This window comes from Macrobrachium rosenbergii, unplaced genomic scaffold, assembly GCF_040412425.1.
Source record: "Macrobrachium rosenbergii isolate ZJJX-2024 unplaced genomic scaffold, ASM4041242v1 171, whole genome shotgun sequence".
NCBI classification, from domain to species: domain Eukaryota; kingdom Metazoa; phylum Arthropoda; class Malacostraca; order Decapoda; family Palaemonidae; genus Macrobrachium; species Macrobrachium rosenbergii.
This window is the reverse complement of record NW_027100729.1, coordinates 1,266,708-1,410,886: the sequence shown is the minus strand read 5'-3', so window position 1 is coordinate 1,410,886 and position 144,179 is coordinate 1,266,708. Positions and strand designations below refer to the sequence as shown.

The window sequence follows — 144,179 nt, the reverse complement described above, 5'->3', positions numbered from 1 at the left end:
CAATTCACACAAACCGTCGTTCATCATCAGTGCACCCAAACTGTAGCCTACCACAGTATCTTGACGATTGGCTAGTTCCTTCAGCTCCTGTTTGCAGTTGCTCACTGGTTTTAGGTCAACATCTCCACTTTGTCACTTTCTTCCATCTTGGTTGTGATCAATCTCCTAACAATTATTTCATAATGCAAGCAGAGGATAAAGTTTTCCTCCATGCTGACCCCTTTCAGCAGTGAGACCTTCCCCTCAGACTTGTGTATCAGCAGGTTCAGAGAGACCTCATAGTTCCTGTTCTCGACCTTTGCAAGTCGTTGACTCTGTCATTGTCATCCTTGGAGAAGCTGGTCCCTCATGGGCGCTTTCCTTTTCTGTTGCAGTGGAGAATGAAGTTTCAATCTCAAAATTGACTAATGTTATTCCCATTCCTCATTCATAAAGTGGGACAGGACTTAACCAAGGCTGGACAGCACAGGAACCTTCAGCATAGCCTAGCAAGTCACTCATACTGGCTCCCGAGATGTTTCTGTTCCCAAATGCGTTGACCTGGGATGTGGAAACTCCTGGAAGAGTTGCTGGTTTCAGTGGTGTTAAAACAGATTGACAGACACGACCATTTAAATATCCTGGAGTACGCAAGGCAGCTTTTTTAGCAATTCTGGAAGAGTTTCAGGATCTTTGAAGATGGGGCACTCCATGGTGTTGATGGTGACAGTACCACCATGAGTGGCATAACTCAACAAGGAGGGGCGACTGGTGTCCCTTCAGCTCCACAAGTTGACAGTTTAGGTGCACTTAGTGGGAAGTAGCACTTTCTGTTTAGCTGTCAGCCAGATGTCCAAGCAAGAGGGCTCCATCAGCACACAGGCTCAAAGTGCCAATAGGTGATAGTGACAGAGGTTCAACAAAAGACATTGGATTGTTCGACCTTTAGGGTCATCCAGTGATAGACCTATTCTTCCTGATTCACAAACAGAATCTGCCGGAGTTCTGCTGATCATTCAGACCAGGCAGCAGTAGAAGACACCTTTCAGCACCCATGGGACAATCTTGAGGCTTATGTCTTTCCTCCGTTCTGTCTTTGATTTGACTAGTGATCAACAGGGTAATGATCACCCCAAATCTTTGGGTGACCCTGGTGGCTCCCAGATCTTGGTTCTTTTATGCCAAATTTGGTATCTGGAATATAGCTCTGCTTTCGAGACACTTCCAAGATCCAACTAATTTGGCAAGAACCTCCTATGCCAGCCAATGTAGGAAACCACCAGTCCGTGAAGTCACTGTCACTTCATGGCTGGAGACTATCCAGCATCTCCTGCAAGTTCAAGAACTACTTTTTTGCTGCAATAAAGGACATAAATTTTTGGCTTTTTTAAACCCTTGAAGCTAATTGCCAGTTGAAAATGGGCTGTTTTCTGTCCGTGGTTCTTGTGGATGTTTTTATCTTGATGTCTTTGCTATCTTCAGCAGGTAGCCGATTCTCTCATCTTCCTTCTGCTTAAGAACTGTCTCTGTCTCAGCTGTTATTGGCTAAAGGTCTGCCCTGGGAAGTCCTTTGCATTGGGAGATTCATTTTCTTATATTTCATGCAAAACGATTTCTATGTGATTTCCCTAAAGTTGCTACAAACAGTCTTGCCCTCCCAGGAACTGTTGATCTGTGGGATGTGACCTGAAGTTCTGTGGAATCTGACTATACCCTATCAGCCTTTATAAGAGATGTCAGACAGGGATCTGAACCTCAAGACTGTCTCCCACCTTGGCCTGGCATTGGAGAAGAGAGAACCTAACTTCATGGCCTTTCCTGTAATGATGTTAATGGATGATGAGCATATAGGATGGGATCTGTCTCGCTCAAATTTGTCCCATGAATTCACTAGCAAAGACACAGAATCCATCAGTCTCTGATGCCAGATTCGAGTCCTTTTTGATCCCCTAGCTAGGTGACTTTGTTTGTAATGATCCAGATGAGATGCTACTTTATCCAGTTTGTTGCTGTGGTAAAAAATCATAACAAAATTATTTGGCAGCTCAGGGCTGGGTGTTGACAGCTCTTCATGAATACTGGCTTGACCAAGAAACAGGTGTCCAAGAACACCATTTCTTTCTGGTTTCGTGAGATGATCAAATGGAATATCAGCTGATGAAGTGGGTGACAGTATGTTCAGTGCAAGAGCTGACGAGGTCAGGGACATTTGTCTGTCCCAGCATTTGACTGAGAAACCTGAATAAAATCAAGTACTGAAGGCATGGGAGTTTGGTCGTGATAGACCAAGATTCACCTCCTTCTACCTATGGCATGTTGCCCATATGATGGCTGACACCTTTTCCCTGAGTCCTGTGATGGCTGCTCAATGATTGTGTAGTTTTATCCAGTTTCCATAGCAGGGACAGGTTTCATCTCACTTAAGATGTCAGGTTGTCAAAGAGAGAGAGAGAGTGTGTGAGCCCTCCTCCCTATTTTAGATTTCAACTCTCCCCTGGCAGGGATCGGTTGGTGGAAGGTCATGGCACTTAAACAGGCTTGATGCATTGTTAGTTGTACATTTCTGAGCACCTTTTTCATTCTTCTAATGTACTATTGATTGAGAGGATGTAAGTCTTGAACTGCTCCCTCAAGCAAGGGGAGAGAGAGATCTGACAATAAACCCATTTGTTTTCTTTAGCTCCATTGTTGACTGAAAGGTTCATACAGACCTTGTTCAAATCAGTGGTGCTTGCTCAAATGCCCATTAATTTGAAAGGCCCAAAGTCTGGCTCTGAACAAACACATTTCAAGAGGTCAGAGGCTGGACTCTTTCCTCTGCTTCTGCAAGTGCATCAAAGATCTTCCCAGTTGGAGGTGGACCACCAGTCTTGATTCAGAAGCTTGAGCTCTTGAATCTTCAAAGAGGAATTTCAAATCTAAGCTAAAGACTCAAGATCTTTTTTGTATTTGTTTGGACAAATAACAAATTTTAAAGTAAATGTTTTTTCCTGAGTTCCTAACATTCAACACCTGATTTTTACATTTCCCATTCATGCCACCCTTTCATTCCTGATACCTGGGCCAAAAGGTCAAATGGAGTTCAGAACAGAAGGGTGGGATGCCCCACCCCAGAACTTTGGTAGCTCTTTTAAGTCCTAACAACCTTGTTAAGAATTGAATGGCCTGAGCAGTTTCAAAGAGAATAGCCACGGTATTTCCATTGGTAAAGACTTCAGGCTTGTATGTCAGGAAAAATGCAAATTTTATGTTTTAAAATTTGTCATGTTTTGGGTTTGTAGTCCAATGTAGCTAAACTTGAGAATGCTACTTATGTCTCTTCTACAGATTTATGATGTTGTTTGCAGAATTATTGGACTTTCTTTTTTTACTTATAAAATAAACCATTGCAAAAACCAAGCTTTAAACTAGTTCTGCAATACATTTTTATTTTGTAATGGTTCTTAAAGTAGCAAATTTTAAAATGACTTATTTTTAGCTCATATTAATGTGGAAGATTCTTGTTAACAGTACTGAAATTGAGACTGTACAGATCTTGTGTTTGCAGGTTCATACAGGGACACAGAAGACAGGAATGGGAAAATGACATTTTTATGCCTTAAACCTGGTCTTCCTTGTTAATATTTGCATTGAATCTGCAACCGTTGAGTGCACCATGTCACTGGTAGTCCTGTATTGTGTAACAGGAAGCTTTTATGTGCTAATGGAGACTTACATCTCTTTGCATCCAGATAACCTGTATTGTCACGGATGAGCATCATAATCTGCTGCCTCATCGTGTTTTCATCAGTGTGGAAATTTTCCTCAATGACATGTTTAGGTAAGTGATATAAAAGTGAAGTAGTAACTGCTTGCAAGAGAGAATGTTGTGGGTATTATATGTAGTTTTAATATAAGCTATACTGAATCTTCAGTGTGTTTTTGAATGACACAAAGGCATTGTTCAAAACACAGTCTGTGAGTTATTCATGATGCACCAGTGACATTTTTGCAGTTTTCAGTTAGTTGCTTTGAGCCTTTGTTTGTTCCAACACGGAATATACAAACCTTGTTTTTATATTTGGAGTTATCCGTTTCTTGAAGCTGGACATGGCTGTCAAACTCTTGAACAAGGTGGTTAGGCAGTAACTGCCGTCTAGATGCTGAATACACGCCAATGGACCAACTGCCATTCCAGTTTGCTGATTCATGCTTTGCAGACGTTTTTCAGATCTCTTTGATGAATGTTGTTAAGCTCTTTATTATCCCAGCAGGATCTTTTTGTATTTATGTGTATATATTGATAATTTGGTATTTATTAATTTCAAACCCAGATTTATGTAGCCTTGCAAACCAGAAAAATCCCCAACCTTGGGTTTGATGGCCAGGGCGTATTTAGAGGTGTAACCAAGCGGTAATGCTTCTCTTCCAGTAGACCATTATTTAGATACTGAAGGCATTCCTCTCAGGTTCAAGATATTAGATTGGGACGTACTATCCCTGCATTGATCGGGATGTAAGAGTTCACTTGCCTGTTGGGTCCTGCCCTCCAAATACACTATCTCCAAAATATTGTCCTTTGGTATTGCATGCTGAGTGCTAACCCCATCGCTGCCTGCGCTCAGATTATCCTTGCAGGGAAGGTCGCAGGCGTTGTCGGTAGATTCTGCTTTCATGGCGCCCCTCCTTCCATCTCTCTCCCTGTAGGTTCTTATCTCTTCTTCAATTGATTCATCTTGCAACTGCTTGTCAGGCAAAGACCATGAGGAACAACTTTCCAAACCTCTTTACTGTCAAATTCTGTTTCATCGCTGGGCCTCCTCCCTCAGTAGCAGTTCCCCTGGAAAAACTTGGAGAATTCCTCTATTAATCATCTTTGCTTTTTCCTTTTAAACATCTAACTTACCTGATAGTTATATATATAGCCTAAGTCCCTGACGTCACGGCAGAATTTCAAAACTCGCGGCAATCGCCGATCGGTAGTCAGGTGAACCACCTGTGCGCCCTCTACCCAGGTACCTGGAACCATTCCAACTATTCCTCAGATCTTCCCTGCCGCTGTGCCGGTAACATCATTGGAATCTCGCTCGTAGCCTGTGTTTTTCAGAACTTATTTTGGTGAAGTACACTTTGGCTTGGCTTTCGCTTGTTTTTGCTTTTGGATTTTCTTATAACATATCTGACTTCATCGAGTGTGAAAATGTGTGTGGGGGGAAGCCCGCTAAAGTCTCCTTGGGTCCCCACTTAGTATATGTGAAGATCCCCAATGGTTTGTTATGTCTGAAGAACGGGAATGAAAGACCGGCTCAGAAGAGCCAAGAGTACTGTTTCTCACTCTTCTTGATATAACCAGGGAATAGTTAATTCTTTTCCCCTTGATAACTATCCTATTGATCCTTCTCCCGTAGTGGTAGTCTCTGAACCCCTACTGAAACAGGTAAGGACCCAACACTTAAAGATTTGTTGGCTGCCATTCAGACCCTGGCCCAACAGGTAAAATCCCTCTCAGAAGACAGGGATAATATGTGATCGATAATAAGAGATCTAAAAATACAAGTGTTAATATGTTGTTAGTGCAAGTGCAGTGGAGGGTGCGACCGCTCGGTCCTGTTGTGCTCCTAGTCCTAGACCTCTTCCAAGCTCACCAACCCCTGTGAGAAGGAAAGTCGACAGACGAAGGGGAGGCAAGAGGCTTTAGCTACCGAGCAGTCGTCCCCTCGAGCGTACCTGTTGACGCTTCCCAGGACGCTCACCCTCGCCATAGGAAAGGCGAGGTTAAAGTGTTTTTTCGTCCACGGCAGTTGCTAACTCTGGGCACGTGCACTGGCGTCAACCGGAAAAACGGAATACATCAAAAGCTCTCACAGCTCAGATGCAGCAACAACGCAACCTGAGGAAGCTTTTGACCGATGTCGCAGTTCTCAAGTAACCTCTAGGTTTGGCGGGACAGCGAACATTACAAGTTTGGACGCCAGGAGGTAGCCAGGCGCCGGAAGCTGGACGCCAGGGCGTCGATGCGTCGAGAAGCTGGACGCCAGGGCGTCAGGCGTCAGAAGCTGGACGCCAGGATGTCAGAAACTGGACACCAGGCCATCAAGCGCCGAGAGGCTGGACGCCAGGACGCCAGGACGTTGAAGAAGCTGGACGCCAGGACGCCAAGTGTCGAGAAGTTAGACGCCAGGACGTCAGGCGCCATGAAGCTGGGCGCCAAGACATTAAGCTTCAAGAAAATGGACGCCAACACGCCAGGCGTCAAGAGACTGGACGCCAGGACGCCAGGCGTCAAGATGATATTTTGAAAGACGCGTCGCTACTTCCGGTCTTTGGAAAATCGGAAGAAGAGAATGATAATATCTCGCATTCTCCTGTGAATCCTATTGTAGAGATTTTCCGACGAAGACAATATAAAAGGCCATCAGCTTTCATCAGACTTTAAAAGACTTATGAAGCTATTTTTTCGGAAAACTTTTTCCAGAGAAATTTACTCTTGAAGGCGTTTAAGAGGGCAGTTTTACAGAATTTTTTTCCCGCTCGTCAAGAGAGCGCTCAAAATTTTAAATGAATGGATACTTTCAAAGAAGGAACAATAAAAGACAGCCTTTGTTTTTCCTCCAGCCAAACTGGCTTCAAGATTTAGCGTTTTATCAAACTGGAGAATCGCTCGCCTTGGAATACCTGCCTCTTCCCAGGAGACTTCTCGAATCTTGTTGACTCTTCTAGTCGAGTGGCCATGGGAAAACGAAGTTTTGTTGGTCAACATCAGAGTTAGACCTCCCCCTCAAAGGAATTCAACCTTTGAGGTTTGTAATTTTCTGGACTGGACCCTTTGAGGAAGAAAGATGGAATTATTCAACACGACTGACACCAAGAACTCATATATCTGATGTCGTGTATGGATAAAGGACTTGGAGATAGTTCCAATGAATCAACTGCACCTTTCTCAGCGGGAATCCTGAAGAAAAGGCCCATCTTTGCTCTTTCCTGGCTAATGGGGTCACGTCCAATCAAAATCAGAACTGATTTATACCCCTTTTTCCTCTCACCTCTTCTCTCAAGATTTGGTAAAGAGGCCTTTTCATCCTTGGCCCAGAAAACCACGTAAGATTTAATATCTAAAACAGCAAGAAAAGTCCTACCAACGACTTTCATCGCTAAAAAGAGTAAGGCTGAGGCTCCTGTGTTTCAGGTATTTCAGCCCTCTTTTCATGGTCGATGAACCCTCTGAGGACACGGTTCCTCTAGGACAGGGTAGATGAATGAGCTTCTAGCAAGTGTGGGAGAGAAGGAGAGTGCTCTATCCATTCAGGAAGAAGAAGGACCTGCCCTTTCTTCATCTCCTGCAGACTGACAGTCTGAAATTCATCCAGACTGTCCCTGAGGAGGGCCCCCTCTAGTAACAAGACAATTAGACCTTTCTGCCAAATGCAACGACAGAACCAAGGCAAAGGCTCTACAGCAACAAGTGTCTATGATGTTGCAAAAGGAAACCAGACAGAGAGTTCAAGATCCGAATTCCCCAGGATTCTACATTCGGTTATTCCTGATCCCCAAATGCTTGGGGGTTAGAGACCAGTGCTAGACGTGATTGCACTCAACTTTTTGTGCAATAAACAAAGGTCGCTATGGAAACGACAAAATCGGTTCTAGTTGCAGTCAGACAGCATGACTGGATGGCCTCACTGGACCTCCAGGATGCGTATTTTCACATCCCCATGCACCTGAACTCCAAGAATTTTCTGAAGTTCGTCCACGGGAAAGGTTTTATAGTTTCGGTCTCTCTGTTTTCGGCCTAAACAGACATGGGTTGACGTCTGGCTCTGGAGCCGAGACCTCTCAAGAGCAAGTTACCCAATATTGAGGGACGTCATGATAAGACTTCATAGACTCCAGGTTGTAGCCACAGGAGCAGCCGGAGCTCTTCCCTTCCAGCCCCAAGGGTAGCTCTCCTACTAAGAACAAACGTAGACAGTTCTGTTCAGTCAGGATACCAGGCTGCAAGAGCGTGGTGGACAATGTGCTGCCTTCCGTACATCCTCCTCTTCCTCCTTCGGATTGGTACTGCGTCTGCTGAACCCTCTCCACGATCCATTATTGACGATGAGGAGGAAATAATTGCCGTAGTTGAGGCTTCCCAGCCTGTCCCCAACAGCAGGAAGCCCCGCATATAGCTTTACTACAAAATATGCAGCAGACTTTGTCTTCCCTGGTGCAAGCGTGACAACCAGGCAAAGAGAAGAAGGATAATAGACGTCCAACTAAAGCTTCTAGACGTCCAGAAGTTTAAGACGCTGAACGTAGTGAATGAAACTCTAGACGCTGGATGCAGTGGCGTCAAGCATCTAGGAGTGAAACACCATGATGACAAGCGTCAATGAACCCAAGATGTCGCCAAGCGTCAAGGCATTGGACGTCAGGACGTCAGGCTTCAAGATATTGGAAGCCAAGACGTGGAGGTAGCTCAGGACGCAAGATGCACTGGCATCAAGCGTCTAACAAAGAATGATTAGGTGTACTTTTTTTCTTCACACGAGAGACATCGATAAACAGATAGAAATTCATGTATACGAAGAATTAGGTCTTCTGATCCCTGATCCATCCCAAGAGGTTCTATACCTTAGGATGAAGATTCAGAGTCAGGATTTTCGGGCTTTTCCGTTTATTGCAAAGAACAGGACAAGCCTTAAGAAAATTTCAGAACTTTATAAAGAGACAGACATGCTTGGCAAAGGAATGGATGAGTCTGCTGGGAACCCTTTCCTCGCTGGAACAGTTTGTTTTTCCTTTGAGAAGATTAATTCTATGCCCGTTACAGTTTCATCTAAATCAGAACTGGGACAAGGAAATTGAACTGGAGACCAAGTGCATCCCCATTTCGAACCAATAAGGCCGTGTTTAGAGTGGTGGAACGACCCCGTCAAGCTCCAGGAGGTCCCTTCTCTATATTAGAGGAACCCAGACCTAGTGTTGTTCTCCGACGCGCGGACTCAGGATGGGGAGCAACACTGGGAAATAAAAGTCTCGGGCTCCTGGACCAGAGAGCAGGAGGAGGAAGGAACTAACTGCAATCCTTCTAGCTCTCAGGAGTTCGAACACAGTGGGGAACAAAGAGGTGCAGGTCAACACCGACAACACGGCAGCGTTGGCCTACATCAGCAAACAAGGGGGCACTCACTCCAGGTCTCTATACGAGACAATAAGAGAACTCTCTTCTTTGGGCAAAGGAGGAGAATGTCAAACTAGTAACCCACTTTATCCAAGGGGAGAAAAAATGTGAGGGCGGACATTCTGAGCAGGAAAAAATCAAGTCCTCTCAACAGAATGGACGCTACATCAGGACTTCTTCAGAAGATCTCTTCGCCACAGCGCAAACGGAGGTTGGACAGTGCTCTCCAGTACCAGATCCCGGGCTATATACATAGACGTTCCTGGTGGACTGGTCCAACTTGGAACGTGTATGCATTTCCCTATTTCAAGATAATACACAGGGTACTGAAAAAATTTGTGTCACATGAGAGGACCGGAATGACCCTTGTGGCCCCTGATGGACAAGAGATTGGTTCAGAGGTACTGGATTGGATGGTGGACATTTTCCTACCTCAAGAGATCTACTCAAACAACCCCACTTGGAAAGATATTACCAAAACCTACAAGCGCTACTAGTAACTGCTTTCAGACTATCGAAAACTCACAAGAGCCAGATTTTTCGAAGGCCAGCTGGCGCTGATCCAAAAAGGAGGTTATCCACCATTAAGGTATACCAATCCAAGTGGGAGGTATTTAGAGGATGGTGCAAGGACAACCATGTGTCCTCTTCCAATATTTCTTTAACCCAAATTTGTATATAGAGAACTCACCAACATGGAACCTAGACGTGGTCCTGAGGTTCCTCATGGGGAGTAGGTTCGATCCCTTATAGAGGACATCTTTAAGGACCTCACCATGAAAACTCTTTTCTTGGTCAGTTTGGGCACAGCGAAAAGATTTAGTGAGATACATGCTCTCAGCAAGAATATAGATTTTAGACAAGGCAAGGCAATCTGCTCACTGCAACTAGGCTTCCTTGCAAAAATGAATACTCATCACAACCCTGGCCCAGAACGTTCGAGATTCCAAACCTAACGGACATAACAGGGGAGGAGAGAGAGAGAGTCCTATTCCCGGTAAGGGCTCTAAGGCTCTACCTGGATAGGACAAAGGACTTAAAAGGAATTCAGAAGGGCTTTGGTGCTCAGTCAAAAAGCTCTCTGTACAAGATGTCGAAGAATGCTCTGTTTTTATTTTATCAGACAATTGATAAAAGAAGCACATATGGAATGTAGAGAGATAGACCACAAGATTTTGAAAGTAAAGACGCACGAGGTCAGGACAATAGCAACCTCTGTAGCTCTTAAACAGAACAGGTCCCTGCAGAGTATCTTGGACACGACCTTCTGGAGAAGCAAGTTAGTATTTGCCTCTCATTATCTAAAACAAGTCCAACATTATACGAAGATTGCTATACGCTGTGTCCGTTTATAGCATCTAATTCAGTAATGGGAGAGGGGAATACCCTACAATCCCATAAACCAATACCCTTTTTCTTACCTTGGAATTGAGAATTTTTATGGTTGTTTGTGAAGACTGGACGCAGTCTTCCGCAATCATTGGGATGAAAGTTCCTTGGTAGAGCCCGAACAAGGGTATTGAGAGGAGGTCTAGTCACATAGAGGTTATACACCGGTTGACAGCCCCTAGAGATTTTCAGCCCCTGGGTGGATCGCTGGATCTCTTAAGGAATGCAGACATAATGAGGGGAGTTCATTGAAGTCAGCTTCCTTAATCCAATCCCATAAAAATAATATCCTTTGTTCTTGCCTTGGAATGGTTGAAATTTGATGGTTGTTTGTGAAGATTGAACGCAGTCTTCCACAATCATTGATTTTAGTCAGATGATCATTTTGTTCCTTGGTGATGCCCAGAACAAGGGTATTATAGGTTGTCTGTCACATAGAGGTTGGTACACGGTTGGCAGCTCCTAGAGGTCTTCAGCCCCTGAGTGGATCGCTGGACCTCTTAAGGAATACAGACATAATGAGGCAGAGTTCATTGAACTCAGCTTCCTTAATCCAATTCCATAAAACAATACCCTTTGTTCTTAACCTTGGAATGGTTGAAATTTTATGTTGTTTGTCTTGAATGCTCTTCCACAATCATTGATTTAGTCAGATGATCATTTTGTTCCTTGGTAAGTTAGATGTTTAAAAATGATATTTGTCTGTAAAATAGAGGTTGGTACATACTTTGGCAGCTCCTAGAGGTCTTCAGCCCCTGAGTGGATCCTGGACCTCTTAAGAGAAAGGGGCATGAAAATCTGAGGGAGTTGGAATGGTTCCAGGTAATCCAGGTAAGGACCTTAAGTTGGTTTATTAACCCTAAGCAAATTCCAACGATGTTTTTGTCTCTGACCCTCCACCAAAGGTGACAATCAGCTATATATATAACTACCAGGTAAGTTAGATGTTTAAAAATGATATTTTATAATAAAATAAATTTTTGAACATACTTACCTGGTAGTTATATATAATTAAATTCCCACCCTCCTCCCTCTAGAGACTAGGGGCATGGAAGATCTGAGGAATAGTTGGAATGGTTCCAGGTACCTGGGTAGAGGGCTTCACAACTCAGATTATCTACAATTCTTTCTACACACCTCTTTTTAGGCTTTCTTATGTTCCACCAACACTAGCTGTTTATCTCCCCAATTTATATCTTTCTCTATTTCTTCACTTTCTCTCCTTAATAACTTCCTAATGGGATGCTCTGTTATGTATTTAGGTGGCTCTCTCCATCTTCTCAGCTGATTATAATGCGCTTGTGTTTCCCCTTACATTTCCTATTCATTCCTGTCTTCTAGCACTTAACTCAGTCCATTAGACCAAACTGTTTTCACTACATACGGACCTTTCATACTTCTCAGCTTTCTTACTGAAGTCAATCTTCCTTCTCAACCACTTCCTTCAACACCCTGATCACCCACTCTGAAACTCTCAAACCTTTCATTTGCTTGCCTCCACACATCCTGCTCGTCTTCATTCAAATCCAACCTCGCTCTCACATACCTCTCATAATTCATTACATATTCACTCGGAGGTATGCCAGTGCTTTTATGTACGCTACCACTCTTCCTAACAACAAATCCCATTCATTCTCTCTATCAGTCAACATCCGCAACATCTTGCTCAGAGTCCTTATGGTTTGTTCCGCCAACCCATTCGCACTCGGCATGTATGGAGTTGTTACTACATGCTCGATACCCCACTCTTTCAACATTTGCTCAAATGGTCTACCAACAAACTGTGGCCCATTATCACTCAACATCTTGCCGGCTTTCTCACACACGCAGGCAACAAGACCATACTGACCACTCTTGCAATTCTTGCTAGTTTTATTCTTCACAGCTGCACAACTTACAAACTTACTCTTATGATCTACCACAACAACCACTCCTACGTTTCCTCTCGCAGTTATCGGCAAAGCCACACAATCAGTCGCCACTAACTCAAATGGTTCTTTCATACTCAACTCCAAAACAGGTGGGCTAGCATACACTCTCTCCCATACTTTCCCTTCTGACATTCTTCACATTGATTGCCACATCCGTACACATCTTTTCAATACGGGAAAACATCCAGCTTTTCATTCATGCACTCTCGATCAGCTTAAACTTCCCCATATGTCCCTATTTCTCATGGACTAAAATGCACATCCCTACTGCTCCACTCATTGAGAACACTGTAACATACATCAACTCTCCCATCTTCTCTCTCGGAAAATACACCACCCCTTCACACAGCACAAATCTCTGAGCAAACCACATCCATTTACTCAACAACAAAGGCCATCTTCTTCAGGTACTCCCTCTCTAATACACCTCCTCAACTCACTCACCACAAAACACTTCTGCTGCATCTCCTCAACGTCCTCCGCTGTCAACAATTCACTCTCACTCTTGTCCAACTCCACTACATCCTCCTCCTCACTCAGACTTATCAGTCATTCCCACAAACCTGGCCAAATTCACCGCCTCACTTTGAATCTTCCCTATTACAACCTCATCTTTCAACAGAACTCCTGTCCCAACATCCACTACCAACCCATTCTTCCTCAAGAAATCTCTTCCTCACCACGGTAAACCCCTTCACACTTAGTTTCCCCTGAGGTTGGGATCTTTTCAGGCAGACTTCCTTCCTCATGACCCTCCATTCCACATCCTTCATGCTTACTCCGAGGGTTCATACATGTTCTGGCAAAATGCCCACTCATTCCACAGGTTCCAAAACGACTTCCTTTTACTTCTGCTCTCCCTCCACTCTGGCATTCTCTCACTCGATGCCCTCTTTCCACAGCTGAAACACTCAACTCTTTCAAGAGCAGGCAGTCCTCAACAGATGCTGTCTCTTTCCACAGCCGTCAACACTTCAACTCTTTTGCTTGCAGGCAGTCCCTCAACAGATGCCCTCTCCTTCCACAGCCTTGAAACACTTCAACTCTTTCGCATGCAGGCAGTCCCTCAACAGATGCCCCTCCTTCCACAGCCGAAACACTTCAACTCTTTTCTTGCAGGCAGTCCTCAACAGATGCTGTCTCTTTCCCACAGCCTAAACACTCGCCATTGGCCCATCTGCAATCCGCTGCCACATGACCAGTCCTGCCACACCTGAAACACCCCTTACTACTACTCACTCCCATCTGCCTTCCCCTCATATTCCATTCACTCTACCCACACTTCCACTCCTAAACCTCTCTTGGCTTCTGCTCCAGCTCCTTTCCCCATTACTCCCCACATTCACTCTCACATTCTTTCTTCCTCTTTCTATCCAGTCTTTCCTACACTCCTCCAACAAGGCTCACATCACACTTAACTCCTCACTCACCAAAGCTTCTTTATATGTCCTTCCATTTACCACCTCAGACCCAGCATACATTTCCTTTGCTTCATCCTCACCTACTCTCATATCTTGTAGGATCTCTAAAACATCCTCCCAGTCTAAGCACTTTCCTGACCACCGCTTCCAATCTTTTTCCTTCTCATTTAAAATGACCCTAATCTTCTCAGGGATAGTGGCCAAGAACTTCTGCATGAGGTGTTTGTTTTCCTCAATTCCTTCCTCTCCAGACTTCCTTCCTTCTGGTCAATGCTTCCAGCCTGTGAGCATACAAGCCCACTTTCTCTCCAGCCTTCATCTTGGCCTCCTCAAACCTATTATCCTTCTTGTGCACAGCATTTCCTTTCATCCTCTTCACCTGCTTAATTACTCTAGCCTTCACGGACTCATACCCTGGTTCACCCTCACACATACTCCTATAACACCTTCAGCCGCCCATCCAAGAACTCTCCCAGCAACTTCACACATTTTCATTCTCTCCATACTTTTGCCCACAATACTTCTCATACTCATCAAAAAACTCATACACATCTCTTCCCTTCCCGATGTTAAACTTCTCTATGCGGGGAACCTCCCTCAGGAACATCGTTATGGCCTCTTTCTCTTCTACCTCATTCAGACCTTCACTACTGCTATCAGAAACTACCACTTTCATTCTTCTTCAATTCCTCTTTAATCACACCTCTCCCTTTCGTGTTTCTCTTCTTGTTTCCTGTTATGTTCTTTACTTTTTCTTCCTCGTCACTTTCACTCACCTCACTCATACTGTCCTCTACCATGGCAAGTATTCCCGACCACTTGACAACTCCTTTCCTTTCTTAGGGAATTTCTCCTTTGCACCTTTTACCTCATCGTTCTCACTTCCCTTCCCAATGTCAGGCCCACTCTTGCCATTTCAGCCATCATCTTCTCCATTGCCTCCAGTCTTGTGACCAATTTACTTTCCTGGACTGGGCTTTCTCATCTATCGCCTGTTCTTGTAACCAGTCTAAGCCCTACCTGGACTTCCTCCAACTTATCCTGCAGGCTGACCATCAAACACATCAGCCTTTCCAACCTCTGTGCCCAACCCTGCTTTCACCTGACCCAACACCTTCCAAACCTGCTCCCTCTGCCATCTCCACTTGGCCCCCAATGTCTTCTTTACTATCAGCTCAATGCTGGGCGCCAAAATATTATGTAGTGGCTTTTATAGTACACAATTAGGCAGTATGATGGGAACAGTTTTGGAGGTTATTAAATGAAACACTGACTTTCCTTAACCTGATTTATTTCCTTAATATTACACTGGCCTGAAGACCTTCAAACAGAACCTTATCCTAACTTAGCCTAACTTAATACAGTATGATAGTTCATCAGAACTTATCCTGTATTCCACCGTAATACTACAAAAACCAGCAAAATACTTCAGCTGCATACAGTACCAACCAAACAGTGTACAGTATATACAAAAGATTAAATTGGTAGTCTGGTGCAAAAATAATGACACATTTCTACAACAATTTGTCCTTTTCCATGAAGTCTCTCTTCATTTCACTATAACAAAAACATATTGGGCTCAAAACCACAAAAAAAAACTCAATAATTCATTTAAACTCTGCAAAATTGCGTAAATGCACGGGCTTCATGAAAAGAAGCACATGACCACTGCAAACAGAGCCCAAATTACAGTAGATGGTTCATGATCAAATCAACCACAATTGATTTGGAACGAGTAGATTATGTCCATCTAACTTTCCTCTATCCTTGGAAGTTCTTGGAAGTATCCTAACTTCTCAAGTCACTTACACGCCGGGTTGAAGGGGAGCGAGCCACACTACTCCGACACATTCAGCAAACTGCAAGTAAAAAAAAGAAAAAACAGACTTGCCTAGTGTACTCCTTCCTGACTTACAAAACAAAACAAAAAAAAGTAAAACAACGACTAATTAAACAATCATACACCAACAACACATTCATACAATCATACACCAACAACATACACACACACAAACTTAATAAGGAAATATGTCCAGTCAGACAATTGAACTTTTATCTGGTATACACAAACAAAGTCTGTATGGAAAGAAACATAGACAGGAAAGACCACATATGGCTAGATGAACACTTCAAGATCATGACTTTACAAAGATGAGACAACTTTTTAGGAGTGCATTTTCAGAGCCGACCCAAATGCAACGAAACAGTCTACTAATTTCCACTCAATAAGGGGTCAAGCTTCATCAAGACTGCTATATCAGGGTATATCTATGCAAGAAATTATGTCCAGAATGAATTGGAGAAGCGACTCAGTCTTCAGCTCGTACTATGCTCTCCTCGGCTTGCAGGGGGCTTTTGATGCAGTAGTCGCTGGACTTCATCTTCAAGCCCCCTGAAGCATCTGTCTAGCTACCAGTGGCGAGTCCGGAAGGTTGAAGCCTCCCTCTCCCAGAACAGTAAGTTTACTTGTGAACGGAGGTTCTGGAGTGGAGGCGAGACCTTCGGACTCAAAAGTCTGGGTCACCCTCCAACCCTACCCCGTGAGCCGAGGAGACCACGTACCAGGAGGTAATATATACAAGAATATATACATACAATCACTACTTTTCCACAGAAAACAAACTAACTGCAGAATTTTCAATGTATATATCAACGAGAAAACAGCACAAGAAGATTGACCTTACTAGTAAAAAGACCTTTTTGATCAACAAATTTGCACCTTCACAGTAATTCCTTCATATCTTGAACAGCCTAAGGTAAGCTCAACCACTTCTGCGTTATTTTTGTTCTATTACAACTTCAAAAATGTGACCACTGTGCCGAGTCAACCCGCTCGTCTCCGATAGCTCCGCCCAGGGGGCGTGGTTTGGGGCTCATGCCGCCTCTTGGGGGGTTCGGGGAGGGTTGTGTTAGCTACCAGTGGCGAGTCCAGAAGGTCTCGCCTCCCACTCCAGAACCTCCGTTCACAAGTAAACTTACTGATGTGCTAATGGAGATCACATCTCTTTGCCACAGATAACCTCTGTTGTTACGGATGATCTCTGGTAATCTGCGAAGGAACGTGTTTTCTTCAGTGTCGTGCTGATTTTCCTCAATAATATACTCTAGGTAAGTGATATAAAAGTGAAGTACTTATATAAATTATATGTACCTAGTATTTGATATAAGCTATATTGAATCTTCAGTCACTTAATTAGACAAATGCATTGGTCAAAACCCAGTCTGTGAGTTATATATTCATGATGCACTGACTGACATTTTTGGCAGATTTCAGCTTGCTACTTGAGCCTTTGTTTTAAATGTTAACTTACCACAAAGTACAAATACAGTAATCTGATTTAAAATGACACCAGAATGAGTGTCAAATTTTGATTAGTAATTTCTCAGACTGTGTGAAGTATAATATTGCCTTTCACAGATGTAGCTCTTGGGTAGATGGGGCCTGCCAAGACTTAGTAACTGACAGAGTTAATTGGAGCCAGGGTCTGCTGAAACCTAGACTTCTTCATCTGAAGTCTTGCATAAACTTTTCCTTTGGCATCACTTTATACCAACAGAGAGTCCTTATTTGTTCCTACACAATGTACAGACCCTTGGTCTTTATATAGGAATTACCTGTTGCACAGCTGGAACCGGCTGTTAAACTTTTAACAATGTGGTTTGGTAGTTAACTACCCGAACGACCAGGTAGTCTCATCCGCCCAGTCGGTAGAACATCACTTTATCTTCGGCTGTGCTATGGTGAGTTTGTGCTGCTCTGCTGCCCTCATCCCTGCTGCCGCTGTGTTTACTACCGTGAATACTACTGTGAACATCGCTTCCTTTCCAAGTGGGATTGTGCCATTTTGTGTTTTTCCTTGTGTGTCTGTGTTTGTGTGTTTGCTATGGATAAGCAAACCCATAAATCATCTGAGTGGTCCAAGCAGAAGATCGTGCCAATGAGAAAATTCCCTGGTACCACTGAGATGGATTGCAGCCATTACTGCTCAGCCCTTGATGTTAACCCTCATACCCTTCGCACATTGTGCAGGGGGTATGATTCTAATCCTGATTGTGTGTGTGAGGAGTGCCATGACCGGACTCCAGAGCAATGGTCGAAGTATCCGCTGAGGAGGAAGTATCAGAAGAAGCTCCCCAAGTCATCATCTGAGGGTAACACGCCCTCGATGACTCCCTTGGTGGCTAATCCTTCAGATACTTTCCTCCCACCAGCAGAACTTCCCCACATTGCTACTTCTTCGGGAGAAGTCTCCTCTTCGTCATCTTAGCTCGCTTCGTCAGGCGAAGATCATCGCTGGGGGACTGGAAGAAAGGACAATCTCCTTTTGGTGGCCTCCGTTCACTTGTGGGGGAGGAATCCCCCTCAGTGCGAATGGAGACTACCCCCCAACCTGATTTTGTTTCCAAAAGTGGAGGAGGAACTCCAGGAGACCTGGCAGTCCCTTGGCCTCCAAGGAGTTCCCTCAATGAGGGGCATTCTGAGTCACCTGCGAGCTGCTCATGCCCCTGCACTCCCTCCAGTGACTCACTCTGCCACGACAGTCACCACTTCAACTGTCCCTGTGATCACGAATTATCTGATGCCCCTAGGTACAGTTGGACACAGGTTTCCCTGGTACACCTTCATGAGAGAGTTAAAAAAATGATATGGTAACAGTGTTTACTGAGGGGATGGGGAGGACTCTTTCTCCGTTAGAGAGTTCCACCAATTAGCTCTGGAGTTCGTTTAGTGGGAGGAGTCATTAGGTTTGCTTGAAGAAACACACACACACACACAGGAATGAAAGGGAAAAAAAAATCTGAGTAGGTTACATCGCTGTATAGAAGATTACTGTCATTTTAATATAAGTTTATTAAGATTCCATTTAACTTTCGGCCAAGACGTTATTTTATCACCGTGTCTGTCATTATTTATGTCATATTCATTACACAATACTTAAAATTTATAAAAATTAAAAAAATTATATTGGTATTGGTGAAAATCACGAACATCATAACAGGATATTTTAACCTTATCACATAAGCCAAGTTTACAGAATCTGTTGCAGTGCGTTTCCTACAGATACTATAATAGGCAGCTATAAAGAGAAGTGCAGCAGCACTTGATTCAATATACCCAAAAACTCAGTGGAGGTGTTGAAAGATTCTGACACCGTGGTTTCTCTCTCTCTCTCTCTCTCTCTCTCTCTCTCTCTCTCTCTCTCTCTCTCTCTCTCTCTCTCTCATATTAGCTAACGCAAAGTGACATGATGTCTTCTAGAAATACGGCTGCGCTAAGTACTCAGTTCTGATATGACATTAAGACCATCTAATCTTGACTAAACTAATATATATATATATATATATATATATATATATATATATATATATATATATATATATATATATATATATATATATATATATATATATATATATATGTATGTATAATTTTGGGCAGAGGGTGGGGTTTGGGGATTAAGTTACTGTTGTTAAGCAGTCTTACAGGTTTTGGAATTATAAAACTTAATTCAAACTGAAAACCTTCTTTCTTTTGCTGTACCAATGACCTCAGTCTAGGCGGCTTTGCTACAACTGAAATTGGTGGGGATAAGGTGGGCCAGTTGAGACTCCGATGAATGGACGAGAGGTAGTAGATCAAGACGGAATAACATATATATATATATATATATATATATATATATATATATATATATATATATATATATATATATATATATATATATATATATATGTATGTATAATTTTGGGCAGACGGGTGGGGTTGGGATTAAGTTACTGTTGTTAAGCAGTCTTACAGGTTTTGGAATTATAAAACTTAATTCAAACTGAAAACCTTCTTTCTTTTGCTGTACCAATGACCTCAGTCTAGACGGCTTTGCTACAACTGAAATTGGTGGGGATAAGGTGGGCCAGTTGAGACTCCGATGAATGGACGAGAGGTAGTAGATCAAGACGGAAGTAACATAATGTTATTCCGTCTTGAGGTAGATTATGATCGTGGATAGAATGTATGGCTGACGAAAAGTTCCACCTAAAATATTTTCTTGTTTATCTTTAATGCTTGTGTGTTTTTATAGCATTTCTCCTAGTACTAGTATAGTAGTGTAGATTTACTGAATACAACAACATTTAAAAGAAGAAAGATGGATTAAACTCACTCTTTCTTGTAAATATATAGAAGAAAAAGGAGAGAGAGAGAGAGAGACGTTACTGATGAGTCAAAATGAAACACAACTAGGGAAAAGAAAAATTCCACAACGAACAATGGAAAGTGAAGAAGGACTCCCAAACTTGGTGCAAACTTTTAACCATTACCATATGGTAAAGTTAATTCGTTTACCAATGATGACAATTATTTACATTCAGAGGTTTCATGTATTCATGGTTTGGGTTTGTATTCCCTCTTGAATATACTGTAGAGGTTATTCCTACACGCCGTTCATTAAAATAATTATTACATGATATGAGTAAACACATCATCATCTACTTGGCTTATATTTTTAATATATTGATTATGATACAAGTTTTAATGTCATACGGACAGAAATTCCTTTCGCTCTTACCATCATTCGTGTGAGGATAAGAGAGACGCCTCTATTGTTAAACAACCCCTTCAGTCATTTACCTGTCCTTTGTAGAAAGGGCTATTTGGAGAAATGTAGATTGATGATATTATCTTGAGGATTTCTTTTTAGAGAATGTGCAAAGAAATCAGGATAGCAAAATTCCCTTTAGATTTTTAACTCCATTTAGGTATCAAATTCACCTTTCTAACAAATAAATTACAATAATCATGACCTGGAGCTAAACCATATGCATACGTTTGTTTGCAGTTTTTTTACATTGCTTGGATCAGTGCCAAATCATATTACATGGAAGTTCAGAGGACGCCATGGGGTAATCCAAATATACGCACGCAATTTTACACTTATTTTTAATATTAGTGAGAAGTTCAGCCACCTTCCTTCTAGATCACCTCTTGCAATCTGTTTAGCATAGAAGATTCATGGTTTCTGGCTATCTACAGTCAGTTGTGGAGGAGCTCCATTGTGTTCGCCAGTGGTCCATAAGTTGATCTGGTCTCCTCTCCTCTCAGGCTCCCAACAATTTACCAAATTAGCCCAAATATTCTCTATGGGGGGTTCATGACTGCACCCTTACTTGGCCAGTCAAGCAATTGCAGATGCTCGACCTTGAAACTATTCCTGGACTATTCTGGCGGTATGGATGGGGCAGCAGTTGTGAATGAAAATGACAGGAGCAGATGGGAAGGAATAATTCCGCTGTATATATATATATATATATATATATATATATATATATATATATATATATATATTATATATATATATATATATATATATATATATATATATATATATATATATATATATAATATATATAAATATATATTATATATGTATATAAATATATATTATATATATATATAAATATATATATATATATATATATATATATATATATATATATATATATATATATATATATATATATATATATATATATATATATATATATATATATATATATATATATATATATATATATATATATATATATATATACTTATGTGATAAGTATCCTGTTATGATGTTCGTGATTTTCACCAATACCAATATAATTTTTAAATTTTTATAAATTTTAAGTATTGTGTAATGAATATGACATAAATAATGACAGACACGGTGATAAAATAACGTCTTGGCCGAAAGTTAAATGGAATCTTAATAAACTTATATTAAAAATGACAGTAATCTTCTATACAGCGATGTAACCTACTCAGATTTTTTTTTCATTCCTTGTGTGTGTGTGTGTCTTTCTTCAAGCAAACCTAATGACTCCTCCCACTAAACGAACTCCAGAGCTAATTGGTGGAACTCTCGCTAACGGAGAAAGAGTCCTCCCCCCATCCCCCTCAGTAAACACTGTTACCATATCATTTTTTTAACTCTCTCATGAAGGTGTACCAGGGAAACCTGTGTCCAACTGTACATCTACGCACCCAACAATAACGACCCCAACAGTGTTTCACAAGTCTCAAGCCCTGCTTTGTCCACTATGGTGACTGTTCCTGCTCCCCAGGAGTCTGTGCCAGTCTTCCCCCAACCTCGGGAGCAGATCCTCCGCGCCCTTCTGTAGAAGACGAAGAAAAAGTCCAAGTCCAAGAAGAGGTCCAGGAAGGTTCCGTCTCCTGCATCTGTTGCCGCTGCCTCCACTCCCTCTTTCAAACCCCACAAGCGGAGGAAGAGGGAGGTCACTTCTCTCACCCGGAAGAAGGCCCGAGCTGGGTCTTCCAAAGGGTGTCTCTCTCCCTGAGAGAGACACAGGGATCTCTTGCTGGCTCTCCCCAGTCTTTGGGATAAGGGGCTGCATCACAAGTCTCTTTGAGGCCTGTCAACTGGGGAGCTGAGGATGCACAGACCTCTGAGGAGATCCAAGCACTCGGCACTTCTGCTCGGAACTCTGCTCGAGTCTCCTCGGACATTCGAGCAGAGGGGTCTTCCACGGAACCTTCACGTACCGAAGAAGCTTCGAGTATGCGGACCTACAGAGAGGCAAGTGTATCTTAGGGTGCTCAGGTTTCCATGAAACCTCAAGTTCCTTCAACCAGTAACATAGAATCAGCTCCACGTTCTGGTTGAGGCACGTCACAGAGGATGAGGTCCAAGCATGCAGGTGCTTCCCCTTCCCCCTGTTGCTACTCGCCCGAGTACACAGCCAGGCTCCTGTGAAGGCGTTGCTGACTTGAGGGTCCGCTCACTGGGAGTCACTTCAAGGAGGTCCTCCTTACAGTCGTCTTCTTGCCAGGAGGCTTTGGTCTCAAAGACGATTGGAGTATGTCATGAGGACGGGGCAAGCTGACGCCCAAGTGTGCGACCGCTCTCCCAGGGCCGGCTCCTGATCACATTCACACAAATGGGTTCACTCGCCTTCCGAGGGCCTTCGCGTGTGTTTGCATGAACCTCTGCTCTCTCCGTGGAACAGCCCCCACTACATTTGCGTGACAGGAGGGCTCTTCTGAGACCTGTGAAGCCATCACCACGGCGTGTTGGTGATCGCTCTCAGCCTGACTCTCCTGTCAGGACCATCAGTTCCAATAGGACAGGTAAGGGCACTCGCTCCCTCTCTTCTGTTCTTTCCAACTTCATCGGGAATCTCGAGGCAGACAGAAGGGTCCGTGATTGGGACTATGTATCCGATCACAACCCCACCACGAGGACTTACAGGCGGGCAAGGTTCATGGACCTACCTGTTCATATGCCCAAGTGGTTGAGTGGGGAACTGGGGGTTCTGGTGAGGTACTCCCACCTGCAGGGAGAGTATTGAGGGAGGACTGCAGATTGGAAAGACTCGAGGGTCCTCTGCCCCGCGAAGCATATTCTGTTGAGATACAGAGGACCTTTTCAGCTATCATCATGTTGATTCATTGACACAACAACCTCGGGGAAGGGCCATGGTTACGTCCACCGACCTTCCTTCTGGCCTTGAATTCTTCTGGGGCTCTAAGAAGGAACTCTGAGCTTCTGTATGCTTGCCTTGGTCCTCGCTTGTCAAGGGAGTTTTAGATCAGGTTAACTCTCTTGTCTCTGGGGAGGAGAGTTCCCTTCGATCTAATTGCTCGGCCAAGCTACTTCCCCCACCTCTGCCTTGCCAGAAGAAGTACTGGTTGGACCCGTGGTCTCTCACAGTGTCCAAGGTTACAGCCACTGGGCGTCCATCAACCCCTCGGAGGACTCACCTTCCTGGAGACTGTGCCAATCTGGTGGTAGGGGTATCTCCTACCTGGCCCACCAGATGGCAAACCTGTGGGCAAACTTGGTGCTGAAGAGGATCACCACATATGTTGGCCTGGACCTGATTTTGGCTCTTCGGAACGAACTGTTGCTGGGTTCTGCCTCTCTCTTCTCTCGAGAAGAGGTAGATGCTATGGTGGACAAGCGTCGTGTTGAGGATATCAGCCAACTTGTCCACCAGGTAGTGACAAAGGCCTCCGGGTCTTTGCGTATCACTACAGCCTGACCTTCGGGTCCAGCTAGCAGTTCCTCAGGCCATAAGATATCGCAGGGCTTTGAAGGGCACTTGAGGAACCACCCAGCCTTCTTCTGCCCCTGCGAAGAAAGGTGCACAGTCATGCCCCTTTCCTCCACCTTTCCACACCAACAAAGGGAAAGGAGGCAAGGGAAAGAAAGGAGGGAAATGCTAGGGTCGGCGTTCCCCTCCACAAGCTGCCATCGGTGGGGGTTGCCTGTCAAGCCATTCGGCAAGATGGCAGCGACACGGAGGTGAGACCTAGATAGTGGATGTCCTTCAGGAGGGCTATCCACTTCCCCTCGAGTCTCAACCACCCCTAACCAACACCTCAGTCTGATTCCGCTCTTACTTACTTGGCTTGCTGAGGGATCTCATTCTCTGGGAGGAGATTGTAGCTATGCCGAGAAAACGCGCTGTAGAAGTCGTGACAGTTCGTCCCCAGGCTTTTACAGCAGAATCTTTTTCATAGAGAAACAATCGGAGGTGGAGGCCAGTCGTCAATCTCTCCCTTGAACTGATTCATTCGGCAGACTCGGTTCAAGATGGAAACAACCCGTTCTGTTCTCGCTTCCATGAGGGAGAACGACTTCATGCTTACGGTGGACCTGAAGGATGCGTATTTTCACATACCCATTCATCAGTCCTCTCGCAAGTACCGTCACTTTGTCCTTGGGGAGACGGTATTCCACTTCAGGGTACTTTGTTTCGGGCTCTCGACTGCTCCCCGGGTGTTCATGCGAGTGTTCACCTTTGTGTCAGCTTGGGCCCATTCACACAGGATACGTCTGTTGAGGTATCTCGACAGTTGGCTAGTCTTGGTGAAGTGTCGTCTGCAGTTGCTCCAAGACAAGGATCGTCCTCTTGAGTTATGTCGTGACCGGGGGTGGTGGGGTGTGGTAAATCTCAAGAAGTCCGATCTCACGCTACTGTTAATTAGCTTAGCTAATTCAGAACTCTCAGTTTGTAACCTTCCCAATTTTGACTTATTAATCATGTCAGATTCTAGCCTTTCTAGTATCAGGTATTGTAGTAAAGGCTGTGGGAATAGGTTGACTTCAGCCAAATATGACAATTGCACTGTTTGTAGTTCGTGTAGGGAGCAAGTTTGCTCTCCTGAACTTTGCTGTGACGAATGTAAAGACTGGAAAAAGGGGAAGTGGAAGACTGAATGCATATTTAGAAAAGCATGACAGACTTTGGGAAGCTACTGCTAGGGATGAAGCGAAGGCTTCTGCTAGTCAGGTTTTGTCTCTGGGGATTGATGTGGCTGATTTACCTGTTCCTGCAACACCTGGGACAGCTTTTTCCCCTATCTCAAGTCCCCTGACTTTCCCTGCAACTCCGATCCCTGGTTCTCATTCCTCTGATCCCAACGCCATTGCAAGCTTAGAAGCTCGTGTTGATAAGAAATTGGATAGGGCTCGTAGCCCTCTCCCCTCCTGTAGTTTTTGGGGGTCTCCTCAAGCTTCTCACTCCCTTTCGGTGGACACCAAGTGCCACATAGTGTCTTAAGAGTGCTAGTTAGTCCAACATATGGACATAAAGTGTCCGAATGCGTAGAGTCCGAGAGTTTATTTCCCAATTGTGAGAAATCAGTTTCCAAGCGACATTCGTTGGAGCGTCCATTGTCCGCACTTCCAACAAATAGACATCCAGTGTCCGTGCGTTCTGAGAGTGATTGTGTATTGTTGGAACATTCTATTTTTGGACATCACTTGTCCGAGTGTCAGTCTTATGGATGCCAAACTCCCGAGCGTCCTCCCTTTGGGCGCATAGTGTCCGAGTTGCAGACATCAGATGTGTCCGCTAGATCAGTGAGCGGATGTCCCTGGGGCCAGCGTCCAGTGTTAGTGGGCGCCAGTGTTGATGTTTGTCTGCCTTCCAGCGTTCGTCCGGTGCCACAGGTGGGACTTGCTGTTTTGTTGTCTGTCTTGTGCCTGTCCTCTTGCAGTTCAGGATCCATCCTTAGTCCCTGTTCAGCTTCGCTTAGATAACATCTTGAACCTGTTGCAGAAGCCATCTGTAGTAACTCAGGCTCCCTCGGATCCTCTGATGTCCCCAGTTTCCTCTGAGGAGGAACCTGTGGAGGATGACATTCCCATGTCAAACTACGCGGCTCTGTTGCGGTTCTTCCTGGTGTGCTAACTGGACTTCTTTTCTCCAGCCACCCCTTCCTCTCCAGGTTCGGCGTTTATGATGCGACAACTGATAGGAGCAGCTAGGTTGCCATGTAAGGTTCTGTCCTCCTCCTCCAGGAAAGCATTTGCATGCATCGACGTATGGTTGTCAGAGAAGAGGGACATAGGTAAAGCGGTGTTCTGTTCGCCTCCTTCTCATCTGATACGGCAGAAGTATCTGTCCTATTCTACTGGGGAAGCTCAATCCTTGGGAGTTTCTGCCTCCTCTCAAGGGGACTTCTCCAGTCTCATTGATGCTACTCGTCGGTCAGCCTTCTCGTCCGCCAGGATTTTGTTTACCTCCTCGGAGTTGGACCATTTGCTGAAAGATATTTTTAAGGTTTTTGAGGTTCTGAGTTTCCCTGATTGGGCCGTGGGTGCTCTAGGAAAGAAGATCGAAGACTGCACATCACTTTAAGAGAGTTTTGCCTCAATGGTTGGGAGCTCTGGCCTGCACGGATCGAGCAGTGAGGGATGGCGCCCATGAACTAGCCACCATTTTCATGACTGGTGTACTTAAGAAATGATGTTTATGGTGCTCGTTCACCTCTAAGGGCTTCACTCCTTCTCAGCGTTCTTCCCTTCTGTTTGCTCCTTTGGACAATAAGAGCTTCTTTCCTCAAGAGACTTTAGAAAGGGTGGTAGGAGAGTTGCAGAAGAAATCCACCCAAGATCTACTCGCTCAGTCCACCAAGAGGACTAGGATCTCGACATGTCCTTCTTCTGCTGCCGCTCCTTCGACCAGGACTTCTTCTCCGTTGCCTCAGCTACCCTTTTGAGGGAGTAGACGTTGCTTCCAGTCCCGTCCATCCGAGAGCCAGTTTGCTGTGTTGTACCTATCCTTCACCGAAAGTGGGCGGGGCAGTATAACTACACCCAAAACAAAAGAGCACTACCCCGAATTTTGAATTTTGAGCTGCTGCGTAAAGTAGAAACAATAGGTATGTAGTTATTTGCTAAGTATATATAAAATTATTATAAAAACGTCATTTTGTTCATGACACTTACCTGACAGATATATATATAGCTGTATTCTCCGAAAGGGACCGACAGAAATTCAAAAACTTACAGCACACGCAGTTGGGCCAGGTGGTTAGTACCCATTCCCGCCGCTGGGAGGCGGGTATCAGGAACCATTCCCATTTTCTATTCAGATTTTCTGTCGCCGGTATTGTCAACACCTGTTGTCAATACCTCCGCCATTGGATTTCGGAAACTTTTCCACTGAGTATTCTGATTGTCTTTTGGTTTTTTGACTTTGGATTTGTGGATAGGCATACGCTTCTGTGGACTGATTTGATTTTGGTTTGGCTATTTCTTGAACAAGATGTCTGGTTCTAGTTCTGCTAGTTTCAGGGTGTGTGTTGTGAAGGAGTGTAAGGTGAGGCTACCGAAAGCTTCGGCAGACCCTCACACAGTATGCATGAGATGTAGGGGCATGTCTGTTTGTTGGATGATCGCTGCAAGGAGTGTGAGTCTTTGCCTGATTCTGATTGAAGGCTTACGATTCTTACGTCGCAAGTTAGAGCGTGACCGTGTAAGGAGGTCCTCCTCCAGGAGTGTGTCAGTTGGTGGAGTCAGGGTATTAATTTATCTCCTGTTAATCCTACTCATGCTTCTCCTTTCCTGTAGAGTCGCCTTCGAACCCTGTGATTGCGTCTGCAGAAGGTAATGCCCTTGCACAGATTTTGAGCTCCATTCGTACTTTGGAGTCTAAGGTGTTGGCTATTGAAAATGCAGTGAAGTGTAGTGATCCCCAGTGTTGTGGAGGGGCGTCAGATCGGCCCTATAATGCCTCTAGGCCTGGACCTCTGCCAAACTCCCAGGATTTAGGAATGGGCATGTCGAAAGCCGCAAAGAGGGTTACGGGACCCCACCGATCTGGCGTCCCTTCGCAGGCCTTGTTGACGTCTCCCAGGCTGCCAAGGACGTGCTCAAGACGGGTCCTTAAAGACTGCTTCTCGTCCTCCAAGGCGCCCTCTCCACGTAAGGGGTCGCGAGTTCTCGGTTGGACTCGTCCATTCAAGAGGAGCTTCGTTGAGGAGGACGCTCTTCTCCTCTTCTCGTGCTTTAGAGTCTTCTCCCGACTGGTTGCGCGACTTGCCGCCACAGAAGAGGACCAGGACTTCTTCTGAGGAGGACGTTGCCGAACGTCCCAGCCGCCCCAAGAAGAGAGCTGTCGTCGCCCTTGGTAGAAGGAGGAGGACGTCTCCTTCCCCCTCTTCTTCTCATAAGAGCAGCCCTTCTCCTGAGAGGGTTTCCTCTCCTTCGAAGCGTCTTCTCCAGGATATGCAGCGGCAGTTAGCATCCCTTCGCTGCTAATGAGACGGAGCCTCGTGAGGGCGCCGTAAGATTTGACGCTGCCAGTTAAGAGATCTAAGAGGTCTCTTCGTTCGTCTCTCTCCTGCGGTTTCGTAGTCGTCCTCATCGCTCGCCGGATCATCGGCTTTCCTTGCCTCGTCGTGACGCCGCTGGCTGATCAGGACGCCCCTCTTGCAGCTCGGCTAGCTGTTAGTAAGAGTTCGCGCCAAGACGCCTCTTCTGACACTCCTCTTGCTTCTCATCGCGCTCGTTTGACATTCGGCAGGACGCTCCCAGGACGCTTCTCTTCCTTCCCATCTGATTTCTCACGACGCTCGTCAGGACTCTCATCAAGAAGCTCGTCAGGACGCTCGTCAGGACTCTCGTCAGGACGCTCGGCAGCTTGTGAGGCAGGACGCTCGTCAGGACGCTCGGCAGCTTGTGAAGCAGGGACGCTCGGCAGGACGCTTCTGTGCGAGTTGCTCCAGACTTTTCTTCTGCTTCTTCCCACGAGAAGAGGTCTCTTGGCCGAATTGGACCCAAAGGTCTTAGTCTTCCTCAAGCCCCGGAAGACTCTCCTGTCGCTCCTGTCGAAGAGGGAGGTTTGTCTCAGGAGTCGGACTCTGCAGAGCAGGAGCAGCCCCCTCTGTCGTCTTTCTCCGACTACCAGGTTTTGGCTAGTATGCTTAAGGAGCTATTTCCAGACAAATTTCAGCCTTCTGCTCCTCTTTCCCCCCCTTCGCAGTTAGCTTCTTCGAAGGTGAGGAAATTGCCCGGCTTCCTGCAAATGAAGACTTCTCTTGCTACTAGAAAAGCTCTCAAGAGAGTCAACTCTTGGATGGAAGATAGAAAGTCTCAAGGGAAATCTTCCTTCGCTCTACCCCCGTCTAGATTGTGCGGGAAAGCTGGAATGTGGTATGAGACGGGAGAGGAAATTGGCTCAAGGGTTCCTTCTTCCTCTCAAGGCGATTTTGCGAGTCTCGTTGATGCTTCAAGGAGGTCTCTCCTTTCTTCGGCGAAAGTGTCCTGGACGCTTTCTGAAACTGACCACCATCTGAAAGGCCTTTTCAAGTCTATGGAGGTCTTTAACTTTCTGGATTGGTGCTTGGGGCCTTGGACTTGAGGACTCGTAGTCCAGATTCTGTCTCTCTGGGGAGCTGTCCAGTGTACTGTCTTGCACGGACAAGGCCGTCAGAGATGGCGCTGGATGAACTGGCTTCGCATTTTGGTACAACCTCCTGAAGAAGAGGGCTTTATACTGCAATTTTGCTGCCAAGTCGGTTTCTCCTGTTCAGAGGGCTGAGTTACTTTTCGCCCCTCTGTCAGCCATCTCTTCCCCAGCCGCTTGTCAAAGGATCTCGCCCCAGCCTTAAGGAGAAGGCTACTCAGGACCTCCTTGCACAGTCTTCCAGACGTCCTCAGTGTCCCATCCACGTCATCGCAGGGACTACCCTCTAAGAGACAGAAGCCCTTTCGTGGGAAATCTTCCTCCTCTAGACCCTTTTTGCGAGGAAGAGGCCTCTCCAGAGGCGGAGCCCTTTCTTCCCAAAGGGGCAAGAAGTGACTTTCTACACCTCCAGACACCAGTAGGAGCCAGGCTTCTCTTGTTTTCGGAAGCCTGGAAAGTAAGAGGGGCGGATTCCTGGTCCCTCAATGTAATCAAGAAAGGTTACAGGATCCCGTTCCTCGAAAACCCCCCCCTGTCCTCAACTCCCAGAGATCTGTCGCCTTCTTACCGTCCGGAGAAGCAACAGATCCTTTTAGATCTGCTGGAAGAAATGATCGAGAAGAGAGCCATAGAGCGAGTCCTGGATTTGGCTTCGGGCCACCTTGTTGAGTGGTCTACCACTGTCAGGAGGTATCTGGACCCGCCTGATGGGGGAAGGGGCCCGATGACGTCGACATGAATGTGGCCGAAACGGCGCTCTGGCTGCGGGAACTCGCCTATCCCGGACTGTGTGTGACGACCCACCTTGCTGGTTTGGCACTGCAGGCATTGTTTCGCCCAGGACATGGCGTCCTTCTGCACCCCGTGCCAGACGAACTTCTTTGACAGCAGCTTAGCTGTAGTACTGCCAGAGGGATGTGAGAGGCCGTGAATTATGTCGAATACCTGGCGGCGGCGTGAGGCTGGAACCAAGGGGCGGGGCTGACCCGTACTGATGTCGCAGAAGAGACTTGGGCCCCCGGGGGCGAGGGTCACGTCCCACCACTTAACCCTCTAACGCCGAGCCTCTATTTACAAAAGTCTGTCATATGCCTGCGGCGTTCGGGAGTTAGTGCGAAGCGGAAAAAATTTTTTTTTTTTTTTTTTAATCAAAGCATGTTAGTTTTTAAGATTAAGAGTTCATTTTTGGCTCCTTTTTTTCTCATTGCCTGAAGTTTAGTATGCAATCATCAGAAATGAAAAAAATATCATTATCATATATAAATATTGAAATATATGACAGTGCAAAAAAAAATTTCATATAATTGTATACAAATCGCGCTGTGAGCAAAACAGTTAAAGCTAACGCGTTATTTTTTTTTCTTTATATTGTACACTAAATTGCAATGATTTTGGTATATAACAAATTGTAAAACGATCAAAGCAACACAGAGAAAATATTATCACAAAATGATGCATGAATTCGTAACGCACGGACGTAAAAAAAGTTTTTTCAAAAATTCACCATAAATTGAAATATTGTGCTAGAGACTTCCCGTTTGTTGCAAAATGAAGGTAATTGATTGAATATTACTAGACTGTAAGTGTTTTAGCTTACAATTGCAGTTTTTGACCATTTCGGTCGAGTTAAAGTTGACCAAAAGTAGAATTTTTTCTATTTATCGTGATTTATATGAAAATATTTCAAAACTGATAAAAGCTACAACCATGAGTTATTTATTGTTGTATTGTAAATGAAATTGCGCACATTTTCATATATAAAACTTTATGTAACGACTAAAATAAAACTGTGCAAACATTACGACAAAGTGACGAAAGAATTTCTGAGATGTTCGGCCGAGTTACTAGCATGGCGGATGTAAGGAAAAAGTTTTTTTCAAAAATTCACCATAAATCGAAATATTGTGCTAGAGACTTTCAGTTTGTTGCAAAATGAAGGTACATTATTGAATATTACTAGAATGTAAGAGTTTTAGCTTACAATTGCGTTTTTCGACCATTTCTTTCGAGTTAAAGTTGACCGAAGGTTGAAATTTTGGCACTTTCGTGATTTATATGGAAATATTTCAAAACTGATAAAAGCTACAACCATGAGTTATTTTCTGTTGTATTCTAAATGAAATTGCACACATTTCCATATATAAAACTTTATGTAACGACTAATATAAACCGTGCAAACATTACGACAAAATGACCAAAGAATTTCTGAAATTTTTGGCTGAGTTACCGTGCGGACGTAAGGAAAAATTTTTAAAAAATTCACCATAAATCGAAATATTGTGCTAGAGACTTCTAATTTGTTGCAAAATGAAGGTAAATGATTGAATATTACTAGAATGTAAGAGTTTTAGCTTACAATTGCGTTTTTCGACCATTTCGGTCGAGTCAAAGTTGACCAAAGGTTGAAATTTTTTGTAGTCGACGCATGGTACGTCCACTTGGCACCCAACAGACAATTTTAGTCGATGTACTGGAGGCGCCCCTGTACTTTTGGAGATATAGTTTGGGATGCAATATCTTCACTCCCCTACATCCATCGGGACGTAAGAGTTAGTTCCCTTCTTGGGCTTCCGCCCTCCTTGTGTAAGGGGCATCACTAATTTCTTCCTACTTATGCTGAGTGTTACTCGCCGCCTGCGCTTAGAGATTTACGGGCCGAGTGGGAAGTTACGGGCGTCGTCGATAAATTCCGCTTCCACGGCGCCCTTGGTGGCCTCCCCTCCGTCCTTTTTTCTCTTCCCGTAGGTTCTTCCTTCTCTCTCTTTCGCCCTCTTCGCTCGCTCGTTGGGCGAAGACCGGGGGGGATGGGGAGCGATTGAGCGACCTCGTCTAGAGTACCTCCTAACGCTACGTAGGGCTGTTCCCCTTGTAGCGGGAGGAGCCTCCCTCTACTAATCATCTTTGTTTGTTTTTTTTTTTCAGGTTGACAGTGAGCATTGCAGACACAGCAGTAGTTGGCTGGATATATCAAGAATATCTTGCATGAAGCAGTCCCGACATTCATTCAGTGTTGCTTCGGGATCGACCACAATACCTGATTAGATGACATATTTCCACGTCGGGATCGCTCTGACTCTGTTCCCGCCGATGTAGATCGATCGGTGTCATTGCTGGTTTTCATGTATGCTGTTGCAATGCTTCCTGCGTATCTGTGGTCCATCTGCTCCTGCTGTTCCCTGTGTTATGCTCTTGTCAACTTGACGACAGTCTGTGGGCTGCTCTCCTGGTCTCCTGCCGCAGCTGCCCTGATCGCTCCTGTTGCTGCTGGTGACTTTCAAATGACATTCTGTCCGTTGCAGTAGCTCCTGCCTTCCGAACCGCTAACGTAGCTCCTTCATCGAATGTCCTGATCGTGCCCGCTTCTTCTCCTAGTGATCGTGCCCGGGGCCGCTTCCGTTGTGTTCCTGCCAGCTGCCCCAGAGGTTACGATGTCAGCCATCCTGTAGAAGATGTTGGCGTGAAAGGGAAGGAAGTGGCCTTGTGGAAGTGACGTTCCTGGCCGCTGCACAGCTTCTGCTCGCCGAACCTTTGCCATAGCTCCTGCATCGGATGTCCTGATCATTCCTGCCGCTTCTGGCGGTGGTGCCCGGGGCCGCTTCTGTGCGCTCCTGCCAGCTGCCCCAGAGGTTACGATTTCCGCCATCCTGTAGAAGATGTCGGGGTGAAGATGTAGGAAGTGGTCCTGTTGAGGTGATGTTCCTGGCCATTGCAGTAGCTCCTGCCTTCCAAATTGCTGCCGTAGCTCCTGCATCGGCTGTCCTGATCATGCTTCTCCTGGTGGTGGTGTCCTGGCTGTGTCCGTTGTGTTCCTGCCAGACTACCCTGGAGGTTACGATGTTTCGTGTCCGCCATCCTGTAGAAGATGTCGGAGTGGAGGTGAAGGAAGCCGTCCTGTGGAAGTAGCTGCCGTCTTCTTCATCTTATCTTCGATTTCGTCTTCTGCTGCGTCTTCCCTTCTTCTCCCGAGGTCCAAGGGGGTCCCAAGAATCGGACAGACCTCTGTCGGCCGAAGGAAAGGAATGCTGCTTCTTGCCCTTGATGCCCTTGGACGTCTAGGGACTGCCTCCTTCGGAGGAGGCAGTGGGTCTCTCGTTGGCTCTTCCCGACCTTCGGTTTAGGAAACTGATTGGCATAGCCGTGGGTTTTGTGTTTCGGAAGCCGCGGGCGTGCAGACCTCAGTTCGCGATCCCGTTCCCGAGTCTTAGAGGTTCTGCCTCTTAGATGGGGGCTGCTTCGGGTGCTTGAGATTCTATGGAAAATCGAGTATCCCGATCTGGTCTGGAGAAATATTCCTGGGCCCAGTTCAGGAGCAGTGCGAGAGAAAGGACCGAGGCACCCAGGTGTCTTGGTTCCTCTTCCTGCCAGCACCGCAAGCGCTCCCCGAGTGTTTGCCAGTGCTCGGTCGGGTCCCCAGCCTGGTGTCTCGATCCTCTCGGTTCGAACACCAGAAGAAGCAGGGAAGAGATTCTCTTTGGGAGTCCTGCGGGACTTGTAAGGGACTGACTCTCTTCCGGGAGACAAGTTTCTCTCGTTGACCGATTCACATTCTCCTGTGGGATCTTGCGTTTTGGGGGCCGCGAGAGCGTGGCCTCTCGAGGCCACTCCCTCGTTGCCAGTCTTGGAAGTCTGCGTCTAAGACTGATTCTGTGCTTGGCTCTTTCGATCTATTAGGAAACAAAGCAGCCACTCCCGATTTTCGGAAGTCTCGTGGGTAGCTCGAATTCTATGAATCACGAGCGCTTGCCTTACGAGAGGCACAAGACGAGAGAAAGTGCCGAGACACCCAGGTGTCTGGTTGCCGGGACACCCAGTTGTCGGTGTGCCGAGACGCCAGGCGTGTCGATACTGCCCACCAGCTACTTCAGTTGTTCGGGCGGGCTTCGTTCTTGTGTCTTGAACTTTAGGGTTCGAGCATGCAAGATAGCAGACACAGAATTCCCCTTTGAACCTTCTTCTCGAGGGGCCTCGGCCTCGAAGGAGTTTAGAGTTCGGGAAACTAGCAATTGTTCACAGCAGACGAGTCCGGCCTGCCTAGTTATGATTGTGTTCGCGCAATTGGCTCGGCTCGGCCCCCGGTCGCACTTACGAGACTGGCTCGGCTCGACTCGGCTTGCCAGACTGGCTCGGCTCGACTCGACTCGGCTTGCCAGACTGGCTCGGCTCGGCTCGGCTCGCCCCGCCTGCCTCCCAGTCTGCCACATACCGACCAGCTGGATCGCGTTCGCGTGATCGGCTCGGCTCGGCTTGGCCCTACTCGGTTTTTTCCGATTTGGGTTCTCGGCTATGTTCGAGTGAACTTTTTTGCTCTTCCCAGGAAAGCGCTTTGCCACGGCACAAGTGCTCTTCTTTCCCCATGTGGCAGTAATCTCCTTGGTTGATTATCGCCACGGGTCCGCCTCTCCTGCTTATCATTCTGGCAGGACAGGTAGGGATACTCTTTTCTCCTCACCTGTTCTCTTCTCCTCTCGGTTGTTCCGAGAGGCGCGAGACGGACAGAGAGAGCTCCGACGAAATTTTCTTTGGGAGTTCGGCTGCCTGGCGTGCTTTGGGTATCGGTCCCCCGATTCTCTCGTATTATAACCAGGTAGCTTAGGAGGGTTTCATGGGATCTGTCAAGGTCTCCCTCCAAGGGGAGAGGTACAGGAGTTTCACGCATCAGAAACAGCGAGGGTCTTCCTCTTCAAGTTACGACGCCCCGTGTTCTCGGGAACTTGGCGCCGACATCGCACGAGGATCCCGGGACAGGACCGAGCTCCCCAATGAATAACCTTCATCGCTTGCAACCCTTGCAGTTTCCGAGGGCCGAGTGTCAGGGTTCGCCGCGGTCCTGGCTTCCGAGCGTTCTCGACCTGATGAATTTTTTTCTTCGATGGAGTTAATTCAGGTCGAGACACCAAACTTCCACCCCTGCCTCGACAGAATATGAATTCTTCTTGCCTCGGAGGGTCTTGCCGACTGCAGTTTTTGGGCAATTCTGGTGCTAAGAAGAAGAACTTTGTCCCAATTCGGATCTCCGGTTTCGTAAGTCCCGAGTTGGCTCGACCCTTAGGAATGAACCTTTACTTGGCTCTGCCTTTCTCTTTCAGAGATTTGCCAGATACCCCAGTAATCAAGGTTCCCACCAGGGCACTGCCTTGTTCTTTGGACATTGGCCAAGAACTTTGGGTCTTAGTCATCTCAACTCGACCTTGAGTTCAAGCCAGCCCCCTCAACTCCTTAGCTAAGAAGTCCTAGGCTTCAGAAGAAGGTTGCAACTGCTGATGCTTGTACGAAATGATGCTTATCGAGTCTCTGGAACTGGCAGCGACATTGCCGAGACCTGGGAATGGATTCCTTCAGGAGAAGTATCTATTTCCCTTAGGTCTCGGCAATTCTTTCCAACGAACTTTCATCCCACCACCTCTCCTGTGCTCCCGATTCGGGAAATGCCAGCCGGCTAGAGCTAATTGCCTCGGTACCCTGTCATCTTGCAGAAGCTTCCCCATGGTGGAAAATGGAAGTCTGCTTCCTTTTCCCCGTTCTTTCCTCTTGATGTATGAGGAAAGAGTTAGGCTAATGCTTGATTATAGGAACCTTCGAATATGCTTGCATATTCCCCTCACATCTTGTGTCTACTTACGGATTCACAGATTGAGGAATAGGCGCACACTGGTAAGACCTTGTCTTGAATTTGTGTGACCGAGACGATTAGTACCTTCTCGTCACCGTCCTGGGCTCAGTGCAGCCTTTGGCTGTCCGAGAATTCAGGATGGGTTTTGCGGCACTCACTGGTTTCGTTGAACAATAAAACCACAGTAGTGGCATTTGTCGACAAACGGGAGGCAATCGTTTTTCCCCGTTTCATCTCGACATTTGCAGGTACTCGAGTGTTGTTCTATTGCACACTCGGCAGCTCAATTAACCAGATGCATTCCTGGTGGGGATGTATTGGTAGGCAAGCCTGGCCTGGGGTTTGAGTGATCGGGACGGAACATGCTGCTCACTCTTTCTTCACGAAGATTCATGCAGAGACTGCTGGACTGAGAAATCCCTACCGTCCTTCTGTTGCCTACCTGCACACAAGTCGGTAGTGTTTTCTCACTCCCTCATACCAGACCAGGGGCCGCTCTGTTGAGGCATGCTGTCTTTTGGTGAAAACTCGATATCGACGTTTTTCCTGTATTTGTCCGTTTTCGCTAGGGGTTCACAAACATTGCTCACCCCGAGTTACAGACAAATACTTGAAGACTTCGCCTTCATCCGACCTGATTGCCGAGGCATCGAGAAGAATTCCGCTTGACCCAACCTCCTGTGCAGCTACACAAGAAGCGGTTCTTGAGGTAGTACATCCCTGTGTGTTCAGGACTGGGAGACATTCCAGCTTTCCTTGCAAGCACAGGCTTTCTTGGTGAGCGGCAATGGATATAGCTGGATATCCCTTGAAGTCCTCTGCAACACTTTCCCAGGGACTGGATCCGTCTTCGCTGGTGGTGTCGTTGTCGGAACTTCTTGTCGGGTCAGAGTCGCTCGTCAAGTGTGGACTTCCTCGTTTTCTCCGCCGAGGGCTGCTTTTCTCCCTTTCATTTGTGAAGAACGTAGGCCCTTGCGACCTAGTCTTCTATCTGAAGTAGCCTTCGTCTCCTCAGTCGAGAGTTAGCTACGGACGAAGCTTCTTCAGTCATGCTCTCCCAGGGAACTGTTTCCTGGGTGGCATGCGACTCGTTTAGGGTTCCTGTCCGTGCTCTGCACTCGCCTCTACGAGAGTCGTCGGATAGAGATATGCCCTCTTAGGTCCATCTCTCATCTTACCCTGGCCTTGGCGTAGAAGATGGAAGAACAGGGTGGGGATCATCCTTCTCGGATGTCGTAGGTGGACTCCAAATCCATTGGCATCGACTGTCGGGTTCGAGTCCTTCTTGTTCCCCTCCTCCTTGGACTTTGTATCGATGATCCAGATCATTCGTTACTTTGTCCTATTGGGAGCTGTGGTACTTTCGAAAGGTTCGACATTCCTAACCTGGATGTCGTCAACGTTTTCGCCAGTACTGTCTCTCCCTTGGAGGAAAGATTAGGGTGGAGGCGATGTCCCACGGAAAAGGTGAAGTCAGGTTGACAGCTGGGCAGCCATATTGGTCGTGGCAAGAAGCTCTGGGACACTCACGAGAGTAAACCAAGAGTGACCGACCTTCCTTGTCAGTCAGATCCATATTATCATTCGAGGCGGAAGTGTGGAGTTTTTTTATAGCTAATTTTTTACAGAATGCCAAGCTCTTGTTCAGCATTTGGTTGCACAGCAAGATACAACAAGTTACAAGATCCTACTCGGACATTTCATCGGTAAGTGAATTTCAAATTATGCATTTCTAATTTCCATAATTTACTCATAGAATTAGTGTACAATAACGTCTAGTAAACCTTGGTGTATACAGCTTTTTAAAAAATCCAGGTGGATATGTTCATGACCCTAAAAATGTGTACAATCATTTCCCCTACATTTTCTTATTTAGGTACCTTTACAGACAATTCATTGGTTTTGTTGTAGCATGACAGAACTTTTTCAAGCCAGGTAAAAATAGCTAAGAATATTTAACTTAATAATAATAATAATAATAATAATAATAATAATAATAATAATAATAATAATAATAATAATAATAATAATAATAATAGTTGATGTTGAAAATAGAAGTTTCAGAAGTAAGGGTTAGTGTGTGCGTTTAAATCATTGGACGGTTATTGTAAGTTGTTTTACTTGTAGTTGACTAGTGGCATGTTCATGAATTCCCAGGGAATCGTCCAGCTTGTAATCCTAAAACCCATGTGGACTAATCCTATGGTCAGTATAAGCAGCTCAGAATTTTTTGACCGAGATTAGCAGATGCCATAAAATTTGCCCAGGTGATTACTGTTTTGGTTTAAGCTCTGTTGACGTGTTGGCTTTGTATTCAACTGAACTCTTCAGAATTTTATATTTTGTAAGCCACCCGCTTTGTCGTCTTCTCTGCTGAGTTTTGATTAAAATAAAACGGAGATACTGAAGAAATTCGTTTTCTTTCTTTCTTGAATTCTTTTTAGTTTCAACGAAATGTAAAGAGAAAAATATGTATACATACATACACATGCACACACACACACGTATATATATATATATATATATATATATATATATATATATATATATATATATATATATATATATATATATATATATATATATATATATATATATATATATATACTGTATATATATATATTTATATATGTGCGTGTGTGTGTGTGCATGACATAATGAACTCTAGAAATCTGAAATCTAGGGGCTACAAATGTCCAGTTCAGAAGAGAAATATTGACCAAATCAAGGATTTTCTTGTAATAGCTGAAACGTATATTAGATCATTAAAATTTAGTGATGGCCAAGATATAATAAAACAAAAAAGAAAAACTGGATTTCTTGGTTTTCTCTTTTGTATAAGAAGTCTCCAAATTATCTATGAAAGATATATTTCGGCTTTTGAGGCACCATTGACATTTCTGTTGACTTACAAATTAAGTCAAGACCATATTGAGCTTTTTTGGACAAATAAGGAGTATGGGGAGCTAACAACAATCCCACGGTTAGACAATTCTCAGCTGCCTATAAAAAGCTACTTGTGCATAACGACATAATGGAAGTTGTTAAAGGCAACTGTTTACCATTAAAATCCGTGCCAATATTAACAGTTGCAAGTACATATGGAAATAATGCATCTATAAGAGGTATAAATATGTCTCTTTTGAGAAATAAAGTTTTAGATGACTGTGATACGGACGAGACAAACAGCGGTGATGATGAATAATTATGTTTACATTCGAAGCAATAGGCTACCCATTTGACAAAATGTGCAAACCACATTGTTGTATATATTGCGGGGTTTGTGGCATTTTCTTTGAAAAAGGGTTTACATTGTAAAATATGCATTGATGCATTAACCATGTCGAATGGCAGTGATCGCCATTCTCTTATTAAAACTGAAAACCAAAGGAAAATTGATAAACCCATCAGATGATGTAATAGACATATGTATAATTTGTGAGAAGAAACTAAGAGAAATGATGTCCTGTACAAAATCTTTAGTAAAAACAGATTTTCATAAGTTAGTCGCATCAGTTTTAGCAGTCTATATAGACAAAGAAATCTTTACTAACTTTGGGTATCATATGTATGATACTGATCCTTTGGACAATCATATACATTTATTAACAAAAGCAATTGCTGAAAAATATTTGAATGTAAGGTACCATTACGTTGGAAAACGACTAACTGCTAAGCTGCAAACTCAAGTTTCAGTGAAGAGTAGACAATCATACACAAAACTTATCCAGTTTAGCGGCCAATGATTTAATGTGAATTGCATGTTTTTTTCTTTCTTTCTTTTTTCATGAGTAAAATGATCGTGCTTTGATTTCTTATGTTTTACCAGCACTATTGTAAATATTTCCTTAATAAACAACAGTAAATACTGACGTATTTAGTGAAGAGTTGGAGTTACCCAAAGTGTCCCACTCCTGCTTCTTGCCACGACTGGGCGTGGCCGAGTACCTGTCAACCTGGCTTCACCCAGGAGTACGGCTTAATCCCCTCACCCCGTCTCCAGGCCAATATTCTACCTCTATGGTCTCTCCCAAGGAAGAAGTGTCTAAGGACACATCTTCCTCCTGACTTCGTGAAGCGATCAAGGAGGTACTTGGCAGCTGATGACGACGATACCGGTACCTTTCACCCGAGAGCTCACAAAGTCGATGGCTTGGTCCATCCTCGCATTCGGAAGAATATGTCGGTACCACAGGAGCTGAAGGCGGGCGTGTGGTCCCAACAGACTACCTTCACCTCCTTCTACCTCCGGGATGTTGCACACAAGTCCTTGGACACTTTTTCCTTGGGTCCTGTGGTGGCTGCTCAGCAAGTTGTGTAGCTTATCCAGCTCCCCTAACGGGACAGGATTGCATCTCGCCTATGTTGTACGGCTGTGATGGGGAGAATGGAGGTTGAGTGACTGACCTCTCTTCTTTCTCCCCATCGTGGCTCTCTTCCCACGGGCAGGGGAGCGGACATGCCGTTACAAGCTGGACCGGGCGATCGAGGCAGATAAGCACATAATGGGAGCTCCCGTTCTATTTCCGTTCAGGTTAATAGAAGCAACCCCACTCCTTCCTCTTGCAAGGGAGAGGAAGGAGACCATGACTATGAGACAACCCAATGCTTGTATCTGCCTTATTGTCATCCGACGTCAAATTCTTCCTAGCCTACTTTGCATGAACTGACGTTTGTCTTTCATGCAAAGGGGCTCCAGAAGTCTGACAACTGATCCTGCGTTTCTTACAACCCGATCTTTTGTCAGAGGCAGTTTTTCCTTCCTCGCTCTCACGACCAGGAAGGGAAGACAAGGTGGTGAAGTCCAGTCAGTTCAGAGAGACTTTATCAGATTCCTCCTCCAATCAGTGAGTCTCCTAATGTAAAGGACCGAGGGTTTGTATATTGTGTCGGAACAAATAACAATTTTTAAAAGTAAATTGTATTTTCCTAACTATACAAACCCGAGGTCCTTTACACTTTATGCCCACCTCATGCCACCCCTCAATCTGTATCTGGGCCGAAAGGCAAACTGGAATGTTTACATCCGGGCATGCGGGTATCCCTGCCTACCTGGAGGTAGTTACTACCTAACCACCTTGTTCAAGAGTTTAACGGCCGTTTCCTGCCTACGCCTGAAAGTAATCCCTAATGTAAAGGACCTCGGGCTTGTATAGTTAGGAAAAATACAATTTACTTTTAAAAATTGTTATTTTTATTACAAAAAATGTATTTAACCTTGAAAATCTGTGAATTGGTGAATTTTCCTTGATAATATTGGAGATACATTCCACAGCAAAACCCGCAACTAACTGAAGCCGCAAATGCTGAACCGCAATATAGCGAGGGTCCACTGTACCTATACCCTTGTGTACCCTTCCAAAATGCCCCCCTTGCAGTAGGCCATACGAACTTTTAACAGCATTTCCTTTGCATTTTTCTACCTTTGCAGAATTGAAAACTAAAAGGCTTTTTACTGTATTCATTTTTATTTATCTATGTATACATTCACATAGATTTTGGTGGGGTGGAGTTAAATGTGGGTACTGCCAAGTGGCAAACAGTGCAAATGCAGATACAGTAAACGAGGAAATATGAAATTTCCATAGGTATACAAACCAAAACCTTATTTCATATCTCCCATCTCAGCCACCTTTCTTTGTTTGTCAGGCCAAAAGAAGGAGTGGTGCTTGGTGATGGCTTGTGAGTGAGGGGAATTCCTTTACTGTACTCTCTTCTTAACCACCAGTTACCCCATTTCCAACTTGCACTGAAAGGTACTCCTTCATAAGAAGCTCTGGTTTGTAGGACTCTGGAAAAATGTCATATTTGAGGAAATGTAACAGCACATTTAACCTTCGAAGACTGTCATCAGTGTTGCTGGTCTTAATAGCTACTCATGTATTGTATCTGCAGTAACAATCAGTGAAACTAATTTGAAAACTTTCATCTCTTGAAATTACTACTCAATTCACCCCTACTATATTTTCTTCTTATTGCCTACTGCATATGTGGATAATATGGTGTTATGTATAACTGTATACTGTACCCTTCTTGTGTTACCCCACAAAATTCTTATGCTGGTCTTGCATTTTTAATTCTTGGCCTGTGATTTGTTAATAAGGATATGTTCATAAGTAATGCTGTAATGTTAAGCTGAGAGGGTTTACAGATGTGAGAGGGAGGGAGTCAATATTAATTGTTAATCTGTGGCGTCAGAAATGTTTTGATGCTGTGTCTGGACAACATTTGGTTAGATTATTGCAGTATTAATATTGGATACTGTCAAATGCACACCTGAGACCTTTAAAGGAACCAGAATTAAATTTGATTTATTATTTTTATATAAGTAACTTACCAAGTAATTACTTAGCTAACGATTATGCTTGCACGACATCCTAAATTCAAAATTCGCAGCAACTCATCAGTTGCAAAGCGGGGGGTGACAGGCCCCGTCCACTGCAGCGGGAGCGTAGGAGTGACTTACCACCAGCAGTCCTGCCTAATTCACCAGTTCATGCTTGCTTCCCGAATTCAGAAAATGTTCACTTTTGCTTGTCAAACTGTTGCCTTTTTTTTATTTCGTCTTTGGCATTAGATTCTTTCATCTGTAACTATGTCGGATTCTAGCGCTTCCAGTCATCATTATTGTAGTGAGAGCTGTTAGATTAGACTTGTTACGATGCACATTCCATGTGCACTAAGTGTAGGGGGCAGGTGTGTTCGAGAAAGAATACTTGTTCAGAGTGGAAGGACTGGGATGAATGTAAATGGAAGGTGCTCGAATCTCGAATCATCTGAATAGACTTGAGAAAAATAGGATCAGAAAGGCAGCCGCTCGAGCCAGAAGTAGGGCCTCTGTGAGTAGAGATTCTTCACCTAAGCCTAAGACTGATTCTAGCCTAGTTCTTCCTTCTACTTCTGGACACACACTCTCTCCTATTCTCAGTCCTCCCTCTATTCCTCCACACACTCCCGTGCTTCTGACCCCAATGCCATAGCCAGTCTGGAGTCCAGAATTGATTCCAATTCTACAAGGAAATTAGTCTGGTAGTTAGTTCAGTGTCTGAGATGGGGGCGTCCCTACGTGTGCTTATGGAAAAAGTTTTCTGTGACAAAGTTACTGATAAAGTATTAAGTGAAGTGTCAATGGAGGAGGATAAAGTGTTAAGTGAAGTGGCAGTGGAGGAGGATAAAGTGTTAAATGAAGTGTCAGTGGAGGAGGATAAAGTGTTGAGTGAAGTGGCAGTGGAGGAGGTGGCTTCCCGTCCCGTCGGTTTTCCTAGACAAAGGCAACTGTCCTGCTCCCTTGCACCTGGGAGAAGACATACTGGAGGTCTAAGGGAGGCTGGTAGGGTTTGCCCACGGATTGCTGACCCCTCAGTCAAGCCTGTTGCTAGAATGCCAGCTTCCAGCTTCGACCGACTGCTGCTGGAAAGGCATGTCACTGGATGTGCCCCGCTTATCTTCTAGCTTGGGCTCAGATTCCGACCATGGGTGTCGTAGACACTTCCTGATTCATCCCGGCCACTGAAAAGGCACATGGACAACTTGGCTCTTGCTTCCCTGTTGCCAGTCAAGCGTCACAGGGACACCTTGGACAACCCGATTCCATCTTTTGCAGCTACAGTGTGGATCCTTCAGTGTTTGCCTGTGTTCAGCTTCCTGCACACCCATGGGATTCTCCTGTTTCATCCCCCCAAAGGATTCCAAACACCAAACATCGGTCTAAGTGTCGATCGCCCAAGACCCTGTCTCACCTTGAAACTCCCCGCTCCCGAGAGCCCAGTTCAGGCTTCCGTGCCCCCAGCTTCTTCTCCCGTGCTTGCTCCCGCACACTCAGCTCCCGCTCACATGCGCCTAGCACCTGCTCACGTGCGTCCAGCTGTGGACCCTGAGTTTCTGGCGCCACCATCCAGACACCCAGTTCCCTCTCATCAACTGTCTTCTTCTCTTGACCGACCGCTAAGTTTCTCTCTCGGAGCCAGACGACCCCTCGTTGGCACCCATGAAGGAATCTTGAGCTTCATCTGGAAAATGCCCTCTTGTAAGCCTTCTCAAGATTAGTCCCTGTCTCCGGTCTCTTCGGAAGATGAGGAGATCAAACAAGATGCTTCTCCTCCCACAGCTTATGCGTCTCTTTTGCGGTTCCTTCTGGCAAGTTTTCCTCCCTCCTTCACCCCGCCTGCTCCGTCATCTCCTGCTTCTTCCTCCCTTATGAGAAGCCTTCCTAAAGAACACTCTCGGCTTCCCAAGATACTGCTTTCTTCCTCCTCTATGAAAGCCATGAAAGATATTGAAGACTGGCTCTCAATGAAGAGAGAGCAGGGCAAAGTGACTTTTGGCCAGCCTCCCTCTGTGGGGGTTGCTACCTCCTCCCAAGGGGACTTCTCTGTCCTTATCGACTTCCCATCGGTCAGCCTTCGCTTCGGCCAATTTTCTTCTCTTCTTCGGAACTGGACCATCTTGTTAAGAACCTCTTCAAGGTTTTGGAAGCTCTTAGTTTTTTGGACTGGATAGTAGGAGCCCTTGCAAAGAAGATAGAGGACTTTAAGGGCTGGGAGGAACTCTCTGCAGCAGATCTGTCCTCTCTCGTCGCCTTGACGGCCTACTCATGAGACTCAGAGAAACATTTGGCCTTTTCGAAGAAGGTATCCTCTCTCCTTCTAAAAAGAGTTATAGAAGAAGTCGAGGGCATTCACTCCCAGGGCTTCTAAAACTCTGACTTTTCAGGTTTTTCTGTCCCCCAAGAGAAGCAAACTGCCTCCAGACCTTTCACAGTGTCCTCGCCCTCTCATCATGTTTGGCCCGTCAGTGGATGAGCCTTCTAGGGACTCTGTCGACTATTGAGACCTTCGTCAAGTTGGGAAGATTGCATACGAGAGTTCTCCAATTCTACCTCAAAGCCAACTGGGACAGGAAGACTCAACCGGACTTCGTCATCTTTCCCATCACTCGGGAGATAAAATTGGATCTCCAATGGTGGCTGTCCAAAGGAAGACTTGCACAGGAAAAGTCTCTTCACCCTCCGAGCCCCAACCTCAACTTCTACTGAGACGCTTCGGATCTAGGCTGGGGAGCTCTTGTAGGGAGTCAAGAAGTTTCTGAGACATCGTCCCCGGAGGAAATCAGTCTTCATGTCCGTTAAAGAACTGAAGGCCGTTCATCTAGGTCTCCATCATTTTTCAACCTCAATTCACATCAAGACATTGGTTGTTCATGCGGACAACACCACCGCTCTGTCATATATCAAGAAACAAGGAGGCACTTGTTCCTTTTCCCTTTGCCAGACTGCAAAGGACCTTCTACTTTGGGTGGACCAAAATCAAGTGACGCTGGTCACTCGTTTCATTCAGGGTAAGTAAACGTCCAGGTGGACGTGTTGAGTCACAGAAGCAGGTCCTTCCTGCCGAGTGGACCCTGGACCACAGGATCTGTGTTGACCTTTGGAGATTATGGGGACAAACTGTCCCTAGACATGTTAGCTACCTCAAGAAACAATCGTCCTCCTCTCTTCTGCACTCCAGCCCCGGACTCCCTGACATGGGTGACGGACGCCATGTTCATAGACTGGTCAGGTCTAGACCGTTATGCCTTCCAGCCCTTCAGCTTGGTGAGGGAAGTCCTGAAAAAGATTGTGTCACACTGCAACGCTTCAGTGACTCTCAGAGCGCCGTTCTGGTCCCCGAACGAGTGGTTCCTGGACCTCCTACATCTTCTAGTAGACTTCCTGAGGCTGCTTCCCCAAAGATTGTGGCTACTCAAACAACCTCACTTCAAGAGATACCACCAAGAGTTGTCCACTCTCGCTCTGACAGACTTCAGACTGTCAGGAAACTCGTCAGAGCGAAAGGTTTTTCAAGAGCAGCTGCAGAAGCTATTGCAAAGTGCATGCAACAATCTACTTGCAACGTCTATTGGTCAAAGTGGACAGCGTTCCGTTGATGGTGCACCAGAAGTCACATCTCGTCTTCTGAGACATCTTTAACCCAGATTGGTGACTTTCTCCTTTACCTGATGACCTCTGGAAGTCTCCTCATCCACCATGAAAGGATGCTGAGCAATGCTTACCTTGATGTTTAAACACAGAGGTATGGCTCTTTCTTCTAACCAGGATCTTAACGACCTCATTAACCTGTTAAGCGTCCCCCCCGGATGAGCTCGCCGCTAACGTACCGTCACGCTTTTTCTTGCAATTAGCGGTCATATCACTGATGATAGTTTTTCAAAGTTAATATTGATTTTTATGCTTATAATTCGTACTGTAGTTAAGAGTAGAATTTTATTAAATGATAGGATAAAAACTATTACTACTACTATTATTTTATTTCATAAGACTACAAAATACTGAATGAAAAGTGTTGTACATACATGCACTATTATTCTTTTGTATGCCAATCTCTAAAGCAGGGCTACACACAATCCATCTATGTACTCGTGATTGTGGAGACAAATGTTCTACATTCTCATCTAGAAACTGATTTGCAAATCGGTTTTGTTTCTTTCACGAGGTAATCAATGATTTCATCATCAAATTATTTCTCAAAATTCTAATGGATTCTCTTTATCCTCAACTGAAAATTTCACGCCGGGATCAGCAACAAAAGTAAAGGGATCTCTCTCTCTCTCTCTCTCTCTCTCTCTCTCTCTCTCTCTCTCTCTCTCTCTCTCTCTCTGAGTCAAGTCACTCGGCAATGAGAAGTCATCGTCACTTCCGCTATTGGAAGAAAAGTTTGTTTCGTCAATATCCTCATCATGGAGGATTCAGAACTAGAGCTCTCATCATCAAATATGTCTTCAGTATCAGACACCTCGTCTAGGATTTGATTTATCTCACCTGAAGACATACGCCTCCTCTTTGTGACATTCATTGAGAACGACGTCAAAGCCATGTTGTCTCTGAAAACGCCCGAAGCGTACTGAAAAAAAAATAGTCATCTAGGCATCAAGCGACCAGCTGAAAAGAGTTGCCAGGGAGGAAATAAGTCATCAATTACATCTTACGTGTTCTGAGAGTGTTAGCAAATGATGTTCCAACATTTTCCATACGAGTAAGCGTATTATTACGGGGCTGACAGCTTGAAAAGCAGAGTTAAAGTCTTGAACGTAATATCCCGTTGAAGCGCTACGAGTAGATCGCAGTAAACGATATTACGTGGGTGACGCTAACAGGTTAAGTCATTCGACACTTCCAGGCAGAAGAAATCTGATTTAGTGTCTTGGAACTTGGATGTAGTCTTAAGTGGCTGTGCGAGTCCCCCTTTGGAGCCACTCAGTTCTGCTTCCTCCAAGAACCTTATGCCGGATGAAGAGGAGAGGGTTCTTTGCCCACTCAGAACCTTGAGGTACTATCTGCATAGGACCAAGAAGATGAGAGGGCCTGCTAGCAGCCTTTGGTGTTCTGTCAAGAGTCCTTCTCGTCCCCTGTCAAAGAATGCCCTTTCGTTCTTTATTAGAGACCTGATCTGCGAAGCGTATTCCTGGATTCAAGAAGAATCTTTTCCTGTGATCAAAGTTAAAGCTCGTGAAGTTAGAGCAATGGCTACCTCTCTCGCCTTCAAGCACAATTTATCCCTCTCGTCAATTCTTCAGTCAACCTTTTGGAGGTGCAAATCGATCTTTGCATCTCATTATTTGAAAGAAGTGGAAGCAGTTTTTGAAAATTACAGTACCCTGGGACGTTCAGCGGTGGCTGGCATTGTGTTGGGGAAGAAGCATAGGAGAGATCCTGTCTCTCTTCTGTGTGTCTTCTGACTTGATGTAAGGTGTTGAGTTTTTGGGAGCCTGTGGGTACTTTATACCTGGAGTGCCCACAAGTTCTTTGGATAGGTAGTGGTTTTGTTGTGTCAGGGTGGGTGACAGTGATTTCTGGTTGTTGCCGAGGGCAAGGGCAACTTTTTCCTGCATACGTCTTGTCAGTGATCAGGCATCCTCCGTTGCAAGACTTCCACTGATGTAGAGGCGACTCTCGCCTCACTGCCACGCCACTACTTGTTAAGATGAGCACCAACCAGAGGCAGTATTCTCCTCTTACCAGGTGAGGAAGCGACAAGCACGATATCAATGCTGGCCATTCTTTTCAAGTTCAAGTCATTACCACCCTTAATGTTTTTTAATAGAACAGTCCATTCATCCCACCCCCTTGCAGTGTGGGATTCAGCTAAGTCATTACTTGGTAGTTACTTATATAAAAATGACTCTTTTATAATAAAATGAAGTTTTATATACTCATCAAGTAATTCTGAATCAGAGCCCTCCTCCTCCTCCTTTTTTGTGGACTTTGCAGCAATAAAATAGAATGACGCTGCTGGCAGTAAGTCACTCCTATGCTCCCATTGCAGTGGGTGGGGCCTGTCTCCCCCCACTTTGCAACTGACGTATTACCACAAATTTTGAATTTACCTGTAGTATGCCATGCACCATAATCGCTAGCTAAGTAATTACTTGGTAAGTATTTATAGAACTTAATTTTATTATTATAGAAATGTCATTTTGATTCAGATGTGGCATTATGTTTCCTAACTCTGTTTTGCGTTCTTTCATTTCAGATTCTCCCTCAGAAGAGCCTTCCTCCCTTCGTCAGTTTTGAGCAGCATCAAGATTTTGGGAATGCTTGTGTGTTTGATGGTACTACATGCAACATTCCCAATAGCAGCTCTTGAAGGGTAAGAAACGACAGTGAATGATTGTACTCCTACTTTACAAATTACATCAGCAACAAGTAAAATCTGTTGTGAATATTAGATTCATACATCAGCAATGAAATCTGGTTGTAGTCCTTCAAGATATTGTACTTTATAACAGATTTATGGGATAATCATTTGTAAAAAATTTTGTGTTAAGAGTTGTCAATTGAACACATTGTCTTTACAGAACAGGGCAGGACAAAAGGCTAAAATGAATCCAGAACATTCTTTAGAATTTCCTTTGAAAAGTGAAACTGAAGGGACATTATCACTACCTTCCATAAATCAAGAAAACAGCAACATGGCTGCCTTTAGTGAAACCAGTACTGATGACTCTTTGTCTCTGGATCCATTGATGGACATCAAACTAGAGCCAGAAGGTATTCTGTGAGTCTATTGAAGATGATGAATATTCACATGAAATGAATTCAGTAGTGAATGAAAAAGATCCACTAACTTGCAAAAGGAAGTAAAACAAGAAAGAAGGAATAGTCAGAATGGAGAGAAGCCATTCAGATCCAGTGACTCTGAGAAAGCATTTTACAAGAAAATTAATCTTACAAGTCATATCACAAATCCTACCAGAGAGAAAAACATTCATATGTAATGAATGCCCAGGAAAGCATTTTCCCACAAAGCAGTTCTTAAAGTTCATATGAGAATTCATACTGAGAGAAAAGCCATTCATGTAAGGAATGTGGGAAAGCATTTTCCCAGAAACCAGGTCTTAAAGGTCATATGAGAATTCATACTGGAGAGAAGCCATTCATGTGTAAGGAATGTGGGAAAGCATTTTCCCAGAAACCAAATCTTACACGTCATATGAGAATTCATACTGGAGAGAAGCCATTCATGTGCAAGGAATGTGGGAAAGCATTTTCCCAGAAACCAAATCTTACATGTCATATGAGAATTCATACTGGAGAGAAGCCATTCATGTGCAAGGAATGTGGGAAAGTATTTTCTCAGAAACCAGATCTTACAGTTCATATGAGAAGTCATACTGGAGAAAAGCCATTCATGTGCAAGGAATGTGGGAAAGCATTTTCCAGGAAACCAAATCTTACAGTTCATATGAGAATTCATACTGGAGAAAAGCCATTCATGTGCAAGGAATGTGGGAAAGCATTTTCCAGGAAACCAAATCTTACAGTTCATATGAGAATTCATACTGGAGAAAAGCCATTCATGTGCAAGGAATGTGGGAAAGCATTTTCCAGGGAACCAGATCTTAAAGGTCATATGAGAATTCATACTGAGAGAAGCCATTCATGTGCAAGGAATGCGGGAAGGCATTTTCAAGAAACCAAATCTTAAGGTCATATGAGAATTCATACTGGAGAGAAGCCATTCATGTGCAAGGAATGTGGGAAAGCATTTTCCAGGGAACCAGATCTTACACGTCATATGAGAATTCATACTGGAGAGAAGCCATTCATGTGCAAGGAATGTGGGAAGGCATTTTCCAGGAAACCAGATCTTACATGTCATATGAGAATTCATACTGGAGAGAAGCCACTTATGTGCAAGGAATGTGGGAAAGCATTTTCCCAGAAATCAAATCTTACATGTCATATGAGAATTCATACCTGAAAGCATTGTCAAGGAAACATCGTCTTACAAGACATAGATGAGCCATACTGGAGAAAAGCCTTATATTTGCAAGGAAATATGGGAAGGTTCTTCCACAAAAATTACTCTTACAAGACATGAGAATTCATACTTGAAAGAAGCCATTCATGTGCAAGAATGTGGGAAAGCTTATTCCAGGAAACATAATTTATATGAGAATTCATACTGGAAAGTAGCCATTTACAGTAAAATGACAATTACCTGCTGTAATATATCCAAGGCTCTTGTGGAGATTGGAAATTTGTAGATATGGTAAAAAAAACACCACGGATTTAAAATGTCAGTTACTGTATATGGAATGATTCTTACCAGCTGTCAAAGTTAGCTTACATCTTTGCGCCATTAAGGGTGCGATCGGCATACAAAAAATTTTTGTACATGCAACTTACCCGTCAGATATACTTAGCTATAGTCTCCGACGTTCCCGACAGAATTTCAAAACTCGCGGCACACACACAGGTAGGTCAGGTGATCAACCATACCGCTGGGTGTATGGGAATAGGAACCATTCCCGTTTCTAATCAGATTTTCTCTGTCGCTGGTTCAACATCTGTTGTTGGTTCCTCCTGCTTTGATTTTCGTTTCTCGCTTGCTGAGGATCTGTTTTAGCCTGATTTTTGTGACGTATTGATCTTTGGTTTGGCATACGCGATGTGCAGTTATCCAGGATACAGCATATACAGCTAAACTACCTGACTTTGCATCCATATTCACAGCAGAACTAACAGCCATAGTCTCTGCCCTGGATATAGTTTTTTGAAAGTAGCTTACACTAATTTCGTCATCTACTGACCTTAAAAGCACTTTAGAAGCAATAAAAATTCAATAGCTTCCATCCATTAGTTCAAAAAGTTCAGGATCGGCCTTTCCATTTGTATTATCTGGGTAAATCTGTCTCTTTCTGTTGGGTCCCTTCATGTGGGGATTTGGTGGAAATGAGATACAGATAGGGAATGTAAAGGTGCTAGTGTCTATTCAGAAACAGCCTTTAGTAAGTGTTTCATACAGACCTAAAGGTCCTTTTAGATCTTATATTTAAACAAATGGCAAGAAAGATGGACTTCTTCTTGCCAATAATAGAAAGTATAGAAAATCAGAAATAGTATAATATCGTGGCTTTCTGGCCTTTCCAGTCGGATAGACGAACAGAAATAGTTTTAAGCAGAATGAGGATTGGGCACAATTTATTTGACCTATCAGTTTATTTTGTGAAGGGGCAGCCTCCCAGAGTGTGCTTATGTGGTGAGATGCTAACAGTGGAGCACATTCTGCTGCTTGCCCCAGATATTTTAACCAAAAGAGAGAGATATTTTAGAGGTAAATCCTCAGATATTTTGGGGAGATGAAGCAGATATTTGCTCTCATCCCTTTAAAGTCTATAAACATTTTTAATAAAATTTAATTATATTTATTAATCACATCATAGATATATATATATATTTATTTATTAAGTATTTTTCTTCATTAATTCATCTATTTATCATATTGTAATTTATCTATGAACCATCTTCATCATACACTCATTAACTCATTTTTCATAATATAATTTATTTAGTTTCCATTACGGCGCTGAATGGCTTCTTTGGCCCCAGTGCCTGGGCTTTTGCCCTAAAACTCATACATCCATCCATCCAATGAAACACTCGCACAGCATAATATTCCTTAGGTCAGTTATGGTGTTTGAACACAAGTCACTTGCTTCCAGTAGCAGCGTGTGTGCGCAACATCAGAATCTAACACAAAACCTTCATGAACATGAACATTTGTCCCATCATCTGATACTCTGCTGCTGTCTTCATTATAGCTTATTATACAGTGTGTTACAGTGAGAGTAACATCAATAGCTGAAAGAGTTCTTGTATGCTCTCTGCCTTGTGATTGCTTATCTGGGGAACCTTGTCCAATACCCTCGCGTAATCCACTGGTGGTTCAGCTCGTCTTGATGTCTCTAAGGATGGTATTTTCCTTGGTTGCATAATCACAGAAACTGCTGATGTCGTTGAAGCCAAATTTATAAATATGATTCCAAATGTTTTCCATCACCTTGAATATTATCACGGAATGCTCAAGCGGTTTTATTGCTGGTGCAATCCTTGGTCCTCTTTTGCAAAGGTTTGGGGTAGCCTGGCATAGGCCAATTTGTTAGGAAATTTATCACAAGGCATTTTGTCATCCATTTGGGTCTATTTTAGCAGAGAAAGAAAGAGGGTCCAGTACTGTGAATGTACTGTCCAGGGATTGACTCTAATGTTCGTATAGTTGTCTCCTTTCCACTTTTCAGTATCTCAGGGACTGTCGATCTGTTGTTGAATTCTCTCTCTCTCTCTCTCTCTCTCTCTCTCTCTCTCTCTCTCTCTCTCTCTCTCTCTCTCTCATGTAATATCTCGTCCATTCTTCAATTCAGAAGAGTTATACGACAGCATAAAGCCTTTTCTGCATCTCATCCCCATCCGTGAGGTTTTTGACAGCTTTGTGCAAGTGCTTTGCATTATTATGAATTTTGGTTTATGCCATTTCTCTCTTCTCTTTTCACCTGGCTGTCCAACTTCTTTAGCTGTGAATTATGCCAATAATCTTATTTAAGAATAAACTGCAATAGCCTGAGATCGCCATAGGTGTGTATCAAACTCACAATCGTCGAGAGTCCCAGGTTTGGTCTAGTTACCCACTGAAGAGAAGTAGCCCCATTTTCTGTACCACTACAGCAGAAAACAGGGACTAATATTATCTCCTTCAGTGTATCCATGATGATGATCACTTCTTTCAGAGCTTTCCATTTTCTCTATAAATTCATTCGTATTTTGTATGTGTGTTCTGTATATACTGTATGTGTTTGCGTGTGATGTCTGTTTAAGAATGCAGTTGTGGATATGAGAGTATATTCCTAGGTCTATGCTAGACTCTGATTCTGTTTGTGTATTTCAATGTACATACACGTATACACACGCTTGTGTGGTTGAGTATGTTTGTGTATAATGTTTGTGTGTGTGTGTATACATGTATTTAAATATATGTGCATCACGCCATGTATGTAATTGAACATTCTTTGCTAATAGAATAAAGCACTTGCATAAATAAGTTCTTGTGTATGTCTGGCTTGTGGGTGTGTGTATAACAATGCTTATTAAAACACTTCTATCCTATGTGCACGGATGCAGTTTAGGTGGACGTATTTATGCGTGAATGTATGATGGCTTGCACTGGCATGCGTGGCGTGTTTTTGAAAATTGTATCCAAATGTCTAGTGTGTATGTGTGTTTGTGTGTGTTTAAGATTACTGTGAAAGTCACTGCCGAAGTTGGACAAGTTGTCATGAATACACTTGAAGATAAATTGCTTTTTGGCAGTTCACAACCTTCTTGTTTGTTTGCCTTCAGATTATGGCAGAGACATCTGGTCTGTTCCAGTGAATGAACCTTCCTGGTCATATTAAATACACTTGCAAAGGATGAGAAGGGGTTGCTCATTGTGTACACATTTGTAATATTTTGAACAAATTCCAGACATTCTCTACCATCCCCCCATGACATTTCATTTGTCTTCAACCATTCTGCTTCAGGTTTTTGCATCGGGAATTTTGTTGCATTGAAGCAAGCAACCTACTTCAATATTTATTCCTTTAAGACTTGAGACTATATATTTATGGCTTTAAGACTTGAGACTATGTTCATGGGTGTGTTTATAGAATAACAGTAATAATAATAAGTTGGTCATGATGATTTTAAAGTAGTCAAATATCAAATGGCAGAATTTTGTGTATGAATCAAAACACTTAGGAAAAAATTGAAGTATGATTTCACAGAAAAATAGGTAAAATTTCATGCATTCCCAGTATCGTGTGTGCCATAAGTGTCATTTGTTTCAAGACTGAAATTTCTGTTGCCTTTCTAGTTGTGAGTTCTATGGATTTACATTGATTGTGACCCCAGAAACTGAATCAGGACAAAATAAATATCCTCAGAAGATATAGAATTTAGACTTTGCTATAGACAGAAAAAATCTGGGAATTGTTCTGTAAAGGAACTTGATACACATTGACAGCAGAGACACTAAGCCTGACCAGTAAGAAAAGTGTTCAAAAAGTGGACATGTTTTGGTTCAGGACTAACTATGGCAATAATGTTCTCCTATTGAAGTCATTATGGTTGTTTGTTCACTTCTGTAGTTTTAGACAGTTTATTGATGTTTGGTTTGATTAAAATACTGTTCAGTAATTGTGGAGTTTGTATTCTCAGGTTTGAGGGAATCGGTGGGAAATATCCACAATTATTTTCTTTTGAAAGGTTAATTATTTAAAGTATTTTGCATTGTGTACAATGCCAGTACACCAACAGATGCTTAATGAACTTAAGTCTGTAGTGTGTAGATGTTTATAGCTGGTAAAATTGAAAATGATTTAGAACAAGAGTTAAAAGGCCAAAACAGTGAATGGCTTGAAATAGTAATCACTGGCAAGTTTGAGATGTTTGCTATTTCCTTTTATATCAGTCAGACCTTTGAAAGGCTCTATTTGATTGGACAGCAGCATGTGGCTGTGTCTGAGGCTATATAGAACTTTTGTCAGTTTTAATGTGGGGAGACCCATTAAATTTGGTACATTGGTGGTGGACACAGGATTCTGTGACAGTGAGAGAGAAGCTGATGTTTGCCAGTAACCTCCGAGGTTGTTCGCTGATGTTTCTTTAATTACAGCCAAAATGTTTTCAAAAACTTGCACAATATACTGATTGTCCTATATTTACTCTTGTTTTTTTGTGGGGAGGACCTCTAAAATGTAGTGCTCAATGTTTGTGGACATTGCATTTTGTGGTAGTTAAAGGAAAGCTCCTGTTAGTTAGTAACCTTAATGAAGTTTTGCAATGGCTTAATTACTGCCAAAATTATTTTCAAAAGCTGGCACAAGATGCAGAATGCTCTTCTATTCACACCAGATTAAAATGGCCATTATCTTGGGGGGAACTGGCACCGACAAAATCTCACCATTAGCACTAAATTAGTAATTCTGTGGCATGATGGTCATGCACATTCTCTCCACTTCAAACCCTCCCAGTGCTCTTTGGCAGATCAACCAGGGCCTTCCCTGCAGGCTTCTTATCAGTTTGTCATTTTCCTTGATGTTGCTGAGTGTCTTCTCTCTCATTATTTTGGACCCTGCAGTATGTAGAGTCTGCTTTGCTGTACCTATTTATATTAAAAAGTGCTGTTGTATAATTTCTCTAACACTTTTTGCAGCTCCATTGCTTGAGATCCAACAGTCGTCATCAACAAATTACCCGCTTTCTGTGCGATTTTCCATTTTCCATTTTAGGCATTTATGTTGATTGTGATTCAGACCACTAAGATGGTCTGTCCAGAAACAACTGATTGCTGTACTTATTGTGCTTCGTTCGCGCCCTCATTGCCTGGATATTTCCTGCACAGAACTTTAAATCATCTTCATCATTACAGTTCGCTCCTCTGTCGCCGTAATCGATATGTTCACTCTGATGACTACATTGAAGTGCATGTTGACAGTTGAGAGGAGGTCTGTTAGTTTCTACGCTGGCCTCTAGGCCTTTGTCATGTTCAGGTTGTACTTATTACTGACTCTCTGGTGTATATACATGCAAGTTATTCTCTTGCAGAATCAGTGTTCAGGTCTACAGCTACTAACTTCCTGTTAAGTGCAAAGCCTACACTGAACGAGAATCACAAGGATTTTGGACTGTCTTCTTTGATATCCATGGCAGTATTACTGCATCAAGTTATGACTTGTTACTGGATATTTTTTGAAGTTTGAAGTTTTCTGGTACTGAGGTCTTGCTACTATAATTAATGTATGTATTTAAACCTTTGGTGTCCAAATTATTTTGACTAAGTGAAGAGCTTGACTGCATTGTTGATCTTATGGGCACATTGGTTGAGTTAAGAGTAGAATATAGTATATAATGACTCTACACAGCTTGTCATGTTGTTCAGGGTAATTGTCTCATTGTTAAGGAAGGAGGATGTTTAGATGTCTGGAAAGAGTTTTAAATGTAATGTTGAATTTTGACACACTTCTTCATATATCGGAAGAATTTTTAATCATTGGTATTTGAGGTAACAATTGCTACTATTAATGTTAGGGTCTTCAATGGTAGATTGATTTTTAGTATTGTTGGTGTTTGACATGAGTGATGCTGTGTGTGAGCTAAAAGCTAGATGGTGTGTAATTAATGTACAGTAGTAATTGATGTAGTATCCAGATTATTTTTCAAAAATATTGAAAATATCTGCTCTTTTGTAAAAAATGCACTTTTTATTTCAGACTGAGAACGTCAGAGTTTGAAATGAAACTTCTAATTGTCTTTTGATGGGAAGGTTTCACATCTTAGTTGGAAGGTAAGGTTTCTGGAAATTAAAAGCATTTTTTCTGAAATTGTAATTTTAAAGTTAAATGATATAATTTTCAAATTAATGTATTTAATTTGTCAATATTGGTTTCAGAAAAAATGTCTAAGTCTGCAATATAATTTTCAAGTTAATGTAACAAACTCACACAATAATAATATTTCAGGAAATGTTTGAGGTTAAAATGGGAAACTTTTTTTTGATGATACAGAGTTGTTAGTGCTGTCAGGTTCTTGAATTGCCATCCTTAGGACGTAACACAGCAATTTCAAGTGTTCTAAATGAAGGAGCTGGAGTAGGCCCTTGCTGTGGGTTGTGTCTAGCAGAGAGGAAACACTAAATAATAAAGGTCCAAAACTTGGTTGCATGCATTGGGTCTGAAGTCATAACTGGGACATTATAACATTTTCATTTCCAAGTCTCCCTTACTGTCATGATCTTGGGTGGAAATCGCAGGTGGGCATCAGATAGAGCAGTTTATACCTCCAGAGACAGCTTCCTTCCTTACCTGCGAGGTTCAAGTAGTTTCAGAACCACCGTAGTGGGAATGAAAGGCCAGTGCACCACTGGTTCACCGTAGGTATTAGTCAGTTTCCTGCAGCCGCCCCAGCCCCTTTCGCCTTTACTGTACTTCCGCTCATATTCTCTTCCATCTTGCTTTCCTAACCTCTCACAATTGTTTTGCGCAACTGTTTTGAGGTTCTCCTCCTGTTACACCTTTCAGACCTGCCTACTCTCAATTCTTTCCGCCCTGAATGACCTCATGGGTCCTAGCGCTTGGCCTTTGGCCTAAACACCATATTGCATTCCATATTCCATGAACAATATTCCTGGTTCTATAACAGTTAGAACAGACAAGGGACCATGATTCTGTTCCAAATCTGAGAGAAGAAGAATCCCATTCATAATAATGAACCTTGTCAGTTACTGTTTGGGTAGATGACCTATTAGTAGACTGTAGGAAGAAATTCTGAAACAGCTCTTTACTATGACCATCTCATTGCCTAATGTTATTGGTTGTACAGTTGTAGTATTTTACTTTTGGTTCTCATGCAGTATGGAGTGAAATGTACTGTATCTGAAATGTCCCTCGTAGTGTACAAGCGAGACAGTTTCATGTTCTGGAAGAGTATTAGAAAGCTTTGAATAGTGTTCAGAATTGTATGATGTTTATGTTTTTTGTTTTGACTTTTTAATCTTGGTTTTGGCTATTGATCAGATCAGCAAAACTTGGATCCAGATTAGTTACCATGGGCAGAAATGTCCAAGGAGAAACAAATACCACTGTTCATTTTGAATGGGTAGAGAATTGCATGTATAGAACTGCCTTCTGATCAGTTTGAATGGTTGACCTATAAGCTGTATGGATGTGTGAGAGAAATTATTATGATGGTAATAGCAATTGATACAATAACAATAGCCATCATTCTTTAAAAATGTTTTAAATGTTTTATTCTTGTTGTGGTGTGTCTGAGATTTCCAAAGTTTCTGAAAACAGCTACACTTTATGGACAGCACAAGGTATTTAAGTGGCCAGTGTCGTCATATCTTAAATTTGAGTAATCTGCTTAGGAATATTTTTTGTTAAAAGACGGATTAAAATTAAGACAGAAGTTTCTGTTGTGAATATTGGGTATCATATAGTATTGCACAGAATAAAGCCTTGTTCTGTAGTTGTAGACTGCACTGGGTATGCAAGATGCCTTGCTAGAACTCAGTATCTAAGGGGAGGGTTGGGTAGGTAGGATCTTGGATAACATTATGTATCAGATATAATTTGAAAATTTTAGACACAGGCATTATAATGAACAGTTCATAATGAATGAAGTAAGTGCTCTGTGGGAAATGCATTATATACCTAAGTATGATAGAAATAGTTAGTGGAATGGTCGAAAAGTAGAGAGTTATGCAGTTTATTGTGCCACCTCAAAAATAGTATGATAAAATAGAATTGTGGGCAGGGACAGGGACAGGGGACTGAAGAAACAAAGCAGTTGGAACTTGAAGAAACTATCACGGCCTGTCACTTCAGTAGCTCTCAGAGTGAGTAGTCTTGACAGGAGAGATGGTATGAAGTGACCATTAATTACATTTAGCAAAAGAATTAGGGAATACTAAAGCATTTTGTATTGCATTAATTTTATTGGGGGAGAGTGATTTAATCCTGAAAGGTGGTGGTTTTGTTTGTTTTAGATTACTCTGTAATAGAGACCTGGCTGTAGCTAATGACGTCAGTTTTGATACCTGTAATTACTTATATTCTTGTCTTTTCAGGTGACTCTCTACACTAGTTGTCTTTTGAAGAAATTAATCTACAGATTTTTGAAGAGAATAGCCCAGTTGTTTAGCACTGCAACAAAGGTAAGTATTTAATGAACACGAGAGGTTTTTTTGAAATATATTAAGTGAGGTGGAAATAGTTGTGTAGATGGAGCCATAGTGAAGGTTGCGTAAGTTTTACTGAAACAAAATAATACAATTGAAAGGTTTGGATAGAGGAACGTCTGGGAATGAATGAAAATAGTGAATCCAGTTATTATAAGTCTTCATTCTGAAAAACGTAAGTGTCTCTTTCAAAATCAGGGGTTGATTGTAGCGTATTACATGAAATGGTTTGGTATTGGATGAGTGCAGTGCCAGCAGTCAACTGCTTTCTGAAAATAGAGCCATTGAGAATGCTTGAATATTTAACTGATGATAAGATGGTGGGTTGAGATGTTGGAAGATAGATAATATCACAAGATCCTGGAAAATGTAGGAACGGTCTTGGAGGAGAACCAGGCCGAAGTAGCAGTAATGATGATCTACTCAGATATATTTTCATGTTGCTGATTAAGGTGAACACTAAGAAGCACAGGCCAACTTTCAGCAAAATTTACATTGCACTCAAATCCTTTTACTATATAACCATGGACTGTAGCTGTGACCAAATAGATTAGTGCTGTGTCCTTTATAACTGCAGAGGTTTAGCATTGAACTGTGCACTTGAAGCTCATCTGAGCCCCATTTGAAATGTAGGAACTCAGGATAGAGTAAGCTTTGCCCTGGGCATAAGTAATACTTTGCCTCTGGTGATATTGTGTAATGAAAAGGTACTGCAGTCATTTAATGTCATTAACTTTTTACTTGTTTTCTGAAATGCTACGCATTAGCAAGTAGAATATTGTGCAACTGGAAGAAAAATTTCAAGTTCTTCCACAGCACCTTTCTTCAGCACTATTTTTCTGAATATAATTTCTTCATTGAAATAATACTAATGGTTGTGAAATCGTTCAACTACTAATAGCAACCATTCTGTAAGCGTTGTAACACTAGTATAGCTCGACATTAACTGGTAGTTAGTCTAGGGTGCATATTAACTAATGTTCTAATGCAAGGTATTCTAGTTTGCTTCAGAATGAATCGATGCCATTGTTCATTTTCAGACAGTTTTGGTTTCAAAATATGTTAATTTAATTTTTAGTGAGATTAACAGTAGGTAAATCTGATTAGTCTTGAGCAATTTTTGTGGAGTCCATAATAGCTATTATCCAGCAGTTTATCAGTTTAAAAATATTCATTGATATTGGATAGAAATGTTTTTATGATATTTAGCAATGGATTAGTGAAGTATAGTCTGTAAGGCCTTATTACCCTTGAAGGGCAGGTATTATTTGTAGTCATTTGAAGATGATCACTGACAGTCTCAGTTGCTTTAAGCCTTTTATTAGGTCATATGCATAAATTATAGCAAAGGATAGGGTGAGTTTTTAATAGCTTGGTCATGCCTTGTCATGTTTTAATTGAAGATTGACACCCTCTTGAGACTTGGGCTAATAATGGCTTGGTTTAATACAGTGGGATATCATAGACCAAAGTATTATCATATGTACAGTCTGATCTGAGGTAGAAATATTTCAGAATTTAGTTTAATTTTCTCAGTTTTGACAATTTGGTATAATTTTTAAGTGATAGTCATAACTTTATAAAAAGGTTATCATTAAAATGCATTATATAAATATTAAACAGAAAACAAGTGATTAAAATTGTTGCTACTGTTGTGTGAAGTTATTATTGTCATCAGGATCTTCTAGATATTTTGAGACACTGCAGCATGTAATGTTTAGTCTTGTGTTAACATGGGTTACTACAGGTGTGTGTATTGATTGCTCAGAATTCAAGGTTTTGGTACAATTGACAAGTGTGGTTAGGTATGTGAAGTAAGATCAGTTTGGAATTGAAAAATGTTTGGTTGAGAAATAAGTATTTCAAGGAAAATTAATAAGTAAACAGCTAAGTCATATTGCAGTGTTGCACTGATATATTTTCTAGAAGGATTAAAATCTGGCATACTATCCCCATTTTCTCCAAGAGAATATAGTACAATGTTTTGTAGGCCTTTATTGTAAAAGTGGAATCCAGTCAATTCTATTTCAGTTACAGGGTACTTGCTATGTTTAGATATGACTATTTAGTGACTTCACGAGGCAAAAGTGGATATATTTGACTGGCATTTGAGTTTTATTATAGATCTCCATACCTTGGGGCTTTATATGAATTGATAGGTGTATAGATCAGTCAAATTTCATACCAACAGAGAAAATTGAATGAAAAGTTTCCTCTCCGCTGGTAAGCAGTCATTTCAGTTATATAGTGTTTTTATTCTATTTGAAGGAAATATTCTTATATTTGGTGTTGGCTTTAAATATAATGCTTCTAATTTCCTCCCATTTGATTGAAAGGTGTCTTGTCTAGAACTGTAATGCAGCTTCAGTGTCTTGAAATATATTTTTTTCTTGTAGGTTATGGTATAACTCGCTTTATTTGAACTAATGTTTATGTTTCATGTAATTATTGTTGTTAGTGGTGTGTTCAAATTATCATAAGCTGTTAAATTTAAAATTGAACTTGGAAAATTTAGGTACGGGAACCTTTGTTATGACCAATTGTACATATATTTTATTGTAGAAGGACTTCATATTTGATTATTGCTCAGTTCTTTACTAGCTGCCATTCTTATAAAGGTAACAACAGAATCACTTAACAACTGTCTCTGGCAAGATAAAGTACACTTTAAAATGAAAGTGAAAGTGGTAGCACCAAATAATTCCCCAAAAGTAGCTGCTGTATAATCCATAGTATGGTTATCCAAAGGGCTGAGAGTTTGGGGAATACAGGTAACATTTCTGTTTCTCCCCTCTCTACCTTTCTGTCCTCACCTAACTTTATTTTTCCAAAACATCTTAGGTACACAGTACTCCTTCAGGGTCTTTCCTTATGCCTCTTGTACCAGCTTTTGCTCATAAAACACCGGGCAAACTTAACACAACTTGCAAGCTACAGAACTGCTCAATTTTTGTTCCATAGCAGCGGTTTGTGTATTTTCAAAAGGGCTTCAGTTCTGATCTCTCTCTCTCTCTCTCTCTCTCTCTCTCTCTCTCTCTCTCTCTCTCTCTCTCTCTCCTCAAAGTTCCCTTTACATTATCTTGCATGTAGAAAGAACATCCTTCATTGCATTTTAGAGTTATCCTGCACACTGTGCTTTGCTCAAGTCATTTATTTACATGAGGTTTTTTTGTTTTTGTACTGTATGCTTTGCTTCAGCCCTCTATATACACTACACAGGTGCTTTTGCTCTTCATCCCTGCACGGGGACTAAGTACCCTACTCTTTAAAACTCTTGAACTTCATTCTTGAAATTCTCTTCTTTGTACATTGTCCAGGATCACTGAGGTGGTCAGGGGATGAAATTGTGGTCAAACTTGGGGTGTATAGTTATTTGTATTCATTAAATTAAGTGATCTTCAAGTTACAGATATTATTTTTTTATGTTCTATTTTCAACTGGGTTAATCTCATCATGAAGTTTGAGAGAACTGGAAAGAATATCCAAAAGAAAGGACTCCTGGAGTCAGAATTGCAGTGTCCTGAAGAGGAATGTCTCAGCAGGAGGCAAACTAGTCAGTTACAGTTTCTGGGTAGCAGATTCCTGAATGCTGTTTTCTACAGACAGTTGGTTGCCAAGATGGACAGCCTCTTATTCTGCTTGTGCTTCCCAGATGGATTTCCAGTTTCTCTGTCACTGAAGAATGTTGGTTCTTTTCAGATGTCAACAATTTACGGGAAGTCAGACTTGGTGTTGGGTTTGAGGTTGCTTGACTCTTCATTCTCAGGACTCTTTTTGTACTTAAGAGCAAATGGTTGCTGGACGCTTGTCTTATGATTTGGTGCACAAAGTCCACTGGGTTTTACTGCCCAACTTCTATTCCAAACATGTTTAATGGCCAAAAATCCTAGCTCATTTTTTCTGTGGATAACATGGAGGAAAGTCTGCAATGTTCACATTTCTATATTGTCTTTTTATTTTTATTTTTTTTAGATATCTCACACACTTTCTCTCACAACTTGTTATAGAAAATTAATCTTGTATTTAATCTCACGGAACAATGAGAAACAATAAGCAAAAGATCTGTTATGATGTGTATATTTTTGAAAGTTTTAGCCTTTGTGTGATTGATATTGTACCGGGCAGAATTTGACCCTTGGGGTCATTGGAAAAAACTGGTGTGTTAATTGCAGAGGAATTTCAGTGGAAGCCTTTGGCCTAGAATGGATGGAAACAAAAGTATTTGGCAGGTCTTTGTAATTTGTAATAAAGTGGCCATGGATATTTTGGAAAGGTTATTTTTCTGTCGCCGAATGCCATGATACTGAATGCAAAAGATGAACTTTTAAACAATTCTAGTAGTCATATAATATGGTGAGGAAACTGGTCATGTTTTTGTGGGTTAATTTCTGATTGCAAGCTTAATTACTACAAAGATCTTCTCAATGACTACAAAAATCTTCTCCTGAAAGCTTGTGCAGATGAGAATGAACTAGAGGCTATGGAGAAACTAGTTGCCTTTTCTTTACAGAAGCAACAGAAATCAGTGCAAGTTTTTGAAATGGTTTCATCAGATTTTATGAAGTTTTGATTAGTTTACAGGTTTCATAGTCTCAAAGGTTTATAGACAATGAAGATATTATGTTGTGTACTGAACTTATCGGTGGCTCTTGAAATAGGAGATAAATGTCCCTGATGTGAGGTGTGTACGTAATGGTGAGACTGGTTTTTGGCATTTTTTTTTTTTGTTGTTAAGATATTGTAATACAAGATTATTTTGTTGCTTTTGTGGATATTTAGGTGTATAGTTGATACAGCTTTTTCATCTAGCTCCAAATGGTCTTAGCAGGCCCATGCTGTCTTGGTAACTTGAGAATTCACATCAGGATGTCAACTGGTATTAGTTAACATTCTGATAACTTGATATATGACATTTATGACACTATCCTACAAAGTGAGGAGTCTTCCCTGTTTTACACTGATGTGCAATTTGATTTGTCAGTGAATTCTCTAAAGGCTATCTAGTTTTGATCTTTCCGGCATTTCAGAAAGATTGAAATTTACAGCACTTACAGTAATGGCCTTAGTGAACTTATCTTGTCTCACATTCGATTCAGGATGTCTTTGCTTGAGGGTGTTTATTTTGAGTCTGCTCATAATGCAGAGATTCTATGTTTTACAATGGCAGAGTTTGATGAAAGAGACTAAAGGTTGAAGTTTGAGCTCATATAGAGATGATAAGTTTGGCTTTCAAAGACATTAGGAAAAGATGTTTAGGTTCTTTTTCATAATAGTAAATTTTGGTGTACAGAAAACCTTGATCATCTCAAGCTTGCAATTCTAAGTGGTAGATCATGATGATATTTTTCATTTGATTAGAGTTGCTGCTTTAAAAAAGTCTTGTAAAGTGTTCTGTGAAGGTCTTAAGTTTGGACTAAAATTAGGATTTGTTTGTGACATTGGAGTCTGGAATCATCACCATCTTTCTCAGCATCTTTCTCACTTCTATGGGGTCGCTGTTTCTGACAGCTTTCCTCCACCTGGGCTTCAGAAACACATCGCCCTCTCTGACAATTGCTTTCTCAGATCTTCTCAACTACATCCATCCACCTTCACTTTTCTGCCACCACTGCTCTCTTCCCACCAGGCACCTCCATCTGCATCACTTCCTCCTCCTACATGTAATCCTATCTCTTCTCACCACATGGCCATACACTCAGTCTTCTTCCTGGGCCTACTTGATACTTCTATGAACTTAGTAATTCAGATTTTCTTTGGTGATCCTGTCCATTTTGCTATTCCACACATCCACCTGGAGCATTTTCATCTCAACTGCATCCAATTTCTTCTTTGCACTCTCTTTGCCGGCCATGTTTCTGCTCATACATCGAAGCTGGTCTCACTGGTGTCTTATACACTTTCCTTTAACCTTATGTTGATTCTGCGGTCACACAAGACACCTGGACATCTTTCTCCAATGTTTCCATCCAGCCTCCACTCTGGGTGTTATTTCTACATCCTAATCTCCTATCATAGCCACTGCTGAACCAAGATTCATAAATTTTTCTACTCAGTTCAACGTTGTCCCTTCCATACTAATCTCGAGTCATGATCTTCATTAAACTTAGGTATCTGGGTCTTTCCTACTGATCTGTAATCCTATGTCCTCCAGACCTTCCTCCATTGCTCTAGTTTTGACTCTGCTGGAAGGATCTTATTAGATGAGGAAAGGATTTATTTGTAGTATGTATTCCTTAGTTTCCCAAATCCTCTGGTTAATCAACTTTTGTTATTGGTTCCAGTATTTTACAGAGCTGGAACATTACAGTCTAAGAGCCTTATTATAAGTTCATTTGGACAGATTTGTACTTATCAGTCATCTAACAACAAACCTTTCATTCTATTTATATGTTCTACTTAAAGTTTCCTAAATTCTGATCACCTTGGTATTGGCTCAAATCATCTGGGAATGAAGACATTATCAAAGAGACTTTATATAACTTCATTTGCACATGTTTGTACAATGAGTCATTATTAAGTTTCATTCTCTTAAAGTGAAAGTTTGCCATTCCATTCTATAAAGAATTTTTGTTAAAGGTGAAATAATAATCATTTCCAAAAGTTGCCACCAGATGCCTCCTCTCAGTAGTCAGAGTGTCAGAACTGTTACAAGTCTTCATAAAGTCTGTCAAGGACTCCCAGTTATTACTATTAAGTTATAGTTGAAAACATCATTCATTGATTTCCAAATTGTGTGTGAAACACAAGCTGCCTGATTAAGTTCATATTTAGTATAAACGGGAAAACAGTTATTACATATATATATATCCTGTTTGTTCCTTCCAGGATAATAATTTGAGACAAATCCTCTGACTCCAGAATCCTTGATGGCTGACATGACAGACAGCTCCATGGCTAATAAATTAGGGCTGAAGCAAGAATCTTTGCAATCAATAATTGGTGGTGTTTACAAATGGCTGTTGATTCTTCATGGCTTACTGTTGCAAGGTAAGACTGTTTTTGTTTTCCATTTATGAGGATGATGGCAGAAATTGCCTTTATTGGTTCTATTATTAGTGAAATGGATGGTGAGAGGTTACTCATAATGATGATGATGATGATGGTGTGTTTGTCACCCTAAGTGTGCCCAGTTTTCGGTGGGGGAATTTGGGGAGGAGGACACTTGATGCTTTGTACTTCAATATTTTGAATTATTCACATGAATTTGGAAAGAATTTGCAGACCTACCAACAGATCTATGTATTAACTTGGAATTATGATCTGATAAGTTTTTCGTGTGTTAGCTGTTATCAGATGACTTCTGTACCCACAAGATAAACTCTGTGTGTGTTGAGCAGTTTTGACTTTGAATCTCTGCAGAATCAAGGGAGACCCAAGAACCAGGCTACACAGTGTGTGTAGAAGGAAGCACAGCTGGGTAGGCAAATTACTGAAAATGAGTGGTAGATACTACCACAAGTTACTGGGAAAATAAACAGGTTAAAGCCTTAATGGCTATGTAGGCACAATGTTAGCATCAAATTGAATGTAGCTTAACCTACAGATGAGTCAGTAGATACCAAAATGACCAAACCTAACCCAGGACACAGTGACCTCTCAAGCCTTGGCTGAACCTGAACTCATTATTTCACTTAAAGAGAAAGGATGGGATTAGTGGAGTTATTTTTTTGATAAACCTTTCTTTAGGTAACTTGGAAATCGTGTACTAGTCATTTTTTGTGTGATCTTGATTTTGTTTCAAATTCAAATATGATGTTGCCTGAGGATATTTCATAATCAGTGATGAAATTCGACAGTTACAGTACCACAAAATAAGACCCAAAGGAGTTGACATAGAGTGGTCTTGGGAACTGCTTCGACTTGTGAACATTTCGAGTGACTGAATAGCCTACAGTTTCAAGTATGGCTACAGGCATAGAAGGCAGCCATTATAGACGTTTTGCTATGCAAAGGTTTGCTTGGTATTATTATGTGGTGGCAAATAGTATTTATGAAGGTGTTTAGGATATATTAGTGGCAAATTCTTCAGCCCTGGAATGACTTGAGGAGACATTCTGGGCTCTGGTCTGATGTTTAGACTGATCAGAGTATGAATAGGCAGGACAGCCTTAGTATTCAGTTCATATCATGAAGTAACGCCACAGTCAGGGTAATTAATTTGATCCCATATTCAGGATATTTTTAAAAAGTATGCTGACAGAATATTACTTGTTCATTATACCCTGTACTTAATGAGCAATGTATTGACCAAATATAGTGGTAAGTGATACTTATGGAATTTTAGCAAAATTTTCAGTAAATTTCAGTACTCTGCAGTGGACAGCACAGACTCTTTACTGTTGCTAAAAATTCATTGAAATTTCTATTTTATTTTCAATACCTGTGAAGTTATTTGAAGCCTTGTGCATACAGTGAAGGAAATCAATTAGCTCTTGGTTTTATTATTATTATCTCAGAAGTTCCCAGTCAGGGAAGTTGCTGATAGAGATGATGTGCTTAATGGGACTTGCAGCAAAATGGTTGTGTAGGCTTCATACCTCCTCACAAAGACCAGTTACTACTACTCAAAATATATCTTTGCTGTAGCTGTACCCCATATGACTGTAGTCAATGAGAATCAGATATATAAAACCTTTGTCAAAATGTTTTCTCAGAAAAATGAAATTAGATATATAATGACATAATTTTGTGACTAGGGAATGTCGCCACTAAATGGAATCGTCTAATAAATGCAAAATATTGTCAACTCAAATCTTGGGGGGTTGTTGCAGTCTAAAATCAAAATGACTTTAACCATTCTGAGATGATATCTGTAGCTTCCTGCATTTTGAGCACCTGATAGTACTCTTGAGAATTGTAGCTTCATCTGATGGATCACATCAAGTGTGCTCGTGAAACTATCTTTCACCAATGAGGATATCAGATATTCAAAGTTGAATCATTTTTCAGGATGATTCTCCAATCTAGAAGTGACTTTATGGAACACACACAGCAAGTTTTGGGAATAGCCTACATATAGCCAAGTGAATCTCCACTCAAGATCTTCAGTTAGGACCAACCTTTTCACTATTCATCAGAACTGCCCAGCCATCTCAGCCTCACTCGAACCTTTCACAGATGCAAGATGAGCCCTGGAGGGCTATCAATCTTCAGCCTCACTAGTTTAATTTAAGGTAAGGGAAAATTTTGCTAAGTATTGGTATTCAATATCCCAAGGTAAGGTCAACCCCAGCCTAGGATGAATGACGCAAATGTGGCTTGAAGGTAAAGCTCCTTATCCAGCTTAGGATAGAGAAAGGACCCTAGGATGTATTGTTAAGGATCCAGGGCATGGTGAATCCTTCCTGAACCGAGCTAGGACTGAATAGTAGAGGGTCGTGAGAGTTGAATAAGTAGGAAGGATGTATTAATCAGGGGTGGTGGGTGTTCTGGGGAAGAATAATCTAATCAACATTGGTTGTCCCAATTTAAGTTAGGTTCTGGCAAGATGAACTGTGTAGGCTTCAAGTGAAATGGGTCTCTAACCTATATAAAAACATCAAGTGAAATTACCTATAACTTCTTTACAAACAAGAAGTCACTGGCCTATAACCATCAGTTTCCTTGGACTGTGAAGTCTACAGTCATTGTCATAATCTTAGAATGTTACAATATGAGAGAAAGGTATGATACAAATATGATAGACAGGTGATGCAGATTGCCTAGCAATGAGACTGAAAGTAGGCTGCACTTTTAATAGGTTTATACAAATACTATTTGTGCAAGAAACTTGTTTTTCATCCTGTAAGGCAGGATACCGTGATCAGCTAAGTATGCAAGGAATATTTTTATTTAAAGTCATTAATAGACATTTGGTAGTTACTGTTCTTCTTCAAGATTTTGTGGCAATTAATATAACTTCAAACCAGTTATCTTCAATTTGTTCAAAAAATCATTTTAAAGCAGTTAACTTTGAGAGTTCTCAGTGTCACTTCAAACTTAGTCATCAGTTTTATTCCAAATGGATGTTAACTTTCATTGGGAATGTTTTTAAAAGAGTAGAAGAATTATTCAGCGTTTGCACACATTGACCATTTTCACAAGTCTTATTTTAGCACAGGGTCATGTTTCACACTGAATATTTCAGTCCTAACTTGTGACATATTCAGCTTCATTATAAAAATGAATTGAAGTGTAGAGTTTATTACACATTCAGAAAATCTTTCCTTCCTCAATACTAGTGCAACATTGATCTTTTTTTTTTGTACACTTTCAATATATTGAAAGTTTTACATAGTACAGTCAGCAGTGACAGTCATTAGCGATAAATGAATGTCTTTGTAGTTTGAGAATATAGTCGGTAACAATTTCAGCTGTCAAAAATATTTTTTCAAGGGTCTTATAGCCTGCATATAGTGAGTTCCTTTGACCTCTTTCAGGAAACTGGCCGTGAATGAATTTTTTTTTAGGCAGACAGTGAAATGGAGACAGGCAAATGAAACTAAAATAGCACATTAACAAATGTTTAAAAATCAGGAAACAGAGATTGTTAACAGACATTTAATTTCAATTATTTCATGAATTTTGTTTTGGATAATTTTTTTTAACCTCAAACCAATGACCTTTTTTGTTCCAGTAAAATTAAAAAGCCAAATTTAGCAAGTTTTTATGTAAAAAATACTTCAGCCCTACTTTATTATTTCAGAAAATAATAATTACAATTTACTGTAAAAAATTTTCTGTAACATGGAATACATATTCGATTATCAACTTATACGACTTGTAATATTTCAACTAATAAGTGAAATAAACAAGAACTACACAAAATTTCACTTGCAAAAACTTTTGCAAAATTATAAAAGTAGATTAAAAATTGGAAAGAATAACTCAAGTTTCCATCTACAGCTTGCCTGATGCCTCTTCATGGGTACCAACCACCTCAAACTTCAACATGTGTTGCTGTGAGTGAGCTGGCTACAACACCTGCTTAAATTTCAACGTATAGCCATCACCTAGAACAAGGAAACCAGTATCAGAGACAATAAATGACTGCAAACATCAGGCAAACAACCTACAATTTTCTCTCTGCAGCTCGAAGGACATTGGTATCTGTTACAATCATCATTCTTCAACAGTGACTGTTCATGTTGGTAAGTTATCAAGTCAAATACTCTATTAAAAATAAACATCATTCAAGTCAGGAAAGATTGGAAGAACGCTCGAGTCAAGAAAAACCTTGTCATCATCTATAACAGAGATTAAAATACACAATGTAAATAGTAATGTAAATGATGTGTAATTGCTCTTCCAAAGCTGCAAAATGATGAGGAGACTGATACACACAAATAGTAATGTAAATGCAATTGCTCTTCCAGCTGCACGGGGAGACTGATCTTGATGTGAGTTTCTCCTCCACAGTAATAACGTTAGGATTGACGGTTAGTTTTCCTTCAACAATGTTCCGCTGTTTACATTGTGTGTGCTTTAGTCTCTGTTTGGTTATGAGGATAGGATTTTTCCTAACTCGAGTGTTCTTCCAATCTTTCCTGTCTTGAATGACGATATTGTTTCAGTATGACTTGATAACTTAAACATGAACTAGTCACTGTTGAAAAATGGTGATTATAACAGATGCTGCTGCTGCTCTTCCAGCTGCTTTTGTAGGAAAACTGTAGGTTGTGGTTTGTTGCCTGTTGTTTGCAGTCAAGTCTAGTCTTGGTCACCCTTCAGAAATAGCAGGATGGACAGTTACATAAGGTTAAGTCAAGTTCCAGCCATTTTTAAGCAATGGGTCGAAGAACACACACATCATGCAAGTCAGGTTAAGGCAAGTTCCCAAGTTCATGTCACTCTTCAGCAGTGGCTGGAAGAACACTTCCATCAAGTTCAACTCTTGTTCTTCAGCTGTGGCAGATAAACACTCAATCACCTCGTCTCTATGGCCGTGGGTAGAAGAACCCTCAAGTCGGGTGAAATCTGGTCCTCGTTGTTCTTCAGCAGTGGCTGGAAGAACACCCAAATCAGGTCATCCAGTCCTCAATCTCCAGCAGTGGCTGGAGGAAGAACACTCACGTCTCCTTTAGTTCAATCTCTCGCTGTCCTTCGGCAGAGGCTGGAAGAACACCGTGTCAGGTTAACCTAGTCTTTGTTGTCCTTCATCAGAAATTTTGCTAGCAATATAATTAAACAATTACTCATTCCTGTTCATTCTGTATTCCATTTAAATTACTATTAACAATTCATGTTATCATAATAAAATTTACTGGTCAAATATTTTTCTTTATCAAATACTCTAAAAAAATTTTCATTTACTCTACGTAGTTAAAAGATACACTGATAAGAATGAGTATGGAAATAAAAGCACAAATTGAAATAAAGCAAATCAATACAGTAATCAATTAATAAACAAAATAGCAAATAAAAATATATGGTAATCAATTAATAAACAAAATAGGTAGATAATCTGGAGATACAAATCAATATCATTTATATGCCTAACACATCAGAAATACTTGGGCAGTCAGTCATGGTTAGCAGTTTGAAAAATAGCAGTGTATATTGCACTGAGAGGCTGAGCGTGGCATCAATCATTTGCTAATGAAAGTTTGTCAAAAGAATAGTGAAAAAGGGAAAGAGCACACTTGTGTAACCATTCTCAGAAACAGAAACAGAAACCATCAGTACCAGCAGATAACCTCCATGGGAGGCTGCAGGATATCTACATGAAATGACGCTCCGACAATGGCAGAAAACCACAAAAGACTGTAGCAACATGATCCTTGAAAACTACTGAAGACTGCAGCAGCATGTGGCTGGCACTAGTGCCATCACCTCTGAGACATCCTATGACCAACAGACATCAGGGGAACAATATGAAGGTTTCTGCCATTAAAACTACATTCTTTTTCGTAAACACAGATTCTGATGAAAGCAAATAATTTCTCCCATGGGGAAGCTTTGACAGAAATACAATGCTAAAAAATGTAAGTCAAAGGTACAACAATAGAGAGAGAGAGAGAGAGATTCTTGTTAAGCGCAAGTTTAGCTTCGTCCCACACTAACATCACTTGCTTTTCCTTTCTACATCTCCATTAGACTAGCAACAACTCCCATTTTGTACTGAGAGGGGCCTGAACTCCAACAAGAGTAGAATTCGAATTGCCTGCATACATGCTGTTCAATTCATATTCTAGACCAACAATTATATCAAGGAAACTTCCTCTACAATCTACAGGTGCCTGAGACGACGCAGGTCTATTAAAAATAATACCAACAAATATCTATTGTTGATTATTTCACATAAAATAAACCTCAATAGAACAACTTCTCAGAGGTATCCAGTGTCTCAACTGAAGTCACTTCCATTAATTAAAACTTGTAAAGACTGTGCTACCTGCACGATTCAACCCACCAGCGTCACCACAGACAGTAGTACACAACTGCACCTCATAACCTTTTCCACAATGTTTGCCCGACAAGGAAATGCCCAAGCAAGAGAGTCAAAATAAAGGAGTCAGTGCATGCAAAGCAAAGCGGAACGAAGCCTTCAAGGATCAAAAATATCAACTGAGAACTGAAAATTGATAAAAAATATGATAGGATGGACTAAGAACAAAGCAGTTAATTTATAAATCAATGAATCAACTAATTATCTCTGCTTAGGTGCAGCCATTACACGAAAAGAGCATCACAGACTGAGAAGGCCATGGCATAAAGGCTAAGATATCAGCCCAAGATTTGACAACATGGTTATATAGTCACTTCCAGCACAGCACAACTAAAAACGCATCTACAAAGTCTTACTGCTGCAAACATCAGCATGTACATTCCATCCACTCACTCATTGCAAAACTGAAAGGGATTTAGGAAGACACTTATGTTTGAGACCCCAACTACCCTTCCAAAATTCCCACTACCAGAAAGATGACAAAGTAACAAGTGCCTTTCATCCATTCTTGTTCCATGAAAGTGAACTTCACAGACTATAAACAGCCAAGGTAAGAATGACTCTCAAAGAGGAAGAGATGTATTCCAGCAATTCAGGAAGAGCTGTCCAGAGTGTTTCTGCTCTCTCAAACAGCAGCACTGAACATGTGGTCTCTCTCTCTCTCAAGAACAACTGAACTTACAAACAAAATTCCTCTGAACTCCCAATGAAACTCTCTCATCCAGTTTTAGGTTGTTATCAAAGAATGGAATGGCTCAGATTTTAGCCATTTTCAAGTTATTACAAAAAGCTAAGCTGAACCTTGAAATTTAAAAATGACGCATGGATTACTAGCAACAAGGAATGTCATGTGCAAAGGCTCCCAGCTGTTTAAATGATAGAAATAAACCTTAAAACTTATCAATGACACATGGAGTACGAGTAAAACTCCTCAGAATGGAAGCACAGGCCTATATGAACAATGAAATTAAAAAATGACACTTGGATCTTTAGCAACAAGAGTACCTTACGTGAAGACCCCTAGCTATATAGATGATAGAGATGAACCTTCAAATTAAAAAAAACTCATGGAACACTAGCAAGACAGAACACAGCTGAAAGAAAAGTTCTCTTGAGGGGGGTGAAAATACAGGTGTCAATTTACCTCCTCTCTGAAAACTCCTCCTCACATCTTCAGGTGTTAAATTTGTAAACAAAATAATTCAGGGTTTGGTAAAGCAGATGGTTGTATTTGCAGTAACAATGGGTCAGCCAGGAGAATACGGGCTGAGATCATTGAAGACAAAAACTAATGCTATGCAGATAGCTAAAGTATTTGCCTCATTGCTAACACTGTTCCAATGACCTCTGACAAGTGAAAACCAAAAACATCAGCTGCAAATGTCGAGTTCCACAGTCAGGACATGAGGCATTTTCTTGGCAATGCCACAGTTTTGTTATACTTGGCTAAATGCATCTCTGAGTGGAGGAGGTGTGGTCTACAGGTAGTCCTTTTCAAATCTTCTGTGTATCTCTCTGATGATATCCTGGAAAGAGAAGAGACACTTGAGCACAGCAGAAAAGGAACTCTCACAAACAAACACTGGACTGAAGACCAGTAACTAGCAAAATAAGTAATAAAAAAATGTCTGACATTCAAGATACATATAATCTCGGCCTAAGCGCAATACTACAGTCAATTTACTCCAGTAGATATAAACTCATCATCTGAGGAAGACTTCCCTTCTGCATAAAATCACCTGAAGAAAACAATGGCATATACAAAACCATACAAACATTTCAACAATAACACACTAAAGAGAAAAAACTCTAAATGTTGCAAGATGAACCACAGGAAATGCCTCAGAATGAAACCACTGTCATCTTGATGCGTAGCTCTTCAATATATATCTTATGTATTTACCTACAAATACCCTCACTCACTCACTCACTCACGCACATGCAAAACATTCAATAAAGTGTGAATATATGATAGATGAGCTGTGTGATACACACTGGATTATTAAAATGATAGTCTTCACAATCTTGTACTACAGATCAGTCACTCCCAGTACAGTTCCCAGATCAGTATTCATTCAAAGAAAAAGTTGGGAATCACAGGCAATGACAACTTGCTATCACAGTGGAATGCCACCCTGATACAGGAGGGCAAACTTCAGGTAACCACAAAACACCTTCTGTAATGAGGAAGTGTTTAGTGTTGTCTTAACTGGGGTAGACAGACTTTGGCAATCTCAGCAGACTGGTGGATTTTAGGACGAGGAACATCCAAAGCTTCTTTTCAACTCTTATTTTAATGTTTTGGTACTAATCTTCAAGAAATCAGCTGAAATGAGTAAAGGAAGGGATATGGTAACAGTATACACAATATCAAAATGATATTTTTATGATAAAATAAAGTTTGTACATACTTACCGCAGATATATACTTAGCTATATCTCCCACTTGCTCCCGACAGAAATTTCCACTACAGCACACGACAGGTAGGTCAGGTGATCTACCATTCCCGCCGCTGGGTGGCGGGAATAGGAACTATTCCTGCCATGTCAGATTTTCTTCCACCTGTCTCCTGAGGAGGCCACACATTAATCGTACATATCTGCCGGGTATGTACAAAACTTTATTTTATCATAAAATATCATTTTTGCAATAGCTGGTTCGTCAGACAGCATTAGCTGATTGGCAATTTGAGGAGGGCAAGAGCAGTTAAGAATTGGGTACATGCTTGTGTAGAACAAACCATGAGCCTCATTGGGCAGAAGACTGAAGGGACAATGTGTCTGATGCAGGCCCGCATGCCCTCGCAGCTGGTGAAATCCATCTAAGACGACAGCCTTCCATATCAATGGGACATTATGGATCACAGTCAGCAACTCACTACACAGCAGCCTCTCTACCGAATCATATCAATGGGGGCCATCTCTTCAGCTATTTAGTAAAGCAGGGCAATAAAAATACAAGTGAGCTAATACCAGCTCGACCAAGCTTCAACCTGTTAGTAATATGAGATGAAAGAGAGAGATTTGCACTTTTTCAAATCAACCATAAAACAACAAACACAAATAACACTTCAAACAGATTATTTCAGTTTCGATTGTTGTCAACTGCCGATACGCACATATAGCATCTTCAGTCACTCCAGATAAACACGAGTTACATCTCCGTATGTAGAGTTCACACAGCATCGAGATCAAGACTGCGGAAAGTTGCATAGTGCAGCGATGCTCCTCACCACGAGCACATCTCCAGAGCGAAAATGTTCTTCACACAGCACGAGCCTCTTGATCACCACGAAGAACGCCCGCATTGGAAATTGTTTCGAAGCGATCCCGACAGAACACCGTTATCTCGCGCCGTTTTCTGAGCCGTTTCTTCTCTCCAACAACGCGATTGCAGCGTGTCTCAGCCTCTCGTCCCGAAAGATCGAGAGCCTCTTCGACAAAATTTCCAGGCCAGCAGCCTGCCGGTTCATTTCGCTGGGCAGAGAGAGGCCGAAAGCGAGCAGATTGCAGAGCCCACAGAACCTTTCTAAGGCCGTAGTTTACTCTTTTGGCAGAAGCAAGAGCCGAAAGAAACAGCTTATATTTTTCAAGTCAGTCCCGAATTCAGGCAGATCGAGAGTGCTCAACTTATTAGACATCAAAACTTCAGGACCACGCCCAAATTTCAGCTGGAATTAGGAGCAAAGCCGTACATCTTATATGTCGTGAAGGTCTTTTATTACCCGAGATGTCTTCGTGTCGAAATTTCATAACGAAACGGCCAGCACACTGGAGCAGTGAAATAAATCTCCATTACAGGCTGGAAGAGAAATTTTCAGACGCCCAAGACCATCTCCTGGTGCTTCCACTGGACAGAGGCGCAAGCGCAGAAAGACTAGCCTCTGGCGATAGCCTTAGCAGCCTTGTGCGGTAACTCGCTTCACCAGTTCTTTCGACAGTTCGAAGGGCAGCAGACGAGCGAGATTTTCGCAAATCTGTCGGCGGGGCTGTTTGAGAAGATCGCCTCGAGCAGGAGCGTACCGGGAAAATCCATCAATCCATTCCAGTACCTTCGTGTCTTTCGATGGCCAAAGAGCGCCTTCGACGCACCGAATTTCTCATTACCTCCTGCCAGTCAATGTTTCCAGACCGTCGAGTAGCGCCGTTCCAGGCCACTCAAACCGAGACGAGCAGCAGTTCTCCAACCTTCACTACCGGGTTACAATCTATGAGGTTCACCGCGGGAAGAACTCGATCTTTTCGCCGAGCAGCCATCACATTCTTCGAATATCGAGGAGAACGACAAAGCCAACAGAGGCAATGCACAGAGAGGCCCTTCCGTTTCCGATAGGCTAACAGGTTAGCCGGAGTTGGGATTGAACTATTGATCTTGATGCGCCGAATCTGAAAGAGCTGGTAGCCATTCACCTAGCTTTTCCAGATTCGGAATCCTGGTCAAGGGATCAGTAGTTCTAGTCAACTCCGATAACACCACAGCCCTGGCTTATATCAGGAAGCAGGGGAGGACACATTCCTTCTCCTGTACATTAAGCAAGGAACCTTCTGTTGTGGGCGGGGAGAGAACATCGCTTCTCTCACCAGATTTGTTCAGGAGAAAGGAATGTGAGGGCTTGATCTGCTCAGCAGAAAAGATCAAGTTCTTCCCACGGAGTGTCTCCTTTCATCAGAGGTTTATAAAGGCTATGGTTCCGTGGGGGAGACCTCATAGACCTCTTCGTTAACCCATTGGAACAAGAGGTTGGAGAACTACTGCCCTCAATCTCGACCCCAGAGCAGTAGCTATAGACGGCCTTCTTCCTAGATTGGAACGGTCTAGACGGGCTACGCTCCCCGCTCAAGATAATAGAGGTAATCAGGAGTTCAGTTCAACAGAGGCACCAAGCTCACTCCCGGGATCGCTCCTTTGGCCATCCAGAGACTGGTTCATGAGGTACTGAATGGATGATAGATTTTCCCAGGTCGCCTCCCTCAGGAGCGCATCTTCTCAAACAGCCCCACTTCGACAGATTTCACAAGAATCTTTCCGCCTAAACCTAACTGCCTCAGACTGTCAAGGACTGGTTAGAGCTTAAGGGGATTTCTTTCATTAAGGGCTGCATAATATCGCCAGAGCTAGAAGATTCTACCTTGCGCCTCATCAAATGTAAGTGGGAAGTCTTTCGGAGATGGTGCCGATTCAAGAAAATTTCTTCCAGTACCTCTGTAATGGAGACGCGGATTTCCTTTCTTACCTAAGGAGCAATGTAACCTGGCCGTTTCCACCATAAAGGGGTATAGGAGCATGCTGTCTTCAGTCTTTCGACACAGAGGTCTGAACATCTCGGATAATAAAGACCTTCACGACCTTATAAGGTCTTTTGAAACTTCAAAAATAAGTCCCTAGACTCTCCTTAGCTGGAATTTGGACGTGGTCCTAAAGTTTTTGATGTTCAGCAAGTTTGAGCCTCCGATCTGCTCCTGTTCAGGATTTCCACCAGAAAATCGCTGTTTCTTTTTCTCGCTCTTGCTTCTGCCAAAAGAGGAGCGAATTACAAGCCTTAGAATGTTCTGGGAGCTTTAAGAAGGACTCTGCAATCTGCTCCTTCAGCCTCTTCTTAGCAAAGAATGAGAACTTTCAAAACCTTTGGCCTAGGAGTTTTGAGGTCAAAGGATTCTCCGATTTTTCAGGACAGGAGTTGGAACACACACTCTGTCCAGTAAGAAGCCTTAAACATTATTTGGAGAGAAAGAAACAGCTCAGAGGCAACACCGAAAGTCTTTGGTGTTCTGTCAAGGATCCTTCAAGAGCAATTTCCAAGAATGCCCAGGCTTTCTTCTGCAGACACATTAAGAGACATCAGTAAAAAGAGCAGAATGCTTGCATCTGCAGAAATACCCAACGTACAGAGGTAATAGCACATCAGTTTCATAAACTTACTAATCTATTATTGCACTACACACCTGGAGATGTAATCATTATTTCATTATTTGAGAGATGTTCGCAGACATATGAGAAGTGCTTCTAGGAGCTTACGTATCCGCGGATTCGAAATGGGTCAAGGAGCTAGCTAATCCTATTTAATTTAGTGTTATTTTTAATTGTTTGTTGTGTTTTATGGTTGGCTGAAAAGAGTGTTGCAGGCCCTCTCTCTTTTCATCTCATATTACTAACAAGGTTAGGCTTGGTCAGGTGGTCGGTTTTAAGAAACGCCTTTTGTATTTTTATTACCTAGCTCTGTCATGTAAGAGGGATAGCCCCCATTGATATGATTCAGGTAGAGGGCTCTGTCTTGTAAGTGGGTTAATCCCCTTTGACATGATCCATAACAGGCTCTGTCATGTAAGTGGGTTTTATCCCCATTGATATGATCCAGAAGGGTTGCCGTCTTAGGTCACTTCCGCTGAAGCTCTTGAGGCATGCAGACTCATAGACAGTATCCATGAAGTCTTCTGCCCAATCAGGTAAGAACCATGGTTTTTGTTTATTCCTACAACATATGTTGTTTTCCCGTTTTTTAGTTCTTAGCTGTCTCTTGCCCTCCTCCAAGGGTGCCAATCAGCTAAGTATATATCTGACGGGTAAGTTTCATGTACAAAAATGATATTTTTATGATAAAATAAAGTTTTGTACATACTTACCCGGCAGATATATACGATTAATGGCCCGCCCAGCCTCCCCTCAGGAGACAGGTGGAAGAGAAAATCTGACATGAAAACGGGAATGTTCTTATTCGCCACTCATAGCGCGGAATGGTAGATCACCTGACCTACCTGTCGCTGCAGGTGTCACAAATTTGAATTTCTGTCGGGAACGTCGGAGACTATAGCTAAGTATATATCTGCCGGGTAAGTATGTACAAAACTTTATTTTATCATAAAAATATCATTTTTGATATTATATATACTTTTACCATATCCACATCTTTTACTCATTTCAGCTGATTTTTTGAAGATGGTCCCAAATTAGTACTGCAACATTAAAATAAAAGAGTTGAAAATAAGCTTTGAATGTTCCTCATCCTAAAATCCATTAGTGTACTGAGATTGCCAGTCTGTCTGCCCCAGTTAAGACAACACTAAACACTTCCTCATTACAGAAGGTGTTTTGTGGTTACCCGAAGTTTGCCCTCCTGCATCAGGGTGGCATTCCACTGTGATATAGCAAGTTGTCATTGCCTGTGATTCTAACTTTTCTTTGAATGAATACTGATCTGGGAACTGTACTGGGAGTGACTGATCTGTAGTACAAGGTTGTGAAGACTATCATTTTAATAATCCAGTGTGTATCACACAGCTCATCTTTCATATATTCACACTTTATTGAATGTTTTGCATGTGACTGAGTGAGTGAGTGAGTGAGTGAGTGAGGGTATTTGTAGGTAAATACATATATGATACATATTGAAGAGCTACGCATCAAGATGACTGATGATGCCAGTGGTTTCATTCTGAGGCATTTCCCCTGTGGTTCATCTTGCAACATTTAGAGTTTTTTTTTAGTGTGTTATTGTTGAAATGTTTGTATGGTTTTGTATATGCCATTGTTTTCCTCAGGTGATTTTATGCAGAAGGGAAGTCTTCCTCAGATGATGAGTTTATATCTACTGGAGTAAATTGACTGTAGTATTGCGCTTAGGCCGAGATTATATGTATCTTGAATGTCAGACATTTTTTATTACTTATTTTGCTAGTTACTGGTCTTCAGTCCAGTCAGAGTTCCTTTCTGTTGTGCTGCTCAAGTGTCTCTTCTCTTCCAGGATATCGTCAGATAGACGCACAGAAGATTTTCAAAGGACTACCTGTAGACCACACTCCCACTTGAAGATGCATTTAGCCAAGTATAACAAAACTGTGGCATTGCCAAGAAAATGCCTCATGTCCTGACTGTGGAACTCGACATTTGCAGCTGATGTTTTTGGTTTTCACTTGTCAGAGGTCATTGGAACAGTGTTAGCAATGAGGCAAATACTTTAGCTATCTGCATAGCATTAGTTTTTGTCTTCAATGATCTCAGCCACGTAGCTTCTCCCTGGCTGACCCATTGTTACTGCAAATACAACCATCTGCTTTACCAAACCCTGAATTATTTTGTTTACAAATTTAACACCTGAAGATGTGAGGAGGAGTTTTCAGAGAGGAGGTAAATTGACACCTGTATTTTCACCCTCAAGAGAACTTTTTCAGCTGTGTTCTGTCTTGCTAGTGTTCCATGAGTTTTTTTTTTAATTTGGAAGGTTCATCTCTATCATCTATATAGCTAGGGTCTTCACGTGAAGGTACTTCTTGTTATAAAGATCCAAGTGCTGTTTTTAATTTCATTGTTCATATAGGCCTGTGCCTTCCATTCTGAGGAGTTTTACTGTACCCATGTGTCATTGATAAGTTTTAAGGTTTATTTCTATCATTTAAAACAGCTGAGCCTTTGCACATGACATTCCTTGTTGCTAGTAATCCATGCGTCATTTTTAACCCTCAAGGTTCAGCTTAGCTTTTTAAAATAATAACTTGAAAATGGCTAAAATCTGAGCCATTCCATTCTTTGATAACAACCTAAAACTGGATGAGAGAGTTTCATTGGGAGTTCAGAGGAATTTTGTTTGTAAGTTCAGTTGTTCTTGAGAGAGAGAGAGACCACATGTTCAGTGCTGCTGTTTGAGAGAGCAGAAACACTCTGGACAGCTCTTCCTGAATTGCTGGAATACATCTCTTCCTCTTTGAGAGTCATTCTTACCTTGGCTGTTTATAGTCTGCGAAGTTCACTTTCATGGAACAAGAATGGATGAAAGGCACTTGTTACTTTGTCATCTCTCTGGTAGTGGGAATTTTGGAAGGGTAGTTGGGGTCTCAAACATAAGTGTCTTCCTAAATCCCTTTCAGTTTTGCAATGCGTGAGTGGATGGAGTGTACATGCCGATGTTTGCAGCAGCCAAGACTTTGTAGATGCTGTTTTTAGTTGTGCTGTGCTAGGTAGTGACTATATAACCATGTTGTCAACCCAATAATTTAGCCTTTATGCCATGGCCTTCTCCAGTCTGTGATGTTTTTTTCCGCATTTAATGGCTGCACCTAAACAGAGATAATTAGTTGATTCATTGATTACCATGAAATTAACTGCTTTGTTCTTAGTCCATCCTATCATATTTTTTTTATCAATTTCAGTTCTCAGTTGATGTTGCAGTCCTTGAAGGCTTCGTTCCGCTTTGCTTTGTTTTGTATACTGACTCCTTTATTTTGATTCTCTTGCTTGGGCATTTCCTCGTCGGGCAAACATTGTGGAAAAGGTTATGAGGTGCAGTTGTGTACCACTGTCTGTGGTGACGCTGGTGGGTTGAATCGTACAGGTAGGATCTGAGAACAGTTGCTTTTGATCTTTACAAGTTTTAATTAATGAAGTGACTTCAGTTGAGACACTGGATACCTCACAAAGTTGTTCTATTGAGGATTTTTTTTATATGTAAATGATCAACAATAGATATTTTGTTGGTAGTATTTTTAATGATCTTAGACCTCATCGTTTGAGGCACCTGGATTGCAGAGGAAGTTTACTTGATGTAATTGTTGGTCTAGAATATGAATTGAACAGCATGTATGCAGGTAAGTAATTCAATTCTACTTTGTTGGAGTTCAGGCCTCTCAGTACAAAATGGGAACTGTTACTAGTCTAAATGGAGATGTAGAAAGGAAAAGCAAATGATGTTAGTGTGATCTAAGCTAAACTTGCGCTTAACAAGAATCTCTCTCTCTCTCTCTCTCTCTATTGTTGTACCTTTGACTTACATTTTTTAGCATTGTATTTCTGTCAAAGCTTCCCCATGGGAGAAATTATTTGCTTTCATCAGAATCTGTGTTTGATGAAAAGAATGTAGTTTTAATACCTCTGATGTCTGTTGGTCATAGGATGTCTCAGAGGTGATGGCACTAGTGCCAGCCACATGCTGCTGCAGTCTTCAGTAGTTTTCAAGGATCATGTTGCTACAGTCTTTTGTGGTTTTCTGCCATTGTCGGAGCGTCAATTTCATGTGAATATCCTGCAGCCTCCCATGGAGGTTATCTGCTGAAGAAAGACACTGATGGTTTCCCTGTTTCTGAGAATGGTTGCCACAAGGTGTGTGCTCTTTCCCTTTTTTCTTAACCTTTTAACTTTTGACAAACTTTCATTAGCAAAATGATTGATGCCACATCAGCCTCTCAGTGCAATATACATCAGTTTTTTTCAAACTGCCAAACATGACTGATCAAGCTCAAGTATTTCTGATGTTAGGGCATATAAATGATATTGATTTGTATCTCCAGATCATCTACCTATTTTGTTTATTAATTGATTACCATATATTTTTATTTGCTAATTTTGTTTATTAATTGATTACTGTATTGATTTGCTTTATTTCAATTTGTTTTTATTTCCATACTCATTCTTATCAGTGTATCTTTTAACTACGTAGAGTAAATGAAAATTTTTTAGAGTATTTGATAAAGAAAATATTTGACCAGTAAATTTTATGATAACATGGTGTTAATAGTAATTTAAATGGAATACAGAATGAACAGGATTGAGTAATTGTTTAATTATATTGCCTAACTTAAAATTTCTGTTGAAGGACAACAAAGACTAGATTTAACCTGACACGAGTGTTCTTCCAGCCTCTGCTGAAGGACGACGAGGATTAGACTAAAGGAGACGTGAGTGTTCTTCCTCCAGCCACTGCTGGAGATTGAGGACTGGATGACCTGATTTGGGTGTTCTTCCAGCCACTGCTGAAGAACAACGAGGACCAGATTTCACCCGACTTGAGGGTTCTTCTACCCACAGCCATAGAACAAAGAGATTGAGTGTTTATCTACCCACAGCTGAAGAACAAGGGGATTAGTCTTAACTTGATGGAAGTGTTCTTCCAGCCACTGCTGAAGAGTGACATGAACTTGGGAACTTGCCTTAACCTGACTTGCATGATGTGTGTGTTCTTCGACCCATTGCTTAAAAATGGCTGGAACTTGACTTAACTCATGTAACTGTCCATCCTGGGTTATTTCTAAGGGTGACTCATACTAGACTTGACTGCAAACAACAGGCAACAAACCACAACCTACAGTTTTCCTACAAAGCAGCTGGAAGAGTTAGCAGCAGCATCTGTTATAATCACATGCCAACAGTGACTGTTCATGCTTGCTATCAAGTCATACTGAAATAATATCACATTCAAGACAGGAAAGATTGAAGAACACTGAAAGTTAGAAAATATCTCATCCTCATAACAGAGCAGAGACTAAAGCACACACAATGTAAACAGCGGAACATTGTTGAAGAAGGAAGGCAACACGTCAATCTAACGTTATTACTGTGGAGGGAAACTCACATCAAGATCAGTCTCCCACTCATCATTGTGCAGCTTTGGAAGAGCAATTACACATCATTTACATTACTATTTACATTGTGTATCAGTCTCCCACTCATCATTTTGCAGCTTTGGAAGAGCAATTACACATCATTTACATTACTATTTACATTGTGTATTTTAATCTCTGTTATAGATGATGACAAGGTTTTTCTTGACTCGAGCGTTCTTCCAATCTTTCCTGACTTGAATGATGTTTATTAAAAGTATTTGACTTGATAACTTACCAACATGAACAGTCACTGTTGAAGAATGATGATTGTAACAGATACTAATGTCCTTCGAGCTGCTGCAGAAGGAAAATTGTAAGTTGTTGCCTGATGTTTGCAGTCATTTATTGTCTCTGATACTGGTTTCCTTGTTCTAGGTGATGGTTATAGGTTGAAATTTAACCAGGTGTTGTAGCCAGCTCACTCCCTCACAGCAACACATCTTGAAGTTTGAGGGGGTCGGTATCCACGAAGAGGCATCAGGCAAGCTGTAGGTGGAAACTTAGTTATTCTTTCTCATTTTTAATCTACTTTGGTACTTATAGAAGTTTTTGCAGGTGAAATTTTGTGTAGTTCTTGTTTATTTCACTTATTAGTTGAAATATTACCAAGTGATTTCAAGTTGATGAATATGTATTCCATGTTACAGAAAATTTTTTACAGTAAATTGTAATGATTATTTTCTGAAATAATAAAGTAGGGCTGAAGTATTTTTTACATAAAAACTTGCTAAATTTGGCTTTTTAATTTTACTGGAACAAAAAAGGTCATTGGTTTGAGGTTAAAAAAATTATCCAAACAAAATTCATGAAATAATTGAAATTAAATGTCTGTTAACACCCTGTTTCCTGATTTAAACATTTGCTAATGTGCTATTTTAGTTTCATTTGCTCCCCCATTTCACTGTCTGCCTAAAAAAATTCATTCACGGCCAGTTTCCTGAAAGAGGTCAAAGGAACCTACTATATGCAGGCTATAAGAAGACATAAGGAAAAAAATATTTTGACAGCTGAAATTATTACTGGACTATATTTTCAAACTATTTATACAACAGACATTCATTTATCGAAGAAAGACTGTCACTGCTGACTACTATTATAGAAATTGTTTCAATATATTGAAAGTGTACAAGAAAAGAAAGATCAATATTGCTCTAGTATTGAGGGAAGGAAGACTTTTCTGAATTTGTAATAAAATCTACACTTCAGTTAATTTTTATAATTAAGCTGAATACATCACAAGTTAGGACTGAAATATTCAGTGTGAAACATGACCCTGTGCTAAAATAAGACTTGTGAAAATGGTGAATTTGTGCAAACATTGAATAATTCTTCTATTCCTCTTTAAAAAACTTCCCAATGAAAGTTAACCTCAGCATTTGGAATAAAACTGATGACTAAGTTTGAAGTGACACTGAGAACTCTCAAAGTTAACTGCTTTGAAATGATTTTTTGAACAAATTGAAGATAACTGGTTTGAAGTTATATTAATTAGCCACAAAATCTTATGAAAGAAGAACGGTAACTACCAAATGTCTATTAATGACTTTAAATAAAAATATTCCTTGCATACTTAGCTGATCACAGGTATCCTGTAACACACAGGATGAAAGAAACAAGTTTCTTGCACAAATAGTATTTGTATAAACCTATTAAAAGTGCTGCAGCCTACTTTCAGTCTCATTGCTGGGCAATCTGCATCACCTGTCTATCATATTTGGGAGCAGCTACCTTTCTCTCATATTGTAACACATTCTAAGATTATGACAATGACTGTAGACTTCTACAAACAAGGAAACTGGATGAAGAAACAGCTACACTCTTTGTTTGTAAAGAAGTTGAGGAAATAATTTCACAGATACTTATATATAGGTTAGAGACCCATTTCACTTGAAGCCTACACAGTTCATCTTGCCATAACCTAACTTAAATTGGGACAACCCATGTTGATCAGATTATTCTTCCCCAGAACACCCACCACCCCTGACTAATACATCCTTTCCTACTTATTCAACTCTCAAACCATCTACTATTCAGTCCTAGCTTGGTTCAGGAAGGATTCTCCATGCCCTGGATCCTTAACAACACATCCTAGGGTCCTTTCTCTATCCTAAGATGGATAAGGTGCTTTACCTTTGAGCCACATTTGTGTCATTCATCCTAGGCTGGGGTTGACCTTACCTTGGGATATTGAATACCAATACTTAGCAAAATTTTCCCTTACCTTAAATTAAATTAGTGAGGCTGAAGATTGATAGTGCCAGGGGTCATCTTGCATCTGTGAAAGGTCTGGAGGAGGGCTGAGATGGCTGGGCAGTTCTGATGAATAGTAGTGCTGCTGGGTCCTAACTGAAGATCTTGGAGTGGAGATTCACTTGGCTATATGTAGGCTATTCCCAAACTTGCTGTGTGTGTTCCATAAAGTCACTTTAGATTGAGAATCATCCTGAAATGATTCAACTTTTGAATATCTGATATCCTCATTGGTGAAAGATAATGGTTTACGAGTGACACACTTGATGATCCATCAGATGAACGCTTACAATTCTCAAGGTATATCAGCAGGTGCTCAAAATACCCAGGAAGCCAGATATCATCTCAGAATGGTTGTGTCATTTTGATTTTTAGACTGCAACAACCCCAAGATTTAGTTGACAATATTTTGCATTTTATTAGACGGTCCCATTTATGTTGACGACATTCCCTAGTCACAAAATTATGTCATTATATATAATACAATTTCATTTTTCTGAGAAAACATTTTGACACAAAGGTTTTATATATCTGATTCTCATTGACTACAGTCATATGGGGTACAGCTACAGCAAAGATATATTTTGAGTAGTAGTAACTGGTCTTTGTGAGGAGGTATAAAGCCTACACAACCATTTTGCTGCAAGTCCCATTATACACATCATCTCTATCGCAACTTCCTGACTGGGAACTCTCTGAGATAATAATAATAAAACCAAGAGCTAATTACCTCTTCACTGCATGCACAAGTACCAAATAACTTCACAGGTATTGAAAATAAAATAGAAATTTCAATGTATTTTTAGCAACAGTAAAGACAGTCTGTGCTGTCCACTGCAGAGTACTGAAATTTACTGAAAATTTTGCTAAAATTCCATAAGTATCACTTACCACTATATTTGGTCAATACATTGCTCATTGTCATTACACAGGGTATAATGAATAAGTAACATTCTGTCAGCATACTTTTAAAAATATCCTGAATATGGGATCAAATTAATTAATTCTGACTGTATGCTACTTCCATGATATGAACTGAATACTAAGGCTGTCCTGCCTAGTCATACTCTGATCAGTCTAAACATCAGACCAGAGCCCAGAATGTCTCCTCAAGTCATTCCAGGGCTGAAGAATTTGCCACTAATATATCCTAAACACCTTCATAAATACTATTTGCCACCACATAATAGTACCAAGCAAACCTTTGCATAGCAAAACGTCTACTTCGTAATGGCTACCCTTCTATGCCTGTAGCCATACTTGAAGCTGTAGGCTAATTCTTCAGTCACTCGAAATGTTCACAAGTCCGAAAGCTTCCAAGTTCCCAAGACCACTCTATGTCAACTCCTTTGGGTCTTATTTTGTGGTACTGTAACTGTCGAATTTCATCACTGATTATGAAATATCCTCAGGCAACATCATATTTGAATTTGAAACAAAATCAAGATCACACAAAAATGATTACATTGATTTGCTACCTAAAGAAAGGTTTATCAAATAACTCCACTAATCCATCCTTTCTCCTTCGTAAGAAATAATGAGTTCCAGGTTCCAGCCAAGGCTTGAGAGGTCACTGTGTCCTGGGTTAGGTTTGGTCATTTTGGTATCTACTGACTCTTCTGTAGGTTAAGCTACATTCAATTTGATGCTAACATTGTGCCTACATAGCCACTAAGGCTTTAACCTGTTTATTTTCCCAGTAACTTGTGGTAGTATCTACCACTCATTTTCACAGCTAATGGTACCTACCCAGCTGTGCTTCCTTCTACACACACTGTGTAGCCTGGTTCTTGGGTCTCCCTTGATTCTGCAGAGATTCAAAGTCAAAACTGCTCAACACACACAGAGTTTATCTTGTGGGTACAGAAGTCATCTGATAACAGCTAACACATGAAAAACTTATCAGATCATAATTCCAAGTTAATACACTCCAGATCTGTTTAGGTAGGTCTACAAATGCTTTCCAAATTCATGTGAATAATCCAAAATATTGAAGTACAAAGCATCAAGTGTCCTCCTCCCCAAATTCCCCCAACAAATGTTCACAATATCTTTCCTGGTAATAGTTACAGGTTGATATTACTGTACTGCTGCTTTAAACACTTCTTCAACAAACTGAATCACATTAAAATACATCGACCTCTTTATATTTTCAGTGAATACATAATGTCATGCAAGAATGATACATAACCCTGTTCTATAATGACAATGTGTTCAATTGACAATTCTTAACACAAAACTGCTTACAAATGATTATCCAATAAATCTGTTATAAATTAAGTACTACAATATCTTGAAGGACTACAACCAGATTTCATTGCTGATGTATGAATCTAATATTCAGAACAGATTTTATTTGTTGCTGTAATTTGTAAAGTAGGTGTACAATTAGTCAGTGTTGTCTCTTACTCTTTAAGAGCTGCTATTGGTAATGTTACATGTAGTACCATCAAACACACAAGCACTCCCAAAATCTTGATGCTGCTCAAAACTGACGAAGGAAGGAAGGAGGGTTCTTCTGAGGGAGAATCTGAAATCCAAGAATGCAACAGAGTTAGGAAACATAATGCCACAACTGAAGCAAAATGACATTTATATAATAAAATGAAGTTTTCATAATAAAACTAATATTGTAATACTTACCTGAACACCTGAATTAGCCTGGTCACCTACCAGCCCGAACTATATCCCCATAACTCATTACCCATTAGTGGGTAATTAACTGTCAGCGTTACAACGCTTACTGGAAAATCTTGTCAAATGAGTTACCTAGCGCATCGTTGGCAATGCTGCTGCAAGTCCCGGCAGTGTATGGCGAGATCCCACAGTGCGTTATCCACTATTCAAATTGAAGTGGGGAGGAAGGTGGGAATCATTCAGGTGTTCAGGTAGAGGTATTACAATATTAGTTTTATTATGAAAACTTCATACTGCAATACACTCCTGAACACTGAAATTGAAATTGATTAACAAAAATTTAGTGGAGGTGGGTTCAATTTAAAGTCAGACCGACCACCAACCAGTAAAGCAGGTAACTCATTATTCGCCTACTTTTGCATATAAACTAATCCTCACCTGTTTGTCCACTCGGCAGGTGGGGATGCCCAAAAGGAGAGAGTACCCTTAACGTCAGTCTCAAGACACGGTACTGTCTGGGTCGAGCTACCTCCCATGTGGTATTCAAAGAAAACCTCCAACGGATGAAGAGAAAAACCCCCCCATGTAGCTAATCAAAGCCTCGCATGTAGTGGAGCATGGTAAACCTCCCATGTGGCTATTCATAGCCTCTCATGTATGGAGGAGTATGACGAACCTCCCATATGGCTAATGTAGCCTCTCATGTATGGAGGATAAGTTGAGTGTGCAGTCGGATCTTCCGATTCATAGCTGTCCGTTGCCATCGATGCTGTGCTGAATGGGAGAATAAATCGAGCTTGAAAAACACCTGGATTTACCTAACTTCACTAAATTACTGTCAAATCTCGTATTCTGTAAATGACTTTTGATTCACTGATAGTTCTACTTTCCTATCCTAAGTTGTCTAACCCCGCCCTCACTCCTCGCCCCCCTTAGTTTACCCTTTACTAAAGAATTGAATTGGCCGCCACAAAAGGACCCAGCAAGTAACGCTTCTCCGACAAAAATTGAATGTCCTTAAGGTAGAAAGATGTGAAAACATACTGATTTCCAAGTTGCTGCTTCTAGTATTGCCGACACTGAGAAATTCCTGAGAAATGCCGACGATGTCGCTAACCCTCTAATACTATGAGCTCTTGGGCGCTCAGAGGAGTTTGATGGTTCCGAAAGAGATGAAGAATCTGCTGACAATTGTTGAATCACTTCTCTTAAGAAGAAACTAATAGCATTCTTCGAGACTGAACGCGAAGGACATCTGGGAGAAATGAATAGCGTTCTCGGGCAAAAAAACATCTTTTCTGTGCGCGACAAATAAGCCTTCAGCGCTCTGACCGGACATAATAGCATTTCTGCAGCATCCCTTCCTACGAAATCTTCCAAAGACGTTAAGCCCAGAGGTCTAGCAGTTGCAACATCCCATGTGTCCAACAAGCTACAGGTGTGGGATTCCTTCCTCAGTTCCTCCAGACCAGGAAGGTATTCCCGGCTGGGTAGAACCAACCAGTCAGTTCAGAGAATTGCCCAGACTCCCCCCCATAAATAGGTAAGTTCCTATGTAAAGAACACAGGTTTGTATTCATGTTGGAACAAAAAGCAAATTCTAAGTAATATTTACATCTACGGACAACCACAGCCACCGCTCATTCTGGTACCTGGGCCAAAAGGCAAAGTGGAGTACAGACCAATGAGTTGGCAGGGCTTCCCCCCTACCATAGGGAGTTAATGACTGTCTGAAACTTTAACAGCTGTTCCAGGCTGAATCCCTAAGTAAAGAACTTCTGGTTTGTATGTCGGGAAAAATACAAATTGCTTTAATAAAAATTGGCTATTCTGAGTCCATCCTTTACATGACAATAGTATTCCTGTTTTCAAAAATGTAGTTTTATTCCTTTGTAAGAAAAACTCTTGAAGAAGACAATTATTTCTCAGGTTATGGGAAACTGTTTTCATTCAGTACAAGGTCTCTTTAATGGTAGTTACAAGTAAATAGTACACCATATACTGATACTGCTACATCAATATTTACTTGAAATGGTAAAAAATAGTTGCAAAAATTTCCAGGGTGTGGTTTATTGATAGGCCAACATTGTGGGGAGAGTGTACAAAAATAAGTGTACAAAAATACAATTGGTTTTATAATTGTAATATTACTACTGTATTCTTTGTTTCAACTCACACAATCTAGATGCATGACATAAAATGATAAAAATATTAACACAATTTATCCATAAAATTATAAAAATGATAATTGGCAATAAATACAATACTTAACATTAAAAAAAACTATACAAATAAAACTGACGATTTCTTAGCATCATAAGATCGGATCAACGAATGTCGAGACCGTCATAACCTGGGGACTCCCTGTACTGTACAAGATAACAAGTTGACAATACAAGACTTCCCATGCTGAGGAGTTACATAAGGTCTCTAGTGCTTCCATACCAGGCACACACGCTTACTGTCTGCACTGATCAGCTACATAAGATACATACCATCACTAGGGCTTCCATACAAGACATGCACAACAGTCACTGGTTTCTTTAGTTACTGGACTAAGTGAGGACTTATGGAACAAATGTCCAAGAAACGACTTTGTGTTGTAATGGTGTATGGTTATTTTGATGGCAATTTATATTTTACCTGTATTTCGTGAGGGCTGGCATTCAATCCTTTTTCTTTTTTTTTTTGTTGAGAGAGACTTCCTACTATGTTAAACTATCCTGCAAGACTCATATTTCTTCTGGAAGTCATACAGATTTTTAATTACTGTTTGTTTCATTGTTTGACATTTACCAGATTCATTCTTTACTTACAGTTGTTAACTTGCCTTGCCAGCACTCAAGGATTGGTTTCCATACCTCAGAGAACTCGGCCTGTGTCACCTTGTTTCTATAAATTGCTCACATTCAGAGTAAGAACTCAATATACAGTGCATGATGAAGTTGATATCCTTTAATGGAATTTAATTAATATCATTGCATCAATCAGTGTTTTCAGTAAATAAGGCGCAAAACAGATTTCAAAGTCGTCTCAACCAACAACATGTGATAGCCTCAGCTCCAGAAGCTTCAGATGTTTTGGAAGGAGAACATTTTTTATGCCACACCAAATAAATAACAATAATGCTGTAATACATCTTTAATAAGATTTGAATGAAATGTTTACTAGGTCTTTAACGTGGAGGTAACAAAATGTAGTACAATATAGTTGCTACTTTCAATATCAAATAAGCATGTGTTGACATACATGTATGCATATACACACATGTATGCATCATGATGCTGTGCATTTGCACATTTCTCTTTTCTCCTCAAGGGGTATTCTTAATACAAGAAGAGGTTTTTTAAGTTTGGCTCATGTGAACAGCTCCATCAGTGCAAACAGGTATATGTTTCAATGGTAATTTTTTTCACATTTATTCAGTAAACAGTATTGTACAGTTTGGTTTTCATTATGTGTACAGTAAGTATTGTAGAGTATTCTGTACTGCTTATAAGCATAAGCGTACAGTACTGTAGTCACAAAACAGGCAAAAAAAAAAGAACAAAATTATAATTTTCGTGACATAATTAATTATTTGGATACAGTACTTACCTACTGTTAAAGTTAGCTTATATCTTTGCACCATTAGGTGTGATTGGTATACAAAATGTTAAAAATGATGTGGCTAATCCTCTATGACTGTCTCTGTCATCACCTGTTTCCCTTCAGGTGGTGTTGGAATGTTTAGGTTCTTGTCAGAATTCTTCATGACCACTCACTAAGATGTGGGGAGGCTGGGTGGGTTTCCCCTTTAACAGTAGGTAAGAATCCAAATAATTGATTTCATCATGGAAATTATCATTATTTGCAATAAATCTTACCTACTTTTAAATTTAGTTAGCTGACTACCACACTGAATGAGGATGGTGGGTTAGTGTGGCCAGAGAAGCAATGTTCAACCAAGCAAACTGTCTGAGGCTGGAAATGCCCATGGCTTCATGGCCTCCTTGCATGACAACTGTCCAATTTACCCCCCCAACTCTCAACTTCTCTGTGTGAAGAGTGTGGGGAGAAGGATATCCTGCCTCAACAGCTAGGCTAACAAAGCTTATGTGGTCATGCTCAACCAAAACATTCAGTCTCCACAAACTCCTTCCTATACAGCCTAATGCTTTCATCTCTGCTTGCTGTAGATGACATAATGCATGAGCAGAAAACAAGCACAATACCGTACAGGAGAAAATAAGTCAAAAATCATCAAAATTATTACTAATGCCAATTCACATTGTCTGCATAAAGACACTGCATGAAGAATTCTGACAAGAACGTAAACATTCCAATGCCACTGGTGGGAAACAGGTGATTACAGAGACAGTCATAGAGGGTTAGCCAAGCATTATTTTTTAAAATTTTTTGTATGCCGATCGCACCTAATGGCCCAAAGATGTAAGCTAACTTTGACAGCTGGTAAGACTCATTCCATATACAGTAACTGACATTTTAAATCCGTGGTGTTTTTTTTACCATATCTACAAATTTCCAATCTCCACAAGAGCCTTGGATATATTACAGCAGGTAATTGTCGTTTTACTGTAAATGGCTACTTTCAGTATGAATTCTCATATAAATTATGTTTCCTGAATAAGCTTTCCCACATTCTTGCACATGAATGGCTTCTTTCAAGTATGAATTCTCATGTCTTGTAAGAGTAATTTTTGTGGAAGAACCTCCATATTTCCTTGCAAATATAAGGCTTTTCTCAGTATGGCTCATCTATGTCTTGTAAGACGATGTTTCCTTGACAATGCTTTCAGGTATGAATTCTCATATGACATGTAAGATTTGATTTCTGGGAAAATGCTTTCCCATTCCTTGCACATAAGTGGCTTCTCCAGTATGAATTCTCATATGACATGTAAGATCTGGTTTCCTGGAAAATGCCTTCCCATTCCTTGCACATGAATGGCTTCTCTCCAGTATGAATTCTCATATGGCGTTTAAGATCTGGTTCCCTGGAAAATGCTTTCCCACATTCCTTGCACATGAATGGCTTCTCTCCAGTATGAATTCTCATATGACCTTTAAGATTTGGTTTCTTGGAAAATGCCTTCCCGCATTCCTTGCACATGTATGGCTTCTCTCCAGTATGAATTCTCATATGACCTTTAAGATCTGGTTCCCTGGAAAATGCTTTCCCACATTCCTTGCACATGAATGGCTTTTCTCCAGTATGACTTCTCATTTGAACTGTAAGATCTGGTTTCTGAGAAAATACTTTCCCACATTCCTTGCACATGAATGGCTTCTCTCCAGTATGAATTCTCATATGACATGTAAGATTTGGTTTCTGGGAAAATGCTTTCCCACATTCTTTGCACATGAATGGCTTCTCTCCAGTATGAATTCTCATATGACCTTTAAGTTTTGGTTTCTGGGAAAATGCTTTCCCACATTCCTTGCACATGAATGGCTTCTCTCCAGTATGAATTCTCATATGACCTTTAAGACCTGGTTTCTGGGAAAATGCTTTCCCACATTCCTTGCACATGAATGGCTTTTCTCCAGTATGAATTTTCATATGAACTTTAAGAACTGCTTTGTGGGAAAATGCTTTCCCACATTCATTACATATGAATGTTTTCTCTCTGGTAGGATTTGTGATATGACTTGTAAGATTAATTTTCTTGTAAAATGCTTTCTCAGAGTCACTGGATCTGAATGGCTTCTCTCCATTCTGACTATTCCTTCTTTCTTGTTTTACTTCCTTTTTGCAAGTTAGTGGATCTTTTTCATTCACTACTGAATTCATTTCATATGAATATTCATCATCTTCAATAGACTCACAGAATACCTCTGGCTCTATTTTGATGTCCATCAGTGGATCCAGAGACAAAGAGTCATCATTACTGGTTTCACTAAAGGCATCCATGTTGCTGTTTTCTTGATTTATGGAAGGGTGTGACAATGCATCTTCAGTTTCACTTTTCAAAGGATATTCTAAAGAATGTTCTGGATTCATTTTAGCCTTTTGTCCAGTTCTGTTCTGTAAAGACAATGTGTTCAATTGACAACTCTTAACACAAAATTTTTTACAAATGATTATCCAATAAATCTGTTATAAAGTACAATATCTTGAAGGACTACAACCAGATTTCATTGCTGATGTATGAATCTAATATTCACAACAGATTTTACTTGTTGCTGATGTAATTTGTAAAGTAGGAGTACAATCATTCACTGTCGTTTCTTACCCTTCAAGAGCTGCTATTGGGAATGTTGCATGTAGTACCATCAAACACACAAGCATTCCCAAAATCTTGATGCTGCTCAAAACTGACAAAGGGAGGAAGGCTCTTCTGAGGGAGAATCTGAAATGAAAGAACGCAACAGAGTTAGGAAACATAATGCCACATCTGAATCAAAATGACATTTCTATAATAATAAAATTAAGTTCTATAAATACTTACCAAGTAATTACTTAGCTAGAGATTATGGTCGCATGGCATACTACAGGTAAATTCAAAATTTGTGGTAATACGTCAGTTGCAAAGTGGGGGGAGACAGGCCCCACCCACTGCAATGGGAGCATAGGAGTGACTTACTGCCAGCAGCGTCATTCTATTTTATTGCTGCAAAGTCCACAAAAAAAGGGGAGGAGGGAGGGCTCTGATTCAGCAATTACTTGATGAGTATATAAAACTTCATTTTATTATAAAAGAGTCATTTTTATATAAGTAACTACCAAGTAATGACTTAGCTGAATCACACTGCAAGGGGGTGGGATGAATGGACTGTTCTATTAAAAACATTAAGGGTGGTAATGACTTGAACTTGAAAAAGAATGGCCAGCATTGATATCGTGCTTGTCGCTTCCTCACCTGGTAAGAGGAGAATACTGCCTCTGGTTGGTGCTCATCTTAACAAGTAGTGGCGCGGCAGTGAGGCGAGAGTCGCCTCTACATCAGTGGAAGTCTTGCAACGGAGGATGTGCCTGATCACTGACAAGACGTATGCAGGAAAAAAGTTGCCCTTGCCCTCGGCAACAACCAGAAATCACTGTCACCCACCCTGACACAACAAACCACTACCTATCCAAAGAACTTGTGGGCACTCCAGGTATAAAGTACCCACAGGCTCCCCAAAAAAACTCAACACCTTACATCAAGTCAGAAGACACACAGAAGAGAGACAGGATCTCTCCTATGCTTCTTCCCCAACACAATGCCAGCCACCGCTGAACGTCCCAGGGTACTGTAATTTTCAAAACTGCTTCCACTTCTTTTCAAATAATGAGATGCAAAGATCGATTTGCACCTCCAAAAGGTTGACTGAAGAATTGACGAGAGAGGGATAAATTGTGCTTGAAGGCGAGAGAGGTAGCCATTGCTCTAACTTCACGAGCTTTAACTTTGATCACAGGAAAAGATTCTTTCTTGAATCCAGGAATACGCCGTCTCGGCAGATCAGGTCTCTAATAAAGAACGAAAGGGCATTTTTTGACAGGGGACGAGAAGAGAAGGACTCTTGACAGAACACCAAAGGTTGCTAGCAGGCCCTCTCATCTTCTTGGTCCTATGCAGATAGTACTCAAGGTTCTGACAGGGCAAAGAACCCTCTCCTCTTCATCCGGCATAAGGTTCTTGGAGGAAGCAGAACTGAGTGGCTCCAAAGGGGAACTCGTAAGCCACTTAAGGACTACATCCAAGTTCCAAGACACTAAATCAGATTTCTTCTGCCTGGAAGTGTCGAATGACTTAACCTGTTAAGCGTCACCCACGTAATAATACGTTTACTGCGATCTACTCGGTAGCGCTTCAACGGGATATTACGTTCAAGACTTTAACTCTGCTTTTCAAGCTGTCAGCCCCGTAATAATACGTTTACTCGTATGGAAAATGTTGGAACATCATTTGGTAACACTCTCAGAACACGTAAGATGTAATTGATGACTTATTTCCTCCTGGCAACTCTTTTCAGCTGGTCGCTTGATGCCTAGATGACTATTTTTTTTCAGTACGCCGGGCGTTTTCAGAGACAACATGGCTTTGACGTCAGCTCTCAATGAATGTCACAAAGAGGAGGCGTATGTCTTCAGGTGAGATAAATCAAATCCTAGACGAGGTGTCTGATACTGAAGACATATTTGATGATGAGAGCTCTAGTTCTGAATCCTCCATGATGAGGATATTGAAGAAACAAACTTTCTTCCAATAGCGAAGTGAAGATGACTTCTCATTGCCGAGTGACTTGACTCCAGAGAGAGAGAGAGAGAGAGAGAGAGAGAGAGAGAGAGAGAGAGAGAGAGAGAGAGAGAGAGAGAGAGAGAGAGAGAGAGAGAGAGAGATCCCTTTACTTTTGTTGCTGATCCCGGCGTGAAATTTTCAGTTGAGGATAAAGAGAATCCATTAGAATTTTGAGAAATAATTTGATGATGAAATCATTGATTACCTCGTGAAAGAAACAAACAGATTTGCAAATCAGTTTCTAGATGAGAATGTAGAACATTTGTCTCCACAATCACGAGTACATAGATGGATTGTGTGTAGCCCCTGCTTTTTAGAGATTGGCATACAAAAGAATAATAGTGCATGTATGTACAACACTTTTCATTCAGTATTTTGTAGTCTTATGAAATAAAATAATAGTAGTAGTAATAGTTTTTATCCTATCATTTAATAAAATTCCTACTCTTAACTACAGTACGAATTATAAGCATAAAAATCAATATTAACTTTGAAAACTATCATCAGTGATATGACCGCTAATTGCAAGAAAAAGCGTGCGATTTACGTTAGCGGTGAGCTCATCCGGGGGACGCTTAACAGGTTAATGAGGTCGTTAAGATCCTGGTTAGAAGAAAAGAGACATACCTCTGTGTTTAAACATCAAGGTAAGCATTGCTCGGCATCCTTTCATGGTGGATGAGGAGACTTCCAGAGGTCATCAGGTAAAGGAGAAAGTCACCAATCTGGGTTAAAGATGTCTCAGAAGACGAGATGTGACTTCTGGTGCACCATCAACGGAACGCTGTCCACTTTGACCAATAGACGTTGCAAGTAGATTGTTGCATGCACTTTGCAATAGCTTCCTGCAGCTGCTCTTGAAAAACCTTTCGCTCTGACGAGTTTCCTGACAGTCTGAAGTCTGTCAGAGCGAGAGTGGACAACTCTTGGTGGTATCTCTTGAAGTGAGGTTGTTTGAGTAGCCACAATCTTTGGGGAAGCAGCCTCAGGAAGTCTACTAGAAGATGTAGGAGGTCCAGGAACCACTGTTCGGGGACCAGAACGGGCGCTCTGAGAGTCACTGAAGCGTTGCAGTGTGACACAATCTTTTCAGGACTTCCTCACCAAGCTGAAGGGCTGGAAGGCATAACGGTCTCAGACCTGACCAGTCTATGAACATGGCGTCCAGTCACCCATGTCAGGAGTCCGGGGCTGGAGTGCAGAAGAGAGGAGGACGATTGTTTCTTGAGGTAGCTAACATGTCTAGGGACAGTTTGTCCCCATAATCTCCAAAGGTCAACACAGATCCTGTGGTCCAGGGTCCACTCGGCAGGAAGGACCTGCTTCCAACGGCTCAACACGTCCACCTGGACGTTTACTTACCCTGAATGAAACGAGTGACCAGCGTCACTTGATTTTGGTCCACCCAAAGTAGAAGGTCCTTTGCAGTCTGGCAAAGGGAAAAGGAAAGTGCCTCCTTGTTTCTTGATATATGACAGAGCAGTGGTGTTGTCCGCATGAACAACCAATGTCTTGATGTGAATTGAGGTTGAAAAATGATGGAGACCTAGATGAACGGCCTTCAGTTCTTTAACGGACATAAAGACTGATTTCCTCCGGGACGATGTCTCAGAAACTTGACTCCCTACAAGAGCTCCCCAGCCTAGATCCTGGCGTCTCAGTAGAAGTTGAGGTTGGGGCTCGGAGGTGAAGAGACTTTTCCTGTGCAAGTCTTCCTTTGGACAGCCACCATTGGAGATCCAATTTTTATCTCCCGAGTGATGGGAAAGATGACGAAGTCGGTTGAGTCTTCCTGTCCCAGTTGGCTTTGAGGTAGAATTGGAGAACTCTCGTGATGCAATCTTCCCAACTTGGACGAAGGTCTCAATAGTCGACAGAGTCCCTAGAAGGCTCATCCACTGACGGGCCAAACATGATGAGAGGGCGAGGACACTGTGAAAGGTCTGGAGGCAGTTTGCTTCTCTTGGGGACAGAAAACCTGAAAAGTCAGAGTTTTAGAAGCCCTGGAGTGAATGCCCTCGACTTCTTCTATAACTCTTTTTAGAAGGAGAGAAGATACCTTCTTGGGAAAAGGCCAAATGTTTCTCTGAGTCTCATGAGTAGGCCGTCAAGGCGACGAGAGAGGACAGATCTGCTGCAGAGAGTTCCTCCCAGCCCTTAAAGTCCTCTATCTTCTTTGCAAGGGCTCCTACTATCCAGTCCAAAAAACTAAGAGCTTCCAAAACCTTGAAGAGGTTCTTAACAAGATGGTCCAGTTCCGAAGAAGAGAAGAAAATTGGCCGAAGCGAAGGCTGACCGATGGGAAGTCGATAAGGACAGAGAAGTCCCTTGGGAGGAGGTAGCAACCCCCAGAGGAGGCTGGCCAAAAGTCACTTTGCCCTGCTCTCTCTTCATTGAGAGCCAGTCTTCAATATCTTTCATGGCTTTCATAGAGGAGGAAGAAAGCAGCATCTTGGGAAGCCGAGAGTGTTCTTTAGGAAGGCTTCTCATAAGGGAGGAAGAAGCAGGAGATGACGGAGCAGGCGGGTGAAGGAGGGAGGAAAACTTGCCAGAAGGAACCGCAAAAAGAGACGCATAAGCTGTGGGAGGAGAAGCATCTTGTTTGATCTCCTCATCTTCCGAAGAGACCGGAGACGGGACTAATCTTGAGAAGGCTTACAAGAGGGCGTTTTCCAGATGAAGCTCAAGATTCCTTCATGGGTGCCAACGAGGGGTCGTCTGGCTCCGAGAGAAACTTAGTGGTCGGTCAAGAGAAGAAGACAGTTGATGAGAGGGGAACTGGGTGTCTGGATGGTGGCGCCAGAAACTCAGGGGCCACAGCTGGACGACGTGAGCAGGTGCTAGGCGCATGTGAGCGGGAGCTGAGTGTGCGGGAGCAAGCACGGGAGAAGAAGCTGGGGGCACGGAAGCCTGAACTGGGCTCTCGGGAGCGGGGAGTTTCAAGGTGAGACAGGGTCTTGGGCGATCGACACTTAGACCGATGTTTCGGGTGTTTGGAATCCTTGGGAGGGCATGAAACAGGAGAATCCCATGGGTGTGCAGGAAGCTGAACACAGGCAAACACTGAAGGATCCACACCGTAGCTGCAAAAGATGGAATCGGGTTGTCCAAGGTGTCCTTGTGACGCTTGACTGGCAACAGGGAAGCAAGAGCCAAGTTGTCCATGTGCCTTTTCAATGGCCGGGATGAATCAGGAAGTGTCTACGACACCCATGGTCGGAATCTGAGCCCAAGCTAGAAGATAAGCGGGGCACATCCAGTGACATGCCTTTCCAGCAGCAGTCGGTCGAAGCTGGAAGATGGCATTCTAGCAACAGGCTTGACTGAGGGGGCAGCAACCCGTGGGCAAACCCTACCAGCCTCCCTTAGACCTCCAGTATGTCTTCTCCCAGGTGCAGGGGAGCAGGACAGTTACCTTTGTCTAGGAGAACCGACGGGACGGGAAGCCACCTCCTCCACTGCCACTTCACTCAACACTTTATCCTCCTCCACTGACACTTCATTTAACACTTTATCTTCCTCCACTGCCACTTCACTTAACACTTTATCCTCCTCCATTGACACTTCACTTAATACTTTATCAGTAACTTTGTCACAGAAAACTTTTTCCATAAGCACACGTAGGGGACCCTAATCCAGTCTCAGACACTGAACTAACTTCAGACTAATTTCCTTGTAGAATTGGAATCAATTCTGACTCCAGACTGGCATGGCATTGGGGTCAGAAGCACAGTGTGTGTGGAGGAATAGAGGGAGGACTGAGAATAGGAGAGAGGGTGTCCAGAAGTAGAAGGAAGAACTAGGCTAGAATCAGTCTTAGGCTTAGGTGAAGAATCTCTACTCACAGAGGCCCTACTTCTGGCTCGAGCGGCTGCCTTTCTGATCCTATTTTTCTCAAGTCTATTCAGATGATTCGAGATTCGAGATTCGAGCACCTTCCATTTACATTCATCCCAGTCCTTCCACTCTGAACACGTCTTCTCTCTCGAACACACCTGCCCCCTACACTTAGTGCACATGGAATGTGCATCGTAACAAGTCTAATCTTACAGCTCTCACTACAATAATGATGACTGGAAGCGCTAGAACCGACATAGTTACAGATGAAAGAATCTAATGCCAAAGACGAAATAAAAAAGGCAACAGTTTGACAAGCAAACGTGAATATTTTCTGAATTCAGCAAGCAACCATAAACAGGTGAATTAGGCAGGACTGCTGGTGGTAAGTCACACCTACGCTCCTGTTGTAGTGGATGGGGCCTGTCACCCCCCCCTCTTTGCAACCGACGCGGTGCTGCGAATTTTGAATTTAGGATGCCGTGCAAGCATAATCGTTAGCTAAGTAATTACTTGGTAAGTTACTTATATAAAAATAATAAATCAAATTTAATTCCGGTTCCTTTAAAGGTCTCAGGTGTGCATTTGACAGTATCCAATATTAATACTGCAATAATCTAACCAAATGTTGTCCAGACACAGCATCAAAACATTTCTGACGCCACAGATTAACAATTAATATTGACTCCTCCCTCTCACATCTGTAAAACCTCTCAGCTTAACATTACAGCATTACTTATGAACATATCCTTATTAACAAATCACAGGCCAAGAATCGAAAATGCAAGACCAGCATAAGAATTTTGTGGGGTAACACAAGAAGGGTACAGTATACAGTTATACATAACACCATATTATCCACAGATGCAGTAGGCAATAAGAAGAAAATATAGTAGGGGTGAATTGAGTAGTAATTTCAAGAGATGAAAGTTTTAAATTAGTTTCACTGATTGTTACTGCAGATACAATACATGAGTAGCTATTAAGACCAGTAACACTGATGACAGTCTTGGAAGGTTAAATGTGCTGTTACATTTCCTCAAATATGACACATTATTTCAGAGTCCTACAAACCAGAGCTTTTTATGAAGGAGTACCTTTCAGTGCAAGTTGGAAATGGGGTAACTGGTGGTTAAGAAGAGAGTACAGTAAAGGAATTCCCCTCACTCACTTTGTATCACCAAGCACCACTCCTTCTTTTGGCCTGACAAAGAAAGGTGGCTGAGATGGGAGATATGAAATAAGGTTTTGGTTTGTATACGAGGGTAAGTCAAAAAGTTCCAGGAAAAATTGTTGAATGATGTATTTACACAGGAATGAAACAACCCAAATACTTGGTAAACAATTATCTGTGATGTAGTGATCATATAGACTTGTTACCTCAGTCATCCTCTTGCTACCGTGTGGTGTTAACATCTGCTTCAGAAAAGTAACTTTTTGAACCCATGGAAAATAAAAATTTTGAGATGAGAGCTAACATCAAGTTCCTGACCAAGCTTGATTGGAAACCAGGAAAAATTATTGAAGCTTTGCAACAAGTTTATGGAGATTCTTCTCCATCTAAATCAGTTGTTTATGATTAGATAAAGCGATTTAAGGATGGTCGGGAGGACCTCAAAGACAACCCAAGAGAAGGAAGACCATCGACTGCAAAAATGAAAGAATTGTGGCTTTGATGCAGAATCTAGTGGATGAAGATCGTCGGATTACTATCGATATGATAGCTAATGAAACTAGGATCTCCCATGGTTCCGCATTTTCAATTATAAATGAAAATCTTGGTTTGAGTAAACTTTCAGCACGTTGGGTCCCAAAAAGCGCCAAGACCAACTGCATCAAAGAGCTGAACTTTCTCTTGCAGTTTTAACGAAGATTGAATCAAATGAATCAGAGTTTTTGACCAGTTGTTACTGGAGATGAAACTTGATCCATCAATATGACCAGAAAGTAAAATTCAATCAAAGCAATGTTGAAACTAAATAAATTATATTATGAAAAATGAGTTAATGAGTGTATGATGAAGATGGTTCATAGATAAATTACAATATGATAAATGAATGAATTAATGAAGAAAATGATTAATAAATAAATATATATATATATCTATGATGTGATTAATAAAATATAATTAAATTTTATTAAAAATGTTTATAGATTTTTTACAAAAGGGGATGAGAGCAGAAATATCTGCTTCATCTCCCAAAATATCACAGGGATTTACCTCTAAAATATCTCTCTCTTTGGTTAAAATATCTGGGGCAGACCAACCAGAATGTGCTCCACTGTTAGCATCTCACCACAGTAAGCACACTCTGGGGGCTGCCCCCTTCTAAAATAAACTGATGGGTCAAATAAGTGTGCCCAATCCTCAATTCTGCTTAAAACTATTTCTGTTCGTCTATCCGACTGGAATGACGAAGACCACAATATACTATTTCTGATTTTTCTATACTTTCTTATTATTGGCAAGAAGGAAGAAGTCCATCTTTCTTGCCATTTGTTTAAAATATAAGATCTAATGGGACCTTTTAGGTCTGTATGAGGCACTTTTACTAAAAGCTGTTTCTGAATAAAATACTAGCACCTTTCGCTTCCCTATCTGCCATCTCATTTCCACAAATCCCCACATGAGAAGGGACCCAACAGAAAGAGACAGATTTACCCAGATAATACAAATGGAAAAGCGATTCCTGAACTTTTTGAACTAATGGATGAAAGCTATTGAATTTTTTTATTGCTTCTAAAGTGCTTTTAGAGTCTGAGTAGATGACAAAATTAGAGTCACTACTTTCAAAAACTAAATCCAGGGCAGAGACTATGGCTGTTAGTTCTGCTGTAAATATGGATGCAAAGTCAGGTAGTTTAGCTGTATATGCTGTATCACCAAGGATAACTGCACAGCCAACACCACTATCTGACTTTGATCCATCTGTATAAATTTTTGTAAAATTAGTATGGGTAACATCGTGCTCCAAGAACTTGCCCCTAATCTCTTCCTCAGTGACAGTCCTTTTTGTTAAACAGTTTTTGCACATATTGATGCTGCTGGGATAAGCCATGGAGGATTTACAGGATGTTTCTACTTCCATGACTTTCTGGGATTTAAGATGATTATCCCTAACATCTTCATTTAGTCTAATTTGGAATGGTTTAGAGGCTCTTGTACCAGAAAAGACCCGTGAGTCTGTTTCCTTCAGCACTTGAAAGGAGGGATTTTTGGGAGCACTTTTAATTCTAGCCATGTATCTTAATCCTAGTTCTTGCCTTCTTAGATCAAGGGGTAGTTGGTCTGTATCAACATAAATGCTTTCAACAGGCGAAGTTCTAAAAGCCCCTGAGCATATTCTCAGCCCCATATTGTGTACAACATCCAGTTCCTTCAGCTTGGTTTTACAGGCTGAGGAATAAATCTGACAGCCATAGTCTAGCTTAGATCGACACAAGAGTCATACAGTCTCAGCAGGGATTTTTTATCAGCTCCCCAACTAAATCCAGAGACAACCTTTAAAATATTGAGAGATTGTTTAACATTAGTCTTTAAGGCATTTATGTGGCTGGCCCATGTCAATTTCTGGTCAATGGTCATTCCCCAAAATTTTACTTCCTTTTCATAAGGAATGATGGATCCTTTTAAACTAAGGGTGGGAACCTCTTCCACACGCTGGCACCTAGTAAATCTTACAGAAACTGTTTTGGAAGAGAGAATTTGAAACCATTCTCATCAGCCCACTTTGTAATAGCATTAACAGACCTTTGCAAATGTTTACATACAGACAGGCATCATATCCTGTGCAGTATATTGCAAGGTCATCAACAAAAAGCGAGCATTTAACAGGTGATGATATTTTTTGCACAATACTGTTTATTGCAACTGAAAAAAGTGTCACACTTAACACACTTCCTTGTGGAACACCCTCCTCCTGCATAAAAGGTTGGGAGAAGGAGTTGCCCACTCTAACCTTAAAAAATCTGTCTGTTAAAAAGGAATATATAAATTTAATCATTCTTCCACATATACCCATTTTGTGCAATTGTTTTAAGATGCCAATTCTCCAAGTAGTGTCATATGCTTTCTCCAGGTCAAAAAATATGCCAAGTCTGACACTTTTTTGGCAAATCCTTGCTGGATTTGATTGGTCAGCCTCAGCAAAGGATCAAGGGTGGAGCGATTTTTCCTGAAACCAAATTGAAATGGAGTTATTAGTCCTTTGGTTTCCAGGTGCCAAACTAATCTGGTGTTTATCATTTTCTCCATCAGCTTACAAACACAGCTGGTAAGAGCTATTGGTCTATAGCTGGTGGCTTGGGAAGCATCTTTATTAGGCTTTTTATGGGGACAATTATGGATATTTTCCAGTCCTTGGGTAAAATTCCAGTTTCCCATATTTTGTTTATAATCTTGAGTAGATATTTTTGGCATCATCTGGGAGGTGTTTAAGCATTTCATATAAAATTGAATCCTCACCTGGAGCTGTTGATTCAGTTGAAGAGAGTGCTTCCAGAAATTCTCTTAAGGAAAATTTGTGGTTGTATGGTTCAGATTTTCCCGAATCAAATTTCAGAGTCATTTCAGCCTTCCTAATTCTCTGAAATTCTAGAGAATAATTATCAGGGCTGGAAACTTGAGAAAAGTGTTTTCCCAGCTCACTGGCAACTTCAGTGGGCTCTGTGATCAGAGTGTTATTGATTTTTAATGAGGGTAATGGTGACGCAACAAATTTTCCACTCAGTTTCCTAATTTTGCGCCACACCACTCTCAATGGAGTTTTGGAATTGATTCCATTGATATAATAAAGCCAACATCTCTCTTTTGGCTTTCTTATAAAAACGCCGCTGCTTGGCTAAAGCACGTTTATAGATTAATTTAGACTGAGGGGAGCCACTAGTTTTGTATCGTCTGTAGCATTTCCTAGTGACTTTCCTCAGAGTACCACATGTCTTATTCCACCAGGGAACTGCAGGTCTACGAGGTTTACCTTTTGTCTTAGAATCGAGCCTCAGCACTCTTCAAAGTGGATTCAATAAAGTAATCATAGGCATCCAGGTGAGAATGAAATGACTCAAATTCCTTATCTAGATTGACTCCTTGACTGAACTTATCCCAGTCAGCATCCTCTACCTTCCACTTAGGTAATGTTTCAGATGGGGCATTTACAGCATATTTCAGATGGATCGGGTAATGATCACTGCCATTCAAATCTTCATTAACAGACCAGTTAAAATCAAGGTGGATATTTGTTGAAGAAATACTAAGGTCCAGTGCAGAAAGATGATTATGATGAATATTGTGGAAGGTCATTGACCCATTATTATATAGTGCAACATCATTCCTGTCAATAAGGTTCTCAATTATTTTCCCTTTACTATCTAAACACTGACTTCCCCAAAGGGGTTGTGGGCATTAAAATCACCTAAGCAGAAGAAAAGGAGCTGGAAGTTGGTTAATCAAGGACTGAATATCTCCAATGTTAAAAGAAAGGTCTGGTGGGAGGTATAGTGAGCAGATTGTTATCCTCTTTTCAAAGATGACTGAGATAGCAACAGCTTGAGAGTTGTATTTAGTTGTATTGTGGAGTGCTGCAAAGACTTATTGATAATAATTGCAGCACCTCCATGAGCACGATCACCAACTGGGGATATGATTTAAACATGGCATAATCAAGTCCAGGGTTTATAAACAGAGTTCCTATCATTGTTTCTTGCAGGCATATAATCCCTGGATTGAATTCATTCATTAAAACTTTAAGATCTTCAGAACGGGCTCTGAGACCTTTGCAGTTCCACTGGAGGATGTCGAGCAAGTGAATGTAAGGTGTTAAAAGTACTACTTCCCACTCACTGGAGGAAGTACTGATCCTAGGTTGGAGAGGAAAGTTCTCCTTTATAGAGATTGTTGGTTTTGATCCCTTTTCGTCCTTGTTAAAGGTCGGGGTTTTGGCTTGATCTTCAGATTTTTTATTATGAACCTTTGATGGTCAGGTGTTCACTGGTCTTCTGAATATTGTTGTTGCTATTTGAGTCTTAGGGCGGCATGACTGAATTGCACTCACCTGTTTTTGGGCTTTAAACTACATTTGGAACTCACCTTTCTGGGAGGAGAGATGTCTTCCAAAACACTGAACCCATTTGATGTTTTTATTATAAAACCCTCATCACTGGGGATGTGTTCTTGTGCGCTTTCTTGGTAGTTGCAGCTGCTAGTTTTATTATTATTTTTGTTTGTGGTGTGGCGATTGATGGGTTAGAGTTTGCTCTATCTTATTTGGGATTGTTCCTTTAGATTCTTTTATTTTGGAATGTTGAAGTATGTTTGAATATTTTTTGTTTATTGTGCTGATTTTCCTGCCTTTATTTTTGTTTCCACTTTGATGTGGTGGAAGATAAATTTTCCATGCTTTTTGAAGTGCAGTGTTTGGTGCTAGGACTTCAAAAAGTACGAAAGTGATTCAGGGTTGGAGATTTGATTATTGTTTTGGCCGATGAAAAGCAGGTTTTGATATCTTACTAGTAGATGTTATTGGTGGCTTTGCTTTGTTGGAAGTTTTCATCAAGTTTTATGACAGAAGCATAAGTGGAGTTGGCACTTTTGTTTGCTGCCATTACCACCCGCTTTGCTGCACTAAGGCTGATATGTTCATTATCTGCCACTGCCAGCACTTCTTCTTCAAATTTGTGCCTGGGGCAGGTCCTAGAGTTTGGTGTGTGATCACCCTTGCAAAGAAAACAGTATCGGGCTGCTTTCACACTCAGGGTTGTCGTGCTCTGCAGAGCATACAGAACATCTTTTTTTATTAATACATGAGTTTTGAATATGGCCATATTCAAGTAACATTTACGACATTGTTTTGGCTTCTTTTATATTTTTTAACCTGCATCCTTTCGTGGCCAACAATGATGGTGTCAGGTAAATAACTGGAGGAGAAGGTTAGTAGGATGGCTGCATCACCTCCCAGTTTTTAACTTGAGATATGCAAGGGGGCATCGTTTGGAGAATTTCCTCCTCTTTAAAAACATGAAGATCTTTTGAGTATACCACTCCTCTTAAAGTGTTAAAGAATTTATGGGACTCAAATGTTCAATATTCCCATCTTCAGGTGGTTTGAATTTAGCTAACAAACTGCTTGAGTCTCATTTCCAGCTTTTATTAATAAGTTCTTTCCATACCTTTTCAAATTTCCAATGGGAATGGAACCAACTTTGTTCTCAATGCAGTCAGCACCTTTTATCAGATTATCCCTTCCCTCCTTAAAGATAGCAACATGCCAAAGGGGGGAAGTGTTCTGCTGCATGGGACTGGTCCATGTTCTTCATCCTTTGGAACAAAATCAAATGGCTCATCATTCACATTTCTCACTGAAAACACTTTCGTGCTGACAACTGCATCATTGAGGACATGGCCATGGAGTAATTTCTTTGTTGAGCCTCACTAGCTTCCAAGGGAGAGGAAAATTTGATAAAAGCACAAAATGTCTGCTTATCTTTTTCTAGAATTAATTTTATTCTTTCCACTTTTCCAAATTGCTTGGCTACACTGAACAAGCATTGACAGTCCAATGATAGGGCTAATGTTAGTGCAATTTATTAGCACCCTCTATCTCAGTGTTCCACCAGTTTTGATACAACAGCCCTGGTGTCATGTTCGGAGTCTGCCAGTGGTTAGTCATCGGATCCAATGAGTAAAAGCCGTGTCCATGTTTAAACCAGTCCACAAGCAAAGGTCGTGCACACCGACACCCAAGTGCCAGTAAGTCGCCAGATCCAGGGGGCAGGAATGCATCAGCTTCCCAAATCCATTTTGAGAGATCATTTTATATACACACAAACTGGTTATATCAAAAACTGCCTGGTCATATCAAGTGGATCAGATCAGTCAGGTATTGGGATTCTCCACCAATGGCACAAGTGAGAGTTGACTCCCAACAGTCCACCCCATACCCTACCCTTTCAGGATAGCACCAACACGCTTTCAGTGGCCCAGGTATAAGCCTATCCGCCTGCTGGAGCTCTGCCCCCACCAATGGGGACTGACTCCCCACCCGTAAGCATGTTGGTGGGCTTCCGGACAAAAGCCAGGAGTCCCATCCCAAAAACCAGCCCCTGGATTCCGATGGGCTGATGCCCAGAGATGGTTCCGCCCTCAAGATAGCAATGGGAGGGTCCCATCACCATCTCTTGGGTCCAAACCATGTCAGGTGGTGACTTAACCACCACAACTCCCACAATTAGCTTCAGATGCCAACCCCTCCCAAAAAACGGTCCCTTCTCAGACTCACCTAAGCAGTAAAATTTTTTGCAAAAGTGGAAAATTCCACATAATTAAACCAAAAAATGTTAATAAAAATGTGACATGGAGGAGAAGGATGTAGTAAGAATGAAAATTTCTAGAAAGAAGAGATACTCGAGGGGATCCAATTTAGTTGGATCGCAGCAGAGTCTCAAGACTAGTGGAGCAAGAATCCCAATCAGGTGTCAAGACCCTTCTGCTGGTCCCTAAGCCCCTAAACACACAAGGGGTCAGAATGAAGGGGTCTTGGTTGTTTGAGTAGATCTGGCCTTAGGGGCAGAACTCTTCTCAATGCGTGGCTATCCACCATCCATTCATTTGTCTGTACCTCTGAGAACCATTCTCTTGTTGCGAAACCAAAGGGGAAAACTAGAGTCATCCTCCCAAAAAGACAGCATGCCTCGTGGGACCCTGGAACTTCTGAATGACTCTGTTTATGATCTTGAAGGGGGAAACAGAAAGACGTCCAGGTTGGACCAATTTAAAAGCAATCTCTTTGTGAATCTATGTGCATTGCCTCGGGGTCTGGCACAGGAGAGCAAGTCGTCTCCACTCATCCCCACTGGGTTTGATCTGGCTAACTGAGCTGTCTAGTGTGCATGGACACCCCAAATCCTGCAAATTCTCTGAGACATCTTGGTGAAAAGTCCATTCTGTTTGCCAGGACTTGTGGTTTCCTGCTCAGACTGAAACTGCCCTCAAACTTTCTTTCCCCCTGAATGAAACGCTGCCAACAATGTCCAGGATTTTTCTCCTTGGCCCAGATAAGGAGACAAAGCCTTACAGATGTTTCGCCTATTCAGTGACCTGGAGTGGGTTCCTCCTTGTTTGTTGATGTGAGGGAATATGCCAAGTGTTTCAGAGTTGACCTTCAATCAACCATTAGTCTTAACTGAGTGTTGTAACTCTTTGAGGGAAAAAAATATTGCAGTCAAAGCTCCATTTTGATTTATGTGGAGCTTCTTGCTCTCTGGTCCAGAATCCTGAGACAATTCCAACTTTCCCAATGTTGCTCCCCACCCCAAATCCGGAGCACGGGAGAGAGAACGGGATAGGTTTGATGAAAAGTTCTTCTGTTTTAATGAAAGGCCCTCCTGAAATCTTGACCCAGGTCTCAGTTCCACCACTCCAGGCACTGTTTCATTTCATTCTAGAATCTGAAATGGGGAGAACTCTTTCAGTCAATACTTCGTCTTCTCTGCTCCTTCTTCCCTCCTCATTGAGGTGGAAAAGGGTGAAAAGAGATAGTTTAGTCTTCCTAGAAGGGAAACAAACTGTTCTATGTGGAAAGGGTCCCTAGCCTGGGACTCATCCATTCCTGGCCTGAACACATCCGTTTCCCCAGAAAGTCCTTTAATTTGGCCACTCCAAGGTCTGTTCCATCCTTGATGGAACCTTGATTAAAGGTGTCTGGAAAATCTCTGAGACTGAATCCTCAACCAAGATACAGGATCTCTTGAGATGGGGTCAGATGTGACTTCTGCCTGTTTGGGATAAAGTCCTAGTTCTTCTGATAAACAGACTGCAGTTTGAAGATCCTCCAGACAGAATTCGATTTGAAGGAAGGAGCTCTGAGAAGCCAGTCGTGTCAGATCAGAGAGGCCCTGAATGAACTCCTCGTGCAGCAAAAGACTTCATCTGGTCGACATCAGTCTGGTGAATATTTGGAGTCCCGTGTTTCGGCCGAAGCAAAGCAAGGCCCGAAACTGATGAATACCTGTTCCCTGAAGTCGAATCTCAGGTATTTCTGATGAAGCCGGGTGGATAGGAATCTCCAAAAATAGGGCGTCCTGAAGGAGGAAGACCATCCAGTCGTGTTGTCTGAAACTCCTGCTAACACTGATTTTGTTGTTCCCATGAAAAACCTCGGATACTTTGTACAAAGACGTTGAGGGCACTCACACCCAGTGCTGGTCCAAAACAAACTGCTCTTGGGAACCAGGAAAAGGCGGCCTTCAGAACAACCTGAGAGAAGAGAACAGGTTTTGTATTTTCTCTATTGCTTTTTCTGCAATCCTGCCAGTAAGACTTGCAGGAGAGGCAGATTGTGCCTAATCAACTGAAGGAGATTCTGTATCTGGGAGACAGAAGGACAGTTTGTCTTGTGCCAACGGGGCTTTCTTGGGAAAGGGAGTTTTGTCAATCCATCCTTGAGTAGTTGAATGGAGCCAAGTGGGATCCGCTCCTCTTTTCTCCCATACCTGCCGATCAGTTTAACAGCCTGGTATGCAGTGGACTGGGAGGCAGGTGAGTGAGCAGAGGAACGCCAAGTCCTGTTTCTTCCCTGAGCAGAGCCAGTCCTTGCTGCATGATCAGGAGCTGGGCGGGCGAGGAACCTCTACCTGAGGGCTGAGCCGAATCGGGCTGAGACACCCTGGGAACTGCACAGGTGGACCTCAGCCATGAACTATTGCTTTAGTCATGAAACTCGTTGACTTTTAAGACTTTCTTTGCTGAAGGTTCGATATAAGATCTTGTGTGGTTTCCTGAGCTCAAAGGAGGTTCAAGAAATCTCTTTAACCAAGTCTTGAGGGAAGAGGTGAGACACCTGGCATCTTGTAAATTAATTCAGACTTTTGACTGGATGTGACACCATTAGCTAGGAAAGAGCAAAGATGGGTCTCGACTTTTCTTCATTCTGTTCCTGCTGAGAGAGCGCCCGTGATTCATGGGATTTGAGTTCCTGAGACTCCCGAAAATCGAGCTCTGATTCCTTTATCCATAAGAGATCGAATAAGATGTACAAATTCTTCTTTGTGCAGACTTGAATAATCCCATCTTTCTTCCTAACGCCCCCAGGTCCAGTCCAGAAAGTTAAAGACCTCAGAGGCCCTAAAAATTCCTTTGAGGAGGGTTTCCAACTCTGATGTTGACCAACAAAACTTGTTCTCCCCATGGAGATGGTCCGAGATGAATCAACAAGATCCCAAAGGGAATCTTTTCTCCTCGGGAAGAGGCAGGTATTCCAAGGACACCAGATGGGAACCTGTTTGATACTGGCAAGCACTCGATCTTGAAGCTAGTTTGGCTGGAGGAAAAGCTGAGAAAGGCTGTCTTTCCTTGTTCTTTTTCTTTGATTGCATCCATTCATTCATCATTTTGAGAGCTCTCCAGACCAGATCGGGGGACAAAACCATCTTCATAAAAGCTGACGGCTCATGAAAGAGCGCCTCCCAAGAGTAAATTCCATCTTAAGGGGGAACCTCTAGGACTCGGAACGGGATCGAATAAAGTTTTCAGGAAAACCTGCGCCCGTGGCCCCTGAAACACAAAAAGGGTTTCATCAATTTTTTGAAGTCTGATGAAAGCCAAGAGACCTTTACTATCTTCTTCTTCGGAAACTTGCGATCAGATGTCCACAGGAGACAGGGATATCATCAATCTCTTCTTCTGATTGACCAAAAACCAAAGGGGTCTGACTTCTTTCAAAGTATCACCTTGGACCTCGGAGTCCTGGTGGAAGTCTCGTGAAGACTGGTGAAGATAAGATGAAGCCTGGCGTCCAGATTCTTGGCGTCTGGCTTCACCTGGCGACCAAGATCTTGACAGGCTGGTGGACATGAAACATCCATCCTCCAGGGCAGCTAGGCAGGAACGTCCTGGCAGCCCAGGACTTCTGACAATCATTGTTCAGGCGATCAACAGCTTGCAGGAGCTCACAACAGCCAGAACTCACTTCCACTGGGCGACATCTGTCAAACATCTTCTCAGGCTGACGTAAAATGATTGAGGGTTTCTTGGCAGGAACACAACAGAACGTTCGCTGACAACCACCAGGAGAAGCTGAAGTCACGATCAGGACAGCTGGATGCAGGAGCATCGGTCAAAAAGTTTCCTCAGGATGGAGCTACTGCAACAGCCAGGAATGGACATGAACGTCACCATCCGTCTTATCTGAACAGGCTGAAAGACTTGCATCAGGAAGAGAGTTTCCGTTGCATGTCCTGAATTAGACTGATAACACAGGAAATGGCTACCTGTTGCAGGGATGCCAGAGGGGGAGCCACATATCAAGGCCTACAATTCATTTTCATCGATCCACGTTGGAAATGAAAGTTTCGAACGATCCCCGGTCTTACTTTGTCATCAACCAGGTATTGAGGTTGATCGCCGAAGCAACACTGAATGAACATCTGACTTTTCACTGCAAGATTATCCGAATATCCAGCCAACGCTCTGGGCTGCTCCAGTGCTCACTATCAACCTGAGTAAGAAGTGTCAAAGATGATTAGAGAGGGGAACTGCCCTCGACCGAAGGAAGTTTCTTTGAGGGTCTCGATAAGGTCGTATGGCGCCAGTCCCTTCTAATGAAGAGGCGTCCTCCGAGAGAGAGGATGAAAAGAGTTTAAGGAAGCCTTTCCTATGGGGAGAGAGAAGGCCCTGGGAAGCGCCACCAGGGCGCTCGAGGAAGCGGAACTACCTCGGTAGCTAAAGCCTCCCTCAACAACTCCCTTAGTCTGTCGAAAAACAACATTCCTTCTCACAGGGGTTGGTGAGCTTGGAAGAGGTCTAGGACTAGGAGCACGACAGGGAAGAGAACTCGCATCCTCCACAACACTTGCACTCTTATTTTTCTCATTAGCACTTGAATGTTTGGAAAGATCTCTGACATTTGACCATAAATCCTCTCTGTCAGTTTGCCTCTCTAAATAGGGATTCTACCTTTTGTCCAAGGGTTTGAATGACCGTCATCATGTCCTTGAAGGTTGGTTCCTTATCAGTATCAGTGGGGGTTTGGGACTACCACTACTGGGGAATGAATAATAGGATTGATAAAAGGAGAATCTTCAATTCCCTGACTATCTCTCTAAGAAGTCAGGCAGATTTACTACGAAACCCGGCTCTTCTGATCCTATCCCTTTCAAGCTTAGAAACATATCCGGTAGTAATCCATCCACTCTCTTTCTGATAAACCAAAACATTCATCACATCTATCCTTTAACGGCCAATTTTTCCCTCTGCATTTTACACAAATAGAGTGGGGATCCAAAGGACTTTAGTTTGTATATCGGGTTTACAACCCCTTCACACATTCTCACCCAAGCAGAGTCAGACATCTTGGAAAGTGAAAAAATCGTAAGAAAAATCCAAAGCTGACAGCAAAGGTCAAAATCAACAATATCTAACAAATCCAGAAAATCCAAATCAAATCCAAAGAATCATTAGCGAAAGCCAAAAGCCAAAGTGTACTTCACCAAAACTCTACAGAAAATCACGGGCCAATGCCTAAGCAAAATTCTTAACGATGCAATTTATGGCGGCAGGGAAGATCTGAGGAACAGTTGGAATGGTTCAAGGTACCTGGGTAGAACTCTTGGCACAAGGTGGTACACCTGACTACCCATCGGCGATTCATCAGTTTTGAAAATTCTGTTTGCCGCGTCAGGGACTTAAGCTATATATATAACTACCAGGTAAGTCAGATGTTTAAAAATACAATTTACTTTTAAAAATTGTTATTTGTTCCGACACAATATACAAACCCTCGGTCCTTTACATTAGGAGACTCACTGATTGGAGGGAGGAATCTGAAAAAGTCTCTCTGAACTGACTGGACTTCACCACCTTGTCTTCCCTTCCTGGTCGTCCAACGAGGAAGGAAAAACTGCCTCTGACAAAAGATCGGGTTGTAAGAAACGAAGGATCAGTTGTCAGACTTCTGGGTCCCTTTGCATGAAAGAGGAAACGTCAGTTCATGCAAAGTAGGCTAGGAAGAATTTGACATCGGATGACAATAAGGCAAATACAAGCATTGGGTTGTCTCATAGTCATGGTCTCCTTCCTCCCCTTGCAAGAGGAAGGAGTGGGGTTGCTTCTATTAACCTGAACGGAAATAGAACGGGAGCTCCCGTTATGTGCTTATCTGCTTCGATCGCCCGGTCCAGCTTGTAACGGCATGTCCACTCCCTGCCCGTGGGAAGAGAGCCAGGATGGGGAGAAAGAAGAGAGGCCAGTCACTCAACATTCATTCTCCCCATCACAGCCGTACAACATAGGCAAGATGCAACCTGTTCCGTTAGGGGAGCTGGATAAGCTACACAACTTGTTGAGCAGCCACCACAGGACCCAAGGAAAAAGTGTCCAAGGACTTGTGTGCAACATCCCAGAGGTAGAAGGAGGTGAAGGTAGTCTGTTGGGACCACACACCCGCCTTCAGCACCTTTGGTACCGACATATTCTTCCGGAATGCGAGGGATGGACCAAGCCATCGACTTTGTGAGCTCTCAGGTGAAAGGTACCAGTATCGTCGTCGTCAGCTGCCAAGTACCTCCTTGATCGCTTCACGAAGTCACGAGGAAGATGTGTCCTTAGACACTTCTTCCTTGGGAGAGACAGTACTAGCGAAAACGTTGACGACATCCAGGTTAGGAATGTCGAACCTTTTGGAAAGTACCACAGCTCCCAATAGGACAAAGTAACGAATGATCTGGATCATCGATACAAAGTCCAAGGAGGAGGGGAACAAGAAGGACTCGAACCCAACAGTCGATGCCAATGGATTCGGAGTCCACCTACGACATCCCTGAAGGAGTCGAGGTATGATCCCCATCCCTGTTCTTCCATCTTCTACGCCAAGGCCAGAGTAAGATGACAGATGGACCTAAGAGGGCATATCTCTATCCGACGACTCTCGTAGGGCGAGTGCAGAGCACGGACAGGAACCTTAAACGAGAGTCGCATGCCACCCAGGAAACAGTTCCCTGGGAGAGCATGACTGAAGAAGCTTCTCGTCCGTAGCTAACTCTCGACTGAGGAGACGACGGCTACTTCAGATAGAAGACTAGGTCGCAAGGGTCTACGTTCTTCACAAATGAAAGGGAGAGAAGCAGCCCTCAGCGGAGAAGACGAGGAAGTCCAGACTTCACGAGCGACTCTGACCCGAGAAGAAGTTCCGACAACGACACCACCAGCGAAGACGGATCCAGTCCCTGGGACAGTGTTGCAGAGGACTTCAAGGGATATCCAGCTATATCTGTTGCCGCTCGGCGAGAAAGCCTGTGCTTGCAAGGAAAGCTGGAATGTCTCCCAGTCCTGAACACACAGGGATGTACTGCCTCAAGAACCGCTTCTTGTGTAGCTGCACAGTATTTGTCTGTAATCAGGTCGGAGCAGCAATGTTTGTCTGTAACTCGGGGTGAGCAATGTTTGTGAACCCCTAGCCTTAAACGGACAAATACGGATATAAAAAACGTTGATATCGAGTTTTCACCAAAAGACAGCATGCCTCAACAGAGCGGGCCCTGGTCTGGTATGAGGGAGTGAGAAAACACTACTGACTTGTGTGCAGGAGGCAACAGAAGGACGGTAGGGATTTCTCAGTCCAGCAGTCTCTGCATGAATCTTCGTGAAGAAAGAGTGAGCAGCATGTTCCGTCCCGATCACTCAAACCCGAGGCCAGGCTTGCCTACTAATACATCCCCACCAGGAATGCATCTGGTTAATTGAGCTGTCGAGTGTACAATAGAACAACACTCGAGTACCTTCAAATGTCGAGATGAAACAGGGGGAAAAACGATTGCCTGTTTGTCGACAAAGTCACTGTTGTGTTTTTTGTGAAACCAGTGAGACAAATGCCACAGGACTGTGGTTTTGTTGTTGCGCCTAACTCAACCTGTGAATCTGTGAAGACCAGAGGCAATAATCAATCCAGCTCTAGCAAAAGGAAGCAGACTGGCATTTTTGGGGAAGCTTCTGCAAGATGCAGGGGAGACAATTAGGTGGTGGGATCCCGAATCGGAGCACGGGAGAGTTGGGATGGAATCGATGGAAAGAATTGCCGAGACCTAAGGGAAATAGATGCTTCTCCTGAAGGAATCCATTCCCAGGTCTCGGCAATGTCGCTGCCAGTTCCAGAGACTCGATAAGCATCATTTCGTCCAGGCATCAGCAGTTGCAATCTTCCTCTGAAGCCTAGGACTTCTTAGCTAAGGAGTTGAGGGGGGCTGGCTTGAACTCAAGGTCGAGTTGAAATGACTAAGACCCAAAGTTCTTGGCCATTGTCCAAAGGACAAGTCAGTGCCCTGGTGGGAACCTTGATTACCAGGGTATCTGGCAAATCTCTGAAAGAGAAAGGCAGAACCAAGTAAAGGTTCGTTCCCAAGGGTCGAGCCAACTCGGGACTTACGAAACCGGAGATCCGAATTGGGACAAAGTCCTTCTTCTTAGCACCAGAATTGCCCAAAAAACTGCAGTCGGCAAGACCCTCCCAGGCAAGAAGAATTCATATTCTGTCGAGGCAGGGGTGGAAGTTTGGTGTCTCGACCTGAATTAACTCCATCGAAGAAAAGAATTCATCAGGTCGAGAAAGCTCTCGGAAGCCAGGACCGCGGCGGTCCCCGACACTCTCGGCCCCTCGGAAACTGCAAGGGTTGCAAGTGATGAAGGTTATTCATTGGAGGAGCCGCGGTCCTGTCCCGGGGATCCTCGCGCCAACGAATCAGCGCGAAGTTCCCCAAGAACACGGGGGGGAATAACTTGAAGAGGAAGACCCTCGCTGTTTCCAATGCGTGAAACTCCTGTACCTCTCCACTTGGAGGGAGACCTTGACAGACCCCATGAAACCCTCCTCAGCTACCTGGTTATAATACGAGAGAATCGGGGGACCGATACCCAAAGCACGCCAGGCAGCCGAACTCCGAAAGAGAATTTCGTCGGAGCTCTCTCTGTCCGTCTCGCGGCTCTCGGAACAACCGAGAGGAGAAGAGAACAGGTGAGGAGAAAAGAGTATCCCTACCTGTCCTGCCAGAATGATAAGCAGGAGAGGCGGACCGTGAGCGATAATCGACCGAAGGAGATTACTGCCACATGGGGAAAAAAGAGCACTTGTGCCGTGGCAAAGCGCTTTCCTGGGAAGAGCAAAAAAAGTTCACTCGAACATAGCCGAGAACCCGAATTGGAAAAAAACGAGTAGGGCTGAGCCGATCACGCGAACGAGATCCAGCTGGTCAGTATGTGGCAGACTAGGAGGCAGGCAGGGCGAGCCGAGCCGAGCGGAGCCAGTCTGGCAAGCCGAGTCGAGTCGAGCTGAGCCAGTCTGGCAAGCCGAGTCAAGCCGAGCGAGTCTCATAAGTGCGACAGGGGGCCGAGCCGAGCCAATTGCGCGAACACAATCATAACTAGGCAGGCCGGACTCGTCTGCTGTGAACAATTGCTAGTTTCCCAAACTCTAAACTCCTTCGAGGCCGAGGCCAAGGCCCCTCGAGAAGAAGGTTCAAAGGGGAATTCTGTGTCTGCTATCCTGCATGCTCGAACCCTAAAGTTCGAGACACAAGAACAAGAACCCGCATCCCAGAATCAGAGCACCAAGTCTTGAGAAGCAGCTGGCAGGCAGTATCGCAAGACACCTGGCGTACCTCCGCAGCACACCAACAACTGACACCTGGGTGTCCGGCAACCAGACACCTGGGTGTCAACCAGACACCTGGCACTTTCTCTCGTCCTGTGCCTCTTGTATGAGGAGAGCGCTCGTGATTCATAGAATTCGAGCTACCCACGAGACTTTCGAAAATCGGGAGTGGCTGCTTTGTTTCCTAATAGATTAAAAGAGCCCTGCACAGAACCAGTCTTAGATGCAGACTTCCAAGACAGGCAATGAGGGAGTGGCCTCGAGAGGTCTGCTCGGCTGGACCCAAAAAACGCAAGATCCCACAGGAGAATGCGAATCGGTCAACGAGAGAAACTTGTCTCCCGGAAGAGTCAGTCCCTTAGAAGTCCAGCAGGACTCCCAAAGAGAATCTCTTCCCTGCTTCTTATGGTGTTCGAACCGACAAGATCGAGACACCAGGCTGGGAACCCGACCAAGCACTGGCAAACACTCGGGGAGCGCTTGCGGTGCTGGCAGGAAGAGGAACCAAAACACCTGGGTGCCTCGGCCCTTTCTCTCGCACTGCTCCCGAACTGGGCCCAGGAAAATTTCTCCAGACCAGATCGGGATACCGATTTTCCATAGAATCTCGAGCACTGGATGCTCATGAACCAGCGCCGGGCAGCCCCCATCTTAGAGGCGGAACCTCTAAGACTGGGAACGGGATCGCAAACTGAGGTCTGCGTGATCCCGCAGGGTTTCCTTGAAACACAAAACCCAGGGCTATGAGAATCGGTTTCCTAACCCGAAGGTCGGGAAGAGCCAACGAGACCCACTGCCTCCTCGGAAGGAGGCAGTCCCTAGACGTCCAAGGGCATCAAGGGGAAGAAGCAGCATTCCTATCCTTCGGCCGATGGAGGTCTGTCCGATTCTCGGGACCCCCTTGGACCTTGGGAGAGGAAGGGAAGACGCAGCAGAAGACGAAATCGAAGATAAATGAAGAAGACGGTGGCTACTTCCACAGGACGGCTTCCTTCACCTCCACTCCGACATCTTCTACAGGATGGTGGACACGAAACATCGTAACCTCCAGGGTAGTCCGGCAGGAACACAACGGACGCAGCCAGGACACCACCACCAGGAGAAGCATGATCAGGACACCCGATGCAGGAGCTACGGCAGCAATTCAGAAGGCAGGAGCTACTGCAGGCGGCCAGGAACATCACCTCAACAGGACCACTTCACATCTTCACGCCGACATCTTCTACAGGATGGCGGAAAAGAAACCTCTGGGGCAGCTGGCAGGAACGCACGGAAGCGGACCGGGCACGACCGCCAGAAGTGGCAGGAATGATCAGGACAGCCGATGCAGGAGCTACGGCAAAGGTTTGAAAGAGCAGGAGCTATATGCAACGGCCAGGAACGTCACATCCACAAGGCCACTTCCTTCCCTTTCACGCCAACATCTTCTACAGGATGGCTGACATTGTAACCTCCAGGGCAGCTGGCAGGAACACAACGGAAGCGGCCCCGGGCACGATCACTAGGAGGAGAAGCGGGCACGATCAGGACATTCAATGCAGGAGCTATGTTAGCGGTTTGGAAGGCAGGAGCTACTGCAACGGACAGAATGTCATTTGAAAGTCACCAGCAGCGACAGGAGCGATCAGGGCGGCTGCGGAAGCAGAGACCAGGAGAGCAGCCCACAGACTGTTGTCGAGTTGACAAGAGCATAACACAGGAACAGCAGGAGCAGATGGACCACAGATACGCAGGAAGCATTGCAACAGCATACATGAAAACCAGCAATGACAGCGATCGATCTACATCGGCGGGAACAGAGTCAGAGCGATCCCGCGTGGAAATATGTCATCTAATCAGGTCTTGTGGTCGATCCCGAAGCAACACTGAATGAATGTCGGGACTGCTTCTTGCAAGATATTCTTGATATATCCAGCCAACTACTGCTGTCTCTGCGATGCTCACTGTCAACCTGAAAGAAAAACAAAGATGATTAGTAGAGGAGGCACCTCCCGCTACAAGGGGAACAGCCCTACGCAGCGTTAGGAGGTACTCAGAGGCGAGGAAGGCGCTCGTTCGCTTCCCCACCCCCGGTCTTCGCCCGACGAGCGAGCGGCGAAGAGGGCGAAGGAGAGAGAAGGAAGAACCTACGGGAAGAGAAAAAGGACGGAGAGGGGAGGCCACCACAGGGCGCCGTGGAAGCGGAACTTATCGACGACGCCCGTAACCTCCCACTCAGCCCGCAAATCTCTAAGTGCAGGCAGGCGAGACAAACACTCACCATAAGTAGGAAGAAATTAGTGATGCCCTCGCACACGGAGGGCGGAAGCCCAAGAAGGGAACTAACTCTTACGCCCCGATGGATGTAGGGGAGTGAAGAAGGTAAGCGTCCCCAAACTAATCTCCGAAAGTACAGGGGCGCCTTCAGTATTTACGAAAAGGGCTGCTGGAGAGAAGCATTACCGCTTGGTTATGCTACTCCAGCTATGCCCTTGGCCGTCAAACCCAAGACACAGGCAGGGAACGACGGCTTACACACAAGGTTATCACAAATCATGGGTTTGTCTTAATAAATATCAAACACACCTAATATATATAAACAAAAAAACAGAAAGATCCCACGGGATAATAAGAGCTTAATGACAGTCAGCAGAGAGAGAGGAAAAAATACGCCAGCAACGGCTGACAGGCCGAAAGCAAACTGGAATGTTTACATCCGGGCAGCGGGTATCCCTCCCTACCTGGAGGGAGTTACTGACTAACCACCTTGTTCAAGAGTTTAACGAGGGGCGTTTCAGCCTACTCCACAACACTATCTCCTAATGTAAAGGACCGAGGGTTTGTATATTGTGTCGGAACAAATTCCTCTTCAATCTTCATTTCAAATCAACAGAATCCTTCAGATCTGACCATCAAGTGCCTGACCATGAGTCAAGTCTGTATAGCAAAACTGGTCATACTAGAATGAACTGTATTACTAGAATTAACTGTTTTCTTATATTTGAACAGAACAAGCCATTTGATTTCACAGTCTTCTTTACTCTGGGAGGAATTCCAACTCAAGAGAACCTGCACTAAATTCTATTTTCCTAAATTTGGCTGAATTCAGCCATTGATTCTTTCTCCTTTCCATGCTGTTTTGTCCCTCTGTAACATTCATCACATTCTCTATCCAGATTTGACAATTTCTAGATTGAAGAGCAAGAAGATGAGGGTCTACTAAGCATGCTTAGAAATCTTGGAAGTGTTATGCTAATTCAAAGAGACCAACTGCAAACATAAGTCTATCAAAAATCATCAACTCCAAATTCAAACTACTTCTTCCATCTTCAATCAGTTTTTCATCAAAAATCTAGAAGGGCAAACAGCAAGCATAAAATAGGATTTTCTTGAAGGCACTCCAATGTTAACTGACAGAGAAAATATGATTAGTTGTTGATGACATGGAGATCCCATCAACATTAACTTTGCATCTACTTAGTTCATGGATGGCTTCAATGACCACATATTTAAACAGGAAGCCAGTTTTGACACAAGACCTTCCAAAATATTACAGTGGCACCATCAACTGCCTTCTTGTAATCAACAAAAGCCATGAAAAAGGGATTTTTACATTCCAGCTTAGTAAGGCAAAACTCTATGTGCATTTTAAGGCTTGTATTCTTCTACACAGCTGAAACAAGTCACTAAGAGGGACAAGAAGGGGAGTTTGAAGAGGTGTGACTACAAAATGCTGACATTTCAGTGTTAGAGTCTCAATGAACCCACTGTTGTGAGATGTAGTCTCCAGAAGCTCAAATATACACTGTAACAAGATCTAAAAACTAAGATGGCTTGGGCATGCGATAAAAAGGGGAGAGAAGCAGTTATTCAGAAGAGTAAATATGGACTTAGCAGATAATGGCCCGTAGTATGGTCCTGAAATTCATGAATGGTGACAGGTGCATGTATGAAACCTTAACCACCATGAAATTCATGCAGAACTGCAACACAAGAAAGTAAAGTGGAAAAAAGATAATGTGTAACTTGAATCATCAAAACTCAACATTTCACATATTGTTACTAAACAGCACTTTGACAAGAAAATGAAGTCATATTTGTACTCTAACAGGGCCTGCCCACAAAGGATTTGTTCAAGAATAGGAAGCAAAATGAAAAGCTTAAAAGGTGGCTCGAGAGTTTCAGTGAAAGGTCACTACTGAAAAGGGAAGAAAATGCTGCCAAGAAGCCTCATTAGACAGTTTAACAATTCCACAGCATCACTTACATCCAACTGGGCTACAACTGAAGGAGTTGTGATGCTGGTAAAGTGTTCCTCTCTCAATAAGTACGGTCGACGAACCACATTTGGCAAACCATAACCTGGGGACACTGATAGCCACCTCTTCGAAAGCAATGGCTGTCCAAGGGTTCACACTCTTGAATAAGAAAGCATCAAAAATACATTGCTAATTAATAGCACTTATTATTTATCATCATCATCATCAATAGAGCTTGTGTTCATCATTAACAAAAGATTAAACTAAATTAAAGCACCCGCCTCATTACAAATACATCTACGGAGTTGCATACTGAGCGCCTTAAAAGAAAAAAAAAAATAATCCTCCTCTGAACTTCAATTTCTACCTGTGATTTACCAGTGTATGAAACTCATACAGACCAACTCTCAGGTCACGTTATAAAACCACGATGCTTGAGTAAGAGGAGAAAAATGTTGGTGTTAAGGGTTCCTAACCTTCATTTTCATTATAATATATAAGCCTGCAATAAAGAGCACCACAGAAATCAAACGAAACACTGTTTTAAACAAAACCATCAAAATGTCAACTCTGAACTATGAGGAACCACCACTGTTCAAGTTCAGCTATCAGCCTTAATCATATAGTATTACTGTACATGGTTAAATACTAAGGATACATTCTATGCAAAATTCATCCCTAATGAGACCAAACTCAACTGGAGTTTAGTTTTAATGCATGGTAAAAAAAAAAAAAAAAAAAAAAAAGGAAATGATGTTGCTCCCTCATTTCATGAGAAATTTGAAACTTGATTCAACACTACACCAGCTGCCATATAATGTTAATGCACAAACTATTCATGACAGCTATTAATAAGATAGCTGATCAATGAGAAATCTCCAAATACCAGTTGTAACATCAGAGACCAAACCTTGAAAACTTAAAATCAGTTCAGTCCTCATCAACGCAATTCAAGCCTTTCGCCATCAAAGCATCCCAGTTAAAGCCTGATTGTGCCTCCTACATCTTCAAAAGATTTCTTGATACAACAAAACCAAAGAAATTAAGACACTTTTAAAAATAGGGAACATAGAAGGGTCTATGATCTTCATGCACAGGGGAGCACTTTGGTAGCTCACAGTTTTAATTTAGACCACAAAATTAATTGGGGTGGTGCATGATCTATTTTTAAAAGTGACGATTCTCACGTGAGAAGATTAGTTGAAGGTTCTGCTATAAACATGGGAACATCGTCTGAAGATAAGTCATTTACTAATGAAGACCCTTTCATCAACTGGTTTATTGCCAAACACTACATTAAACATTTTAATTTCAAAACTGACGTTGACCGTGTGAACCCTGATGCTCTGCTTCCTCTTCCCCTCTCTCTACAGACAGCCGACGTCCCTGTGGATGGTTCCGACTATGGCACCTATGCAGCACAGGCAGATGCAACATCGCAAGTACGAAGATCAAGGAGATTGGCACAACTGCCTGTTGAACTTGGTATAACATAACACCCGAACCAGCACGTCCGTGATGGGCTGTTATCTTCTCGCCCCGCCCCCATTTTTTAAAAACTATTTCATAAGAAAACTACCCTCACTCACTTTGCATTTTAACATTAACACTGACGAGGAACACCGTTCAGGTGTTCAAAAGTCTTTGGTTCTTTTTACATAGTAATATATTTACTATATAATTGTGGATTTTTATTACTCATATTCCACAGAACCTAGAGCACTCATAGCAGCTTGCGAATGAGCGCCTGAGCTCCTGAATCAGCCCCCATCTTAGAGGTGGAACCTCTAGGACTGGGAACAGGATTGCAAACTGAGGTCTGTGTGCCCGTGGCTCCTGAAACACAAAACCCAGGGGTATGCGAATCGGTTTCCTAACCCAAAGGTCAGGAAGAGCCAACGAGAGACCCACTGCCTCCTTGGAAGGAGGCAGTCCCTAGACGTCCAAGGGCATCAAGGGGAAGAAGCAGCCTTCCTCTCCTTTGGCCGACGGAGGTCTGTCCGATTCTCGGGACCCCCTTGGACCTCAGGAGAGGGAGGGAAGACGCAGCAGAAGACGAAATCGAAGATAAGATGAAGAAGACGGAAGCTACTTCCACAGGGCGGCTTCCTTCACCTCCACTCCGACATCTTCTACAGGATGGTGGACACGAAACATCGTAACCTCCAGGGCAGTCAGGCAGGAACACAACGGACACAGCCCAGGACGCCACCACCAGGAGAAGCAGCAGGCATGATCAGGTCAGCCGATGCAGGAGATACGGCAGCGGTTCGGAAGGCAGGAGCTACTGCAACAGCCAGGAACATCACTTCAACAGGGCGACTTCCTTCATCTTCACGCCGACATCTTCTTCAGGATGGCGGACATCGTAACCTCTGGGGCAGCTGGCAGGAACACAATGGAAGCAGCCCCGGGCACGGCCGCCAGGAGAAGCGGCAGGCATGATCAGGACAGCCGATGCAGGAGCTACGACAGAGGTTCGGAGGGCAGGAGCTATTGCAACGGCCAGGAACGTAACTTCCACAAGGTGACTTCCTTCCCTTTCACGCCGACATCTACAGGATGGCAGACATCTTAACCTCCAGGGAAGCTGGCAGGAACACAACGGAAGTGGCCCCAGGAACAACCACTAGGAGAAGTAGCAGGCACGATCAGGACAGCCGATACAGGAGCTACGTTAGTGGTTAGGAAGGCAGGAGCTACTGCAATGGACAGCAGGAGCAGATGGACCACAGATATGCTGGAGGCAGTGCAACAGCATACATGAAGACCAGTGATGACAACGATCGATCCACATTGGCAGGAACAGAGTCAGAACGATCCCGACATGGAAATATGTCATCTAACCAGGTAATGTGGTCGATCCCGATGCAACATTAAATGAACGTCGGGACTGCTTCATGCAAGATATCCTTTGATATATCCAGCCAACTACTGCTGTGTCTGCGATGCTCACTGTCAACCTGAAAGAAAAAGCAAAGATGATTAGTAGAGGGAGACTCCTCTTGCTACAAGGGGAACTGCCCTACGCAGCGGGAGGAGGTACTCTAGATGAGGTCGCCCAGTCGCTCCCTGCCCCTGGTCTTCGGCCGACGAGTGAGCGAAGAGGGCGAAGGAGAGAGATCTACTAAAGGGGAGAAGGAAGAACCTATGGGAAGAGAAAAAGGACGGAGAGGAGGCCACCAAGGGCGCCGAGGAAGCGGAACTTACCGACGACGTCCGCAACCTCCCACCCGCCCCATAGTTCTCCAAGCGCAGGCAGCGAGCAACACTCAGCATAAGCAGGAAGGAAGTAGTGATGCCCCTTATACACGGAGGGCAGAAGCCCAAGAAGGGAACGGACTCTTACGTCCCAATCAATGTAGGGGAGCGAAGATCTTACGTCCCAAACTATATCTCCAGATGTACAGGGGCGCCTTCAGTATTTACGTAAAGGGCTGCCGTCAAACCCAAGACACAGCGCAGGGAACAACAGCTTATGCAAGGTTATAACAAATTGTGGGTTTGTATCAATAAATATCAAACACATGTGTATATAAAAAAAATACAGAAACATCCCACTGGGATAATAAGAGCTTAATGACAGTCAGGCAGAGAGAACCAAAAACACGTCAGCAATGCATGACGGCCGAAAGCAAACTGGAATGTTTACATCCGGAGAGGCAGGTATTCCCGCCTACCTGGCAGTAGTTACTGCCTAACCACCTTGCTCAAGAGTTTAATGGCCGTTTCCAGCCTACGCCTGAAAGTAATTCCTCCTAATGTAAAGGACCGACAGTTTGTATATCTTGTCGGAACAATACTAATTTTTACATCTGGGCAGGCCTAACCACCTTGCTCAAGAGTTTAATGGCTGTTTCCTGTCTACGCTGAAAGTAATTCCTAATGTAAAGGACAGACGGTTTGTATATTGTGTCAGAACAAACCACAAATTATTATCAAATGAAATGTTTGGGGAAGTTCTCTTCTAAAGTAGCCTATCCTTTATGTTTCCTTTTGTCACCATTTTTGGACAGCCTTTGCTTGTTCTGTGTATTGTATTTTTCTTGCTGTTTTAAAGCCACTGCATAAATTGAATGGGGAATTCATGTTTATTAAAACACTCCTTTCATGTTTTACAAAATAATTTCACTGGTTCCCACATCTGTCATATTACAAGTGCCATAAACTACACCAGTGTCACAACATTCTGTTCTTGACACGGTGATTTAGTTATAAATTCTGGCAAAAGCTTCAAAGTACTGCATCCTATTTTTTACCTCAACAGTAAGTAGGCTTTTATGCCTTTTCCAAATGCAATTATTATGATACTATACTATTTCCCCATGAATTTTACTAATCTGCCAAACTGCGACACAAATGTTTTGTTACTAGCCTACTGAAGCTTCCCTATTTCTAATACAGGGGACTTCCCAGTAGAAATCCAAACCTTTAGGGTCAGGTTAGGTTGGAAGGACAGACTCAGGACCCTAGGTTTGCATAAAACACATTATGGAAAACCTCTAATTTATTAAAAATTACAGCATAAAAATGACATTGAAGCAGCAGGACACAGTTTTACAAGAAAAATTGCCCAGAGTGAAAATAAGCCTCATTTACAACCATTTTGGTTTATTTTTTCAGGAGTTTTGAGACATTTAGGTTTGCTTAGTGACCTAGTTTGATCAAGTTGAGACTTTTAGGTTTTTTCAGCTTACATAATATTTTTCTTTTACTAGTTTTTCTTCTCATTCACTTGAAAAATCCTAGTCTGACACAGTCATGGCCTGGGCCACAATGACTGCATGACAGACCATACCCAAACAAGCATCTGCAATGAAACTGTAAGTCTAACTTGCTAAAATCACCACCAAAGATAATAAAAAAAAAAGTTATGGTAAAACTGAAGACTACTACCAAAGACTGGTTCCTGCAAGTTGGGGGGGCTTCCCCCCTACCACTGGTAGCTAACAGCTTTGTTTGAAAGTTAATGGCCGTTCCAGCTGGCGTCGCAAGCAAAACCCTGTGTAAAGACCAGAGGTTTGTATTTGTGTGGGAAAAACAGCTAGATGCCAAACCAGAGGGGCACAGTACTTGTCTTACATTTTGCCATAATTTGGAATAAGAGCCATTTTTTTGACAACCAATCTTCAAGTGCCAAAGCCTCTCCTATACCCTCAAGCCCAACCTACCCTTACAGGACCACATAGGCTCAAATTCACCTTGACAAAGAAACTGAAAGGAAAATTGGTCAAAATCAAAACCAGAAACTTCAGTTCAATGAAACAAACAGTAATAAACAAAGGCAATAATGACTCCTGGCCTAACCTAACCTGGCTCTGAGCCCAACTGAGCCCAAGAGACCTGGGTAGGCTTCCATTTGCTTAACCAGAGGAAACTGAAAAGCAAATGGGTCAAAATGAAACCCAGAAACTTCAATAAAATCAGTTACATAAAATAATAGAGCTAATACTGACTCCTAGCCTAGCCTGACCCAGTCTAGCCTTACATAGGCCTGGTTATGCTTTACGTACCATTGAAACAACCAATCCCAAAGCAAAAGCAACCCTCAGGCAGCGACTTAAAAGCCAAAACAATTATAATAACGTAAATAATAATCAGAGTCAATTAAATAATGTTTAAATAACGCCTACGTCACGTTAGCCATCGTAACCTTTTTCTAACCATATTTAACCTAAAATCTCGAATTTAACCCAATTTTCTTTACTCACAATCAAGTTCAATCACTGGTTGACCTCGGCTGACCTTCGGCGTTATTTGAATACGATTTAAATAACGGAAACAAATGTTTAAATCGATGAAATAACGCTCAAAAAGGACTGACCACCGTCATCGCCTTCAAGAGACGGGAAATGCCTCGCTTCATTTAACCATATTTAACTCAAAAACTCAAATTTAACACAAATTTTAACTCACGAATTCAACCTCAACTATTGATTTACCTCGGTTGACTTCAATTCGATCAATCAGTCAATATTTCCGGTTGAAATTGATTGATTGCTGTGACTGACTCGATTTGTCGCGACAAATCATCCACCAGACAACGACTGTTTGTTTACGTTCCTCGCCACTTTCCACCCAAGGTGGTTAGGTCTCTTATTTGAGTATTTTTGGGTTTATAATTACGTTTTATAACATTTTAGATTTACAAAAATGTATTATTTATAAATATGTTATATTATTTTAATATAAAACTCAGTTGTTTTCCTTATAAATGTAATTAATGAAGCATTTTGGTGATTCAATTATTTTCTACCGTACGTGTTAAGTTGAGGTAGTATTAGTAGGCGGGATTTCCTTTTGGATCAGCTCCTCCCTCGCAGGGTCTTTTCCTTCCTTGTGTGTGTTTGACTGTTTCTTGTCTTTGTCATACCATAATTTTTTTTTATAAATTCTTTCCTGTTTTATTTTATTCTTCGGCAGTTCTGCAAATAGAAATACAATATCAGCCACCAATTTCTCTTTATTTTCTTGATAAGAAAGATGAATGAAAACGGCAAGGCAGTTCATATGATGCCCTGCAGGAGAAACAGACACTGTCGGAATAACGGAAAATGTGAGGCAAGGAACAGTATATGGCCCAAAGCTATGCAGCATAGTGACAGACAGAGTGAATGAGATAAGCAGGAAGAACGTAACACTCATAAGAAATATAGAAACAGAGTTCCTCATATCTGTGGGTGACATAATGTTCCCCACCAGCAGGAAAGGAGGAATAGAAATGGCAACTGGCAACTGCCGCAGCCTGGAACAGCAACAAGAACAAATAGATGTCCATATAAGAACAGAGGTTAAAATTGGATCAATAATTAGTAGTGTAAAAGAATACAAATACTCAGGAGAATGGTACACCCTAAACGGCTCAAGGGAAACAAGACCTCATCGCGGTCTCTTTCGAGCACACGTGTGTGTTCGTGTGTGCGTCATCCACCGGAGGGACCAAGACAAAAACAAGAGCATCCTATATTCGCTCTCTCAAGGAATGCAACTTCTCCCATAAAATATTTCCGTCTGTTTCTCCCTAACTACTGTTGTCTCGATTTATGTACAACCACCACTACTTGCATTGCCATGCAAGCATTCCGATCATGTACTCATAATGTTCCACCGAATCTTCTGTATCAAACTGTGTGTGTGTTTCTGTTTGTGAAGACGCCAAACGTCTCGCCATTTCACATATATTCTGCTACTGCATTGTATTCATTAATCTGTCTCGAATCTCATCCAACTGGCCATATGTGGGATTTCCTGGCCTTTCCATTGATATATGTTTTATCACTGTATGTTTATTATGTCTCACAATCGCCATCTGTTTGTCTGCCGACAAACACAGATGTCCGAAACATTACCTCTGTTGGTATTCTTTAGACCTTGGTTTTGCCCTACCTGTGTGTAGATAATACGTTGCAGCTCTCACCAGCTAATAACAACTTCGAAAATTCTGTACATTCATCCGTGCTGGCACAAGGCCAGCTAAATCTGAAACAACATGTACATTCATTCAGTAAGGAACCACCAATAAACCAGTCAACACCCAGCCAGTATGTCACTCCATACCATCCTTACACAAGTATCAAGGCGAGAAATCAAAAGGTAGAGTAGTAAGTAGGAAATATGGCCCTAGAAGTGAGGGAAAAGATCTAGGAAACAGTAGTGGTACCAACATTATTTGCCAACACAGAGACATGGAATAACATCACGGAAAACAAGCTGAATGCACTGGAGAAAATGCAATACAGGATCTTCTGAGGAATGGACGAACAACCAAAGGGCACACCGAACTGGGGAATTATAGCAGAGTCCGGCATATGGCCAGTAGTCCACAGAATTGAGTATAAAAAATGCTTTTCCACAACATCATAAACTCGGAGGAGAAAAGATTAATTAAAGAAATAATAGAAGATCACTTAAGAGCCCCCAATGGACTGTGCTGGACAAAAAGCTTAGAAACCACATGTACTAAATATAACATAGAGAGAAAAAATGAATGCACTGAAAAAGAAATAAAGATAAGAATTGCCAAAAAGACACTGAAAAAGAAAATGAAGATAAGAATTAAGGAAGATATCGGAGAGACTACAGAAGGGAAAGACAAAGGAAAAGATGATAAAAAAGCCAGGCTGAGTGTTGAACTTGAAAACTTCCAGGGGTACATAAAATGAGGACGAGGTCTGTAGAAGGGAACTGGAGACAAAGTCTCTGCTGACGCTTGGAGACGTCCCATTTTCTTTGCCTCTACAATTAGTCACGCCTAATGATCAATCATTTAAACTATGTATATATTTGTTTACCAGGTTATCAATTGTGTATTGTATGTTTCTTCTTTGAAGGCATCAATTGTTGAACTTCTGTCTATTTTCACATTGTAAAGTGTACTCGATCGCTTATTTACTGGGGTCAGGTCATAAATCCGCGGCTCGAGGATAAACCGCCTGGATCATGAATAAATTAGCAGTTCTCTTTTCTGTGATATCTAAAAGTGGAGGAGGAGAAGGCGGACAGCACCGAACATTTATTCAGGAGTACAACCCTACGAAAAACAGGAGATCATGACATTACTTTAGAGCCCCTGAAATCCCCTAACAGAAAACGGGGAATATACGCGGCTAGCCCTGAAAATGAAGAATGCTGTCAACCTGGAAAGCGATGGACGTCAAAGCCAGTAGCACAAAGGCTCTGCCTCAGTCAAAAAGGAGAAGAAATGAAAGGGGGAGGGTTAAAAGTAAAGTGGAAATTCATTGACAATATTTTGTAATGTCTAGTTTAAAAACATCTCTAATTTTTCGGGGTTATTGTTCCTGAAAAGGGTAATGGACAAAAATTAAAATAAACATTTTGAATGACTATAAAGGGAATAAATAAAGCTGTGTAGCACCTCACGCGAATAGTGTAGGAGTGTGCCAGCAACTGTGTTTGTGGAGTGAAGAGGAGGAGCAGCTAAGGCTTAGGATGGTTGAGGAACCAGGGACCAGAAATAATAATAAGGCTGCCGAAACAGATTCGATATCCCAGATTTCTTTCTCATAGGGTTTCCTATTTGAGAAAGAATTCTTTTTCTTCAGCCATCTAAATACTTTGTAACCTCCTCGATTCCAGAAAAGGCTGAAAAGAACAAGTATCGGGAAGAAGGTGGACTGTCTTCACGGTCGCTCTCCAGAATGGCGACCTTCATGAAATCTAGAATAAAGTTACAGGTCCCAGCATTCTTTGGCCACTTCATACATCACTGTGATTTCCCGTTACAGTGCATCGTATTTTAATCAATAAAATAACCTTGCATAGTTACAATTTAGAATGAATTTCAAGTTTACGTTAACAAGATTGAAAGTCAATATTAGCATCTGTTTTCTGTTGACTTTAAAATTTAATGAGTGAAGAAGAAGAAGCTGGTGTTTACTTCGTACTTCGTAGCACTACTGTACATCGGGTGACAATCTTTCCCACAGAGTCCTCCCAAAGTCTTATGATAAAAATGATGAGCAAATTCTCAAATTCTTAAACAATATCTTCTTCTTCTTTCGACCTTATTAGTCCCACCGTATAGCAGGGAGGGTCGGCCACTCGAGTCAACTTTCTCCATCTGTTTCTACTCCATGCAATCTTCTTCCCCCAGTCCCACTTCACCCATACCCCTGCTCACCACATCCACCTGATCCACTGATGCCCCACACTCCTCCTCCCCATCACTGGCATGCTCTTAGCTCTCTTGATTGGTTCCACCTCCTCTCTTCTTATTACATGGCCATAGCATCTCAAACGAGCTTCCCTGCCTCCTCCTTTATGTTACATATACCACATAAACATTCTTCTTACATCTTGAATCCTCCTCCTTTCCAGTGGTGATATTCCAGCAATCCATCTCACCATCCTCACCTCAGTTCTCTCCAACAGTCCCTCCTCTTTCCTCTTAAGTGGCCAGGTTTCTGCCCCATATAATAGTACAGGCCTGATAACTGTCTTATAAATCTTCATTTTGAGCCTTAATGGCATTTTCTTGTCTAAAACAACTCCAGTTGCTTCTCTCCATTTCCGCCATGCTTCTTTCACTCTCTGTCTCACTGCTTTCTCAGTACCTCCCTCCTCTGTTATTATTGATCCCAAGTAGTTAAACACAGTGTTCTGCTTTAACACTGTAACATCTTCCGCTTGAATGTTTATTTCTTCATGTCCTTCTCTATTACTAATCATTAACTCTTGTCATTCCAATGTTCACTTTCAATCCTTTCCTTTCTAGGGCTCCTTTCCATGCTAAAAACCTTTCTTGCAGTTCTTCTTCTGAGTCTGCTAAAATGACTAAATCATCAGCAAACATCAGTTCCCACCGTTCATCGTTGTTTCCAAATTCTGATGTCAGTGTGTCTATAATGACGAGGAACAAGAATAGACCCAGAGCTGATCCCTGATGGAGGCCAACCTCCACAGGGACACAGGGAATGCCTCAGTCTCCCCATATTTTGTCTTATTGTTTTCAACCTAAAATCTGCCACTACCAGTTTATGTCGAGCTAAAACAGATTCATTTGGAATTACAGTACCTTACAAGCCATAATGATTTTCTTGTCTTCCCTCCTAACCAAAACACGATCAATTTGTGTCTCATTTTGTCCACTTTTGTATGTTACCAGATGACTTCTTTTCTCAAAATGTGTATTCAAAACTACCAGATTCATAGCTTCTGCTAATTCCAACAATCTATCACCTTCTTGGTTTCTTCTTCCAAAACCTCTTCCTCCATGTATTCCTTCAAAGCCATCAGAACTCTCACCTACATGGGCATTCGTGTCCCCAGATAACGCTAATAGTTCACTTCTTGGTACTCTTTCGATATATTCCTCCAATTTCCCTCTGAATTCCTCCTCCTCCTCTTCACTATACCCTTGTTGAGGGGCGTATACCAAGATGATATGCCATACTCTCTTATCTTTCACAAACTTTAAGCCCATGAGCCTATCACTGATACACGACCTCTGTGACATTCTCCTGCAACTCTGGATGGGGAATAATTCCTACCCCATTTCTCCCTGTCTCTTCCCCTGCGTAGTAAACTTTATATCCTTCTCCAAGCTTTCTTGCACTTATCCTCTTCCATTTAGTCTCTTGTATAGACAGAGTCCTAATTTTCCTTCTCTGCATGACATCAACCAACTCTCTTCCTTTTCCTATGAGGCTACCAGCATTCCAATTTCCAATTCTCACCTTTCCTTCTTTTTCTAATCCTTTCTCCCCACTAACTTCTTTAGCCACAGTCGTGACTTCTGCAGTACCCTTTGCATATTTCTCGCTGCTGTCAGGGGACACTGCAGCGCATTGCTTGCGGGGTATGCCCTGGCCCTGTTGCATTCCATCGTCAACTAGAGGCTCATTATTTAGTTTTTGCCACTGTTTTCATACTTGGTTGGCTAAACCAAGCAGCAACTCTCCCCATTTATCCGGACTTGAGACCGGCAGCAAGTTGGACTGGCTGCTCCACACACTGATTGGGTTTTAAAAAAAACTTCTGAGGCTAAAGGGCTGCAAATTGGTAGGCTTACGTTGACCATCCAATCTCCAGTCATCAAACATACCAAATTGCAGCCCCCAAGCCTCAGCAGTTATTATTTTATTTAAGGTTAAAGTTAGCCATAATCGTACTTCTGGCACTGCTATAAGTACCAACAACACAAGACGCCACCGGACCATGGCAGAGTTTCGTGGGCTGTGGTTGAGGTCAAAACCAGACCACAGTAGAGTTTCATTGGTCGTGGCTGAGCGCTTCATACAGCATTATATGCTATACAGAAAACTCGATTGCGCCAAAGAAACTTTAGCGCTTTTTTACTTATTATTCATTTGTATATATTCAAATTTAATAAATTATATATATATATATATATATATATATATATATATATATATATATATATATATATATATATATATATATATATATATATATATATATATATATATATATATATATACATATATATATATATATATATATATATATATATATATATATATATATATATATATATATATTTAATATCTTATTTTACGTATTTCAATCTCTATTTCGTTTTAGTCATAAGAGCAGCTTGGTATTGTTTCTTACTGACCGTATTAGTCTAATATTGCCCTTATGTGATCATTTTCATTATCAAAACATAAATGAAAGATGATCTTTCACTATTCATCACAGACATGAGTTATTTTGCCTCTGAAAATGGCTTTCAATCACACTTTGACTGTGACTAAGAAGGTCAGTTTCAACATTACATGACCTCAAACGTACATCTTTGAACTTCACAGTTTTTTCATTTGAAATAAAACCAATACACCTGAAATTCAAGACAGAGAGAGAGAGAGAGAGAGAGAGAGAGAGAGAGAGAGAGAGAGAGAGAGAGAGAGAGAGAGAGAGAGAGAGAGAGAGAGAAAAGGAATGAAACTGCTCCTCACCTAAACATCAGATGAGAACATTCCACAACTGCAATGGACAGACTGTTCCACATTTCAGTTGTGGCCGAGATGAGAAGATTTGTTTTCATGGCGGCATAGTTCCTACAATCTCGTCACCTTCGTAAATGTCTTGACGTTAGCTTTACCCTTTTATGGGGTTAGACGTGATATGAGTTCTCTCTCTCCCTACTCTTTTGTCCTGCGCTCTTTCTGCCTGAACTCCCATACAGTCTGGGTCTTCTGCTCTTCTCTTTCTCCAGGACTTCCTGGGCCTTCCTACTACTTCCATATCCACAGCTTTCCTGACCAACGTTCCTCCTCACCCCTTCCTTCCTTCCTTCCTTCAACAGAAACTGGAATGGAATATAAAAATCAGGCCAAAGACCAAGCAAGTGCTGGGACCTCTGATGAGGTCATTCAGCACTGAGAGGGAAACTGAGAGGAAGAGAGAGGTTTGAGAGGCTTAACAGAAGGAAAACCTTTTGCAGTTGAAGAAGCACTTTGCAACAATTGTTAAGAAAGGGTTGAGGAAAGTAAGATGGGATAAAGAGAATATGAACGGAGGTACATTAAAAGAATGAAAGGGGTTATAGCGGCTAGGGGCCTAAGGAAGGGGCACAACAAAGAATCTTATCAAGTAATGCCTACAGTGCACTGCTTAGGCTCACTGATGGCATTAACCCCCTACATGAGTCATGGAAGTGTCTAAGAGATATTTTGACCCAATTCAGAATCTTAACTCTTGTATGGATAGCCTGAGCGAGTTTGTTCTTAACAAAAAATATCTCAATTAACTTTGAAGATTCTGACAAAGAATTCTTTAAAATAGTTGTTCCTTTGAATTCTATTTTTTAATTATAAAAGCCATTTCTCCCTAACAGGGGGCAACTCCATTGAAAAAACAACGCAAGAACCAGTTACACCATACACAATATGCACATCAGCAGCACATTGAATACCCTACATACAATGTGCCACTCACCTCTGGCTTCAGTGCATTTTCCTGCTTGCTAGATATTAAGGTCCTTCCTTCCAAACCTCTTTCACTACATCTGTCCAGTACTGTACTTTTGAGGTCTTCCTCTTCTCTTTCCACCTGACATTTCTGATTCATACATACTTTCTTTCATCAGCCTATTGTCGCCCATTCCCTTCACATGAATGAACCATCTAAAAAACAATGAAACTTCTCTGTATCTCAGCATTCCTCAACCTTTTAATTCCTCTTAGATCTTATATACTGGGCAAAAAATTCATCTCAGCACCTTCAGTCTGTTTTGATTTGTCACAAATTCCAACACTCCTCCAAATCCTGCCATAAATTGACTGAAAATTGTGAAGAAATGATGAAGTAATTCAACAAAAACCTCCAACCGTCAAATTCATCATCATTGCTTCTTATGCTGTGCGATGCAAAGGGCCTCTGTAAAATTACGCCACCCGTATCTTTCCCCTTTCCTGTGCTTTATCTTCCACAAATCTCCTCTCTCTCTCTCATCTGAAGCCTCTCTTTTCATAGTTCTCATCCTAGTAGGTCTGGGTCTTTCAACTCTTCTGGTGCCCTCAAGAGTCCTGCTGGTGTATTGGTGTAGTGCAAGGGACAAGTCCAAGCTATGGAACCATACACAGTAACCACAGAGTATAAAATTAACTTGGATAATCGTAGCCCTAATGGTCTGTGCTACATAAAAAAATGCTGAATCTGCCAAAACATAAACAAACATTACACATAACTTATTATTTCATTCATAATGTCAGCAACTTTGCCAAACTATCTGGTGTGAGGTGAGAATGAAGCTTCAAGGAGAATATTAAGAGTTGGAGGGCAGGACAGAGTGAGAAATGCTGCCATAATGAAAGTGATGAAAGACCCACCACGCCAGATGAGATAATGATGTAGGGGAGATGGAGACGGTTTGGACATGTCCTTCACACAACCTGTAGGAGAACATACACGATAGCATCATCTTTGGGACTTCTGTAGTCCCAGAATTATTGGCTGACCCAGACATGCTTAGACGAGAGCTATGATAAATTTAAAAGGAGCAATGGAGATTGCTTTTGAGGACTGCATGTGGCTATACTGATCCAAAATGCCATTGATATAAGAAAGTGCAACACTGTGTGGCACTGGAGACTTGGAAAGCAACTGCAGACTATCAATTTCATGAACAGGACCAGTATTTACAGTCGTTTTAGTAAACTGACAGACATGTATACCTCTTCATCAGCCTCCTGAATTCTGTTTTGAACAAAGGAGAAAAACTGTGTGGGTTTCCTGACTTGACCTTAATGGTGCTCAATACAGTGAATAATGTATAAAACTTTTCATTACTATTAATTTTCCCATGTATTAATGCTCTACTGTATAATGCCTTCAAAAGTTGAACTGGAATTAAATTAAAGTTTTCATGGATGGAATATAAAATTTAGGCCAAAGGCCAAGCGCTGGGACCTTTGAAGAGGTCATTCAGCACTGAGAGGAAAACTGAGAGGCATAAAAAGGTCTGAGAGGCATAACAGGAGGAAAACCCTTTTGCAGCTGAAGCACTGTGAAACAGCTTTTAGGAGAGGGTTGAGGAAAGTAAGCTGGAAGAAAGAGAAGATGAAGGTGACGCAGTAAAAGGAATGAAAGGGGTCACAGCAACTAGGGGCCATGGAAGGGATGCTGCGAAGAACCCCAAGTAATGCCTACAGTGTACTGCACGAGGTGCACTGAAGGCACTACCCACATATGGGAGGAGGCTGGAGACAAGTGGAGATTTGGGAAAGATGAAGGAATTCCACAGAGGCTCTTTGTGTCACACAGCATTGTGATACTGATATGTTAAGTAAGGATGTGACAGTCACAAGTTACGTTCAAATCACACCTGTAAAAAAGTAAGTTGCAGATAAGTGGGCACTTATGTATTCTTGAAACGGTTCGCAGGTATTTATGATGACTTATAAAACAAAATGTTCTAATCATTACAGGGGTGTCAAACTCAAATCCTTTCGAGGGCCAATTATGCACTTGGTAATTACTTATGACTCATTTATTAAGATATGCAAATAAAAGAGCCTTATTGCCAGCAATTATAATATGAAACAAATTAATAAATTATTGCCATATAAATGAAAGGTAAAACTTATTATGTCTCGTTTCAAAATTCTAGTAACTTTAGTTAAATTTTTCTCAGCTGAAAAATCTCTTGGCACCTCGCGGGCCACTTAAAACCATCCAGCGGGCCACATTTGGTCCGCAGGCCATGAGTTTGACACCCCTGTTCTAATCATATACATAGAGTACATGTACCAGCTGCAAGTCCACAATCTCCAGTGTCTCCAGCAACACCAACTAATACACGTTTTGTTTGTCTGTACGGTACACGAATTTCATATTCGTGTTTCCAAATATCTAGGGATTTGAAGATTGTCCTCTATTACGGAAGGCGAAACCTAACCCTAGGATATGCTGCATTGTTCATACGAGGGAAGGAAACAGTATATGCACATGTTTTTTGTTCTCTCTTAAACACAGCACCTTTTAATATGGAAACAATAATCTGATGTTACTGTGTTCGTTCACCTACAGAAAGTAAACAATTGGTATCTTTTACCAACATTAAAGAAACATTTTCTTGCATTCACCTACAAAAAGTAAACACTTTTGCCTTTTTGCTACAAACAGTGAAGAGAGGTGTCTTTCTTGACCTACAATAAACACACAATTGCCTTCTTTCCACTACAAACAATGCAAGGCCGTCTTCTTTTACCCAGACAAACGACAGAAGAGGAAATTCTTTTCCATAGAAAACACAAACGCTTTTATCCTGAGACAATAAACAGAAGGACTTCCTACACACATCACAAATAACTCCTTTCATCCAAAATCAAAAGAACAGTGTCTTCTTTTATACACAAATATGTGTCCAAAGATGCTTCTCGTTTTGCCTGGAACCAATATACTTGTGGCTTCTGTTTACCAACAGCAAAGAGATGTACTGGTTTTGTTTTTATTTACCTAAAAGTGACATAAAAAAAAAATTAACATAAAAGTACCGCAACCATTTGAAGGTCCCTTGATGGCAAATGAGGTCGACTGTAAAAAACCTTGAGACAATATTCAACCCATCAATTTGACAGTTGTTTTTAATCTTTATCAATTTTAGAGTATAATAAAAATTCAAAAGTATTCAGCTTCAAAACAACACAATCATCACCAGTCTATCTTAATAAATCTGCTGTCACTAAAAAGTGGTCAATCAGTGCGTCTGATCTATCAGACATATTTCCAGTCTCAAAGAACTTTTGTGAAAGATTTAAGTTCTCAAATGAAGTGAAAACTGGAGAGGGCAGAGTTGCAGACAGCTAATGAAGAAGAGACTGAAGGGAAGTGGTGACTGGCACAAGGAAGAAGGCAGTGCCATAGGCTGTGTCCCTTTGACGCCAGAAAAAGTTCTGTAGCTCTCTCTTACATGTACAGAAAATTAGAGTGATAGCCTGCACACCTTTGAACAATTAGGTCCTCCATTTCATCAACAACAAGCAGAAGCGTCATTTTTTGCCTGCTAAGTGCAGGTTCTTCCTTTTACAGAAGGACCTTCCTTTTAGAGAAGGACCTTCCTTTCAACACCACTTTATATCTTTCATGCAAAGAGGTTAACTACATACAAAATACACAGGAGCGTGTAAACAATTTTAATGTATAACTGCTTTTTCAGAGGTCTTCCTCGTGGTTCCTAGAATTCCTAACACTATTAAAATACTGTACTTATTTCTTGAATGTGAAAGGAACCTTCTTACTAGAATTGGCATTGTTAAAACTGTCCATTCCGTTTGGTGTCTCTAGACTGTTAGTTTCCACCTCCGCACCTAATTCACCCAGTTCTGAATAGTCCTCTCTTTGTTCGCACTGATGTAGTCCTCCTCAACGCTCTTTGGCACTGGCAAGGATGTTGGCAAGAGAGGATTATTATTGTCTGTGTCAAATGATAACGACCCACTGTCGTCAACTGATATACTACTCATGGGTATGGCCTGGCAAACTGCGCAGTTCATTTCCAAGTCACTTCCAGGCTGACCGACACCACAGTTGCTCACGTTACTGACCCCAAAGTTTAAGTCCAAAACAACATTATCAACACTAGGTAAATGTGGAATAACACTAGACTGATCTACCGTCCAGTCACTCCCCCCTCCCCCCGGACCAGTTCACTAAACTCAGCCAAGCGGCCCCATTCTGCCTCCATATCTCCACTTCCGACTCGCAGGTGTTGGGGTCCACTATCTTGGATGTGATCACGAAGTGGCCAGTCCTCCTCCTGGCATCCTTCTGGGACGAGGAGGAGTCCCATTCTCCAGCTCGCTGTTGCTGTTGCTCACTTCCACGTGCAAATGCTTATTCGGCCGCAGAGTCTCGTCGCTAATGGACCGGATCCCTGGAGACCAGAGGTGCCTCTGTGAAGTCACCACATCGACGTCAGCGGAGTGCTTCAAAGGCGTCATTAATTAAGTCTCCGCTGAGAAAGTTTTCTTTGGTGACTTCCCGCTTTCTTCACATTCAGTTCGTCACGCCTAACGTGCCAGGTCACGCATTTTCTACCATTTCAACTTTATATGTATTTGTCCAACTGTCATAAATTATGTATGGTATGTTTCTTTATTCGCAGGCATCAAGACTGTATCCATATTGAAGCTCTATACGTTTTTGTATTGTAAATTGTACTTGTTCGCCGAATATTATTGTTAATTGTTTTTTACCTCAGGTCACGCTCAATGTCATTGTCTTCTGCGGTTCGGCGCCAGTCGGCCGCTATATAAACTGCCTGAATTTGTAATAAACCAGTAGTAACTTTTACCTGCTCGTTTCTTTTGCACCTCTTACACCTCTTCCTCTTGCTGTTGGTCTTGAGGGAGCTCTACCGCAGAGACAGAGACAGCGGCTGCGTTAAAAGCGAGAGAATGTGGGCGAGTGGCTGGTCTCCTCCCTTTTCTCTTTTACCTTTCTCTCTCGTAGGGCAAAGAGGCAGGTGGTGGGTCATCACTTGCTGGATGGACGAGTTATGCAGGCGAGTGCACAACAGGGCCACCCTGTCTTTCATCTTTTAGTAGAATGATTAGATGCATGTCCCCCCCCTCCCTCTCTTGACAAGGGCGCAGAGGGACTGACAGTGACAATAACCCACCAATTTTAACTAGCAAGTTTTATTGTCACCACAACTATTGGGTTCATCTAAGCCTTCAAGGTAATCATGGAAACTCACTACGTTAAGCCCAGAGGTCTAGGAGTTGCAACATCCCGTACGTCCAACAAGCTAGAGGTGTGGGATTCCTTCCTCAGCTCTTCCAGAATAGGAAGGCATTCCTGGCTGGGTAGAACCAACCAGGAGGTTCAGAGAATTGCCAAGACTCCCACCCCCCCAATAGGTAAGTCTCCTATGTAGAGAACGAAGGTTTGTATTTGTGTAGGGACAAAAAGCAAATTTTTTAGTAATTTCTATTTCTCCTAAAATACAAACCTGAAGGTCTTTGCATTTACGGCCCACCTCAGCCACCCCTCACTCTGGTACCTGGGCCAAAAGGCAAAGTGGAGTACAGGCTGACGAGGCAGGGCCCAAGCATTGGGGGGAAGGGTACTATTTTCCCAGGACCTGGCAGTCTGGGGTATCCCGTGACAGCAGGTTATTTATTTCAACTTTTCTTTTTAGAGAAAAAACAAAATCAAAGGACAAAGGATGCTCAAGGGGCCCATTCTCCCCTAACATTACTATTATTTATTTTTTTTTCAATTTTAATAACTGATGATTGACTATATTTTGGGTACACCCACTTGCTCTTGCAATGAATTCATACAAACTAATTGAGTTGATATATTCCTAATATTTCACCAAAGCCTGTGGTTGGACTCTTGAACTGTGTGAGACCTGGGATGGAGGTGGTGTGTGAGGCTCCCAGGGGGAGAGGGAGAGGGAGAGGGAGAGTGTGGGAGGGGCCCCATTTTTATGCAAGTACTGGGGCCTGAAAGGGTGATGCTTAGGCCCTGACGAGTGGGTAGGGCTTCCCCACACCCCCCATCGGTAAGTAATGACCGTGTCTGAAAGCTTAACAGCCATTCCAGCTCGCGTCTGCAAGATAAATCACCAAGTACAGGACTTTGGGTTTGTATGTTGGGAAAAATACAAATTACTTTAATAAAATTGGCTCTTTTGAGTCCATCCTTTAGATGACACAGTATTTCTGTGTTCTTTAAAATGTAGTTTTATTACTTTCTAGGAAAAGCTCTTGAAGAAGACGATTATTTCTCAGGTTATGAATAATCTGTTTTTATTCAGTACAAAGTCACTTTAACGGGGGCAGTTATCAGTAAATAGTAGTACACCATATACTGATACTACTACTTCAATATTTACTTCAAATGGTAAAAAAGTTGGTTGCAAAAATGTAAGGTTTATTGTTAGGCCAACATTGTGGCCAGTGTACAAAAACACAACTGGTTTGATACAAAACATAAGAGCATGTTAGCTTATCACATGCTGTGAGGTCATTCAAATAGTATTCGATACTACACATGAGAAACATAAGAAGCAATAAAGGCAGTTACTGAGTTACAACAGAGATCCTTTCCTCAGGCAGCGACTAAGTCGAACATGCCTCAAGTCAGATCTTTATAATAATAATAATAATAATAATAATAATAATAATAATAATAATAATAATAATAATAATAATAATAATACTGTATTCTTTATTTCAATTCACACAATCTGGATACATGAAATAAAATACTAAAAATGACAATACACATAATCTAGATGCACAAGATAAAATTATAAAAATGATAATTGGCAATAAATACAGTACTTGACATTAAAGAAATTATAAAAATGAAAAATTGCATAATTTACATATAATCAACAAATCAACTGAACTTTGTACAATGTAAATTTAATTGCAAAGTAAAGTACTTAAAGGTATTGCCTGTCCATACAACACAAACAAAAGACTAGATATTGCTTTAGTTCTTGTCCACTTTTCATTCAGTCCCAACTGGTAAATTAGAATGAGTTGGGGCAACAGTTACTTCATACCCATATAAGCCAAAGAGACAACAAAATTATTAGATATTGCATTTAGATCTTGTTTGCTGCTCATTCAGTTGTAACCGTTTACAAACTACTGTACATGATATCTGTAAATCTCCCTCTCTTCACTCAGCAGGTTCAAAAGCTCTTGTTATCAATTTAGGCAAATGTGAAGTGTAATCTTTCTTTTTAGTCTTCAAAGGTGATGCCATTTGCAGTTTTGCGTCTCCATCTCTCTCGAGGATTGATTTCCATACCTTAGAGAACTCTGCATGGCATGTGTCACCTTGCTTCTATTCATTGCTCACAGTCAGAGTAAGAACTCGATACACAGTACGTGATAAAATTAATATCCTTTAATGGAATGTAATTAAATAAGTGCATCATCAGTGTTTTCAGTAAATATAGTGCAATACAGATTTCAAAGTCGTTTCAACAAATAATATACGATTTCAACAAATAATATATGATAGCCTAAGCTCTAGTAGCTTCAGATGTTTTGGAAGAACATTTTTTATGCCACAACAAATAAATAACAATAATGCTGTAATAAATCTACAATAAGATTTGAATGAAATGTTTATTAGGTTTTAATGTGGAGGTACAAACTGCAGTACAAAATAGTAGCTACTTTCAATATCAAACAAGCATGTGTTGACATACACGTATGTGTATACATGTGCATATTCATACATGTATGATGCTGTGCATTTGCACATCTTTCTCCCCAAGGGTTATTTTCATAAAAAAAGAGATTTTTCAAGTTTGGCCCATTAAACAGTTCTGGCAAGCAAACACGTGAAAGAGAGAGAGAGAGAGAGAGAGAGAGAGAGAGAGAG

General features: G+C 42.0%; 1 protein-coding gene, 4 long non-coding RNA genes and 1 pseudogene across 6 annotated transcripts; 3 read left to right on the top strand and 3 right to left on the bottom strand.

The window, feature by feature from the left end:
• Positions 1-43,224: 43,224 nt before the first annotated feature.
• LOC136838135 (gastrula zinc finger protein XlCGF57.1-like) lies at positions 43,225-50,809 on the top strand (annotated as a pseudogene).
• A 5,494-nt stretch (positions 50,810-56,303) lies between these two features.
• On the top strand, positions 56,304-71,478 carry LOC136838192 (uncharacterized). Of its 2 annotated transcripts, XR_010852883.1 has the most exons (5): positions 56,304-56,834; positions 59,118-59,204; positions 66,054-66,215; positions 68,178-68,401; positions 70,113-71,478. It is a non-coding gene; the product is annotated as an uncharacterized lncRNA (long non-coding RNA). The 2 variants fall into 2 exon arrangements; XR_010852884.1 differs by lacking the exon at positions 59,118-59,204 and having other exon boundaries at positions 56,582-56,834.
• LOC136838194 (uncharacterized) lies at positions 70,721-74,985 on the bottom strand. The gene is made up of 2 exons (XR_010852887.1): positions 73,799-74,985; positions 70,721-71,319 (listed from the first exon to the last, which is right to left on the bottom strand). It is a non-coding gene; the product is annotated as an uncharacterized lncRNA (long non-coding RNA).
• A 5,404-nt stretch (positions 74,986-80,389) lies between these two features.
• Positions 80,390-83,567, top strand: LOC136838202 (uncharacterized). The gene is made up of 2 exons (XR_010852895.1): positions 80,390-80,570; positions 83,277-83,567. It is a non-coding gene; the product is annotated as an uncharacterized lncRNA (long non-coding RNA).
• Positions 83,568-88,340: 4,773 nt separating this feature from the next.
• Positions 88,341-123,864, bottom strand: LOC136838198 (uncharacterized). The gene is made up of 3 exons (XR_010852892.1): positions 122,849-123,864; positions 95,144-95,260; positions 88,341-88,800 (listed from the first exon to the last, which is right to left on the bottom strand). It is a non-coding gene; the product is annotated as an uncharacterized lncRNA (long non-coding RNA).
• Positions 89,300-95,137, bottom strand: LOC136838180 (zinc finger protein OZF-like). The gene has a single exon (XM_067103056.1). It carries the CDS (start codon positions 94,909-94,911, stop codon positions 93,703-93,705), a length of 1,209 nt encoding a protein of 402 aa, XP_066959157.1. The 5' UTR covers positions 94,912-95,137; the 3' UTR covers positions 89,300-93,702.
• Positions 123,865-144,179: the final 20,315 nt, after the last annotated feature.

Excerpts from the sequence above, each read along its gene's own strand:
- LOC136838180 (XM_067103056.1), bottom strand. The coding sequence starts at position 94,911 with ATGAATCCAGAACATTCTTTAGAATATCCTTTGAAAAGTGAAACTGAA.